Below are 118019 nucleotides of genomic sequence, written 5' to 3' on the forward strand. Positions count from 1 at the left end.
GGGTGATGGTCGTGCCAGTCAGGATTTTCATGAATATCTGCATCCCACCTCTAAGATGCAGCACCAGGTGTAGGGTTGACTCCTGGATTGAAATTCAGTAGGCTACTGTCTTCTGGTTCTTTGTGAGATCATCTCTGCTGGTCGGGAATCTCACCTTCTTGTCTTAGATCTTTGCCTTGCCATTCTCAATTGTCTCACTCGCTCCACCTCCAGGGTGATGGTCATGCCAGTCAGGGTCTTCATGAAGATCTGCATCCCTCCTCTTAGGTGCAACACCAGGTTCAGTGTTTAGTCCTCTTAGATGTTGTTGTCAGACAGGTTGCCACCATCTTCCAGTTATTTCCAGCAAAGATCAACCTCTGCTAGTCAGGTAAGATGCCTTCCTTTTCTTAGATCCCTGCCTTGCCATTCTCTATGCTTTTACTTGGCTCCACCTCCAGGGTGATGGTCGTGCCTGTCAGGGTTTCATGAAGATCTTCATCCCACCTCTGAGGCACAACACAAGGTGCAGGGTGGACTCCTCCTAGATGTTGTAGTCACACATGGTGCTGTCTTCCCTTTCTTTGCTAGATCATCCTCAACTGTTCGGGAAGAATGCCTTCCTTCTCTTGGGTATTTGCCTTCACATTCTCAATAGTGTCACTGGGCTCCAACTTGAGCATGCTGGTCGTGCTGGTCAGGGTATTCATGAAGATCTGCACCCCATCTCTGAGGTGAAGCACCAGGTACAGGGTGGACTCCTTCTGGGTGTTGTAGTCAGACAGGGTGCATCCTTCTTCCAGGTATTTGTCAGCAAAGATCAACCTCCGTTGGTCAGCGAGGATGCCTTCCTTTTCTTGCATCCCTGCTTTGACATTCTCACTGGTGTCACTGGGCTCAAACTCCATGGTGATCGTCATGCCTTTCAGGGTCTTCATGATGATCTGCATTCCACCTCTGAGATGCAGCACCAGGGGCAGTGTGGACTCCTGGATGTTGTAGTCAGAGAGGGTGCTATCTTCCAGCTCTTTGCTAGATCTACTTCTGCTGGTCAGAAGAATGCCTTCCTTCTCTTGTATCTTTGCCTTGACATTCTCATTTGTGTCACTGAGCTCCTCCTCCAGGGTGATGGTCATGCCTTTCAGGGTCTTCATGAAGCACTGCATCCCACCTCTGTGGCACTGCACCATGTGCAAAGTGAACTCCTCCTGGATATTCAAGTAAGACTGGGTGCACCAGTTGTCCAGCTGTTGCCAGCAAACATCAACCCCTTCTGGGTAGGGGATTTGCCATCCTGGTCTTGATTCCTTACTTTGACCTTCTCAGTGGGATCAGTGGGCTCCACCTCCAGTTGATGGTCTTGCTGCTCAGGGTCCGCATCTGCCCCAAGCAGTAGTGGATGATCTTTGGTGGCACAGAGCTATAATACAGGCACACCCTGACTACAACATCCAGGAAGAGTCCACCTTGCACCAGGTGCTGCACCTCAGAGGTGGGATGCAGATCTTCATGAAGACTCTGACTGGCATGACCATCACCCTGGAGGTGGAGCCCAGTAACACTGAGTATGTTAAGGCAAAGATCCACGAAAAGGAAGGCATTCTTCCTGACCAGCAGACATTGATCTAGCAAAGAGCTGGAAAACAGGCACATCCTGTCTGTCTGCACTATCAAGAAGAAGTACATCCTTCACCTGGTTCTGCATGTCTGCAGTGGGATACCATCCTATGGATGTGGAGCCCAGTGACACCATTGAGAATGTCAAAGCAAGAACCAAGTCAAGGCAGGCATCCTCCCAACCTGCTCAGGTTGATCTTTTCTGCCAAACAGCTAGAAGACAGACACACTCTCTCACTACAACATCCAGGAAAAGTCCACCCTGCACCTGGTACTGCATCTCTTCATGTTTTCAACATGGAGAATGCGTCCTTCTTTGTGTGGTCTGAAAGGGTCTCCCATGTGTGAACTCATGATGTCTCAATTTTGGAATCTTCCATTCCTGTAGCCGGGCAGTAGTTAATATCATTTCCCATGTCAGTCCAGTGTACTGACATATTTGGTCTAAAGGCATTTTGCAGCACACACAATGGAGTGATTGGGTTCTTTGTTTTGTGAATTCAGTGAATGAATCTCACAGACACCAGTAGTGGACAGATGAGGGTCAATTATCCGAATTTAGGAAAATAATGGAATGACAGGAGATGTCTTTCATGGGTGGGGTTCCAATGAGGGTGACCGGTGAGTGCGTGTTGTCTTCAGATTTATATGCATCTAAGGGGTAAAGAAAATCTGCCCCCAGTCCAGTCCTTGGCATGGTATTCAGTGACAATATCCTCTTCACGTACCATTTGTTCCAGTCAGTTTAAGGTCACTGTGTTGTAGTTGGTCCCTTTTCAGAGAGGTCTGGGCTCTGGGCCACAGATGTCTCACTCTCAACTTAAGCTGAGCCTTGCAGGCATGGTCTTGGTCTGTTTCACTGTGGTCTTACTTTTCAAAGAAATCTGAACTTGGTGGGGCCCTAGTCTCCTATCTGCATACCCCAGCTCTTTTCTTACCTCCATCTCAGGGCCTGTGTCACCTTTTCTGTCTTCCATATTTATGGAAATGTGCACAGCACACAGTCTCCAGAGAAGTCCTCAAGATTTACTCAGTTTGCCAATTACTTTGCAGACAAAGGGAGGAACATAATTATTTGAATGAAGTCAGGTATACTCTTCCTTGGGACATCCTGAAGGCATTTCTGAGCCCCTTTCCATCATAAGGCTTTGCCTTAAGCCAACTGGAGAAAAAGATCCTGAAAGTTTATAATATTTAAATTTTCTACCAGTCTTGGGCATTTAGGTGAAGTTCATTGCCAATCTTCAAAAGGATATTGCCTGCAAATTGGGCCCCACCATTTTTGGCAACTCTTATATATTCAGACTGATTTCAGCACAGAATTGGCATCTTTGGTCCCCTTTTTGATTGCCAGGAGCAAATCCAATCCTCTGAGGAATGGTCTGGTGAATGATGTAAACACGTCTTGATCATAATGAGTACCATGGTGAAGAGAATCAACTATGACAGACCCAAGCTTTCTGGTAATAAAATGACTCTTAGGGATTTGCTTTGAATTCACAGGAAGTTCCCAATTCCTGGAAACTTCAGTGATGAGCTCTCTTAGCATTTGCACCCAAATATTCAGGGGAAAATACTGTGATTGAATTCAAATTCAGACAAGAGGGGCAGGATGGTGTATTAGAGGCACCCAGCACTTGTCTGTAGTCAAGAGAGAGAATCTAAAGGCCACACTGAGGTTTGTGGCCATGGGAGAATATTCAAGATCAACAGAGGAGAGACTCAGACCTGATGATTCCTGAGTATTGGGCTGGATTGTGAAAGTGAGTGCCCAGTACTGATCCCAGGGCAGGCCTCCAAGGCAAGGGTTGGGGTGGAGGCAGGAGAGTCCCAGTGAGCAGCAGAGGCACAGGACTCAGCACTGTGCAGCAGTGTCATCTGAACACATGACAGATCTAGGACATGCATGGTGAACAGGCTCTGGAGGTGTGCTCTGCCCTTCACTGCATATTCTCCTGGTGCCCTAACTGGGAGTGACAGCTTCCCAAGGGGGATTAAAAACTTTCTTAACTTGTGTCTTCATGTTTCAGACATAATGTTAATTTAGGTTAACATTTCTATTCATCCAAAACATATGTGAAAATCTATGGAATAGATAATATGGATATATAATGGATATATGGATATATAATATGGATAGAGATAAAATGGAATAGACAATAGAGAATAGAGAATAGATAAGAAACTAAAATACATTTCAAAATTAAAACATCTCTCCTTAGTTTTGTCAAGAGACCCATTTCAGAAAAATTAAGAAGTATACATAAGAATCTTAAAATTCTACTATTCATATATAACTACTATTAACATTAAACACATAACTTATAGATAAATGCATTTTATACATATAAAATTATATTAATAGTTTTAAAACTTCTAAATTATTTCAAATTGCACCCAATATTATTTTAATGCCAGATCTTTTAGCATATAGTTGATTTATCCAGAACCCCTATATTGGACATTTAAATTATTCTTGCTACCTTAAAAACAGCTATCAGGAATATTCCTACAGTGTTCTATTTACAAACGAACTTTTTTTTTTTTTAACTGCTGGGAGATTACCTTATTTATTTTTTTAAATCTCTCAGCTTTCAAATAAACATTATTTTAACAAAAATTTCTAAAATATCATTGGTAGGTCAATGGCATGTAAAATTCTAAGACTTTTAAATTACTTATTAAATCACTGTCCTGAATGATACTACCCACTTACATTCTCCCCATCAATATTTAAAAGAACTAATTCCCTACACTTGGATTGGCACAACATTTAATGACAGTAAATATTACTCCTATTTTGTTAGGTAAAATCTAGTCAATCTTTTGCTTCTTTTTTATTATTAATGAGTGGAAATTTTTGTCCTGTGCTCATTGAACATATGTATTTCTTATTTCACCAAATGTCTTTTGATAGCTTCTGTGTCTTCTCTTAAAATAAAACTCTACCTCTCATCTCATTCCAGGTTAAAATAATCATTCAAATTCATTTAAACTTAAATTGAAAAGATTAATTTTTGCTATACAAATTACTATGTGCCTAATAGAAACAGAAAATGCTATATACAACTGTTTAAAATTATAAAAAATTATATTCCTTAATCCATAGCTATTATAAAAATTAAATATAATTTTACACTTATTCATTTTATATTGTGTTTTCCTTACTAATTACAACTACTGTTTGTTAACACCTTAAAAAATACCAATTCTAATATAACAACTTAATTTAAGGTGATAAGACCATTGTGCATAAACACGCAAGTTGTAAAACTGATTTTCAGTATCTATACTGACCCCATTTTATAATTTTGTTGCTCACACATTACTATAAACAAAATCATATCATACATTTGATAAAAACTAGGCCTTCTTTTACTGCAATGCCCATTAATATTCAAAAAGTTCTCTGGCATCTAAGGGTAGTCTCAGATTTTCTCCATCTTACACATGGCCCCATACCTAACTTTAGGGACAGGAATGGCAAGGAGAGTTCCTGCTGTGGCCTGTCAGACTATATGCAATCTCCTCATGCCTCATCTCCTGGAAATGTAAGATTGCAGAGCTGCCAGGGTGAGAGGTCAGGGCATGCATGTAAGAATATACAGCCTTGCTCACGGAGGTGTAGCTGCCCCAAGGTGGACTTGGGGGTTTCTGCGGAGGGTGGACTTAAGAGTGGCCCCCTCAGCCCCAGGAACAGAGTTGTTTTTTCTCCCTTTTAAGGTGGTCACTATACCGATGGTCTGGTTAGTGGACTGGTTAGTTGCCCCATTAGCTCTGTCTTGGGCTTCTTGTTCCTCCAATTTGGGAGGAGAGGAACATGGCCCCAAAGGCAGATATGAAATTTGAGTCTAGTCTGGGCTCCCAGATTTCTTTGAATGCATGAGGACAAACTCACGAGTAGAGGTGGCCTTTCTGTGTGTGGTGCTGGTTCCCCCAGGAGAGCTTAAGGGGTTCTGCTTGGACAGACTTTGTGGGATGGCAGTAAATGTAGGAATGTTGCTTGCCCTTGTTTGCACTTTACCTTCTGTCCCTTTGCCCCATGGTGGTCATCTGCCTATGGACACTGGAGGTGCTCGGTCCCAAGCTTGCCCCAGGTTGCTGTCTGTCGCTTGGGGTCCATCCTCTTTAAGAAGAGATGCACAAGGCCCCAAACGCTGATATGAGATCTGGGAGCAAGACTGGGCTCCCAGATCCCCCTGATGTCACGGAGACAGACGAACTACCAGAGGTTGCCTTAATGGGGGTGGTGTTGTTCCCCTGAGATGAGCATGGGTGTACCTGGGTGGGCAGGTGTTGGGGGGTGGCACTCAGGGTAGGAACTCCAGTGTTTCCTTGTTTTTGTTTTCTTTTGTTCTTTTGTTTTTTGGGGACAGTGGTAGTGCTCTGGCCAGGGACACTCTTAGTGTTCTGTCCCAAACTTGCCTCATTTTGCTCTCCAGTTTTGGGGGTTCCTCTACTTTTTGAGCAGGTGTTTATTGCTGCCCTGGGAGATGTCAAACCTGGGACCAAGTCTGGGCTCCCAGATCCCATTGGTGACATGGGAGCAGATCTAAAAGTAGAGGAGGTCTTTCTCGGGGTGGTCCTTGTTCCCCCAGGAGAGCCTAAGGGTTTGGGCATGGGCAGGCTTTGGGAGGTGGCAGTAAGTGTAAGAACACCAGTGTTTGCTTTCCCTGACTTGCACTTTCCCTTCTGCCCCTTGGTCCCCATGGTGGTGCTCTGCCTATGGACATTGGCATTACTGTGTCCCAAGCTTGCCCCAGGTTGCTCTCTGTTGTTTGGGGTCCCTCCTCTTTGGGAAGAGATACACATGTTCCCAAAGGCTGATATGAGGTCTGGGAGCAAGTCTGGGCTCCCAGATCCCATTGATGTGAAAGGGACAGATGAGCTACTAGAAGTAGCCTTTCTGGGGGTGGTGTTGGTCCCCTGAGATGAGCCTAGGTGTTCCTGGGTGGGCAGGTGTTGGGGGCTGGCATTCAGGGTAGGAGCTCCAGTGCTTCCTTTCCCCCGTTTGCTCTTGCTTTTGCATTTTCTGGGTGCAGTGGTAGTGCTCAGGCCAGGGTCACTGTTGCTGTTCTGTCCCAAGCTTGCCCCATGGTGCTCTCCGGGTTTGGGGGTCCCTCTACTTTCTGAGCAAATGCTCATTGCTGCTGTGGGAGCAGTCAGGCCTGGGGACAAGTCTGTCCTTACAGTAGCCTTTGATGGAACTAACCCTGTCAGCCTGGAAGGAGATGGAACTTGTTTCTCACAGGTTGACTGGGGCTGCCTGTTGTCAGGACAAACTCTGGCCACAGTCCCTGTCCTCTGGGGGGCAGCTGCAGAGGGAGAGGCCAATGCATCTGATGTCCCAGCAGGCCTTGCAACCTGGCTGCCAGCAAAATGTGCCTGGGAGCTGGCATGGGAACCCATGGTGGGGTTTCTATGTGAGTCAGCCCCAAGGGCTGAGTGCTTTGGACTGACCAAGGCTGGGGGGCCTGCACTCAATGGTGGGATTGGGGCTGCCCCTGGACCTGGAGCTGCCAGGTGTCCAGATTGAGGGCTGGCAAAGGAGAGGGCCATGGGCATCTTCCCATGAGGAACCCCAGGGATTTGTGGGATGGTGGCTCCACAGATGACAGCCTGCTTCCCAAGCAGAGCCTTTTGCCACACCCTTGGAGCTGGCCTGCTGGTGCTGTCCACAGGTGAGGCCCTGTGGTTTCTGTTGGGCTTTGGGCCCTGGTGAGAGGGGAGGAAGCTCCTACCCGAGCTGGATGGAGGCCCCACATGGAGGGACTGGGAAGGCAAACTGGTGTTCATGAGGGTGGCCCCAAAGGGAGCCACTGGCTGTGGAGCCAAGCCTGCCAGCGTGCTGGGAGAGGGCCTGGGAGGAAGGGCCAAAGCAGCAATTGGCAGGCTGTGGGGGAAGAGGACACTAAGGTTGGAGGTGGGAGGGTGTCTCTGGGATGAGACAGCAGAGCCCACCCACATAGGGGTGGAGGCTGCCACAGTGGTGATACTGGGATGGTGGAGCAAGTTCTGACTAAGACCCAGGGATGCCACAGGCCTGGCCCCTCCTCCCAATGCAGTGGGATCCCATGCATGGGCTTGGGGGGCCCCGGTAGTGCTGTCACACATGGCCTGGGTCTCACCCATCAGAAGGCGGTTGATGCGCTGCAGAACTTTCTCCTTCTCCCAGTCTAAGTCCTCAGCGGTTACTGGACAGGCCAGTTCTAGAGGTGGTAGCAGCCTCAGAGGTTCCCCTCGGTGGTGAGGCAGCAAAGGAAACTTCCGTTTCCGTGGCCTGCTGGCGTCCCCAGTACATGAACACTTCTTCCTTGCCAATGGCTGTCCCACCCGCCCTTCTGCCACCTTCTCAGTATGGGCCTTCTTTGGTGGAATCCCTGGGGATGAAGAGCATCCCAGGGGCAGCTTACAGTTGGAAGGGCCTGGAGCCCTCCTCTTCAGGCCTGGGAGACCTCGACTGGAGCTGTATGAGCTGCTGATGGCATTTCTTTTGTGGCAGGAGCTCATACAGGTGTCCCGGGAGATGCCAGGTCTGTCTTGGGAGCTCTGGGTGCAGACGTTTACCTGCAGAGCCCCAGGCCTGGGCACAAAGGAAGGCAGACGGCCATGGGACACCAGGGGCCTGAAGGCAGATTGTGCTCCTGCAGTCACATGGGAGCTCCCCCTCTGATATTTTCTTTCTTCGGGGTCTTCTGCCTTCTCAGGCTGCCCTTGGCCACTGTCTCCAGGGGCTCTGTGTACAGTCTTCCCTGGACAACGGTCTTGGACAGGCCTCGGTCCTGCAAGCTGGCAAGCAGCCCCTTCCTGCTCCTGTGCCATAGGAGGCATGTGCTTGATGATTCGATGGTCTGTGCTGCAGGAATCGGTGGAAGGTGCAGCAGACAGCAGCATCTTCCTCAGCAGACCTGGCATGCGGAGGATGGAGGACATGTCCGCGTCTCCCAGGAAGTGTTGAACAGTCTTCAGGACTCTGGACATGCATCTAGGAGGTGCTCGACTCAACCGCCAATGTTGCCTTGCAAGCCGGCGGCAGGATGACCTGTGAGTGTCCCCGTGGAACCAGGCAGCCCAGAGTGTCCAACCAGAATAGGGAAGTCTGTGGGAGCTGTGATAAGGCTTCATGGGGGATGCCACTGACCGGTCCCTGGTGGCCACCGGTGAGGGACAAAGCTTTCCCTGGGACATACCCATGGCAGCTCTTAGAGGCGCAATTCAGAAATACAGTGGTGAGCGCAAAGGGTCCTTCTGTGGCCAACTGGTTTCAGGAGAAACAGCAGTAAGACCTGTTACCACGACGCAGGTAGGGAAGGTAATGGTTAGAGAACCCTGGGCACGTGCAGAAAACCGTTGACACAGAGCACGAGGCAGGGTCATGCCAGCAACAGACACGCACGTGCAAAGGTGCACGTGCAAAGGTGCACGTGCAAGGATGCGCATGCAAAGATCCACAAGGGCACGAGGCAGGGTCGTTCCAGGAACAGACGTGCATGTGCAAATGTGCATATGCAAATGTCCACCAGGGCATGAGGCAGGGTCGTGACAGGAATGGACACGCACGTGCAAAGGTGCACATGCAAGGATGCACATGCAAAGATCCACCAGGGCCCGAGGCAGGGTCATGCCAAGAACGGACATGCACGTGCAAAGGTGCACGTGCAAAGGTGTGCATGCAAAGGTCTACCAGGGCACGAGGCAGGGTCATTCCAGGAATGGACACACACGTGCAAAAGTGCACGTGCAAAGGTGGGCATGCAAAGATCCACCAGGGTATGAGGCAGGGTCTTTCCAGGAACAGACACGAACGTGCAAAGGTGCATGTACAAACGTGGGCATGCAAAGATCCACCAGGGCACGAGGCAGGGTCGTGCCAGGAATGAACACACACATGCGAAGGTGCACGTGCAAAGGTGTGTGTGCAAAGGTCCACGTGCGTGTACCAGATGCAAGAGGGATAGTCACAGAAACCGCGTGCCTGGAGCATGCCTGGATCCTGGGAGGACTGTGGAGCAGGGGCACTTTGGTTTTGGATTCAGAGCCTGCTGGTCCACCATCTGACCCATTGACGTTTCCTGATCCTCTGGGAAGGGTTGTACATGTTGGTTGAAGGGCAGCAGTTTTGGCAATAGCAGGGATTCCTCTTCTCATGCTGGTGCAGTGCTCCTGCTCCTCCCCAGAGGTGTCCAGAATGGCTGCACAGCTGCGATGGAGTCCAGTGGAGGTGGTGGGTGGCAGGAGGGCTGAGAAGTGTCTGGCTGGCAGATAGAGGGTGGCTCTTGTTGCATGCAGTAGGTGGGTACTAGGGTGACACATGGGGATTTTCGCTGGTAGTACCTCTTCCTCCAGTACAGGGACAGGCCCATGCCTCCTTGAGGGCACTCTTCTCTGGAAAGGTGGGTAATGGCTCAGGCCCCAATATGCACACTCCACATACCACCAAGGGTGGAGGAGGGTGGTGGGCTGTTGCAGGGCTGCCAGCAGGAGACATCATGGGCCTCTGAAGTTTGGAAGCAAGGACAGGAGTTAGGCAGTGCGCCAGCACAGGACTGGTCCTGCAGGTGTGCAGTGAATGAGCAAGTGGGGATGGCGTCACCAGGATCTAACTCACTGGGCCTGGGACAGGACACTTCCTCCACCATCACAGTGAAGGTGTGAGCCAGCATTTGTATCTAGTCTTGATCTGGTGAGCACAGGCAGTGGTGGGTTTGACAGCTAGGTTTGGAGCTCTTGCAATGGTAGGAATCCCTCCGCCCATGCCCCACCCCAGAGCTGTCAGAGAGCCGTCCATGGTCCTGCAAGGGTCTGCCCAGACAGAAGGAAAACTGCTGGGGAGCAAGTTTCCTGGTGGTGGCAGCTTGGAATCCGGAACTATCTTCCTGCACTTCCTCTGGGAACACTAGAGGGGACAGCTTCTGAAAAGAGAGCATGAGTGCCCCCAGTCTCTTACCGAGGGCTTCAGCAGGGCAGGCAGGGAGAGACCAGTACCCTGCTATACCTTTCTTTCCCTCTGTAGGGAAGCCAGAATACCTCAGCTCGTGTGCTCACAAAGTCTGGTTTTATTTATGTTTGGGCTGCTCTCTTCGATTTTTGTATCAAGATTCTCCAATTGTTTGAGTGTGTCTTTGCTTAGCTGTTCTGGGGACACTAGTAGGCCTCCTACTGATTCCACAGCGGAAGACCTGTTCACGTTTGACCAGTTCAATCCAACACAGACACCTTACAGACCTAGAGATCCCCTCAGCATTCACTGTTGGGAGGTTCCAGCTGTTAAGCATATTGGCTTCCTGCAGATGGAAGGACACCCTGCCAGAGTTAGGTGTGAGTTTTGGACCTCAAGCTTCCCATAACCTACTGAGCATTCATGCATGCTCCTCCGCCCTCAGCTGTGAAGATCTGCCACTCTTCATCGCAGGTGGAGTTCTGGGTGAGTTTCTGGACTCGACAAAATATCGTGAGCAGTGCCTGGAGGAGCCAGGCAGGAGGGAGCCTCAGCTGGGACCACTGTCCAAGATGGGTGCTCCTTGGGTCCTCTCACTACCCATGGGTTCTCCCAGGTGCAGCCTGCAGGGTGGGGGTGTTGCTGGGACTCATGGCGCCTGGTGCTGCTACTCCCGGACATGCATCCTGCAGACCCATTTAGGTGGTGCTGCCTGGCAGGCTGCAGTGGGGACCCAGGCCCTGGATGGAGAGGGATCACCCATAGCCCACATGATCCATGTGAACCACAGAGCAGGACTCCTCTGCCAATGGGTGAAAAAGTTGGGGTGGGGTTGCCAAGAACGTGAGCCTGAGACTGGATGTGCAGGACCTCCCTGTGACAGCATAGCTGAGCTGGCACTTATCTTGAATCTTCCTCTGGGGTGGCCAGGACCACTACTTGCCCAAGTGTAGTGAATTCATAGTGCTGTTGGGAAAATGGCTGTGAGATGGGGTGTGTCCCACACCGTAGGCCTTCCCAGAGGCTCTCAGACTGGGAATTTCTCAATGTCCTCTTTCAGACCCCTTTTCCTGCTGCATAGGGTGGATATCTGGACACGCTCCTAGATCATGCCTGCCTCTGGTGCCAGGGGTGCTGACTTCCTGGATGAAGGCCAGTCACTTGGCCACACCCAGGAGGTCTGGAGCCTGAGATTTGTCAAGCTCTGTAATTTCTAATAACAAAGGTAAACACAGTATTTATTTCTTGTTTAAAACAGCAATTATAAAAATTATAAAACAGCCTATAAAGGAGGATCCCAGCACCCAAGGGGCCCTCACCATTGTCATTGGGGTGTACCACCTTCATGTTTTACTTCTAGATAGACTCCCTTTCCCATGAGAAAGAGGGAGTCCTTAGGAATACTTTATGTGGGGGTTTCTCAAGAAGGTCATTTTGACATGCTATGTACAGTTAGGGTGGGGACATATTGACTTAAGAGGTGACATGGTGGAATCAGGAAAACAAATATTAAAGCAATTGAACTCAGATTTGACCAGGATTCCTTGAATGTGGCCTTATCTTTTTGAGTGTATGGATGGTGTTGTATGGAGGTGTCTTGCAGTCATTTAAAGGAATGTACATTGTGACCACAGATACACACCTAGAGGATGAACTTGCACATATACTAAGCCACATGAAGGCTTCACTGGGGTTGTCAACAATGTCCTGCTTCACAAAGACCTTTCTCTCCCTCTTCTTAGATGGAACAGAACCTGGAGTCCTGGAAATTGCCTTTGAAGATTCAAAATTTTGTTTTGGACATAAGAAAACATCGATGTTGAAAACAACTGTGAAAAAATTGGGTTATCAATTGATTTCTAAATGTGAAAGCACAATATAGTAATACATAGTTCTTCTATTATGTATAATATAAATATATAATTGCTTCCACATTATCAAGGTAAATTTCATGAGTATGTATTTGATCTCCTTTAAAGTTTATATCATCAGGACAAAACCCCATTTTTATTCTCTCAGTGGTATATTTATTCCCACATGAAAATATTTTTTAGAATTGGGTTCAGTTTATATTTGGATACTTAGAGTCATGTATTCATGTTCTAAAAACATCTAAAGTTGCTTGCACATATCTTCTAGTAATTTGTTTTTAAATTGAATGTAATGATATGCACACACACATACAAATGTACCTAGATTAGGTGTTAATATTGCCTGCATGAGGAAACAAAAGCACACAGAAGCTACAAAACATGCCCAGGACCCAATATGGCTCCCCTAGTGAATGTTTGTGTCTCCTCCTAATTTATATCTTCAATCTCTAATGCCAGTGCAATGCCATCATAAGTGGGGCCTGTGGGAGTTAAATTAGATTTAGATAAGGATATGGGGACATGGCTGCCAAGATGAGTTGAGTATTCTTAGAAGGTGAGGAAGAGACCAGGGCTCACGTGTTCTCTGCCAAGTGAGGACACAGTGAGAAGGCAGCCAGCTGTGAGCAAGAAGCTCAATCTGCCAGAACCTTGACCTTGAACTCCTACCTTCCCAAATGGAGAGGAAAAAAATGTTTTTTAACATTCCCAGGTTCAGGTATTTTGTTGTAGCAGCTGCAGCTGACTAGGACAGCCAGTGAAGAGACTTTGTGAATATCAAAATGAAGTGATGTATGCAAAGTGGTCTATGAATTTTAGCTATTGCATTAGCATCTTCATCATCATAACCATTTTTCATAACCAAATGGCATAGGGGCTATTTTCACACCTGATCCAATTCCAAAGGAAGTCACTGGACTTTGATCCAGCAGATGGAGGCTATGGACTGCTCTAGATGAGCAGTACCCAGATTTGCAGGTATTTTGTAGCCACTTTAGGGATCTACATAGACCTTTGGCAGCTCTGTAATTGAGGTTTTTGGGGCCATCATGAGATTTATACCCCTGGTCAAGTCAATGCCATTCCCTTTTAGGGTGACCAAGTTAATCATAACCAGTCATTTACATCTCGAGTCATTCAAAAATCAATATGAATTTTCTCTTCCTCAGACACCTGTAAAAGCATGAATGACAGGTGATGTCACTGAACAACTGACACAGGAGTAGAGAGCTCGAAGAGCCTGGAAAGGAGCCAATCAGACGAGAGATGATGGCAAGGCTGGAGGAGGCCAATCTCTATCCAGGGGGCTGTGGTCAGAGCCAGAGAGTTCCTTCTGGGACCTTCTCAGGATGGAGCCTTGGTAAGAGTATAGATATGACCAGCCATGAGCTGTGTGGAAGGAGGATGAATTTTGGATTCTGGTGGAATTAGATTTGTATTTTAGCTTTGCAAATATATAGCTAAGAAACTGAAGAATTAGGTTCAGTTACCTGAGATTCAGTTTTCTCACCCACCAAGTGGGCACTGTAAATTAACCTTCTCCACAAAGATGGAGTGCAGATGTATGAGGTTATATTTGCAAAGCAATTTTCTTTGGCAATAGGAAGCTGGGAAGTGCAAGAGGAAAGTGTTGGGAAGCCAGGAGAAGCTAGTTGACATTCTGTCTTTCCAGCTTCCTACTTGATTGACTTCAGGTAAATCACTTTACTACTCTGAGTATCAGTTTCCTTGTATTGGTATAATAACAGAACATCCAACCCAGATTGGTTATAGTGAGGTCACACACTATATGATGTCACACACACAAAGATTTGAGTGCAGAGCACAGAGCAGTGTATGAGCTTGATGAGGGTGCTATTTTTTAAATCTGGTTCTTATCCACCCCAAACTGCAGCCAGAGGAAGTTGTTAGTTCTTGTTGACTCCAATCTTGATGGAGTGCTGGGTTCTTCAGGGTCCTAGCAAAAAAATATTGTCATCTCCACAGTAGCTAAGCTGAAGAGTGTTGGTAAGTGATAGCAATACCACAAATATATTAAATTAATGCAATATCAAACAAAAACACATGCATGGTGCAGGCAGTCCCCAACCGAAGACAGTTTGATGTAGAATTCTTATTCAAAATCAGTTTTTATTATACTCAAGGTATTAAGGCAAGTACCAAATAACCTTGTAATCAGTATACTTTATCACTCAATAAAAAATAAACCACTACAGTAAGAAGAGATATACAAATGACTAAAGTATCCAGCTCTGACAGCTAACAGACAACATGAAATGGGGAGGTTGCTTTCTTTTAAAAATGCTAAATTTTCTTCTAATGGGACAAATAAAATACAGTGTTCTAAATATGCATGATCATAAAAATAAAAAGAGCAGTCTTAACACATACTATGAGCATAACAGACTCCATTGCTTCTATTTAACAGCCTTAGCCAACACATGCCTACTCCCTTTCCTAGCTTTAAGGACAATCTCCTCTGAGGAATACTAGTGTGGTATACCATTAAAAAACTTATTTTTAAAGTTACAACCTACAGAGAAATCAACAGCTTGTCAAGCTAGATATAACACTGGCAACCATTCTTCAAAAGCACTTCTCTTAGAATAAATCCCCTTGACTGGCAGGATAAGGTGTACTATAGAACCTTCTCCCCTAAGCCACAAATCCCCTTCTATGACCTGTCCCTTTTCCCCCATCTCCCCTTCCCCACACTCATATTCACCTTCCCCCCAGAAAAGTGCAGTTCCTGGTAGCCTTCCTAGAAAATGGTTTTGATGGATGTCCCAGCATGCATGCTTTTAAAAAAAACACTTCTGAACAACAGAGGTAATGGACATGAATTGTGTTCTTGCATTTTAAACCTTCACTAGGTCAAAAGGTCATTCTCTGAGTATTTAATTTAAAAATATATATAGATGCTCTGGGATATAATGGGAGAGAATATCTCACTGTCCCCAAGCAAAATGGGGGTCAGAAGGGAAAGATGAAAGCTGGCACCCCAGTTTGGCCAAGCTTCCAGCCCTCTTCCTGGCTGGGTTCTTTCACAGGAGCTAATTATTGATTCCTCCGCACTGTTACAGGGACTGCTCTGCAAAGGCTGTGACCCTGGTCATAGTCCACCTGCAACAACCCTGCTCTGTAAACCCAGCCCAAGAGCTCTTACCAGATGGAAATCCTTCAGCCCTCAAGGTCACTGAAACTTCATTAGTGTAGTTTAGAGTAGATGCTTATGATTTGGCATGTATTATTTAATATATTATTAGCACAACATTCTCCAGTTTCATGTATAGATATTGATTTGAACATGGGTCAGGGCCCTGAATGCCACCATTTTTAGGTCAGCAACAATCCCATCTCTTTCCTTGGAGACCTGAAGGGAGAGATGCTTCACCTGGTCTCCAAGGCCTGGCCCTCAGGGGAGGTGTCACTTTGGCTCTTGGCCCTGCTGCCACCGCCACTCCGGTTGCTGAGACCTCGATTGTTGTTGGCTTTGCACTGTTTTTTTTGTTCTCTGCCCCTTCTGTCTCCTCACTCTCCCTCACATTCAGGGCAGGGGGCCCTGCTGCATTCACTTCAAGGACCCAGCACTGGGAACATCTTCCCAAACTCTGACAGGGACACTGGGTTGGACAGATCCAGGCTGCCAGATCCTTTGACTGCAGTGAACTGGTTGGATATCTCAGATGGGCTCAGTGGTCCTGAACTAAACCTGATTCAAACTGAGTTTTTGAGTCATCTTCAAACACAAAGTTACTACAGAAACAGCATCCAGCTCAGACTGGCTCCCCACCTGGTCCTCCAACGACCTGCTACTGCCCTTGGTGACCGCCACAGCTCCCAGACCCCTTGGCACTGAAGCATGGCTGAGGCTGGTGAAGGATCTCATCTGAGATCCTCCCCATGTTCTTCAGGGCTGCCTAGCACTCGCCCTTTGCCAGTGTCAGTGTGGCTTCCGGATCATCCCAGTCTTCTTTGGCTGCTCAAGCTGCACCCAGTACTTTCCCTTGAGTTCAAAATAAGCTCTGGACTTGTTGATGGCCCTCTTGAGTTTCTTTTCCAGCTGTCACATGCCACCTATGGCGGCATCGTACCTGGAACCTGGCTGTAGCCTCCTTAAGCACCAGCTCGCTCCTCCTCTTGGTCTGTCTCACCTCCAGACTCTCCATCTCCTGCCAGGTCAACTGCAGCCTGTCATCCTCCAGCAGCTGGAGGTCACTTTGACAGCACAGAGCACGTCTGTGGCCCTCTGGAAATCCTGAGTGGCTTTCTGAGCCTGCCTCACCCATGTCCCTCTCCATGCCTTCCAGTAGGGCTTCCAGTCCTCCAAGGCTTTGCCAGTTTTTCTCACCAGTTCATCCAGTTTCACCATTGCCTCAACAAGAACTGAGAGGAACTTGTGACGAGCATTCTCAGGTCAGTCTCCTGTTGATAGCATCTGTGGATTGATTTAACTTCTCCAGTTCTCCCTGTATCCAGGGGCCCACCTCTGTCCCCCACCTGCTCACCGCCGCCTCTTCACAAGCCCAGCAAGATCGGGGAAGTGCTGTGGCTGGCACCAGGGAGGTGCCCCTGGCCAATTGACTTGGGATTTTTTGACATTACAATGATGCAGGAATGACATGCATTCAGTAAAAACCATATTTTGAATTTGCATCCTTTCCTGGACCAATTATAAATAGTACAATGATCTCTCACGATGCTGAACTGTGGCTGGAGCCCTGCTCCCAGCCAGCCTCAGGATCAGGAGAGGAAGCATCTGACCCTCTACAGTGGGCTGTGGCCCTCTACACTGGGCTGTGACCCTCTACACTGGGCTGTGACACTCTACAGTGGGCTGTGACCCTCTACAGTGGGCTGTGACCCTCTACACTGGGCTGTGACCCTCTACACTGGGCTGTGACACTCTACAGTGGGCTGTGCTGCAGAGCGAGGATGTGTGGTAGGTTTGCTGCATTGGTGCATTTTCGACTTTTAGTGTTTTCTGATGGGTTTATTACAATGTAGCCCCACATAGGTGGAGAAGTATAGGCCCAGGCAGGGTCTAGGGTCAACAACATGCAATAGTGTTGTATTCCAGAGACAGCAGCAGCAGAGATGTCAGTCATTTGGGATGGAGAGAACTGCTGTTCTAGTGTTTCTTTCTGAACCATGTAACCTTGAGGTCTCTCCCAGAATAGAGAGTCCCTCTTCACCTTCCTGGTTAAGGACATGGCTGATGGGCTTGCTTAGAGCAATAGAATACAGTGGAGGGTGGGATACCAGCAAGTGCCAGATCTGGCATTGCCTGCCATGCTCTACCTTTTGTGCTTCTGTCATTTGCCAACAGAAGAATGTGCTCTGATGGATCCAGAAAAAGGAGACCCATGGGGGAAATCTGAACCCAACTGGCAGCCTGGACCAAGTTTAGCCAAGGCCAAGAGAAAGCCAAAGCCCACCTGCAAAGTCACAAATGTTTGTTCTAGTAGCCACTGAAATGTTGAGGGTGTTGGCTACCCCATGAAACTAACAATACATCTCTCTGAATAAAGGGGACAAGAAGAGGTGTGTTCCTGGACTGGACTGTCAGCAGTTTTATAAGAGTGGTGACTGGTTGTACAATGACTTTCTAAAAACCCATCATGTCTCCCCAGTCACATCAGAATACACAATCAGTTTATTCTGCACCTAATTTATATTTCCATGAGGAAAAAAGAAAACCTTCCTAATTGCTACTAAAAGAGAGGGGTTCATGCAGTGCCAGGGAGCAACTCTTGGTTGGTCCTCACCTCAAGGTTTTCCACCTCTCTGTTGGCTGGACTTCCATCCCTTCCCGTTTCTACTGAGACACTTAATTTACAGAGGGCTACTTAGTCTGCCGCAGAAAGCTGCCATTTGCCATTTGCTGATGTTCCTTTAAGTGCCGCCTTGGACTTCATCACAAAACCTCCTGGCCATGATTTCATCTCAAAGGGCAGGCTGATTGACGTCCCCAGAACAGCAGTTCAATATGAATTCTGACACCTATCCATCTTAACAGTCCCAGGGTTGAGGTTAGGATCAAAATGAGATTTCCTGAAAATATTTACTTTTTCCCTCTTACTTTTATTGGTGCATGATAGGTGTACATAATGGTGGGATTTGTTGCTACATATTCATACATGCATGCACAAAGATAATCTAGTTTGGCCAATATCACTCCACAGCTCCCCAGCTCCTCCCACTCCTGGCCCCTTTTCTCAACTGATCTTTCTTGATTTCTATAAGTTCCACCCCACCTTTTCCTTTTTCTTCTCCATCTTCACATATGAGAGAAAACACACATCCTGTATTTGTGCCTCTAAGTTCTTCGGGGATGTAGGTGAGTAGGTTTTTCCTTGATGTGTCCTTAACTGGTTTTGGTATGTGTGCAATACTGGCTTCACAAATTGGAAGTGTTCCATCCCTTTCTATTTCATGGAGTAGTTGGAAGAGTCTTGGCCTTAGTCCCTGTTTAAAGGCTTTTGGTGGAACTCAGCTGGGAGTCCATCCAGATCTGGGTTTTTCTTTGTTCAAAGGTTTTTTATTACTGCCTCTATCTCATTACAAGTTATTGGTCTGTTTAGGTTTTCTATTTCCTTTTGATTCAATTTTGGTAGATCATATTTATCTAGAAATGTAACCATTTCTTCTAGGTTTTCCAATATATTGAGGTACAAATTTTCAAAATAGTCCCTAATGATCTGCTGGATTTCTGTGATGTCTATGGTGATTTCTCCTTTTTCATCTCTAATTTTGTAAATGTGCTTTTTCTCTTGGTTATGTTTGCATAAGGGTTTATCAATCTTGTTTATCTTTTTCAAGAAACAACTCTGTTTCATTGATTCTTTGCATTATTATTATTTTTTCTTCTCAAGTTCATTACTTTTGGCTCTGATCTTAATTATTTCCTTCCCTCAGTGCTTTCTCCTCCATGTCAGCCTGGCTTTTAAACCTTTTCCCACTTACACTGTGCATGGCGTGGGCATCCTCAGTAGAGGGCGCTGAAGGGACCTTGCAGGAAGCAGAGGCCTCTGAAGGGCTAAGCTACTGCACCAGAGCTCCCTGATGCTGATTTGAGCCTGTGCCAGGACGCATGGATCAGGCGATGGGATTCTCAGATTCAGAGGAAAATTCAGGAAAATGTTCCCAGCTCTTTCCAAGCTGATCTTAGGAGATGGTGCCCTTGTGATCAATGATCCAACTTTAGTGGCAGCCACCTGGCTTTGAATTCAGGACCTGAAAGTCCCTGGTCTCACCCATGCCCACCTTCCTGTGGCTGCAGAGCTGAAACACATCAAGTGTTTCATCTCAGAGGAAAATTTCCAGGATATCAAGGAAGGACCAGCACTAGTAAGCCTCCCAGACTCCATGCTTGGCACAGAAAGGAAAAGCATGTGTTTTGAAAAGTGGCTCCTAGAGGAAGGCTCAGGCACCCTTCTTTTCCTAAGTACCCCAGTAGAGTTAGAGGTGCAGATAAGCAAGGTCCATCACTGGGGCCTGAGGTCAGAATTGGAGCTGCTGCTTGCTTGCTGTATGCACCTGAAAAAACAAAAAACAAAAAAAACCCTTTCTTGGTTTTCTTCATTGATGACATTAGGACCCTGGGGGAGGCTGAGTTCAGTGAAGTCATGCAGACAAAGCCCAAAGGCCTCAGCACAGTGCCCTGAACATAGCAGGTCCTCAATCTATGGCAATATTATTATTATCATCATTATTATTTGTGTTAGTCAGCTTTTTGTAGCTGTGACCAAATTACTTGACACAAACAAATTAGAGGAGGAAAGATTTGTTTTGTCTGATGACTTCAGAGAATTCACTTCATGGAAGGCAACAGCAAGGCAGAAACATGGTGGAAAGGTGCAGTGAAGCCAAGCTGCTCAACTCCAGGCAGCCAGGAAGCAAAGAGAGAGAAAGACAAAGGGGCCAGGAACAAGACAGCCTCCCAGGGCAGGTGCCCAGTGAACTACTTCCTCAACTAGGCCCCAACTCCAGTAGTCCAACCAGTTACCAATGAATTAATACATCAAAGGGGTTAAGCAACTGATGAGGTCAGGGTCCACATGATCTGATCACTGCTGCCTAGGAGCCCCGCCTCTGAACCTTCCTGCACTGGGGACCATGCTTTCAACACATGAGTTCTGGGGGACATTGCAGATCAAAACTATAACATCAATAATTTTGTGCTGTCAAGCCAGCATCTCAGACTGGGTTTGTGGCTCAGTGGCAGAGCACTTGCCCAGCATGTGTGAGGCACTGGGCTCAATTCTCAGCACCACATATAAATAAATAAAATAAAGGTTCATTGCCAACTAAAAACTTTCAAATACTTTCCAACTACTTGAGCTAACATTTCAATTTTTTATTTTTTCTAATTTGTTGTACATGACAATAGAATGCATTTATACATTTTGATAGATCATACATAAATGGAGTGTGATTTCTAAAAAAAAAAAAAAAAAAGCTAGCATCTGCCATTCCTCAGTCTCCTGGGGTCTCAGCACAGTGGAGATCCCCTCTTTCACCGAGGGTTAGACATGTGTCTCAAGTCAGGTAATGCAGATCTTAAGCCTACAGTGCTCTCTTTCCCCGAATGGGAGCACACCAACGACTGTCCTTGCCAGGTGAAAATTTCCAAGGCCCCCCTTTCTGGCGTTCAGGACCTACCTTGATTTCATCCCATTTCCAAGGTCTGCAGGCCCCATGGACTCTGGGAACAGTTGTCATCTTTCCAGTTTATTCCTATTTGCCCAGATAAGCCAAAATTGACTGTGTGGTTTATAACCAGAGAACCCAGCCACTGACAAATGGAAAAGACAGAATCCTGGATCTACCACTGCAGGGAAAGGGCACTCTCGAGCTGTCCCTCAGTCCTTCTGAAGGGAGGACAAAAGCCAGGGTGCGTTGGCAGTACTGCAGATGCTGAAAGCAGCCTTTGAGGCCCTAACAGGATCTTGACCACTAGCCCTCTGGTGCAAATCCCAATGTGGTTCGCCTTGCTCGTGCCACTCCAGTCCCATGAGTCTCCTCCCTTTGTCACCCTCAGAAGGCTCACTCCTACCTCAGGGCCTTTGCATTTACTGTTTCTTTCACTCAAACTGCTTTACCTCTGAACTTGCCTCCCTCAACCACCCTATTGTTGCTGACTTTAAGAATGCAGGTTAAGTCAGCACAATGATGCACACCTGTAATCCAAGCGGCTCAGGAGGCTGAGGCAGGAGGATGGAGAGTTCAAAGCCAGCCTCAGCAACGCTGAGGTGCGAAGTAACTCAGTGAGAACCTGTCTCTAAATAAAATATAAAATAGGGCTGGGGATGTGACTCTGTGGTTGAGTGCCTCTGAGTTCAATCCGCAGTACCCAAAAAGAAAAAGACAATAATGCAGTTTAGCATTTGCCACTTGTCAAGCATTTTGTTATGTCTTGATATATAGTTCCTTAAAATTGTAGTTGTTAGGAAAATAAGAACGACCTGTCTTCCTCCTGCCTCTCTTCCCAGCGATATTCTCGCTTTATGCCACGCTTGTAACCTTTTAGTGTGCACGGAGGTTCAGCCTTCCAATACAAGATCTCCTGGCTTCTTTTCAGAGCAGCCTTGTTCATGTCGGGCTCACCACTGACGCCGAGAACCAAGAGCTCCCTGAGTCCTCAGAGTAGACGCACCTGTGCAGTCAGCCACTCAGTTGGGGCTGTCAGTTAACTTCCGCACTGCATTCTGGTACACATATTAATGCACATTTTTACATATGCACATTTCCAAAAGGCCATGATTGGTGCCAGGTTTCATTTGAAGGTTACCATAATTTGTATTATATTTCCTGATTCAATGAAAGTTTTTTTTATATGTCTAAATAAAAAATGAAAGAAAATGTTTTTTAAAAAGAGAGCGCAGATACACGCACAGAGAACGGCAGTAGCAGCTCCACCGTCCCTAGACAACTTGCTCGGCCTGGCACCCATCAGAGATCCCATGAAGGATGCTCGCCCACCCTACCCCATGCAGCAAGCGGACAGGGGCATTGGACATGGGGCGGGCGGGCCAAGGCGGGTTGGCTCAGCGCACACTTCTGCCTGGGGGTCTGGGGTGGGTGTGTTCGCGAGGGCGGGACTGCAGCGCCATGACGTCACGGCCTGGGCGGTCCCTGGCGCTCGCCCCGCCCCGCGCAGCTGCAGCAGAGCACTGATCCCAGGAGCCGCCGCCGCCGCTGCCTGCGACAGGACCGGAGCCGAGAGGACGCTGCACGAGCCATGGCTACTGCCCCTGCCGGTAAGGTGGGCGCAGGCGGGAGGGAGGACAGCCCGGGTCGCTCCCGCCGCGTGCTCACCCGCGCCCTCCGGCTTGTCCCCCAGGGGCGGAGACCCGGCAGAAGCTGCTGCGCACTGTGAAGAAGGAGGTAGGTGCCGGCCAGCCCTCGGGGAGGGCGCAGCCGCCTTGGGTGGGGGCAGCGGCTCCTGGAGAGGTCCTCCCTGGTGACCGGGCCGCTGCACTAGAGGCGGGCTCACCGGGTGGGTATCTATTTCCACAGGCCGGTAGGTGTGGCCTGAGTTCGGGGTTGTGGGCTGGAGGTGTGGGGGTTCCTCTGGTGTCTTCAGGCTGTGTGCGGGGGCGGATGCGGCGTGAGGCTCCTCCAGGTGGGGGCCATACCTTGAGGTGTCTGGGTGGGACCCCGTCATGTGAATGAACAGGTGTGTGGGTCTAGTGAAGGGTCTTAAAGAGAGACGAGCTCCGGGGGACAGGCAGGCCTGTCGCAGGGGCGATGTTGAATGGCGCTGCACAGGGGGCCCAACGTTCAGCAAAGGGGAGAGGTTCAGTTTGGGGGCATAAAGACTCCCTCCTGCACCCCCACATTCTCAGTCCTCGGAGCCACCTCCAGGAGCCAGGAGGCCCCTCCTCGAGGGTCCCAGGTCAGGGTTTGTAGACTGCTCTTTTGGCAGGCAGGGTCTGCTCACCCCTACCTCCCCACACAGGAAGATGACAGACAGGCTTTGGCTGCCCCTCTGCCCTTTCACTGTCCCTTGGGCCAGCCTGGAGCTTAGTCCAGCCTCTGGATTCACAGTCAGAGGTTCCTGAGGTGGGAGCATTTCTAGGGATTTCTAGGGGACTAAGGATGGCATTTGCATGTCTGAGAATACGTGCATCTGTCTGGAGATGTCCTAGTGCATTTCTAGGTATTGTGCGTATGTGCATCTGCATGGGTGAACTGTTTTGTGAGTCTGTGTGATGCATAAGTACTCGTGAATGAACAAGGCTGTGATTGTGTGTGTATGTGTGTGTGTGTGTGTGTGTGGCCCTCCCCTTTCACCACCTGCCCCCTACTACTCAGCCTGGCACCCCATTGCAGCCATGTTAGCGTCTTCTGAGTTGTCAGCCCAAGATCTTGCATGGCTGTAGACCTTGTGGGCCAGTCTGGTTCTTGTGTGTGCATGGGTGTGTATGTGTGTACATGTGTGTACGTGTGTGTGGGGGGGGGGGGTTTGAAGCATTTGGTGGCAGCACTGAGCACTGAGGAACTGAGGAGCCCCTCCCCGTGAAGAGGCAGACAGCCCTCTGGAGGCTAGAACCTGTTGCTGCCCCCTGCTCAGGATGTGTGTGTGTGTGTGTGTGTGTGTGTGTGTGTGTGTGTGTTGACTTTTCCTTTTTAAGAATCATCTCCAGGGCTGGTTGCACATCTAGCGTTTTCCAGCACATCTAGCGTTTTCCAATAAGGAAACGTGCAAGAAATCTGGGATCCCTCGGAACAGCCCAGAGTTTTTCTGAAAGCCATAATTTTAGGAATAAGAGTGTTTATTTACTGGGGGCTACTCTGTGCCATGCTCTCAGTGTGCAGTAGACTTATGAGGTGGGTAGGTTATCCCCATTTTACAGACAGGGAATGGCTTGCCCGAGAACATCCACCCAGGAAGGGGCAGATTCAGGACTTAGCACCCCAGTCTGTCTGACATCAGAGCCAAGCTCTTACCCACCCCGCTCCCTGTACCACAAATGCTTCCACCCACACCTACACAGTGCCACAGCCTTGGAATGTGAGGGGTACCTAGTTTGCAATGTGTATATATAGGTGGGAATCCTGTGACCTGGAGAGTAAGCAGTGTTTCAAGGGCACAGATCCAGTGCAGGGGAACTGGGTCCAATGTGCCATCCTTGAGCTCTCTTTTCAGCATGGGTTCTCCTAACAGCGTGGTGAAAAAAAAAATCTGCATCCCTCAAAGCAGACCTCCTCCATTCTTTCCTTCCTTTGCTCACCTCCTTTGCAAGGGACATCTCTTCCAGTGTCAGAGAGCCAGTCTTCAGTGGGATAGAACTGAAAGCTCTTATTCAGAAATCAGAGCACCAAATCAGGTCTTCCTTCGCCCCTTCCTCTGGGTTCAGAGGCGCCATGTCCCTGAGTGTCACAGCCTCACCCTTCTTTCTGGAAGGTGTGTCTTAATTGGCTTCCCTAGATAAGCTGGGCAGCTTGCAAGCTTGGCGTAAGTCTTTGCAGCCACTAAGGGACTGGCACAATCCATGAGGCTGGAAGGTCTGTCCACTACTGACCTGGGAAGCTCTCAGGACCCAGGACCAATGAAACAGATCAAGAAGGGACTTCAAGCTCAGCCAGAACTGGGTTCAAGTCAAATCCTGGAGTCTTTTAAAAATTTTTTTAACTGAGGGTTGTGTGTCTGACACCAGTTTTGTTCTATAGGTACAGCAGTGAAGCAGACAGGCTCAACCCCTGCCCTCCTGGGGCTCAAATTCTCCTGCAAGAGAAAGACCCTGGCAGATTCTCAAGAATAATATGAGCATAATTACAGGAGGCACTTGGCACCGTAAGAACACCAAACAGGGGGATAGTGGTGTCGCTTAGTGGTAGAGCATTTGCCATGTGTGCAGGAGGCCCTGGGTTCCATCACCAGCACCACAAAAGGAAATAAAGAAAGAGAGAAGACACAAGACAGAGCACAGGAAGAACTGCACACATACAGGGGGTCAGGGAAGGATTCTCTGAGGGTGTGATGTTGAAGAAGAGACGTGAAACATTAGTGGGCTTTGTAGGTAGTGGTGTGAAGTAGCTGGGTAAGAGGGAACTCCATTCCAGACAGGGAACCGTATGTGCCAGAGGCTTTGTTTCTGGATGGAGCAAGGTGAATTTGATGAGACTGAAGTAGCTGGAGCAGGGAGGAAGGAGGACTATGCAGGCTGTAGAGAAAGTGGGGTGTGTGGTCTTACCCTAAGAGCAAAGGGGAAAGAATTTGGAGGATGCTGGGAATATGGAAGGAAGGGAGCAGAGATTGATGGTTCTCTAGTTATACCACCTTGGAGAAGCACCTGTCTTCACATTTACAAGTGTCAGAGTTTGGGTTTATTCATAATGGGAATGAAAATTACTCACCTGGCAGGACCAACCATGTGAAAACACCCACCAGGTTCACCTGAGCTATTCCAGGGCAGTGTTATGCCTTTTCCTTTTCCCCATGTGCCACCAAGGTAAAGCTGGAGACCAGGTGGCCTCAGCAGGCATTCCTCTGGTTAGTTCCAGCCAGCTCTACCCTGACTCCTTCTTGGCTAACTGGTCTCCCTGCCACCCCTTAATTTTGTTTTGGTTCCCGGAGTGAGCAGTGACCAGCTTCTCGTTGCCATGACAACTGCCATTAAAGGAACCAGCCACGTGATGTCAGTTGATAAGGGAAGCTAAGTGACTAACTGCCTTGTTTTCCTGCCTCTGGCTGGGCCTGGGAGGCCTCTTAATTGGAAAAGAGAAGGCAGGGCCTTGTGGGTGGCAGATGAGACCCAGGGAGGAGGCAGGGGGATGGGGCGGGTCCTGCAGGGGAAGCTGATTTTAGTTCTGTGAGCTGGGGCTGGTGGGAGGGGTGCCACTGCAGAGCCATCTGCACAGCTGGCCAGTGGAGTGTGTTTGGGGATGAGCCTCCCAGCCCAGGATGGGAGAGGTGGGGCAGTTCAGCAAGGCTGGAGGTACCTGCTGTTTCCATGGGAACTGCATGGTTTGACTCTCTCTTCACGAACCAGGGCAATAGCTTGGTCCCTCCCCCAAACTTGGCTTGCCAAATGATATACAGGTTGCCCATTAAATATGAATTTCAGAAAAACAGGGAATATGTTTTTAGTATGTGTTGCTAAATATGGCAGCCCTACTCCAGGACACATTTGGCATGCTTTGGAACATTTTGGTTGTCTCTGTTGGGAATGACCCTGACATCCAGCAGAAAGAGACCAGGCATGGGGCTCACAACAGCCTGCACTGCAGAAGACTCCCCCACCCCAACCACATCATCAGCAGGGAGCATCCAACCCAGTATGGCAATACTGTCCCTGTCTCTTTTCCAAAATGCTGGGACCAGAAGTATTTTGGATGTCTTTTAGATTTTGGAATATTTGCATACACAAAATGAGGTGTCTTAGGGATGGGGCCCAGATCTACACAAGTAATTCATTTATGCTTCATTTATGCTGAAGGTAACTTTATATAGTATTAGTGAGCTGTCACATGAGGTCAGGTGTGGAATTTTCCATGAGTGGCATTATGTTGACATCAGTTAGGTTCAGATTTTGGATTCTTGGATTAGAAATACTCAAACTGTACCGGTAAGGTTGGAAAAGCTGCCGTCTCCTGATGCTGATGTACCCCACACCCACCTCTGCCCTTCTCGCTAGTCTGATGTGCACCGTCCTCTTCTTGAGTAACTCATTGTTGCCTGTTTTACATTGTTTCACATGCATGTTTTGGGGGTTGAGAGGGAAAGTGGGGGCTGTGGTTGCTTTGCTGTGTTGTTTGGGACAAACTTCCTGAGCCTGCATCAGTGTCTCACCTGTAAAGTGGCTTGGGCCATCGGAGGATGGACTCTGTGCTAACGTTACCATTGTTTGATCCTCCTGCTCATGGAAGGGTTCTGTGGTGCTGGGAACCAGGCCAAGGAGATCCCAAGCCAGATCTCCTTCACTCCCCACCAGAGCCCCACGGGGAGAATCATCATCTTGACTTACTCTGTGAGGAACCAATGGGACAGAAATATTAAGTAGCCTGCTTTGAGGTCACATCGACAGTCTGCAGAGCAGTTAGAATTCATGCACGACTTCAGGTTCTTGTGACCCTGGCATTCAGAGGGTAACAGGAGGGAACTGTGAACTTCAGGCAGGGAACATGACTTGGGGCCAGGTACACACAGAGGAAGGAGATGAGGCAGGAGGGTCCATTCATACCGGTCTGTGCAGGACTGTGGGAGCCAGGCTGCAGCCTTGGTACTCACCTCAACAGGTAGCAGGGCTATAGAATAAGTAAGAGCAGGGGAGGGTTTGCTTAGGGCTGGACAGGATGTCTCAGCTGATAGCAAGAATGAGGGTGGACACTGTCTTCCGGATCATAAAATAAGACTTCCTATTTTCCTCTCTCTCCTTTTCTTACTTCCATAAATACTTAGCATCTACTTTGTTCCAGGCCCTGTTCCATAAGATGCAGATTGAGTACTTACTCACAAGCTTTCATTGAGTGTACAGTCCACTCTGGGGAGGTGTAGATAGATAATATATCTCAAAAGTGCCAAGTGCTATGGGGAAAATACAGGATGGAGAGAGATGAAAGGGCTCACCAGAGGTGGTGGCAGGGTTGGCTTCTCTGAGGGGATGACATTTCAGCAGAGAGCTGAAGGAAGGGAGGATGTAGACGTCTACAGGAAGGGTGTTTCTGGCAGAAGGATCAGCATAAGCCAAGTCCTCGAGCTGGGAAAAGAGAGTAGCAAGGAGACCAATGAAACCTGAGCAGAGTGAAGGAGAGTGACGATGAGATCAGAGAAAGAACAGGGTCCATCATGCAGAACCTCGTGGCTGCTGAAGTCTTTGGCTCTCACTCTGGGTAAGACGGGGACCCTGGGGGAGATTTGAGCAGGGGAGGGATGTGTGCATGTTGGGGATGAGTGGGAAGGAAGCAAGGATCCTAGGTCATCAGGCAAGAGAGGAAACTTCTGCCTGTTTTTTGCAGAGTTTTGATTCTGGGATGGGAACCCCAGGCCCCATCCTGCACTCCCTGCCAGCAGGGAAGGTGTTGCAGAATGCTCCTCCATTGAATGAGTGCAGAACTTCCAAGGGGACATTTTGGGGCCCCCTGAGGTCTGTAGGACTGACTCAGTTCAGCTGCATGCTGCGTGTTTGTGGACTGATTGCGGCAGAAATTCTCATGAATAAGGCAGTCCCATCCTGATGTATTTTGAGGGTCTTTCAGGGCTCTGGCAGCACAGCTCCTGGGAGCTTGAGATAGTGACAGGCATCTCTGGGAGACTCGAGCACCCTGGTTCTCAGTGGTGAGGACAGCAGGAGGGCCTGGCTTTCTGCTTCCTTGTGTCTCCTGTGCCATCCAGCTGCATCTCTCTAAGGCAGCTTTGTAGGGTGCTACCTGAGCTGGTGGGAGCATTTTGTCATGGGTTAGCAGGTATTTAAGGACACTTTTGTCACCCCTGTGGGCCCGCAATTGCTAAGACTTCAGAACCCTGATGGGACAAGACATTCCCTGAGTCCTTGCTCTCAACTCTCTATCCCTATCAACCCAGTTGAGTCCTAGCAGGTCCCTGTTTCTGCTTTCTAAGCAGGTGTTTGCACAGCTGCAGGAGTCTCTGTGCTTCAGCGCATGCGATTGGCTGTTGCCGCCCTCTGTGACCAGGCCCTCCCTGTTTCCTCTACTTGGAATTTGCCAAATTGGCATTTAAGACTTAAGAAAACTTGATAGCTGACAAGGCTTTGGGAGTCTTCCTCCCCTGCAGGAAAACCAGGTCTCAGCTAAAAACACCCTAAGGTAATAAAAGCCTTTAAAAAACAAATCAGAAACTGAGCCTGTTCTGTGGACCCTCTCCTTTAACTTTCCCCATGCCTGTGCAGTGAAGCAAACACCTTCTCCTGTGGATTAGGAAACTGGGCTCAGAGATGGCAGGTAACTTGCCTGAGGTTCCAGATACTGTGAGTGGTTCACCAGGGATCTGGATGAAACCCTGCTTTTCATTGCTCTGCAGCTGAAACCAACAGCCCCCACGTGGCTGTGACCTATGCTGGGAGGTGGAGTTGGCAAAGGGCCAGACTGTGGAATCACATAGTCCTGGGTTTGAATTGTGGTCCTGCCCATTTAGTAGCATGTGGACCTCTGGGGTGACAGTGTCTTTGTCCCCATGTAGCAGTGCTGCTGAGCTGTCACTGCTGGGCCATCTGTATGCAGGAAGGGGTGCTTGACTCACCCCATTGGGACCAAGATGGACTCGGTCACAGAGGGACACTTTGCTGCCCTCTGGACACAGATGAGCTCAAGATGCTCTCAAAGCAGGAGCGGGCTCCCCCTGGGTAAACCCTGGGCTTGGGGTGCTGCAGCCTGCAGATCTGTGCTAGAGGATGCATGGAAGGGCTGTTTCTTGATTCCAGAAGGAGGAAGTCCTTTGGTAGGAGCCTCCTGGCCTGTATTGGAGTTGCCCTGAGCCCCTGGGCCAGAGGAGACTGGGTGTGTTGCTGGGGGAGCCCTCCACATGCAGTGGGCAGGACCCCCAGGAGGAAGCTAGGCTGTTCTTGAGGGTGTGGACTGAGAACCTGAGTCATTCTGAGTGTCTGGGAGTGGAGGGAGACTGGGTAGGTGAGGCAGTCATGGTCCTAGCCCCACAGTCTCCATGGGTGACTGTGTGTGGAGGACCAGCCTGAAGGACCCTTATGCCAAGAGGCCCCAGGTAAGCACCCTAGATTCAGTGTCCAGGGAAGCGTCCTTGTGGAGGACTGTCTGAGGGACCTGGACAGGATGCTTAGTGGTAGCTCTGTTGCAGGAACCTCATCCCTAAGCCCTGAACATCCCTCCTGGGTCCCAGCAGGCTGACCAGTCCTCACCTGTTGGGAACAGTGCCTGGCACCTATTTATAGCAAGCCAGTGAGCCATTAACCAGGGCCAGGCTGGCAGCGGAGTTGGAGGCCTTGGCTTCTCCTTACACCCCACTGCCTGCCCCTAAGGCAGGTTCAGAGGAACTAGTCCTAGGCCACCGCTTTGTCCTTTTCATCCTGATCTCCCCTCCCTCTTGTCCTTCCTGGGGCTGCAGCATGCCCCCAAGCCCTGGCTCGTCTTTCATTACCTGTGCTGTGTGGCAGGAAGAGGGGAGGGTGGGTCAGGTCCACCCTGCAACGAACGCAACTCATTCCCCAGCCCTGGCTGAGCTCCTGCAGTGCTGGGGGAGATGGAGCGACCACAGTGAGCAAAGGGAGCCCTCCTGGAGCCCATGGTCTAGATGGAGGGACCCAGAGGGGACAAGCAGATGAAGAAATAGAATGAATTCAGAAATGATTGAGGAAACAGCAAAGGGGAGAGAGAGGGCCAGGGTGGGCCTTGGGGGCAATCAGGGTGGGCTTCTCAGAGGAGGTGTCATGGGAGCTGATGGCTTATTGATGGAAAGGAGCTTCTGGGCCAAGAACTGGGGAATGGCAGAGTAACAGCACTCAGGCAGGAACCAGCTGGCAGCCTGGGGAAAGCACAGGTAATGAGGTAGAGAGAGGTAGGGACAGGTTGGGGACAGACAAGGAGAGGTGGGCTCTCCTGACCCTGAGTCTTCCTCAAAGTCTTCCTGGAGAAATGGCAGGGAGGGCTTCTGAGCTGTCACCATCAGACCCCTTCTCTGCAAAGACCCCAAGCCCCTTGCAGGCCAGGCTATGCTGAGTGTGTGGAGAGGTTGGTTGGAAGGAGGCACTGGGTCTGTTTGCCCTGAGCTCTGGCTTCCTGCCCACCCCTCCTCCCAGTGCAGAGCCAGCACACACACACATCTTCCTCTTTCTCTTTTTAAGTAGACAAATGTTTAGAGCAGTTTATGGTTCACAGCAAAAATGAGGGGAAGGTGCAGAGATTCTCCAGTGCCTGGATTCCTGCACATGCACAGCCTCCTCCACTAGCAATGCCCACCAGAGAGGCACCTTTGTTACAATTCAGGAACTCACGTCATTGTAACCGAGAGTCTGTGGCTTACCTTAATCTTCACTTGTAGAATGACCTGTGCCCACCTTTGCCCTCTCCCAGGGCATTTCCACTCCCTCACATGCCCCCAATGTTCCACCTGTTCATCCTGTCCCCTGCCAGCCCCTAGTGACCACTGATCTTTTCCCTGCCTCTTTAGCCTTCTCCCTTCCTGAACGCCACCTCATTGGGTCATATGGTCTGCAGCCTTTGCAGATCAGCCTCTTCACTTAGTAATAAGCATTGAAAGGTGGAGATTTGTTCTTGTTCGGACAGTTCCCCTTGGAGGACTTGCTTGAGGCTGGAGAGAGGTGGGAAGTGCCAGGTGTGCTGGGAGAGCTTGACTGTGAAATTGGGGCCCAGGGCAGCAGTGGAGCTGGCAGGTGCTGCTGCCCCTGGCTCTGGGAGCAGGGGATTGGCCATGACCATGATGTTCAGTGCAGTGAGTTGAGGAAGCATGTGCATTGGCCACCTGGGCAAAGCAACATAAGCCATCTGGGGCTCAATGGTGCAAAGTGCAGTCTCCTCACAGGCCTGGTGGGCTTTGCCTCCCCAGGTCAGCAGCCTCGTTGGGAACTTGGGAATGGTAACAGTTATACCTAGATTGCATCCTTGGGCTTGCGTGGAAGTGGGAAGCACCCACTTCTAGGAAGCACCCACAGGGGTCTGTTGAATGAGTGAATAAGTGACCCTTCTGTGTTCCAGGCTTGGTGTGGGGCAGATGAGCCTAGGTTTGAATTCCCACCCTGCCACTCGAAGCTGAGTATTCTGTACAAGTCATTTAATCTGACCGTGACTCAGTTTCCACATCCATAAAAGGGGGGGTGTACCCGTCTCACTGAGCTATCATGAAGAGTTGAGGAAATCATATCCCTGAGTCTGAGGCCAGAAACACAGTGAACACTTTACAGGTCGTCCTGGATGGTGCTAGTAAAGCAAATGTACGGACACTTACTATGCACCAGCTATTGTATTCAATGCTGGTAAGGGACTGTGACCTCTCCTAACATGGGAGGTAAGTTCCAGGGCCCCCTGCAATGCCAAAATCATTGGATACTCAAGTCCCTTCCATAAAAGAGCAGAGCATTTACACATACACTAGGCCTGTCCCAAATCACCCCTAGACAACTTACAGTACCTTATAATACCTAACACAATGCAAGGGCTGTGTGAACAATTGTTATGTTCTGTTGTTTAGGGAATAAGGATGGGAAATTAAAAAAAAAAATTTCAGTTGTGGTTGATTGAATCTGCAGATATAGAACTCTTGGATACAGAGGGTCAACTGATCATCTTATGCCTGAGATTCAAAAATGAATATCACCCGTCTCACTGGTGGCATAGGTAAGGCCCAGGGAAAGGACATGAATGATGAGTTACCTAAGGTCATGCCTGCAAGGGCTGGGTTTGGAATTCTGGGCGTCTGTTTCCAGAGTCCAGTGCACATAACCATGTGGTGGAGGCCTGATGCTGGGAGCTGGGAAGAGAGGGGACACCATCCACTTGGGTTGGGGTGCTCAGAGAAGATTGAGGGGATGGGTGTGGCTGGGGAATTCACCCAGAGCTGGAGGCAGGTAGGAGTGGGAGGGGAGCAAGTGAAGGGGACTGCATGAGGAAGGCCAGGCGTCGGGGATCCCGTGGGCCAGGCAGAAGGAATGACACCCGTGAGCAGGGTGCAGGGGGGAGATGATTGGGCCACACCATGGGACAGCCAGGTCTGGCAGGGTGGCACCATCCCTCTCCACTCCATCCTCCAGATCTGCTTGTGTCAGTGACTTGAACTCCCCCAACACTCCCTCCCCACCGCCACCTCTGACCCTCTTCCAGGCCCTGCCTTGCCCACAACGAGTTAAATACCTCAAGGCTGCCAGCTCTTGCCATATAGCTCTTTTCCCTGCACCGTGTCCTTACATATGTTTTTATTTGTTTGGTTTTGGTTTTTTGTGGGTTTTTTGGTAACAGGATTAAACCCAGGATCACCTAGCCACTGAGCCACATCCTCCATCCTTTTAGTTTTTATTTTCAGGCAGGGTCTTGATGAGTTGCTGAGACTGGCTTTGAATTCAAGATCCTCCTGCCTCAGCCTCCCCAGCTGCTGGGATCACAGGTGTGCACACCGCACCTGGCCTTACATCTGTTCTTAACTTGAACTCCAAATCAGCTCAGGCTACCTCTGCTTCAGAGTTGGAGAAACGGAGGCCCAGGCAACAAATTCCTTCTTCTACGTTAGGTCTTGAGCCATCACTACCTCCCGGAAGCCCTACCCAACCTCCCCACCACGCTGTCATGTCTGGTTTCTTGGTTATTTGTTCCCAGAGAACCACGTTTCGAGCTGTAGAGATCTGCCCTCAGGTTCTCGCTGTTTATCCATCCGCATGGTTTAGTTCATATCTTCCTATCTCACTGGGCATGCAGGACACACCGGAGAAACACTGAGCAATTGAATGACAGTTGGGGTTCTTGAGACAAGTTTCAGGAAGTGGCATTAGCGGAACATGGAGTAGGGTGTAGAAAGAATCTAGGAAGCTTCTAGAAGGAGGTGATGCCTTGGCTGGAGCTTGAAACCTGCAGGTGGCAGCTGGAGCACACGGGATGGGACCTGATGGGAGGCCCTGCATGAGCAAAGTCATGGAGATGAGCACCTGGCCTCTGCCACCTTTGGGAACCTGGGTTCAAGGGCCAGGTAGCTGGGAATGTGGGCCTACGAAGGCCTCTGCCCCCAGCCCATAACCCCAGGGGCCCTGAGGCAGGCAGGGTGGCACCGCCCATCCTCTGCTCACCCCCCTTGCTCCAGTGGTTGCTGAGGGGCTCTCAAGTCTCCCCTCCTTGGCCCCACTTTGTTCGCACTCAGGCATTTTTAAGGCCACCTGCAAAGACCTCCAGGCACCCTGACTTAGCCTCCTGTCCTCTCTGATTCTCTTGGTGAGGTAAAAGTCAGGGTCCCTGGAGGACTGCAGCTCACTCACCCCGCTCTCGTAGCTCTTCCTCTCCCCTGCCAGCTGCCAGTCACCTGAGCCCAGGTGGGCGGGCCTGGGGGGATCTGGGTCTGGTGGAGACATTTGGCCCCGAGGAGCCTCTCGCAGCTCTGGTGACTTTCACCTAGGTCTTTGCTGGGCGCATTGGTCCCTGTGGGTCAAATCCAGTCTTCTGTGTCCACCTTTAATTGTAAACAAAACACAGAGGAGACCATGTGATTTAGATGCTAGGTGGCTGAAAATAGGTTTTTCAGACTCAGCAAATAAAAGTGATTTGCCCAAGTCATCGAATAAAACTTCAGGATACCCAGTTAAACCTGAGCGGCGGGGCAGCAGTGATGATCCTCACGACACTGCATGCGGGCTGTGAAAAGTATCCCTGTGAGGGATACATTTGTTAAAAAAGGATCCTGCATACCTCTGAAGTTTAGATTTATCTGAGCATCCCATATTTTATCTGGAAGTCCTACCCAAATCCTGAAAAATTTGCTGTCTGATCCTTTGTAGAAAAACTCCGGTGACCCTGGTCTTGAACTTCTCAGTGTGATTGGGAATGAAGGGATCTCGGGACACTTGATGGAGCAGAGGTCCAGGAGCATGCGCTGCTGGTGTTAGTGTTAATCAGCCTTACAACAGCCCTGTTCCCTGGGGCCCGACAGTCCCATCCGGGTCTTAGAGGAATTAACAGGGCCCAGCACAGAGAGGCAGGGAGGACGTGAGCAGATTGCAAAATAGCCAGGCTGAAGGTGGGCAGCATGTGGGCAGCTTTACAACTGGCTTGGTTTCCCTGTCTGCCCTAACTCCCTCCTGAGATTAATTCTCCTTTCATGCTGTTTAAATATTTGCAAGAGGAGGGAGCGAGGGAGGGAAGGAGTGCAGCCTGGCTTCTGAATGGAGGCAGGGTGGGGTGGGCAGGTGCTCAGAGGCTTGCAGTGCAGGGGCAGGGCAGTGCCCAGAGGAGGCCAGCTGTGCCTGCTGGCCTGTGGCCAGAAGCTCAGGCAAGAGGGAGTAGCACTGAGCAGCTTCCCTGCAATTAACATTTACCACATGAGCACCTCGCATGGGCTGGGCTGTGAGCCCAGGAGTCCATGTCTTTTCAAGCACATGTCTTTTCAAGCACATGTGTTAGGTTGTAGGACCCATCCTGTGTCAGGCACTATCTCCCTGGTCTCAGTCCAGCCTCACATCTTCCCGTAGGTCAGGCTGCTGCTCGCAGTAACATCACTTGACACACTCCACACGAGCTGGGAATGTGCCCAAAGTCACACAGATAGTAAGTAGCCAAGGATCCGCCCCCTGGTCAGTGACTGCATTCTGGACTCTTAGCTTCTCTCACCTGCTTCCTGATACCTGTCCTGAATGCTCATGAGCTGGTTCCAAATGGAGTGAGCTCCCCACCATTGGAGGAGGCAAGCAGATGTTGGAGGGCCTTGTAGACAGGATGCTGACGAGTAGTAAATCTTCCTGACCACTCTGACCTTTGGCCCCCTCTTCTGGAAGAGGCCCACAGAGTATGATTGGCAGAGTTATACAGGCAGCCCCACATCAAGTCTCCTGAGTTACAATTCAGTGTTTCTTTTGCTTCCCAAATTGGAGAGACTGAAGAGTCCCTTTTCACAGGTTGCCAGGCATCTTGGATTTCGAGATGACCCAGTACTGGGTGGGGCTGGAGACAAAGCTCTAGGTCAGACCATCACCAAGACCTGAGTTCAAGCCCCACCTGTGCCCTTTCCTGGCTGTGCAACACTGGGAAATTTACGTAAACCTCCGAGCATTGGTTTTTGCATCTTGTACTTCTTTTGATGCTGGGGATGGAACCCAGGGCCTCAAAGTGCTAAACACATGCTCTGTCACTGAGCTGCCCCAGATCTGTGCACCTTTAAAATGAGGATAATAATTAGTACTCTTGCGAGGACTGAAGAAGGTATTCTCTACAAAGCACCTGGCACATAGTAGGTGCTCACTAAGCCTCCTCGCTTACTCTAAGTTAGGGGCTGGTGATAAAAGCATTTGTTCTAAATGATCTTTGCTTTCAGCTGTGGACAAGATATCCACTAGAATGAGGCCCTTGGTCTGCCCCCTGCGGCCTCTGTGTGACCACATATGGGTTATCTTTTAAAATAAGTGCCTTGGTTTCCCAAATAATTTAGAAATAACCTTATTAGAACAGTGTCCCTGGCACATAGTGAATGCTCTGAAATAGTGGGTGGTGAGCACCATCATCATAAAGACCCTACTGTGTGCATGCCCATAACACATCTCATGCAGTGTTTGCTGCATCCCTGGAAGAGGATAGGTCCCACTTCACAGAAGAGCCCCTGAGGTACCAGCAGGGCATGTCCCAGCTGCATTCATCTAGGACTGGAGTGGCCAAGCTAGGGTACAGGTGCAGGTCTGGGTGGCTCCAGAGTGCCACCTCTCCCAGCTCTGTGCTCCCTGATAGCAGTGGGATTCCTTGGGTGAAGCTTAGATGATCAAGTAGGTCTCTATGAGCCAGGATGCCTTGTGACCGTCACTGCCCCCAGACCATCCCAGGGCCCTCTAATCCATTGTCCTCCAGAGTGCACCAAGTCCAAGCCTAGGGGAGAAAGTGTTGAGCTGGATCCTGGCTCTTCCTCCTCTAGGGCTGTGGCCCCTGCACTGGCCTCTGTCTCCTGCATGGAGAAAGCCTCTCAGCCACCTTCTGTGCTAGGCATCTGCCCCTGGTGCTTGTCACCAGCCTTTTTAATTTCCTCTCCTGGCCTCGGGTGGTCAGCTGGTTATTAACTTCCGGTGAGAGCTCCTATCTGATAGCTTTCAGCCTTGGAGGTGGGAGGAGTCCTCACCTGCACACACCCTTCGTGCCACACCCTGCCCACCCCACTGATCCACCCAGGTGAGAGGCTTGGAACCAGGCAACCTGGGCTCCTCCCTACCATGTGACCCAGGGATGGGGCTAAACCCGAGTTTCAAGATCCACAGCTGGAAACAGACGGCCTTCTCCACTCTGCAGGCTTTGGGCTTGAGACAGCGTGTGTGCATACAGTCAGGGTGCAAGAGGAAGCAGATGGTCCCCAAACTCAGCACACGATGGCAACTTTAATGGAAGGACTGTCGACAAGGTGGGGAAGGACACTGGGATTCTGACAGTGGGGACCCAGGAGCCATTACCATTGGGGCTGGAAGGGGTTGGAAGGAGAGGTTACCAGGAGGCCAGCTGTGTGGGAACGGTCCTGCAAGAGTCCTGGCTGCTGATTCCTTCCTCCCCCAGGGAAGCTGGAGACCACTCCTTGTTCCAGATTCAGCCTCTTCCCTTCCCTTGCTCTGTCCCTCTCCCTCCTCCTTCTCTTCCCCTCCAATTCTCTAATCCAGCTTGGGCATTCCTGAGAATCACCTGGAAGGCTTGAGAAATGCCCCAGAATTTCCAGTTCAGGAGTTCTAGGGTGGGACCCAAGAATTCATGTTTCTGACCTGGTCCAAGCGAGGCTGATGCAGCAGGACCAGGAGCCGAGCACCTGTGGTGTGCTGCGAGTGCTGTCCTGCCTCCCTCATCGATCCTGGGACTCAGTGGACCAGAAGCCTCTGGGGCAGGAATGTCTGCTTCTATCCCTGTAGCTCTCCACAACTTGACCTCCATCCCCGGGGCCTGATGAGGGTGACCAGCCCCTGCCTCCTACCCAGATGAGTTCAGGGGTGATGGCACCCCCATCCATAGCACTTGCACCTGGTCTCTCTTGACCATTGCTATGACCTGTCCATGCTGCTGCTCAGCAGTCCTGGCTGAGGTGGGGCTCAGAGTGCAGGGTGTATGAGGCATACTCAGGATCAACACCAGGAAAGGGAATTTAGCAGCAGGGACAGTGGGCCATGATGCCAGCTCAGTGGAAGCCCCATGGGGCCCTCTTAGGCGAGCCGAGACTTCTTGTCACTGCTGTCCTGAGGTGGGAGAAGGTGCTGGATCTTTATACACTGCACTCATCCGTGGTCCGATGTGGGCCACCCTGGGAAGGAGCGAGACCTGGAGGCCACCCCTGACCTTCAAGGGCTGGAGCCGAGTGTCTCCAGTGAGTGACTCAGCCATAGGAACGAGGAGATGAGGACTGTGACAATGACAGCGAAAGCAGATGTACTGTAGAAAATGCCATTCAACAAACAGCGTATCCTGTCTCAGTTCCAGAGGCGGAAATCCCAAGATCACGCTGTTGGCAGGGTTGGTTCCTACCGAGGTCTGAGAGATGGATCTGCTCCGCGCCTCTCTCCTCAGTGTGTGGATGGCCGCCTTCTCCCCATGTGTGCCTGGGTCTCCCCTGTGTGTGTCTGTATCCTGGTGCCCTCTTCTTATGAGGACACCAGTCATTTCAGATTAAGTCCACCCTAATGACCTCATTTTACCTCAGTCACCTCTGCGAAGATTTTATCTTCAAATACAGTCATGTTCGGAGGGAGCCGCCAGGAGTTAAGATTTCAGCATCTGAATTTGGGAGGAAGATGCAACTCAGCCCATCACGGGGAGAGGCGACAGATTGCAGGATTGGATTCCTGGGGTTGGAAGAGAAGTGACAGGGAAAGCAAGGGCATTAGGTGGCATTCTAGAAAATGGGAGTTGGGCAGATCTGTGAAGCCTGAGTGGTAAGCAGCAGGCTGAGGGCACTGACTAGATGGTGTCTGAGCTAGAACTTTCCAAGCCTGGCTCCTTCCCTCCTCCCTGAGCTCTGAGTAAGAGCTGGGGATTTGCCACGTATCCTGAGGAAGCTCACGGCTTCCTTCTGTGGACATGGAGCAGATGGGACCCAGTACTCCCTGCACCCACCTGTAGGGAGGACACAGGCAGGTGACAGAGAGTGACAGGCAGATGGCTGCCTCTGAAGAACAGGAGGACCTTGGTGGGAGAGTGACCACCTGCTGGAGAAGGTCAGCCACTGGGAAGAGCTGGAGTCTGCACCTTTGGGTGGGAGCCACGTCTGCACAGGTCCTGAGAGCCCTTCCAGACACTGCCACCCGGGCAGGAAGGCTGGGCTGTAACACACAGGAGGCCAGCCTGGCCCAGCCAAACAGTTTTGTGTAGAGCCAGCACATTCATCATTTATTGAGTACCTACTGTGTGCCAGAACTCAGGGTGGATGTTGACACCGTGGTAAAGCTGGGAGCCACAGATGTTGAACTTGGCAGGGGAGTAGGTGCCGACCAAAGCATTTCAGTCTGGTAAGTGTTAGAAACACAGCCACTGTGGGAATGCTAGCAAGGGACTATAATATCCTGAACAGGTGACATCCAGCCAGGGCCAAAACAGTGGTAAAAGGCAGGTGAGGCTCCAGGCAGAGGTGACATTTGTCACCTCTATGTACCAAGCTCTATGTTCAGCACATGATGTTCTGCATCTTGTTCCATTCTCCTAGTATCAAATAGCCAGGGTTCAGAGAGGTGATGTGATTTTCCTGAGGTAACACAGCTGATAGCTACAAGGGCCAGGATATGACATCTGGAGCCATAATGGAAAAACCTTTTAAGTTTGAATGCCAACTCTGCCCCTTCCTAGCTCTGTGACACAGAGTGGGCCACTTCACCTCCCTGAGCCTCAGTTTTCACATCTGTAAAACAGGCCAGCTTCCCAGGGTCTTGCTGGATTTTCACACTTAGCAATGTTGCAGGTGAGGCCCAGCGTGAGCTCACTGAGCTTGAAGACCAGGAGCTCTTCACAGGGCTGGTGCCGGCAGGATGGAGGGGGTTGTCCAGTGAGCCAGCTCTCAGTGTGCCCTGTGTTCCTCCATAGCACACAGTCAGGGGTGTCCTGAGCTCTGCCTTCATCCCCAGGAGACATCCAGATGGAAGGGAGAGTGGGGCCTGGACTGCTCTCAGATGAGTGCATGGATGTGCTGTAGGGTGAGTGCAGGGACCACAGGGAAGGGACCCATTGGCTGGGTCACTCTGGACTTTTCTTCCCCCACCCTGACCTCACAGCCCAATGATTCAGACCTGGGCAGATTTTTGTGGTCTTCTTTCAGTATCCTCAGTCTCAAGGGTCCGTAGAGGAGAGGGGCTTTGCTTAAGTCCCAGAGTGACTCTGAGCAGATTGGGATCTAGAATCCAGTGAGACCACCAGAGGGTCAATGCCACTAGCTGAGTCCTGTGTGCCCTTTCACACTGTCCTCTGTGCTTGGCACACTGGGGAATTCAGGAAATACTTGTTGAGTGAGCAGGTACAGTAAGAAAAGCCCACGGCCTGGGGTGTGACCTGAGGTGGACATCTGTCCCCTCTCTGGGCCAGCCCCACCTCCCTGGGCAAGTGCTTCCCCTTGCCAGGATTCCATTTCCCAAAATGCGTTCATATGGTAGGTGCCTGAGTGGGGATTTGAACCCAGGTCTGCTGGATTCCAGGGCTTATAGTCTATGTCACACCTCCTGATTCATGTAGCTAACTGAGTCATCCAACCATTCACTCATGGAGATCTTTTTTGAGTACCTACTATGTCCTGGTTATAACACAGTAAAAACAGGAGAGGTTTCTACCCTCATAGAGCTTAGATTCTGGAAGGAGAGTACAGACAGTAAACTAGTAGAGAAAAAGGACAGGAAGGGTAAGTACCCTGAAGGGGCCATGATAAGGGCCAGGATGTGGTCAGGGAAGGAGAGGACATTTGGTGTGACATCTGAGAGAAGCAGCAGCCCACCGTGCAAAAGTCCACGCAAATAATTAAAGTGGGAAGCAGGTAGCTACTAAGTCAAAAACCTGCTGAAGACAGGTGACAAAGATGTGGAAGGAAAGCAACTATCAGAGTGCCCCCAAAATGGCCTGCAAATGGTCCTGGGGAGCAGCACAGCCCTCTGGGGAGCTGCACCCTGGAGGCACTGGTCTCTCCCCACTGCCTTGCAGGTGAAGCAGATCATGGAAGAGGCGGTCACGCGCAAGTTTGTCCACGAAGACAGCAGCCACATCATCTCCTTCTGTGGTGAGTCGGTGGCCCGTCTGTGGCCTGGAAAGTTTCTTTTCTGGGCGTGGCCTCAGGAAAGGCAGTTCTTTGAGCCAGACTTCTCACATCATGTTTTGTGACTCCACAGTTAATTTTGGATCCTGAGTCAGTTGGAGAACCTGGAGATACAGAATAGTGAGAGAACCAGTTGACAGTGACTTCCGCACCCTGTGGGGAGGTCGCCCTGGCTTGCACTGGGGGATCACCTTGCCCTCCATGTGGGCATGCCTTACATAGACCCATGCTCCTGAGCAGCGATCTCTGTTCCAGTTCCTCGCTCTGCCCATGAACTTGCAAGGTAGAGGGATAGTGTAGATGAGGACTTTTTAAAGACAGGGAATGAAGAGTCCCTGCTGACACATCCCCAGGGACCATGGCCAGCCAGCTCAGCAAAGGAGGCAGGCCTGGGGCTCAGAGCATGACTCAGACTTCTCTCCCTAAACCAGCTCTGCTCGTAAGATTCCAGAAATAATGGCACTGCCAGGTTCATGCTGTGCTTTAATGGTGGCTGGAGACAGGTGCTCTGTGTGAGCCTGAAGTCAGCACTCAGCTCAGTCAGTCATGCGCACAGTGGGTGTGTTTCTCTTCCTCCCTGAGAGCTTCATCTGTAATGCTGGGAGCATCTCCTGGTGAAGATGTCCTCCAGTCCCCCTCCCTGTGACGTTGACCCCCGGGAGGTGCCTGAGCAAAGGCACCTGGCCAGCCCACCAGCTCCGGGCAGATGGCTGGGGCACCACAATGTGCTGAGCACGCTCATGTCAGGGAGCCGGAGCCCCAGTTCACCCCCTTTTCACCCAGGCAGACCTGGGTTCAAATCCCAGCTCTGCCTCTTCTTTTTGGGTGACTTTGGGCAAGAACTTATTTTTTAAGTGGAATATGTTTATTTGATACACACAGACATACACACTCAGGTGTTTATATATGTGTATATACAAATATATGTATTTACATATGTGTACATAAATGCATATGTATAAGTACAGATGTGTGTGGGAATATTATCTGTTATATAAAACATTTATATTTTATTACATTTTTATAACTATTTATTTTCCCCTGACATTTTTATTTGCAAATAGAAAACATACATGTCCACATCGAGACTTGCCAACATACCTATCAATTAAATCCTTAGAGAAATAGAAAGTGATAAAAAGAATCATGATAGTTCTCTAACTGACCAAAGTTTCCATGTGAGAGAAATCAGATGGCAGTAACTGAGGCCTGAAGAGTCCCATCGAGGGTGCTTTTATCCAGTGTCGAGCCTTCATCAGAAAGAATCAAACATTGTACACAGAGCCTGAAATTAACTTATTTCAGTATAAAATTGAAAATATTGTCAAATATTGCACGTGGAAAATATTGTCTGTATGAGTTAAAACTCAGAATGTAAAAAGAGTTTCACCCGAAATATTTTAAATGCATGAGCAGAGTGGGCAAGACAATCTGGACATTGATTCACATGAGTAAAGGCTGACTCAAACAGAGACGAGCCGTCAACCCCAAGCTTCTCCCTGTTTCTGCTTGCACAGAACCTTGGCCAAGCTTTCCACCCTGTGTGGTTCACTAGAGCTCTTACTTCATGGGCTTTGTCTCAAGAGTTAGGTAAGGTAAACCTTCCCAGTTATCTGACACCCCCCAGGTGCCCAGTAAGGAGTAGCTGCTGTTATATACTCACTTTTTCAGTAAGCATTAATGTTATACCTGTTGCATACCTGTGCATGAGGAGGTGAGAAGATAGAGGGCTGCCAGAAGCACCAGGAGTAAGACAGAGGCTGTCAGCATGGCCTGCACAGGGCCAGTTTCCCAGAATGGCTCACTTCAGCCCAGAGAGGGAAAGTAGTTTGCCTGAGGTCACACAGTGAGTTTACGGTAGAGGCCAGGCTATATAATCCATGTGTCCTGCTCTGAGGAGACTGGGCATGATCAGAAGTGGGAAGATTGCTGCAAAATCCTCAACAGTGTGACTTACAGCTCACCTTGAACTCAGCCTGGGTTTGAATCCTGACTCTATCGCTCACTTGCTGGGTGCCCTTGAGCAATTCAGTTCACCTCTCTGATCCTCAGGGTCTACATCTGGAAAGTGGAGGTAGTTTTCCTTTCTTCCCTGGCCACGCAGAGTTTAAAGGAGACCCATAAACATGAACTGTACTACATTCACATCACAATGATGGTGGTGGTGGTGGTGATGATGATGATGATATTGATATACTTTGGCCCAGGTAGAGGTGAGCAGTCTATAGCCCATCTCTCTCCCTCTGAAAGGAGTATAGGCTGGCATTCATAAAGCACCCACTGTGTGCCTGGCTCTGCTAAGTACTTCCCATGTGTGCTTTTCACCTCTCCTAACAGCATCTCTGAGGCTAATGCTCACACTACTGCCCTTTCCAGGTGAGGAAGCCAAGGCACCAAGGGGAGGTCGTTTCCCAGTCACACAGCTGGTTAGTGGCTGGCAGAGGACCTGCATAGAGGTGGACCAGCCTTAGCCATGACTGTGGGTTATCCACTACGCTCCCTCACTTCATTAGAGGGTGAAGCCAGCCAGGTGGGGTGCACACGTGTTTTCCTGTAACGCTGGCCAGAGGCAGGTGATGCTGGGGGTGAAGACACTGGAGCCTGTGTCTGATGGACGCTCCGAGCCATGCTGGGTGCTGGGAACATGACCAGGAGAGTCAGTGCTGCTGCCCACCATGTCCCCACAGCTGCAGTGGAGGCCTGTGTCCTGCATGGGCTGCGGCGGCGGGCGGCTGGCTTCCTGCGCAGCAACAAGATCGCAGCTCTCTTCATGAAGGTGGGCAAGAGCTTTCCGCCAGCCGAGGAGCTGAGCCGCAAAGTCCAGGACTTGGAGCAGCTGATCGAGAGCATGTGAGTGTGGGGACCAGGCTGGACAGCCCCTCCCTAGCCCCTGGCATGCTCTCTGCTCCCCAGACCCTCCAGTCTCTTTCTGCCTCAGGGCCTTGGCACATGCTGTTCCTCCAGCAGGCTCGCCTGCTTGGTCTTCCGTGGCCCCAGCTCGGTCACTCCAGCCCTCACCCCACCTTCTTTCACATCACCTGTTTGCTTTCCTCACATTTGTTCTTGCCATCAGGAATTAGCTGTTCCTTGTTTTATTGTTAACTTGATTGTTACCTCTCTGAATGCCACAAGGAAAGACAGCTACATCCGTGTCATCCTGTTACGTCCCCAGCATCTGGGGCAGTGTCTAGCACCTGGAAAATGCCCCTGAGGCAGTTGGTGCTGGGACCACACCCTGTTCTCAGTGCAAAGCCTCAAAGGATCAGAGTGCTCTCTGCCTTCATGGTCCAGCTGCTGGAGCCCCTGATTAAAACTGTCTTGGAGGCCACTATTGAAGGGGGAGGTGTGTCACTCACCTGTCGAGGTGCCTGGTTAACGAGTTGGGGAGGTTTATGACTGATTGTGCTACATGGCCTATTCTGAATACAGAGCCCAACCCCCAACTTGGAGCCTGGGTGGAGATGGTAAATGGGTTTTAACTCCAGTTTGTGCCTGCGGCTCCCATAGACTGTGTCATGAAGGATTCTGAAGCTGTGATTGGGCCTCATGGGAAAATGTGTGTGGATTTATCGACTGTGTCTGTCACAAGCAAGGGAAGGGAAGGGGAGAGACAGACATACTCTGTGTCTGTCAGCTCTCCATTACTACAACAAAATACCGCAGATAATCGACTTAAAAAGAGGACAGGTTGACCTAGACTCAGAGTTTTAGAGGTTTTTGTCTGATGACCAGTTGGCCCCATTATTGGCCTATGGTGTGGAAGCTGTTCACTTTATGGCCAGGATGCAAAAAAAAAAAAAAAAAAAAAAAAGTTTTTCTAAAAAGGAGGACGAGATCCACATCCCACAGTGCCATTTTCAAGCACTCCGCCAATAACCTAAAACTTTCCACCAGCCCCCCCACTAAAGGTTCCCCACCTCCCAGTAGCACCAGGCTGAGCACAAAGCTTTTGACACTTGGACCTTTGAGGAACATTTTAGATCCAAACTATAGCATGCCCTGCATTTGCCATCAATTCATAGGCTGATCACTCCACTGAGTGAGAAACAGCCTCCTGTTTCCCTTGCCCTGCTGGCCCTGCCTGCCCAGGGCTGCCCCAGAACCATATGGTGGGCAGAGCTCTGAATTTGGATTTTCCAGCTCCTGTTTGGACTTCTCGGGCACATGGTCTCTAGGTTCCTTCCAGTTCACCTGCTGAATTCCTGGATATTTTCAGATAACTTCCTAAGGAGCTGGATATCCAGGGCCTTTCACAGTGTGAGGTCTTCCCTAGGGAGGGATCAGAGATGCCCTTGCTGGGCAGTAAGGGACAACCATTCATTCTCTTGTGCAATAACTTGTTCATGACCATGATCACTGAGCACTCCCTGTGTGCCAGACACGGTGCTAGGCCCCTGAGGTACAGACACAATGCGGGCCCATGCTTGCCTCCTGGTCGACTCTCAGTAAGTATTTTATTTTATTTTTTAAAGTTAAATTGCTTAGTCCATATTCTTAAGATCATAGCATGGAGGGGAAGACAGAAAATGGAGCAGGCTTAGGGGAGAGGACAGCATTGTTCTACAGGCTTCCTGTAGGAGATGGCCTTGCCGAGACCCAAAGGGTGAGAAGGGACCCTCCCAGGAATGGGGTGAGGGGAGAGCCAGGAAGCAGCATCAGCCTGTGGAAGGCTCCAGAGAGCCTGGCAGCCTCCGGAGTCTGCTCACTGCTCTGTGTGCATCATGGAGTGAGTGGGTAGAGTAAGGGGCTGCTGGAGAAGTAGGGGGCCAGGTCACCGAGCACCTGCCAGTCACAGGGAAGATTTTTTTTTCAGGGGCACTGGGGAGCCTCTGAAGGGTCCGTAGTCCAAGACTCTTGGCCAGCATTTCATTCCAGTAGAGAGAGGGAAGGAGCGAGGGAGGTCCGAGGCGGGCTTGCCTGTCAACAGCATCTGAAACCCTCTGTTTAGCCACATCTCCACACTCACTGGGTATTACTCATTTTTCAACACTTGACCCACTGGCTTGGAGCACTATGGGCTCTTGCTTCACTGCCATTCCCTCATTTTCTAGAGAGAATGAGCATTTTCCCGTTTGCATACTGGTCCTGTGGATTTCCTTTGTGGATCTCTTCTTCCCTATTGGTCTTAAAGGCGAAACCAGATCCAGGGCCTCCAGGAAAATTCTCGGAAGCTGCCAAAGCTGCCTAACCTGTCCCCGCTCGCCATCAAGCACCTGTGGATCCGCACCGCCTTGTTCGAGAAGGTCCTGGACAAAATTGTGCATTACCTTGTGGAAAACAGCAGGTGAGAGGCCAGATGCCTGCATCTACTCTGCCTCCACCTGCTGCCCATCCTGGGGATTGCACTCTCATGCACAAAGTGCCTCCTGGATGTTCAACCCTGAGCAAGACTAGCTTAAAAATTTGGGAGGATTTGGATGTTTAATACCAGTGCAGGGGCTTCTGATTTACAGCAGGATGAAGGGACCCTGGGTTTCTTCCCAGGGGGCCATGGCAAGGTGGAAAGTGGCTGAACTGGGCTCCCATGCAGTCTGTCTGACTCCAGATCCTGTGTGTGTCACCCCCTGCCGTATGCTAGCAAGGGCCTGCAGATGGAGTGACCTGACCTGTGTCACCTCTAGCAAGTCACTTACCCTCTCTGAACCCAACGTCCCTGGGAGGCCAAAACAAGGTCCTTTCCAACTTTGAAATTCTGTTGGTTTGGGGGTTGCATGAGTTTTTAAGGAACTGGAAACCATTACACTGTAAGTCACACAAAAGAAGAAACATTCTGCATGACCCTTATATTGATGGTGTCCCATAGTACTTTGCAAAGCCAAATTTAAGGGGACTTTTCTGAGCATCTCAGGGAACCATTTTTAGCATTAGTTGTGAGGGCAGGAAAGCCTGTTAGTATGGTCTTTGGGTGCACAGTGCAGTTAAGCAGCACTTTATTGCACAGAGATAGGAGGGCAGACATCAGCTGGGCCTTTCAGGACTTCCTGTCTTCACCAGAAGATGTGGTAGAAGCAGGTGGAATCACCTAGCCTTCTGCTCGTGACTCCTGTTGCTCCTAAAGGCTGTCTTCAGAGTGTGTTAAGCAGGTGCAAACCACACTCCATGCTGAATACTGTTCATCTCTTGTTTTGCTCAAACGTCCTTCTGGCAGCCCTCTGACATATATGACGATGGTCCCCATTCTACACATGGGGCAGCCAAAGCTCTTGCAGTAAGTGGGCAACACAGGATCCAGCCAAGCTGGAAGTTGTGATCCTCTGCTGGCCTCCATCCAAACCCGAGTGTCCTTTCCTCTTCTAGTAAATACTATGAGAAGGAAGCTCTTTTGGTGGACCCTGTGGACGGCCCCATCCTTGCCTCCTTGTTGGGTATGTGGTCTGGTGGTCTGAGTTCCGTCTGGTCCGGGGTCTCAGGTGCCTCCCGAGGGCCCCTCACCCTCCTGCGTCAAAACCGTTCACTGCCTCTTGCTCCCAGGGCCTCATTCTGGTCTCCTGCTTGCAGGACTCAGGCCTCCTAGCCGGCTGGAGGGGAGGGGTAGTGAAACGAGTGGCCCAGCCTGCAGGAGTTGGGAGGGAGGGCGGCACTCTGGGCTGCAGGTTTCCAGCCCCGTGTGCTCTGCAGTGGGGCCCTGTGCTCTGGAATACACCAAGATGAAGACTGCAGACCACTTCTGGACTGACCCCTCGGCTGACGAGCTGGTCCAGAGGCACCGCATCCACAGCTCACACCTGCGGCAGGACTCACCCAGCAAGCGGCCAGCCCTCTGTGTGAGTGGGGTGGGCGGCGGGGCTGTGGGAGGGACTTGGGGGCAGGGAACAGGGTAGAGGTCCTGAAGGTCAATCCAGGGCCATCTGTCTGTCACACTACCAGATCCAGAAGAGGCATTCAAGTGGAAGCATGGACGACCGGCCATCCTTCTCTGCCCGTGACTACGTGGAGTCCCTGCACCAGAACTCCAGAGCCACCCTGCTCTATGGCAAGAACAATGTTCTGGTTCAGCCGGTGAGTGTTCATCTACGCATCTTTATACTCACCCATTTCTCATCCTAACTGAGTCCCCACGGGTGAATTAGGGGACAGATTTATGATTGGAATCCAGGCCAACTGGGGCCATTCATCAGTCACCTTCTGTGCCCCAGAGGCTGGCCAGGTTCCAGGGATGTGGGGAGAGTGGGGCACACGCAGCTCCTGCCCTTGAGCAGTGTCTCCATTGGCTGTCTCCTCTTTCCAGGGCCATTGAGTCTGGGCTCTGCTGGGAGGAAGCTCTGGGAACTGTCAGCCACCCCAGTTGTGTAGGCACAGCTTCAATCATGGGGTGACCCTGGGCAACTCCTCCTCCCTCTGAGCCGCAGTATCTGCCTCACCATGGGAACGAGACCCTGTCTGCTCAAGTGAAGAAGCCATGGCTTCAAGATGTGCCTTCTTTTGTAAAATGCTATTCAGATTACACTCAGGACTTTTTCACTGCACAATTTCCCCTTATCCGTTTAGAATCAGGTCTTCGAGACCTAATCAAACATAGGTTTTTTTTGTTTGTCTTGTAATCATACATCACCTTCCCAAGTACACACCAGAGAAAGTGTAATTGGTACATTACTTAAGACATTCCTAAACTCTTCACAGTCCAGAGTTTAATCTCCTGTATCACTTTTGACTAAGAGTCATTGATGCCCTAAGTTTTCCACATGCTGCTCTCTGTTCCATCAGGAGAAGGGATCAACACACTATAACCCACGAGCCAAATGTGGCCCTCCACCTGTTTTTATAAATAAAGTTTTGTTGAAACACAGCCATGACCCCTCGTTCACATGTTATCTAGTACAGCTTTCAGGCTATGGTGGCAGAGTTAGGTTGCAGCCAAGCCTATATGGCTCACAAAGCCAAAACTGTTCTGTTTCTTTACACAAAAATGTTGGTGCCCCCTGACCCATGAGCCCAGAAAGTGCAGCAGTTCTTCAAGAACATGCATTCTCATCTCTGGGATGGGTCAGATGTCCCTTCAAGCACTCACTTGCTATTTTTCAAGGAAATTTGGACTTGCAGGCATCCCTGCAGGGGTGAATAATGTGCCTGCTTCGCCAATATCACATTAGTACTCTGCTGCTCTGTTCCCAGCCTCTCGATGTCACCATAACTTTTTTCAATTCAAAGCTGAATCACAGACGAATCTCTCGGAAGGCATTTAAAATAGAAGCTATCCTGCTCATGCACAATAACCATGCACAAAACTCACCTGAAGTGAGAACAGATACGCCCAAGTCTGAGTTCAGGCAGTCACCTCTGCGTCAGGGTTGTGAACTCTCATCAAGGATAATCATGTCCCCATTTTAGGGAGGTTAAAATGTGAAAGGAACAGAATGTGCATCTTAGGATTGATGGAATGCTGCTCCTCCATGGGGTGCTTGGCTCAGATGAGGCTGTGAGGACTGAGCTGCGCTCCCTAGGAACTTAGTGCTTGGTAAACAGTTATGGGTCTTTGCCTGTCATTGAGGTGGATTTGGTGCAGGGGCTGCCTCCTTCATATTTGAGGGATGTTGCTATTTCCCTCCTACTTGGATAAAATAAAGCAGGCAAGAAGTCCTTTGGGCAAGTCTGGGGAGGCAGAGGATCTGACTGCTGGCCCAGAGTGTGCTGGGGATACCTGGGGAGCAGGTTTCTGGGGAATGGGCCACAAAGCTCAGCTGCCATTTCTTTCTCCCTTAAGATTGGCCCAAATAAATGCCTGATTTGAAAAGGGTGATGTTAAGAGGGACAGAGCGCCCTTCCTTGTTCTAAAGACCTCCAGGTCTCAGGAGGGAGACTGTGATGGTGTCAGGGGTGAGCAGCTTTCAAGCTGCACTTGGTGGAACTCCCCCACCCACAAGGTTGGCTGCAGATGGCTTTGCTGAGCATGGCTGCCCAAGGAGGCTTCAGAAGGCTTCAGCTTCTCAGATAACCTGGCTCCGCATCCTAGAGTCGAATGGTCAAGACTTTTGTCCATGTGTCCTCCACCACCATGGCCAGGCCTGATCTCTTCTCTCTGCAGAGGGATGACATGGAGGCTGTACCCGGGTACCTGTCCCTGCACCAGACAGCTGACATCATGACCTTGAAGTGGACACCCAACCAGCTGATGAATGGGTCCATGGGGGACCTGGACTATGAGAAGAGGTAGGACCCTAGGTCCACGGTGCATACCCTGAGTCCATCCACCCTCCTTGGCACGGGAAGATTCCCCTCCTGGGGAGCAGAGGAGTGCACCCTGCCCTGTCTGCCACTCAGCCTGGTTGTTCCTCCCGTTGCTGACCTCTGTTGTTGTTTTTCATTTCCTCCTCATGGAATATTTTGGTGAGAACATTCTGTAGCTCAGGCTTTCTATTTGTAAATTCTTTTAACTTTTGTTTATCATGGAAGGATTTTATTTCATCTTCAAATCTGAAGGTTAGTTTTTCTGGGTATAGGATTCTTGGTTGGCAACCATGTTCTTTCAGAGCTTGAAATATGTTGGTCCAGGCCCTTCTAGCTTTTAGAGTCTGGGTTGAGAAGTCGGCTGCTATCTGTATTGGTCTCCCCCTATATGTAATCTGATGCTTTTCTCTTGCGGCCTTCAAAATCCTATCTTTATTTTGAATGTTAGGCATTTTCATTATAATGTGCCTTGGTGTGGATCTGTTGTGATTTTGTGCATTTGGTGTTCTGTAAGCCTCTTGTATTTAATTTTCCATTTCATTCTTCAGGTTTGGGAAATTTTCTCATATTATTTTACCGAATAGGTTGTTCATTCCTTTGGTTTGTATCTCTGTGCCTTCCTCAATCCCAATAATTCTTAAATTTGGTCTTTTCATGATATCCCATAGTTCTTGGAGATTCTGTTCATGATTTCTTACCATCTTCTCTGTTTGGTCAACTTTATTTTCAAGATTCAATATTTTGTCTTCATTGTCTGAGGTTCTGTCTTCCAAGTGGTCTAGTCTTTTGGTGATGCTTTCCATTGAGTTTTTTATTTGGTTTATTGTTTCCTTCATTTCAGGGATTTTTGTTTGGTTTGGTTTTGTTTTGTTTTGTTTTTGTTTGTTTGGTTTTTTTCTTTTTTTTTTTTTTTTAGAATCTCTATCTCTTTGTTGAAATGATCTTTTACTTCCTGCAGTTGCTTTCACCTTATTGGTATGATCATTCATTGCCTGCATTTGCTCTCTTATCTCATCCTTTGCTTCGCGAATCATCTTAATCATGCATAATCCTGAACTCCTTTTCTGACATTTCTTTTAGCATACCATCATTGGATTCTATTAATATAGAATCTAGATTTGTTTGGATCATTTTCTTCCCTTGTTTTTTCATGTTGTTTATGTATCTTCCCCTCTAGCAGTGCAGATCTGGGGTATTGCGGATTTCCCCCTATAGGCTTATAGTGGCCCTATAGGTTTCCAAAACCCTTTTTTTAAGGGGAGATCAATATTAGCAGTGCCCAATTCAGACACTATGCAATCCTAGACCAAGTAGCCCCTATGAGGATAATAACAAAATTGCCATAATAAACAGAATGAGTTCAAATATTATCTTCAGTAAAACAAACAGATTTGCAATAAGGTCTGCAGTTTCTAATGGAGGACAAAGAGGATGCAGAGGGATGTAGAATGTGGCTGTTAATGGGATAAGAAAAGAATATACAGAAGTTCTAAATAATAGAAAGGGTGAGAGTGTAATCAAAAGAAATTGATGTTAGCATGCAAAAAAGGGAGAAAGAGACACTGAGGGAATAGGTAAACAAAAGGAAAAGAAAGCAAGAAAAGTAAAGAAATAAAAACATAATTTTTCAATAAGGAGGAAAAAGAAAATCTACTGTATAACAGTCATATAGTAATGAAACCTCCCAGAGTTCAGTAGCCTGATGCATGAGAGGTACCTGACAATGAGCGTCAAGCCTCCAGCCGGCATCTCAGGATGGGTTTTGCCCCACCTAAAGATGGGAGCTACGGCTTCCAGGATTATCCAAGATGGCCACTCTGGCTTCCAAATGTGTTGGCAAATGGGGAGCTGCAGCTCAGGGTGTGTACGTGGTCAGCTGGAGGTCCTGGAGGCGGGATGTGGTTGGTCAGGCAGGGGTCCTGGAGTTCGGGTGTGTTTGGTGTGGTTGTGGGATCCTGGAGGCCAGGTGCAATCAGTCGATCTGGAGTCCTGGTGTTAGGGCGCAGTCATTTGGTCTAGGGGTCCTGGCGGCAGGGAGCAGTCGATGTGAGGGCCCCAGAGGCAGGGAGTGATCGGTCGGGCTGAGGGATCCTGGAGATGGGGCCCAGTCAGTCTGGCCAGGGGTCCTATGGGGCCTGGCTGTTGTCTCAAAATGGCGGCAGCCACGTGTAATCAAACCAGCAGGTACTGTAACAGTGAACTTCCAGGCAACAGCAGGCAGCTGGTGCTCCACTGGTGGTCGGTGATCAGTTTCCTGACTGTTGTCGGACGATCAGGGGGGTGAACCTCGTGCGTTGGGTGATGGATAGGTGTAAGGCAGGCGATGGACAGGCGAGAAGCAGGCAAATGGCGAATGATAGGCACCTGACAGTGAGCAATCCACACTCAAAAAAGGCGTCGATATGCTGGCAGACTGCAGGTGATCACAGCAGACAAATGGGGTAAATAGCAGGGGATCAATAAGCAGCAAAAACTGCCTCACCAAGAATCAGATATCCTCTGCTTGAAACCAGAGTTACAGAATGACAAGGAACGCAGCCTCCCTCTAGTCCACCACCTTGCATCTCCCTCCAGCTTGGTTGTTATGGTGACCTAGCCAGCCTCTCTGCAGCTGTGGCCTGAGGATAGCTCAGAGACTCAGGAGGATGAAGAAACCAAGAGAAGAGGGTTAGAGCTGGGGGTCAGCCAGTGACCTTGAACACCACCCAGAGAGGGACAGCTTTACAAAGACTCACAGAGCCTGCTAATGCAAGATGACCCCCAGTCACCACCCACCCTTTCTTGTCACTCCATGAAAGGGGATGGGAATGGTTGCAGGGTTTCTGGTCCCCAGAGCTGTCTCTTCTTTGGTACCCACAGTACATTCCACTGTACAACCCTGCAGTGGCTTTGGAGTCACACTGAAAAGAGCCACCAGACTGGCTCCTTCCTGCAAAGAAGAGCGAAGGGCACCATGGGGCTGAGGCAGCCAGTCCGTCAATCCAACCTCAGGCATCTCGGCCGCTGGTGGGGAGGAGAAGCAGTGATTTGGGCTGTTCTGAATCCACATCAGATTTTTTTTTTTTTTTAACTTGAGCTTTATTTTTTTTAATTTATTTTTTTTAATGTGGTGCTAAGGATCGAACCCAGTTCCTCACCTATGCCAGGCAAACCCACTGAGCCACAACCTCAGCCCTCAGGTTCTAGTTTTTCTTTTTCATTTTCTTTAAAAAATATTTTTATGGTGAAGAACTTGTAACATAAAAATAGTCCTGACACAAGTTCCTGTGCCCCAGCCCTCTTGACTGTCAATCATGTCCTTCCCCAACATGTTATTCTGAAGAAGCTTGCAGAACACATGGATTTCATATGCATTTTTAAATGTAGCTTTAAAAAAAAAAAAAAAAAAAAAAAAAAAAAAGGACTTATTTCAAGAAACATGACCAAAACTGCACTGGGTAGATCTCCCCACCCCCAAGGTTGGCTGCAGGTGGCTTTGCTGAGCACGGCCACCAAGGAGTCTCAGGAAGGCTTTAGCGTCTCAGATGCTGTTGTGTTCTACTTACTATCAAGTTCACTGTGGTCCACGTTAGGTCTTGGGGTGATTCATAGCATTTTCTCAGCTGGTCACTTCCTGTTCAGAGGTCACCACCTGTCCTCAGAGGTGGTCAGTGAGAGGTCCCAGGCTGGGCTGTGTAACTGTGTCCCTGCCAGACTCTGGAGTTTCTAATAAAGAACAGTGTAGGGGCTAAAGTGAAGCCCTCAGCCTGGAACTCACCTGGCCTTTCCCTGGCCTCCCAGCTGAGCGTGGCTCCCTCAAACTTCCTAGTTCTTGTCAAACCGTAGTCACATGACCAGCCTGCGCACCCTCCTCTGTCCACCGCCTAACCCTCCAGCTTCAGATCCTTGAAGACAGGGCCCCCACCTTGCTCACAGCTGATTCCTGACACCAGCCACAGATTGCAGCACACAGTAGGTGCTGGGACAATCCACTCATTAAATATTTACTGAGCCCCACTCCCTGCTAGGCACTGTACTAGACACAGGGGACTACCTATTCATTCAAAGGACAGCAATACCTTTCCCGTCTCAGAGCTCATATTATCCTGGGGAAGAAAACCAATAGCCAAGTAGACATAAATATAGGTCCTCGCTCAACCATCCCTAGCTGGTTGACTCAGAGTATGCCACTCCACCTCTCTGATCCTCAGTTTCCCCTTTCTCTCCAGGGGGGGAGTTGGACAAGATGGTTTCCCCAGATTCAAGAGATTCCCCAAAGGTTTAATAAGTGCTTCTCATAACCCGAAGCCTGTCCTTCCTAACAGCAAAGCTCTAAAGAGCCCCGGGACCCTGCTTATTCCTTGGACTGAAGGCCAGGAGTGTGTGGGCAGGAAACCCGTGATGCCAGTGTTTGGAGAAAGGCACTGACCACATCCTCACCTGCCTGCTGCTGCTCCCACCCTCAGGCTCCACGTTTCCACGTCATCCTTTCCTCTGTGAACAGGCACCACTAGGTGCTGACACACTCAGTTCCCATTGAATCTGGACCTTCAAGGTCACCATCCTGGCCTTGGGGGCTTCCACCTTCCTGAGCTCTGAACCCCAGCTACCCTTGTTACCCTCACCCAGAGCCTGGGCCTCTGTGGAAGAGAGAAACAGGCAGGAATCGGAAACATGAGGTTGGAGTGTGGGGAAGGGAGATGACCAGGGGCTTCAGATGACCAGGGTCCCTCTTTGGGACCAAGAGGCAATGACAATCAAGGGGACGGTCCTTGTCTGGAAAGCACAGGAACATTTCTGTCTTTCCAGCCATCACCTCCTCTTGCACAGCCATGGTCAAAACTCCCCAGCTGGGTTTCTTAGTGTTAGAGAAGAAACGTCAGGCTCTGGAGTCAGGCTGGACTCGGCTCAGGTCTCTGCCCTGCTGTGGCGCATGTAAGTGGGAGAACCGCTTTACCATTTGGCCACACCCTTACCAGAGGCCCATCTGCCTCACCCTTACCAGAGGCCCAGCAACTCCATGCCCAGGGATCTACCTAGGCAGTGATAACTTTTATCTACACAAAACCTCGTACGTAAATGTCCATCGCAGCATTTTTCCTAACAGCTCAGCTAGAGGCAGCAATTCTGGTGTAACTCTGATCCTTGGGTCTCACTGGTTGTTCTTGGGTCATGGGGACATCTGCACCATCCTGGGACAGTGGAACATGCTGATTGGCCAGGTCTGGGTCTGGTGATCATTGCTGGGGCCATGGGGTAGAGAGTTGGTGGATTCCCCCTGCCTGGGCCACATGGGCTGGGGAAGGGTGCTTCCCTCCATAATTGAGGTGCTGGTTCCAAAAGTAAAGGAGAAAGTCTGGGCAGGCTGGAACACAGGTTGGGGATGAGTAGGTCCTGGTGAGGAGGGAGGACCTCAGGAGTGGTCCTCTGGCTTTCAGAGCCCCTCCCACTGTGAGGTAGGTGGGCTTCCTGCAAGCCTAGCCCTCTCTCCCTTCCAGCGTCTACTGGGACTATGCCATGACCATCCGCTTGGAGGAGATTGTCTACCTGCACTGTCACCAGCAAGGTAGGGACCACAGGAGAGCAGGGGTCTAGCTGATGTTCCTCTTGGGTCCCCTGCCTGTCTCTAGCTCTGATTGTTCATTTGCATCATGAGACAAGGTGGTGGGACAACCTCTTACCTGTGCAACCTCAAGCAAGTGACTGGGTTTCCCCCTCTGTAAAATGACAAGGCCTGTCATTTAATTGTCATGACAACCCAGTGATAGGCGTGTTCCCATTTTAGAAGTGAAGAAGCCACTTGACACAAAGCCATGAGTCCAGAGCCTGGACTCAAACCAGGTCTTTGTAGTGGTTGTTTAAAGTTAGAAGAAGCTACAGTCAGAGGGAGCAGATGGCCCTCCTGCTTTAGAAAGCAAGTGGTCCGTGTCCCACTGAGGTGTGAAGCACTGCTGCTCAAGTCTTGAACAAGACGGACCTGGGTTCAGATCTGTGTGACCTTGAGGAAGTTACCCTCTTTGAGCCTGGGGTTCACTTGTAAGATAGGCCCTAGTGGATCAGCCTCACGGGGATGCTGTGTCAGACAGGACGGTTCTCGTGTTGTGTCCTGCTGCTACAGAGTGAATGTTTCCCGTACTAGTCAGAGTCAGCCAGGGGCCTGAGGAGGGGTGAAATTGGACACCCCAGACCCCAGTAAGTCAGGTGGATTTGCCCCAGATTCTTGAGGAGCGTGGGTGTTTCAGGGCATCTTCTCCTTCTGTGGGTAGCTTTAGGGAGGCCCAGCCACACTGTCCCTGACCTTTTCCTTTAGTTCTCCAGCCAGATGGATTGTGGGTAGGAAGAGTGGGACACACGAGAGGTAAAATCTGCCCTGACCTTTTGCCCAGGCCTGGCCCAGAGCCTCAGGCCCCAGGGTCTGGCTTGGCACCTCTGGGGACGTGTGTTTGCAGAGTCAGGTAGCCCATCACCATGCCTCATAGTGACTTCCCACTGGGTCTTTTCTGCCGGTCACGGTGGCAGTGGACAGTGGCGGGACAGTGGTGTTGGTCAGCCAGGACGGGATCCAGAGGCCACCCTTCCGCTTCCCCAAGGGCGGGCACCTCCTGCAGTTCCTCTCCTGCCTGGAGAATGGGCTGCTCCCCCATGGGCAGCTGGACCCGCCTCTCTGGTCCCAGCGGGGAAAGGTGAGTGGCCATGGGGCTTTGGGGAGGCTGGGGAAGTCTTCGCTGCCTGTGAGCCCTCATGTGACTTCACAGACTCGTGCATGCCCCGCCAAGACCCCTCGGGCTGTGCGGGTTTGGGACAGGGGCGTCCTTGCATTGCGACATGTCCTTTCAGGGCAAAGTGTTTCCCAAGCTGCGCAAGCGGAGCCCTCAGGGTTCCTCCGAGTCCACGTCTTCAGACAAGGAAGATGAGGAGGCCACAGATTACGTGTTCCGGATCATCTACCCTGGCACGCAGTCTGAATTCGGTAAGCTGCCCTGTCCCTGGGCCCCAGGGATCCACCTGCCCACTGAGCCTGAAAATGACCCCAGGTGTTTGGAACGAGAAGACAGGAGGTCTGGCAGGGGGACCTGGGATCTTGGCAGCCTCAGCTCTCCCCAAATACGGGAACCAATAACCACTCTCCACCTGGCTCATAAAGATGTCACCAGACAGGAAGCGACATGGGGTAGTGACACGGGTGTGGGCTTTGGGATCCCAGCTGAACCTGGGCAAGTCACTCCACCCAAGTGCCTTGGTTTCCTCATCTGTGAAGCGGTGATGTGTGCAGCACCCGTTTCACAGGGTTGCTAAGAGGGTTAATCGAGATCGCGCATTTGGCACCTAAAACTCTCGAATGTTAGCTGCCATTACACGCGTCTTGTTAATGGTTTACTTCAGACTAAAGCTTCTATGAGGTGAGGGGGTGGTCAGAGGCAGCACAGGGGGTGGGTCTTGTACATAGGAACCCTCAGTGGCAGCAAGGACAGCCCCAGGAGGCTCCCCGGGGCACAGTCCCCCGGGGTGACAGCAGATGTCGTGCTGTCTGTGTGCTGACTGCTATAAAGAGATGCCATGCCAGCGTCAGCTCCCCATGATCACGGGCTGCTGTACAAATACCACAAATGAATCTTTGAACGGCACGCACTCGGACGGGGCCTGGCTCTCAGTTGGCCTCTCTGGCTGGCTCTGAAACCACTACTGAATCACAGCTCTTCTGTTAAGCTCATTTGTTTAACCCTTTGTAGCCACGTTGGTTCCATTCAATGGACAGTGGTCCTGAGCCTCCCTTTGCATAAGTGACCATGTGCTGAGCAGTGAGAGGCTCTTTGGAGAGTGAACAGATGTTCTCCTGGGCTTGTGGAGCCAGGCCCCCACTGCCCTGGCTCTGGTCCAAGCACCACCTGGGGCCTGGGGCAGGCTTGGCAGTCAGGCATTGTGTCTGTTGGGGTTTCCTGTGTTTTCACCCATGATGTTCTTTCATGGCCAATTAGGAGCAAATCCCTGTGTTCCAGCTCAGCCAGGCATTACAGAGCCACTACCACAGCCATGGCTGCCCAGCATCAGGCCGCGGACTCCTCCCAGCTCCCTGTGGTAGTGAGTCTCTCATGGAGCCCTGGCCCTGCACCAAGGCTGTTCTGGCCCAGTGCTGAAAAGGCTGTCTGTGCAAGTGACAATCCCCAGGATACCGAGCTGGTTCTGTTCCCTTTCCCGAGAACCAGGGCTCCCACCCCCGGAGACTGACAAGGCCTCTCAGCACCTCACTGGTGAGCCCGCGATCGGGAAAGGCCAGATCCCCTGGAGCTCTTCCCGGGAAATGCTTCCTGCAGATTCTCACCCAGCAAATAATTTGCACGCTCCTGCTGGGAGCCAGGCTGGCTGCTGTATGTTAATTTTGGGGAGATCCCTGTTATCCTGTTGGGGGTCAGTGTGGCAGAGGAACAGAGGCCAGCAGTGCCCACCCTCAGTCCTCGGCTCTTCCTGTGCTGGGCGTGTTCTTTAATCGCCAGCTCCCCTTCTCAGTGTCTCTTCACCTGAAAGGTTCCTCTGGCCACCAAGGTCCCTTCTCCCGTGCGTGAGGCATGTTGGAAGTGTCAGGGACTCAGTCTCCCTGGAGCATCCCCCAGCCCCTGGCTGACAGGGTTTGTGCATAGATACCCCAGCCCCTCGCCCTCAGGTGAGCAAGCTCTGAAGCCTCTGTGCTTTGCAGAGCCCCTCAGGGCTCCCCAGGGAGTTTAGGTGCAGTTGCCCCTCCTGGAAGCCTGCTTATTCTTAGTCTTTCCTACCCCGTCTCACTTCACCTCCCTGGTGCTCGTGCTTCTTAGTAGCACCTCCCAAGTAATCGACTGGCACTGGGCTCCTTCTCTGCCTTTGAGGAAACCCTGATGAAGCAGTGTATTTAGGAGGGCTCCTCCACCTTAGCATCACTGATGTGATGGCTGGAAGCGTCCTTCATAGGACAGGGTTGTCCTGAGCTCAGGAGGGTGCAGAGCAGCATCCCTGGGCTCCACCCTGGATGCCAAGTAGCAGACCTTTCACGTTCCTCCAACTTGTGACAATAAGAAATGTCTCCAGACATTGCCGTGTTGCCTTTATGTGGGCAGGTGTGCAAAATTGCCCCTGCTTGAGAACCACTGATTTCGAGAAAAGAACCACCACTGAGTCTGCTCTGCCACTGCAGGACACCCCGTGCTCCTTCCTGTTCAGGTCTCCTTTCCTTGTCTGGGGAACAGGGTGAACAGCACTCCTCACCAGGGTCATATTCTGAGGACTCAGAGTGATGACTTGGGAAATGCCTGGTTGCCAGGTACAGGCCCCATCCTTGGTGGATGCTCAGGTCACAGTCCAGTGTCCTTACTGAGTGCCGCATGTGCCAGGTCCACTTCTGCACTCTGTCTTCATTCATTTCATCCCCAGCTCAGCCCTCCCAGGCAGGATGTCACCACCGTCCCCCTGTTGTGCAGAGGGGAAAACAGGCACAGAAAGGTAAAGCAGTAGATCCAAGGTCACACAGCTGGTTTGGGGCGTGGCTGGGCTCTGGACACAGGTGGTCTGACTCCAGAGCCTGTGCCTCTAAGCCCCACCCCATGCATATTGTTTTCATGGAGGGAAGAGGCCAAGTGGTTTCACCCTCTTCATCCTCAAGGTCAGAGGCAGCCCTGGTAATGGGGACCCCATCCTTGGTTGAAATTCTCGGGGGCCTGAGCCACACAGGGTTTACCAATTAAAAAAAAAAAAAAATCAGAAGGAAATAAACCCTTTCCCGTGGGCCACATTTTGCAAATAAAGTGTTATAGGAACATGGCCACTTCCATTCATTTACATAGTGTCTGTGGCTACTGTCAGGCCACCACAGCAGAGGTCAGTGACTGTGACAGAGCTCAGGTGGCCCACAGAGCCAAAAATATGTATCATTGAGCCCTTTGTGGAGAAAACGTGCAGGTGCTTGGCTTCAACAGGAGGACAGTTATTTCACCCTGTGGGGAGAGGCTGTGGCTGCAGCTGCGTCCGACCTCCCTCCCACTGTCGTATATCCCAGTCTACATCTCTTGGCTTCTGACTGGTCTTTATGCCGGAGGCAAAGACAAGTTCCAGAGCATGTGGACAGGGCCACCGTCAGAGACTGGCATTTCAGACTCCTCTGTTGCTGAGGTTGTCTCCGTGCTGTGGTGGCCACAAGGCCCATGTGCCAACAAGCACTCGAGAAGTGTGTGGGCTAGTGTGATCGAGATGTTCTGTGGGTGTAAAACACAACCCAGATTTTCAAGTCTTTATATAAAAAAAAAAAAGAATGTGAATTACGGCATGAATAATTTTATATTGATTATATGTTGAAATGAGAACATTTTGGGAATATTGGGTTAAACAAAATACACTGTTGCAGCTGTCTTCACCTGTTTAATGTGGCTCCTGGGCAGTTTTGGATTCTATGCATGGCTGCGTCACATTCCCGTTGGGCAGCGCTGGTCTGGAGCAGGATTTCCCACCGTCAGCTCTGTGGGCCTGGTGGGCTGAATGATTCGTTGGGTGCAAGGTTGTCTTGTGCTTTATGGGGTGCTGGGCAGCATCCCCAGCCTCCAGCCACCAGATGCCTGTACCATTGAGCTTACCTGCAAGTTGGGACAACTGAAGTCTCAAGACATCTCCAGACCTGCCCCAGTTGAGAGCCCATGGGAGGAGAGACAGGAAGCAGTGGGAAATGGCAGCAGGGGTCTGATTGGAGCTCAGAGTTGGGCCTCCTAGTTTGGAATTTCACTCATTAGCTGGATGGTCCTAGGCATGTTGCTCTGTGCACCTCAGTCTCCTCATCTGAAAAAGGGGATAATGATAGTACCTGCTACTCAGTGAGAGACCACTGTCATTAAAGAGAAGGGAGACTTCCGTTAAAAAGTCCGGCCTTGCCAGTTACTCCCTGGTGGGTCTTAGGGTAACAAAATTAGATCACCATTTGGAGGCTCAGTTACTTCTGCAAGATGAGAAAACAGATGCCCCCCCAGACAGGGTCACTGTGGACAGTAAGGCAGAGCACTGCCCAGCCCAGCACCCATGGAACTAGTCACTTGATAACCATGAGCATTCTCTTGTCCTCTAATCAAACACAGTATGCCTGGGGGTGGGGGCTGTGGAGAGCAGGGCGGGGGGACAGTTCAAGCCCCAAGGAATTGGTTCTTGTGCCTGTCTCCCTGTCCCACCCACCCCAGACCTCCCCTTAACCACAGTTTTTTTGTTTTGTATCTCAAGTTGCCCCCGACATCTTGGCCAGTGCCTGCCCCATCTCTGTGGGACCCGCCTGGATGATGATTCCTGCTGGTCAGTCCATGCTGGTAGTGGCCAGGGGGAGTCAGTGGGCACAAGCCAAATGGAATACCGCCCTCCCTACACCAGGCCTGAAGGAGCAGCTTCCCTGTAATGTCTGGGCTCCCCACTTCCCCAGGGCCTGGGTCCCAGCCACCTCTGCCATGTTGTCATTTGAGTCTTGGTTCCAGGGGAGGTGGAAGGAAGGGACCAATCGATGCCCTCAGCCATTCACCCTGCAGCAGGCAGCTGGTAGCATGGTGGGTTCAGCAGTGGAGGGACTGGTTGGTGAAGCCTGCTGGGGCAAGGGACTGGGATGGAGGCATGATTGCCCCCACTTGGACTAAACCAATCAGCACTTCCCTGAGACTGGCACGGAACTGCGGGTGTCTTTCTAGAACAGACTAGGTGGGTCACTGGCCTTTCTGGGCTATCTCCTTGTTGAGTCTGCATGGGGAGGACAAGTGTGGCCGCAAGAACCACATTCTGTGAGCAGGACAGACCCTGGTGGGTGCCGAGCTCTGATGGTCAGTGGGTCAGGTCCACAGCTCCCTCTCCCCATAGAGCTGAAGGGGAGTTGAAACAGGACGAGTTGTCCAGGAGCCGTGGCATATGGGGAATGGGCACCTCTCTGAGTTCCTGGAACGAGAATAAGTAAACCATGACCCATGTGCCAAATCCGGCCTCGCTCTGTACAGCTATGAGCTGAGGGTGGTTTTTATTTGTTTCAGTGAGTGAAAAAAATCAAAAGAATATTTCATGACACGTGAAAATGATGCAGAGTTCACATTTCAGTGTCCGTCAACACAGTGGCCTTGGAACACACCCAGGCTCCTCTGTTTACATTTTGTGTTTGGGGACTTCTGCACTGTGATGGCAGAGTTGAGTGTTTACGACACAGACCAGATGGCTCGCGAGTCTAAAGTACTCAACCACCCAGCAGATTCGTAGACGTCGTGGCTCTCATAAAGCTTGGAAAGAAGGAAATCAGGGAAACTGAGTGTTGTGTCCCGGGAGCAACTGATCAGGAATCACCAGTGTCCAGGAGTGAGACATCAGGATCTCTGGAATGTGGCTGCTGTGTCAAAACTGAAAAATACAGATTTGAGCCAGACATGGTAGTGCACACCTGTAATCTCAGCAGCTCCGGAGGCTGAGGCAAGAGGATGGCAAGTTCAAAGCCAGCCTCAGCAACTTAGCAAGGCCCTAAGTAACTTAGCAAGATCTTGCTTCAAAATAAAAAAAGGGGGGCTGGGGATGTGACTCAGTGGCTAAGCGCCCCTGGGTTCCATCCCTCTTACCAAAAAAAAAAATCCAGATTTGAGGACTCTGTCTCCAGGAGGTGAATTCAGTAGGTCACGAGTACAGAATGGGCTTGTGACTTTCTGATTTTGTGGGCTGCCAGTCTGCCGGCACCCACCTAGTGGAGCAGCTTTGTGGCCCAGGACCATGGACAGCGCCCGCACGCTTCCCCCTCACCCCCTGGTCTCTTGCCCTAGGTGCTCTGCCTCCTCCCTGGATTCAGGCTCCCTTCTTGGACCACCTGGTGCTCCCCCAGGAGGCCCATCTCTGGGGACTCGTTCCCTCAGCCTTCCCAGAAGCACCCAGCAGGCTCCCTTCCTTCCCCTCGGCATCCTGTGAGCACAGCTAGATGACAACATGGCGAGGCATGGCTGCCTGTTTTCCTGGCTCTGGTTTCCTGGTTCTTTTCCTCTCTAGCCATCATCAGCTCTGCTCATCTTCTGGGGCCTCCAGATCTTGGTGGTGGCTTTCATTGGATCAGGTGGGCTTAAGGACCTCAGTTGGACTCTGATCTAAATGGCTCTTTCCTACTTTGTCTTTCAGGGTCTTTTCCTTTCCCTGTGCCAGCCTAGAGGATGGGGAAGCTGCTTGCTTTGGGGTTTTTATGACCTACACAGATTTAACCAAGGCTCTTTTGCCCCTTCTATTTACCACAGTCCCCCAAGATCTCATGGATGTCTCCGTGAACAACCTCCCATCTCTATGGCAACCCAGCCCCCGGAAATCCTCCTGCTCGTCCTGTTCACAGAGTGGCTCGACTGGTGGCAGCTCAACCAATGGCTGCAACCATGAGAGGTAGGAGGGGCTGTGCTGCTCGAGGAAGAGGCTGAAGGGTTACCCAGAGCTTTGTGGATGCCCACTTCTTGCCCTGCACCAAATCTGGAGGAGTGAACACAAGCTATGGAATCAACCAGAGCTGGATTAAAACCTGGCCTTGTGCAGTTGTAACTGTTGGAACTTACTCACTGTATCAATCAGGATAAACAACACTGTGCTGCAGTAACAAATAGGCCTGAGATCTTAGTGTAACTTTATATAGCAACTGCTTTATCACACATGCTGTGTGTCTATCATGGGTTAGCAAGGACCTCTGCTTTTTCCATAATTAAGGGAAGCCATGTTGTATTTTGCCAGTCACACAGTGAGAGGGAATAGTAGCTCTGGAATCAAGAATAAACGTTCCACCAAAATATGTTACTGATAATGTCCTCTCCCAATTCATTGACTCTACCCACAGGAAATGAGGAATTGTAGCCCTACCATGTGCTTGGAAGGAAGAAACCAAAAATAATATTTAGACAAATACCTACAAAATGCTTCCTTTATGTGCTTATAAGGAGCAAATCAAATAATGGTTTAGAGTGGCCTGCACATGGTACTTGGCATGTGGCAACATTTAGTAAATGGCACTCAATGTTGTCTTGCACTAAATTAGATCTCAAGTTCATCTCTGTCCATATCCACAGAGCTTTTGCCTCTTGGGAACTACTCAGCCCATTCATGAGACTGGTGTAGTTTCCCACTGGCCCAGCTTGGCCTGGCCTGGGAGAATCCCTTCCTTCTGGCCTTGCTGGCCTTCTTCCTAGTGGTGTCCAGTCTTCAGGCAGGGGCTGTGAGGGGTGGGGGCCAGTGTCAGGTCTTCAAAGCTTCCTTACCCCTGGCTTTTCAGTAAGTGGTCCCACAGCATCACCTGGGCAGATTCTCAGCTTATTATCCCAAATCTACTAAATGAGAAGCTGTATTTAACACCCTAACACACATGTCGACGTTTAAGTGTGAGACGTGCTAATGCAGCTGGAGACTCTCAAATTTTATTGTGCATCAATCACCTTAGGCGGTGCAAAACGCATAGGTTCCAGGACTTCTTCCTAGAGATCCGGATTGAGGTCTCTTGAGGGCCCAGGAATTCACATGTTAGAGAAACCCCAAGTGTCTCGGGCTGCACCTGTCATCTCCACGGGCCATTGAGAAATGCTGCTTTCCCTAATACACACTCTGATAGTATCTGCTTACGTACCTGTCATGGTGGAGAGCTCACCACCTTGCTGAGCACCAAGCCTGCTAGGGAACAGTGGTGGGTGTGATGCTGTGCTTCTGTAACCTGAACAAGTCAACCTCACCACCCTGAGGCACAAAGGACATTTTCCCATGTGCATAACTGGAGATTGAGGTGTGTTTGCTCTCCAGCTTCCCTGGGCTTTCCTGGGCATCCCCTGGGATGTCCTGAGAATAAATACATGGCTATTCTTCCATTCTGTGCCTTGCAAGAGCATACAGCACTCCTTTGGCAATTCTTATAATTTCCAGCAATGCTAGGGGCTTACTCTTCCCTCAGCCAAAACGGCACCCAGAAATGGCCATGCAAGGGGAACCTTAGAGATATCACCCGCTTTGCAGTCATTCCAACTGAATCCCAGCATGACTTAATGTGGTTCCCCTGGGTCACTAGAAGAAAGTGACAGAAACCCACTTTAAGCTGATGCAAGAAGAAAATGAAATATGTTGGCATAACTGAGAAGTTCAGATACAGCAGCATCTGGATGAATGATGCTCAAAATAGGAAGCCCTGTCTGTGTCTTCAGATGTTGGCTTCACTTGCCTGTTTGCTAGTTCCACTCTCTGCTCTCAGGCAGGCCCTCCCTGTACAATGGCAAAGATGACTCCCAGCAGCCATGAACGTATATCTCCCTGGCTTAGGAACTCAGACAGGAAATTTAAAAAGAAAAAAACAAAAAGTGTCTGTTTCTTGGTAGTTCCAACAAAAGTCCCAAGAGATGATTCTCATTGTCCCAGGTTGAGTCACATGACCATCTCTGAACCAATCACCATGACTTCAACCTGGGTCCTGCACTAGGTCGAGTCATTTGTCCCATCCAGACCACAGGGACAGAGGTTTATGGGAGAGGTGATACCTCAAAGGAAAACTGGGGTTCTGATAAGAAGGGGCAATGTAGCTGCATGGAAATCACAGCAACCCACCCTGCGGTCCCCTCAGAGAATGGCTGTGATCCTCTTCAGAAAACCTGGGCTGTGTGTGGCTCTTGTCAAGCATCTTTCTTTCTCCCCCTGCAGGGCTCCTCTGAAGCTTCTCTGTGACAATATGAAGTACCAGATCCTCTCCAGAGCCTTTTATGGATGTGCGTATAGGTCTCCATTGCTGATGTGGTCTCCAAAGGAGCATCTATTGAGTGCCTGCTGTATGCCAGAAATATCCGGGGACAGAGCCTGGCTCTGGAGTTTGAACATCCCTACCTTCTAGATATCTGGTTTCAGGCTCAGTTTGCTCATCTACAGATTGTGGATGAATTTTATCTGTGGGTTCTAAGAGGGCAGTGGACCCTGGGGCCCCTGGGAAAGGAGGCTTGGTTTGGTCACCACTACATCCTGAGAGTTTGTTTTCGGGATGGAATGAGAAGAGAGCGTAGTCTTTAGCACCTAGTATTGCATGTCGTAGGTGCTTAGTACACATGAGTTCCATTTCGCAGGCAGAAGAGAAAAGTACCTGATCTCATCCCCAAAACTTAAAGATCAAAACTAATAACATAGATTTCTTGGTTGTTCCCATTAATCAGACATGACACACAGGGGCAAAGTGACTTGCCCAGGTTCACACAGCTAACAAGCTTTAAAGACCTAGGACTTGAATCCTGGCGTGCTTGACTCCAAAGGCTTTTTTTTTTTTTTTTCTTCTCTCTACAGTCTAGTTTCTCAGCACATTTTATTTCCCAAGCCCCCACAACCTGGATGGGGAAGATAAAGCATGCATTTTTAGGGATTCTAGAAAAGTTCTAATACACCCTGCATGGGCCTGCATGTTTAAGTTTGAAAACAGTTTCCTGGTCAAATGGTTTGGGAAACACTGAGGTTTTCTGTATTCTTCGGGACTTCTCAGAACCTTGGCTATGCTAATATCCCCATCCCACTCAAGAAATTGGGGGCATGGGCAAGTAAGAGGAGCATTCCCTCAAATGTATTTGGCCACAGAAACCTGGATGGGCCTGCATAGGCCCATCATCTCTGAGTGCCTGGAGAGACAGGAAGGGTAAGCTCCCCTCAGCTGAGGTTCTTCGCTGTTCTGTGACCACCATCTCCAGTGCCTGAGGCAGAGCCTGGCATGCAGCAGGCACTGAGCAAGGGTTTATCAGACCCAAGTGCAGCATCTTCCTGAAGGAAGCAGAGTGTTGAGATGAGTCTGGAACCAGGTGATCAGATGACGACATTGTGCATCTCTGATGCTGGTTGAGAGCCCAGATTCAAACCAGGAGGCCTGGGGCCAAATCCCCACCCTATACTTCCTCTAGTGATGTGACATGGGCCAATGACGTAACCAGCATATGCCTCAGTATCCCCATCTATAAAGTAAGGACCGTGCTAATACCTGCTTCACACGGTCATGGTGAGAAGTAGCTCACTTATGGAAACTCAGGGAACAGTCCTGGCTGTTAGTGCTGGGTAGCATCATGTGCACTATAAACGCTGGACATTCTGTGATAACCACCACCATCCTTGTACCTTCCTGTTGTTGGTGGGGTGAATCCTCAGGCTCTAGAAGTTCCAGCATTCTCTCTGGGAATTGGAGCTGAGCCAGGAGGAAGGGGCGCAGTCAGCAAATGGCACAGGCTGGCATTTGCTGAGTGCTTCTTGATCTCCAGGCACCCGCATGGGCCCAGGGTGCAGCACATTGGCAGGCATTCCTTTAAGGTGACAGGTCCACCCTGGAAAGCAGACCCGGTGCACTCAGCATCTCCGGGTCACTGACTTGCTGGGACTTTCTTTATCCAGCAGCAGTTTGAGCAGGAGTCCTCACGTTCCCTGTAGATTTGAGGCAGAGGCACAGTGAGCTCGAGGAGTCCCTGGCCCTCTTCCTTCCTGATCCTTTCCTGCCTGCAGCCTGTCAGTTGAATGCATTGGATTCCAACCCAGTAGGGTGGTGTCACCCTGACTGAGGCCGAGAAAGGTGACAAAACTTCCTGAGGGTTGAGCAGTCAAGCCATCAAGTGACATCACCCCTCTGGGCTTCACGTTCCTTTTTTGGGAAAAGAGGTGATGAGAATTTGTAGGGTATGGGGGTTCAATAAGCTGGGGAGAAGGATGCCACTTTGAAGACTCCATGAGCCAGAGAGGCAGATGGCAGAGCATGACATTTCACTTCCCTCCCCAACAGGGCTCGCCTACTGCAGACACCTGTCCACCGTGAGGACCCACCTGTCAGCCCTGGTCAATCACATGATCGTGTCTCCAGACTTGCCCTGTGATGCTGGGCAGGGCCTGACTGCTGGGATCTGGGAGCAGTACCTTCAGGACAGCACGGTAAGCCTTGGCAGGACTTAGGCTGCCACGAGGCAGGCTGCAGGGAAGGCTGTCCTGTTTGAGAAATAGGGCCTCCTGCCTGTGGGCACTCGAGTCGACCTGCCTGAGTTCTGTACAGGCACATGGACAGTCCTCTCTTCTGGAGAATTCCAAGACCCACAGCCCACTGCCCCTTTAGGGTAGAGATTGAAGGACATAGACAGGTTGAGCATAGCTAATCTGAAAATCCAAAATGCTCCAAAATTACTTGGGTATTAACATGACACCACAGTGGAGAATCTCACGCCTGGCCTCATGTGACGGGTCCCAGTCACAACGCAGCTGCACTGAACATACTGCATGTAATTACCTTCAAGTAATAAGGAATATATGAAACAAATCATTTCTTTCTTTAAAATGTTTTTTTAGTTGTAGATGGACACAATACCTTTATTTTGTTTATTTTTATGTGGGGCTGAAACTTGAGTGCTGTTCAAACTCCTAGAATGGGAGCAGCTGGGTCCAAGGCAGGCACTAGACCTTTTCCACCAGGGCTCAAAATTGTCCCATCTCCGTATGGTGGCCTAGGGTCTAGAGATAGTCACCTACAGACAGTCATTGCTTGAATGCTTTCTAAGATTTCCTGATTGTTGTAAAAGTGTCGCTGGGAGAAAAATGTTGGTGTTTGAAAAAAGTTTCATCATCAGCTAGTTTGGGAAATGTCGAGGTTAAACAGTTTTCTGTATGCCTCAGGACTTCCCTGAACCATGGCTGTGCTAATATCCTGGTCATACTCAAGAAATCAGGGGAGGGCTGGGGCTGTGGCTCAGTGGTAGAAAACTCGCCTGGGATGTGTGAGGCACTGGGTCCAATTCTCAGCACCACATATAAATAAATTTAAAAAAATAAACGTCTATCAACAATTTAAAAATGTATTTTGAAAAAAAAGGAAAGAAATCAAGGGAATGAAGGAGAGTAAGAGGAACGTTCCCTCAGATGTATTTGGCCACAGAAACCTGTTGGAAAAGTGCCTCCCATGGCGAGTGGAAGGCGGAACCCACTTTGAGAAGCTCTAGTTTGGGCCAAGAACAGGATCTTGGAGGAGGCGCCTGTCTCCACACTGGGTGGATCTGGTGGCCCTGTTGGCTGTGCGCCTTCCCACCAGGTGCAGGAGAGGACAGACACTGCTGTTGCACCCTGGATGGGGTGTGGAGGCCCTATTAGGTGCATTCCTGGGGTTCCAGGGGACTAGGAGGAAAGATCAACTAGTTCCCAAGCCTGAACTAACAGAAAGGTGGTTTGCTTTTTGCCAAAAATACTCATTTTTTAAAAAAATTATAGGAGTAATGTCCATGTACTGTACGAATTCAAAGATGAATACAGGTGTACAAAATTTTAAAAGAAACTGAAATATCACCTCTCCGCTTTATTCTTCTAGTTCTGATCCCTGGGGCCTTAATTTGGTGTAAAATGTTCCATATATTTCCTGTGTTTATCCATAAGAATATCTTTATTTATATATTTATATCTTATCTGTATTTCTATAACTATAGATATGAAGCCATATACATATGCATGTATATTCATATACATATATGTATATATATATCTTTGTAACTTGTCTATCTTTCTATATCTATGAGTCTATAGTATATATAAGGCACATATATATACTTTATCAGTATTTTTGTATCTATATAGATACAAATCTACATGTCTATAGATATGCAGAGATAGACTTATGTATATTTCTGTATCTACTTACATATTTATATATAACTACATATTTTTAAATCTTATCTTGATCTCTTATTTGTATTTATATGTAGATATGTAAGAATATATATATCTAATATATAGATAGAAATCTACACCTCTATAATATTGATTTCAACCTTACTTATATCTCTTATTTTTAAAATGATATGATATTAAAGTTATATTTTAAGTAACCAATTTACTTTAATGTCAAGTGTCTTTCAAATCTCTAGGTGAAATACTGAATGCTAGCACCTCCTATGTGAATGGGCCATAATTTATTCAAATCTTCCCCTAATGACAGACAGCTGGGTTCTTATTTTTTAACAAAAAAATACTGTTTTAAAAAAAACAGTATTTCAATCAACATCTTTATAGCTTTATAGCTTTTTTTTTGTGCTAGTGCTTTTATTTCGAGAGATTCCTAGAAATAAAACTGATTGATTTGTGTTTAAAATTTAGAGAAGCCAGCTTACTGTCCCAGAATTTCATAGCACTCATAACCCCCAGCAGCTTCTGAGTCTCCATGTTTCCTGAGGAATGTAAAAGATTCATTGATTTCCGGGCTCAACTCCAGCTGTACTGATTTAGCACCTCTGGGAATGCAGCCCAGAATCTATGTTGAAAGGTCCCCAGGTGCTCTGGTAATCCTCCCAGTTGGGGAGGCCCCAGTCTAAGGACAAGTTGGTTGAGACACTACAGTGAGTAGATCTCACTGAACACCATTCTCAACCTGCTTGGCTATGTCTTGCCTTTAGCTGCCTATTGGCATTGGGCTAGACTGCACTAGGAAGGGACAGGCCCCACTCTCAGTTGCTTGACACCAAGGGGTTGATTTCTTGCTGACTTAAGAGCCCCAGGTGGCATTTCTGGTGAAGGGTATCTCTCCTCTCCCAAGGGGTTCAGGCCCCTTCTTTCACTCTGTGCTCCCACCATTTCCAGAGCCTCATGGTCATGTGATCCAGCTGAAGGGGAAATAGTACAGAGGGAACCCACCTGTTTTTTCTGGCCTTTGCTTAGAAAGGGCTTCTTCTCTCACACCCTCTCCCATCCTATTGGCCAGATCCTGGCAGCATGGCCACTCCTAACTGCAAGGGAGGCTACGAAATGGAGTCTAATGATAGACCCAGAAGAGGAAGCAGATGTTTGATGAAGAGGTCAGAGCCTCAGTGGCAAACTGTTTTCTGCTTTTTAAACAGCTTTGACGAGGCCATCTACAAAATATAAATTAAAAATCCCCAAGAAGGACAAAAGAGGGGCTGTTTTCCCCATTGTTGTTGGGTACACCCAAGACTAGCCTTCCTATGTGAAATATGCTTTTAAAGTTGGAATATGAAATAAAGAGGTGATAGGAGATGGCCCTGGGGCCCTTCAGAGCAGCACCCTGCAGCCATTGGTCCCTTCCACAGACACAGTCCAGCACGGATCTGCTGGCTCCTCAGCTCAGTGAAAAGCCTTTGCGTAGAAATGATTATTATTTAGGTGTACAAATCAACTCCACACAATATGGCAAACAGTTGCTAAGGTCATACTAGTGTGCGCAGAAATTGTTGCTGTGTGAAGTAGTAAGTGGAAACGTTCCTTCTAGATTCATTCCCTTTCAAGTTTTCTTAGAGCCAAGTTCACACTAATAACTGCATGATAATATTTCCAAATATACACAATATGAAGCACTGGCTTAAAATTAAACATACATGTGAATTATGACATACCAATTAACATACAGTAATATACAATGGATTTCCAATACATTCATGCTCTTCATTTTTCTATTTGCAAAAGCCCTAGGCATGCTGTAGTCTCACTAGATACATTCTGTATCAGGCTTTTTTTTTGTTTTTTTTTCCACTTAACACACATTGAATCTTTCCTGTGAGTTCCCTCCACACTGTCTACTTCCCGTTCTGCCGGTTCACATGACCATGAGGCCCTGGAGAATGGTGGGAGCCCAGACTGAAGAAGTCTGAACCTCTTGGGGAGGAGAGATGCCCTTCACCAGAAGTGCACACCCAGGGCTGTTAAGCCAGCAAGAAATCAGCCTCTCTGGCATCAAGCCTCATAAATGCACCTCCACCCTCTTTAATCTCTGTGTGGTACCCAGGCAGGGATGCCTGTTCTCCATGGTGGGCAGCAGTGGGTTGCTAGGTGCTGCTCCTTCATATAATGCCACAGTTAATCCTCAGGTACACATTGCTTTGCTCATGCACATAGGATCTCTGGGGCTGCTCCAAGAAGCAAACTGAGCCTCAGAGCCCACCTGCTGGTTCCCAGCTGACTAAACCCTCTGCTTCCTTCCCCCACCCCAGAGTTACGAGGAGCAGGAGCTGCTGCGTCTCATCTACTATGGAGGCATCCAGCCCGAGATCCGCAAGGCCGTGTGGCCCTTCCTCCTGGGCCACTATCAGTTCGGGATGACGGAAACAGACCGGAAGGAGGTTGGTTACCCCCTGCAGGGTGCGGGGTCTCCTGCAACAAAAGGAGCTGGACACTGTGGGCCTGGGGAGCTCTGGTTCCATGTTGGACCAAGGTAGGCAGGAGACAAGGGGGGACCTCAAGGCTCATGGCTCCCCCCCATTTCCTGTTCAGTGGACGTACAACACAAGTGGCATTTGTCACTTTTTAAATAAACCTTTTGAGATCATTATTACATTAATATTCAGTTGTAAGAAATACAGCAGAGGATATTGTATGTCCTTTACCCAGTCCCCCACAATGCTAACATCTAGCAAAACTGATGCAGCACGAGGCACCCCCAGGGCCTCAGCACTGGGAGACCACACCTTTAATGCTTGGGCTTCCCAGTCTCACCTGTTGCCCTCACCTGTTGGCACTGGGTGTGTGTTTGGTTGGTTCTTTGGTGTTGTCACGGTGGAGAGTCATGCCCACCTTCCCAGTCAGCATACAGAACATTTCCCTTGTCCCGCTGCCAGCCCTGACCTCTGGCAGCCACTCCTCTGCTCTCCGTTGCTGTGATTTTCTCAGTTCCAGAGCGTTAGACCAGTGGAAGCACAAGTGTGCCACCTTTGGGGACTGACTCTTCTCAGGCAGCACAAGCCTCTGGAGCTTCCTCCTGGTCACTGTACCTGTAGTTGATTCCTTGTTGTGGCTGAGCAGTATTCCATGGTCTGGGCGTACCTCAAGCTCTTCACCTGTCAGCAGGGAGCTCTGTTGCTACCAGATTTTTGGCTCTCACGGTGGACATTTGCATGCAGGTTTTGTGTGAGCATGGGTTGTCATTTTCCTGGGATAAATACTCAACCGTACCACTTGATGGGTCCCAGGGTAGCTGCATGTTCAGACTTTTCAGTGCTCACCAGCCACCAGAGCCGTCTACACCTGCATCTTCACCAGAGTTTGGTGGTGTCCCTGATTTTCAATTTTAGCTACTCTGCGTAAATGACATTTTGTTGTGGTTTTAATTTGCATTTCTCAAAGGGCCATGAGGTTGAGACTCTTTCCCTGCAACATCAGCCATCACAGGTCTTCCTCAGGAAGTGTCTGCTCCTGTCTTTTGTCCATTTTGGGTTTGACTGCTGAGTTTAGAGTTCTGTGTGAACTGTGGTTGATAGTCCTTCCTCAGACAAGAGGTCTATACATACTCTCTCCCAGTCTGTACCTTGTCTTTTCATCTTCTTAATAGGGTCTTTTGCAAGACAGAGTTGAGTTTTTTATTTGTTTATTTGTGTGTGTGTGTGTGTGTGTGTGGTGCTGGGGATGGACCCAGGGCCTCACAGGTGCTAGGAGAGTGCTCCACCACCCAGCCGCACCCTGGGCCCCTCTAGATGTTTCTGATGGAAATTCAGCTTTCCCCATTTTTTCCTTTTACAGATTGTGCTTTGGGGTTCAAGTCTGCAAACTTTCATAACTAGCCCTAATTACCCAAGCACTGCTATGTTTTTTTCTAAAAGATTTAGTTTGACATTTTATTTTCAAGTCCATGATCCATTTCGAGTTCATTTTTGCGTGTGTCGTGCCATTTGGGTCGAGGCTGGGTTTGGGCTCTGGGCCTGAGCGTTGGAAACGTCGGCCCTCCTCCACCGAGGGGCCCGGCACCTGTTTGGCGGGAGGCTAGCGTGACTCGGTATGTCTGTGCCTGATGTACAGGTGGGGAAGGGGTGGGGTGTGAGTCGCTGGGACGTGAAGGGCTGGGGGGTCGAGGGCAGTGCAGAGCTGAGGCTGGAGAGGACATGAGGAGGACAGCTGCTGAGTGGTGCATGGGCAGGAGGGACCAGGCTGGGACAAGCAGGGACCCGAGAGGAGGCTGCTGGCTCAGCAGTGGGGTGGGGTAGCCTGGCCTGGGATGGTGCCGGGAGCTGGGAGGCAGGCAGGCTTTGGAGGAGTCCTAGGGAGGTGGGCAGGAGGCAGGCCCCTGAGCGGGGAGGGCCTGGAGCCCCTCGCTGAGCAGCCATAGGAAAGCCCCTGCTCCTGTCCCCTGCACCTCTCTGCACACCGTGCACCCAGGCTGCCTGCTGCATCATGCCCAGGTGTCTGGGAGATTGGGAGCCCCAGTCACCTGGGCTGTGTAACCCAGGAACAATGAAAGCCCCCACCCCCACCCCCCCTCTCCTGCTGACAGCCCACAAGGGAACAGCCTGGAACCTGTGGCCCTTCCCTCAGGCCAGGGCTGCAGCGAAGGGGAGCAGCTGGTTCTCCTCACCTTGTATCCCAGCTCCTGGGCCCATGCTGAACGGACAGGAAGCCCTCAGCAAATATGCTGAGTAAGTGGATGGGCACGTGTCCATCTTGTGTTCCACATGCCTACTGAGGTGCCTGGCACACACTAGGTACTTTCAAATCAAACGACTGAGGAAATGAAATAAAGGAATGAGGAAGCAGAGAAGGGCAGTGGTAAAGGGAAGAAGCAGTCGTCTCCCTTTGTTACCTCCAGGGCCGAGGAGACCATCCAGCACACAGTAGGGGTGAGGAGGAGGGCGGGAAGGACTGAGCCTCGCGCACCTGGGTGTGTTCAGGTCTGGCTGTGGCCAGGCGTCATGTGGTAGGTGCTCAGTTAACGGATGCTCACTGCAGCAATGTCGGGCGGTCAGGCCCCTCCTCCAGACCCAGCTGACTGCCGCGTGGCCAGCACCTGCACCCTGGCTCACCTTGCGTCCATCCTGGCAGGTGGACGAGCAGATCCACGCCTGCTATGCGCAGACCATGTCAGAGTGGCTGGGATGCGAGGCAATCGTGCGACAGAGGGAGCGGGAGTCCCACGCCGCGGCCCTGGCCAAATGCTCCTCGGGGGCCAGCCTGGACGGCCACCTGCACCGGATGATGCACAGGGACTCCACCATCAGCAATGAGGTGACGCACAGCTGACCTCGGGAGCCAGCTGGGAGGGGCGGGGAGGCTGGATCTCTCCCCCAGACGGTCCTGAGAGGAGTGGCGAAGGCCAAGTGTAAATTTTTTTTGTCCAGAGTGTTCCAGTAGCCAAGACAGACATGTCACCCTTACATAACAACCAGCTGAACAGGACAAAGCAGGAGCTCAGAGGAACACACTGGCCTCACCAGTGAAGTGTCCTTGCTGTGGCCAAAAGAGCACAGCATGGCAACCAGCCACCCCATCCAGTGACCTCAGCCATCAACATGGTCCTTGTTAGTTTTGCCCATAAGTCTACAGGTCCGCCCAGCAGCTCACTCTGATGCCGGCTCTCAGGGGCTGGTCACCTGAAGCTTGTTGATGTGGCTTGGGCTCCCTTGGCCGTCTGGGGGACTGGGCTCCACTCCCTATGCCTCGTCCTCCAGGAGGCTAGCCTAGGCACGCTGTCCCAGGGAAAGCAGGTGCTAAGAGAAGAAAGCTGAAACGCACATGCGCGCTTCGAGTCTCTGCTCCGTTGAGGTTGCTCACAGCCATTGGTGGAAGCAGTTCAGGTGGGCGGTTCACAGGGCAAAGCCACGTGTACAGGAGCTGGACTCTGGGGAGCAGGGAAGGCACCTCCTTCTCTTACAGCTGGGAAACTGAAGTCTCCTGAGGTGACTTCTAGCCAGGAACAGAGGGGGAACCGGGCTTCCTGGCTCCCAGTCCCTCCCAAGCAGGCCCCTCCCGCTCTTCTGATGTCCTTTTCCTCTCAGTCCTCCCAGAGCTGCAGCTCCGGCCGCCAGAACCTCCGCCTGCAGAGCGACTCCAGCAGCAGCACACAGGTGACCTCCCAGAGGTGCCGCCCCTCCCCCCCCACCCCCTGGGGGGCGGGCACTGAATGTCTGTCCTCTATGGGTCCCTTTTTGGTTTGCTTTAGCTTTTTATACTAAATTCAAAATTGAATTTTCAAGCCAGGCACAATGGCACATGCTTGCAATCCCAGCGACTTGGGAGGCTGAGGCAGGAGGATCATGAGTTCAAAGCCAGCCTCAGCAACTTAGTGAGGCCTAAGAGACCCTGTCTCTAATAAGATATATAAAAGGGCTGGTGATGTGGCTCAGTGGTTAAGTGCCCCTGGTTCAATCCCTGGTGTCCCCTTTTTAGTGACACAAGTAATACAGTTGTCCCTTGGTATCCACAGCAGACTGGTTTGAGGAACCCCCATGGAGACCAAACTCCAGGGATGCTCAAGTCCCTGTGCAAAATGGCCCAGTATTTGCAGAGGAACTTTGCAAAGCCTTCTGTGTGCTTTTGATGACTTAGAGTCCCTAACACGATGTAAATGCCATTGAATAGTTGCTATACTGTGTTGTTCGGGGGATATAATGTCAGGGAAGAGAGTCTGCATGCATCCAGCACAGATGCGGTCTTTTTTTGTTTTTCTCAAAAATATTTTCAGTCCGCAGTTGGTGGAATCTGTGGATGTGGAATCCGGGGATCATAGAGGACTGACTCTGTGAATCCGTTCTCCCCGTAGAACATTAAAACATTGCAGAAGAAGCTCAACTTGCTTCTCTCTTCCCTCATCCTCCTGCCTGCCCTGAAAAATAACACCACTATCAGTAGTCCACTGCATTCTTTCAAAATCTTCCACACACACAGAAATGTGTAGATGGTACCTAGCCACAGTCATAGTTTCTAAATTTTTCTACATGAACACCATCGTGTGAATTCTTCGGTGGCTTTCCATTTCACTTGATGAAAACACTTCATTCCATCTCTCTCAACATTAAAGAAAAAAGCAAGGTGCCAAAAAGGTACGCAGGAAGACAGCTTTGGTGTCGAAAGGGGACGGAGTGATGTGTGTATGCATTCACATCCGTTTTCACAAGGAGCGGAAAGATAAATCAGAACTACCCAAAGTGGGTACCCAGGAGAGAGGGGACAGGGACGAGGGGAAGCTGCGTGTCCCTGACTTGGTTTCTCATTTTGACTTCACAAAGAAGTTCTAATTTTGACCCTGGAATTAGATGAACTTGTATGTACATTAAGTCAACTGAATGAAATTTCTGAAAAAGAAATTTTAAAAAACAAAGAGACATACAAAATCAACCATGAGTCAAGTCAACAGAGAAAAGAAATACTGCAAGGGACTTTGGAACACGGTCTTTCACTGTCTGTCCTTGAAGGGTCGTGGCCCAAGGATACAAAGAACCACCAATATATCGTGGTTTGTTTTTAGCCTGTTCCTTATTATAGTCACTAATTTTTTAGTTTTTGAAAAAGTTCAGGGTGAAAGTCTATATGATGAATTTCCCTCCACCATTTCAGTTCCCTGGTAGCCCTATGTAGAAGGCTGTAGTGCTTTCTTGTTTCTCTCTGAATTCTTCACGCATACACAAGTGCATAGATCACTTAGTTATGTGTTACGCATGAAGCATAAAAGATACCTTTTCCATCTGATTCTTTTCACTGACTGTATAGTATTCCACTGCATGCACGTTCCATCCTTAAACCAGTCCCCAGTTGTTGGATTTCTAGGTTGTTGCTTGACAGTGTCACAATGGACACCTAGCTCACCTAGTCCATCTGTCTCTGTTCACTTTCTCCTTAGGTGTTTGAGTCCGTAGATGAGGCAGAGCAGGTGGAAGGCGAAGGCAGACTGGAGGAGAAACAGTCCAAGATCCCCAATGGGAACCTGGCCAATGGCACCTGTTCCCCAGACTCTGGTCATCCATCTTCCCACAACTTCTCCTCCGGCCTCTCGGAGCACTCAGAGCCCAGCCTGAGCACTGAAGACAGCGTCTTGGATGCCCAGCGGAGCATCCCCCCAGCGCTTCGGCCTGGGGACAGCAGCGTGGAGGACGGGCAGAGCAGCGAGGCCACCACTTCCCGGGACGAGGCCCCTCGCGAGGAGCTGGCTGTGCAGGACAGCCTGGAGAGCGACCTCCTCGCCAACGAGAGCCTGGACGAGTTCATGTCCATCTCCGGCAGCATGGACGTGGCCCTGCCTGAAAAGGAGGGTGCGGCGGTGGAGAGCTGGCGGGGCGGCGGGGCGGAGAAGCACAGCCAGGGGGACAGCGAGGACAACCTCTCGGAGGAGCCCGAGATGGAGAGTCTCTTCCCTGCCCTGGCTTCTCTGGTCGTGACCACTTCTGCCAACAACGAGGCGTCCCCCGTGTCTTCCAGCGGGGTCACCTACTCCGTAAGTCTCCAGGACTCTCCTCCACCCAGCTGTGGGGGTGGGGCGCAGCGACCCCGCCGGAGAGCGGTGGGTGGTTGGCTTCCTTCTGGTCACCAGGATCCACTGCAGGCACCATCTGAGAGAGAGGAGCGTCCCTAATCTTAAAATCCCAAGTCCAAAGTGCTCAAGCTAGGGCAGCGGTGAGCACCTGTTGTCCCAGCTGGTCGGGAGGCTGAGGCCCGAGGATCACTGAGCCCACGGGTTCAAACTAGCCTGGGAAGCAGAGCGAGACTCTGTCTTCAGAAACAAACAAAACAGTCTATTCTGGTCACTCTTTTTTTTTTTTTTTTTTTTTTCTTTTTCTGCAGAGTAGTCCAAACCCCAGGTGTTTGGTCACCAACTTAATGTCACAAATAGAAAATTGCACACCTGACCTCATGGGATGGGCCGCAGTGGAGATGCACAGTTATACTGTATAAAGTGCCTTGGGTGCATTGTGAGGTCCACACGGAGCACAAACGTGTTCATGCCTAGACTCAGGTCCTGTTCCAAGACATCACATTAGATAGGGATGGACTTAGAGATACAGGCACAGATGGAGATATGTCCCCAAGTCCTCAAAAATTCCCAGACTCTCCTGGGCCTGAGCGTTTGAGTTGAGGGATGCTCAGCCAGAGAGGACTTAAGGAACACAGGCTTTGCAGTAGGCATTCCTAGATCACGTTGACCCTCCCGAGCCTCGGTCTCCCATCCGCCTAGCACCATCCTTCCGAGTCACTTCCAGCGTTAACACCCTGAGGTCCTGTGTGTTCAGCACACAGCAAGCCCCCAAGCCACGGCAGCCTTGATGGTCACCTTCTTGCTCTTGACTCAGGTGTGACGTCCTTTCAACTTGCCAGAAAAACCAAGCCAGAGAACATCATCTGGAAGGGACATTGTTCTGAGCCATCCACTGCGCACACGTCTTTTAAAGTATTTTTTTTCTATCAAAGCCCATAATTTAAGGATTACCTGGATGAGGCTAGATATGAAAACCAGATGTACACCTGGGATCTGCCCCGGAGGCTGAGGCAGGAGGCTTGCTCAAGCTCATGTCTTGGAGGCCAGCCTGGGCAACATAGGGAGACCCTCTCTCTTAAAAGGAAGAAAGAAAAAATAAGAAAGGAAGAAAAAGAACAAAACCGTGGTTCTCCCACAGAGCCCTCCCAGGACAATCCTATTTACTTATTCTGCCCTAGTGTGTGATTTTACGCCATATCTCAAACACACTTGGACTACTGCTGTCGGATCTTTTTTTTTTTTTAATTTCCCAGTTTTAGACGCTACCGCTCGCGCCCCTCTGTGGAAGCAGAGGATTCAGCTCCTGTGTCCTTCTCCACCCCAACACCCGCTCCCCGCGTGAGCGACACTGTGCCACAGCCCTCTTTCCACCGCGGCCACATCACCGATTTAGGGTCACATGACCAGAACAGCCTAACACCGCAGCCAGCCACGTAGTCAGCTGTGTTTATTTTTCAAGCAAAAGGAAAAAAAAAAAAATTCCTGGATTTTTATTTATTTATTTATTTATTTTACTTGGTTTGTTGCATATTTATCACCAACTCATTGCTCCACATTCCTCGCCAGGTCTCCGAATCCCTCCTCAAACACGCAGACCCACTGTGTTCTGGTGTCTGAAGAATGCGCCCCGGGGGGTTCAGTGCCCTGTCCCTGAGGCATGGGTATCCCTGACCTCCTGCCTGCCTCCCCGCAGTGTCCTTCCATTGCACCCCGGTGCCTGGGCCTCCCGTTTCCCCTCCTCAGGTCGCACCTTGTCTGGGTGGCCCTGCGTGTTTTGCCCGTCGTTCCTTCTCACGTGGCGGCCCCCGGCCTGGATCCTTGTCTGCGCGTGGTGCACTGAGCAGACGGGCCCTCCGTCTATCCAGAGTGATGCTCATGTTACTGAGCGTGCCACTCTAGGGACAGTGATTTTTTTCTCAGTACCAGTGATCCCCAGCTTAGGACGGTTTGATTTGTGACTTCTGGCGCTTACAGTGGCACAGAAGTAATACACATTTGGTAGAAACTGTACTTCGGACTTTGAATTTGGATTTTTTTCCCCTGGGCTAGCAATGCACAGTACGATCCTCGTTCATGACACTGGGCAGTGGCAGCGACCACAGCTGGCCGTCACCATCACAAGGGCAAAGAACCCGACGCTGTACCGTGCACCAAGTCGCCAAGCCCCCCATCTCTCCCTCCTGCGCGTGCGTAGGCCCTCGACCCCTCTAAGCCAAGCCGCAGGGGTTCCTTGAAGATATTCTTCCACCTTCTTCCAGTTTCCATTGCTGCTGTTGAAAGAAGTCAGGGGTCTCATTGTCACCTCCCTAAAGATAACCTCCTTTTTCCTTTTTAAGATGGGTTTCGACATCATGTGCCGTTATGTGCCTACGTGTGGCTTTCTTTTTCTGTTTCCCAGCCAGGGTTTGCTGGGTTTTATGTCTCTGCACATTGATGTCTTTAGTCAGTTCTAGAAAATTCTCCTCTATTATTCACTCAGCTGTTGCCGCTTCCCCCCTTTCTGTCTCGTCGTAGCTCTGAGGACGCGCTTGTTAGATCTCCTCTGCGTCTGTTACTGCTCTTTCCTTTGACTGTTTCTTTTTCTCTCTCTGCTGAATCCTGGGTAGTTCCTTCAGATCTCTTTGAATTCACTAATTCTCTTCAAGAGTGTCAGAGTTTCAGGCTGGAGGTGTAGCTCAGTGGTAGAGCACCTGCCTCGCATTCACAAGGCCCCGGGTTTGATCCTCAGCAACACACACACTCACTCTCACACACACACACACACACAGTCTAATTTTCTGTTACATGTCTCATGAGTGTTTAAGGTTTTCTAAAGTTTCACTTGAATATTTTTCACATAAGCTATAAAGTGACGGATTATTTTGTAGCGTTGCTATTTCCTGAACCTCCTCTTTTATTTAAGAATATTAAACAGGCTAATTGGATATTCTCTTCCTGATACTTCTAATAACAGAGGCTCTCGTGGCTCTGATCCTGCCATCTCGCGTTCATACCAACTGTTCTTTGAGGTCCTCTTTCTCTGAGCATTTTGTGATCTTTCAACATGAGCTTATGTTTTATGGAATTGTATCTGTTGAGGCCTAAGTGAAGGGTTGATTCCCCAAGAGGGATTTCCTTGGCCTCATCCCAGTACCAGAGGCCTAACAACTCCGAGTGGTCTTTAAATTCTCCAGTCTTCCAGGCCGCCCAGGCAGGGGGAATGTGGGTGAGAAACCTGCATGAGTTATAAACTTGAGTTTTGGGCTTTAATCACCCAGAGGGATACCTTTTACACTTAGCTTGGCATCTGGGTTCAGAGTGCAGTTGAGCAGTTATGTTCAGGCCCCAGAAGGTGTGTGCGTTATTTCCTGATTTTTCCTCACGGAGGCTGTGGCTCCGTGGGTCCTGTCTTGCTGGGCAGGCCTCTTACTAGGCTCACCCTGGCAAGGGGTATACGGGGTCTCCAAGCGTCAGTTCCCTGGTTTGGCAGTTTCCCCGGATGCAAACCAGTTTGGGTATTTTGTCGCTTCTCTTCTTGGTTTTTCATCCTTAAATGGTCCTTATTTTCTTGCTGTATCATTGAGCCATTGCATCAGTCGGTGGCCACGGGATATGGTCTAATATGATACCAGAACCGGATCTGGGTTCAATTCTCTTGCCCGTCTGCAGTTTTCAGTAGAGAGGGGGCGCTTCCAGCTACAGCTGTAACTCCGAGTCCTGGCTTTCTTATCAATTTAAAAAGGAATAGAAGGCATCTTCATCATACAAACTCAAAGAGGCTTTCCCAAAAAAAATGTGCAAATAAATAAACACCCCACCGGACCCAGCGGGAGATGTTCTTTTCTCTGCTCACAGGAAAGGGTCAGGAGGAGGAGCGGGGATCCTGCCCCCCAGTGGTGGGTTTGGGGATAATTTCTCCTCTTCTCGGGCACCCGCAGCCGGAGCTGCTGGACCTGTACACCGTGAATCTGCACCGCATCGAGAAGGACGTGCAGAGGTGTGACCGTAACTACTGGTACTTCACGCCCGCCAACCTGGAGAAGCTGCGCAACATCATGTGCAGGTGATTCCCTGCGGGGCACCTGGCGGAGCGGGGCAGGGCGCACGGGGCGGGCGGTGGCGGGCAGGCCGGAACTTGGTTCAGCTCTGAAGCTGGTCTTATTTTAACCCACGTTGACAAATAACAGCCACAGGAATAATAATACAGTGATTATTGAGCGCTTACTGTATACCAGGCACTGTCCCGAGACCTCTGCTGCCCTCAGCTGGCATAGCCTTTAATTCCCTTTGATGGGTGAGTGTCCTCAGGCTCAGGGGGACCCACAGCCAGCCTCTCTGGCTAAAATCTGCCGTTTTTTTCTTTCTTTAAGCCAAGATCTAAGGCTACTTACTACTGTTCATTAAAATGTATTATTGGCATTCCTTAAGATGTAAAACTAACCCATGCATATTAAAAACCTAAATCAGTCAGAAGGTCCTAAGACGAAAAGAGAGATTTTGTCCGGCTCCACCTGTCAGTGGCACTAACACATAAGTAAAGACAGCTGGCAACCTAGCGAGTATCTTCCATCGTTGCACATACGATGCTTAATGACCTAATCGATCACATGTCCGGTGCTGTACACTGCAGTATGGAGGCATCGTGCATTGTAGGCTACAATATGTTTTAATGTTTCCAGCTACATGATGGATGTGATATTTAAGAACAGTGCTTGGGGAGGAGAAGGAAGAGGAGACTGACTTTTGGTTATGAGAATAGGGAGAAATCACACAGAGGCTGACAGAGGTGGGGACTCTCCAGATAGGCTTTGTCAAAATTAAACAAGAATCTAAAGAAACCGCTTAACATAGAGTTGAAGATCACACATCTGGGCTGGGGAGATGGCTCAGTTGGTAGAGTGCTTGCCTTGCAAGCATAAGACCCTAGGTTCAATCCCCAGCACCGGGGGGAAAAAAAAAAAAAAAGATCACGCACCCTCAAGCGAGGCTTCCTGGGTTCAGAAACTGCCACTGCCACTTACTTTAGATGTGTGACTTTGGGGATGACACTTCCCTGTCCATGCCTCAGTCTCCTTGTCTGTGAAGAGTGGTAACAGTGATATTTATTTTATATGATTATTTTGAAAGTCAAAAGGTGCAGTAACTGTACATTGGGCTAAGTATACAGTAAATGCTCAGTAAATATGCACTCTTATTAATTAGGGGCTGGTAAAGTTTCAGAAGTGGGACCTGCTGGGCAAAGGCACAGAGACATAACCCTGTGGTTTATTTGTGCCAAGTAGACACCTCCATGTGGCTGAAGAGGAAGAGGCACCAGGGGGTGCTTCCTGGGGCTCTGAAGATGGGTGGGAGGGCGACCGGTGCCTGGACCCCAGTAAGGGAGTCTGGATGTCACCCCACTAAAGGGAGCTTGCAAAGGCCCCTGAGCATGCAGTGGCTCCTTGGGCAGGACACGAGGAGGGCGGCCGCACCCGGGGTGTCTTAGGAGCATGAAGCAGGGTGGGCGTGCAGACGTCAGGTGAGGGTGACAGGAGGTGGCTGGCGGTGCCATCACTGGGCCCCCTGTCTCTCACAGCTATATCTGGCAGCACATTGAGATCGGCTACGTCCAGGGCATGTGTGACCTCCTGGCTCCACTGCTGGTCATCCTGGATGACGGTGAGTGTATTTCCTCTGTCCTAGGCTGGGGGTCAGACTCCTTCCCACCACAGGGAAGTGGGTCCATGGAATGGGCAGGGCAGGGGCTCAGAAGACCTGGCCGGGTCCCCGTGAAAAAAGAGTCCTGTACCATAATGTCCGACACTTAGGACCAACCAGGCCTTTGCCAGCTATGGATTATACAAACATGAGGGACAGCAGAGAGGAACCCAGGCCCAGGTGGCTTTCCTAGTGAGTACTTCCAAATATTTAGGGAAGATTTAACACCACCTCTTCACAGACTCTTCCAAAAAGAAAATGAGCAAGGCCCAAGTTCAATCCCCAGCATCCAGAAGGGAAGAAGGAAGGCATCGAGCTCATTCCCTGAGGGCCACGCAAGGACTGGGTACCTCATTATCATACTGATTCCCATACAAGACAAAGCCGTCACAAGAAAGCCGCACACCAGTATCTTTCATGTTTAGGAATGCAGAAATCCTCCACAAAATACCAGCAGCCAATTCCAACAATATATAAAAAGTGAGATTTCTTGTTTTGTTTGTTTTGTTTTTATGGGCGTTTGAGTCCAGGGCCTGACACCTTCTGGGCAAGAGCTCTAACGCTGAGCTATGCCCCCAACAAGAAATAAAAAGGATTACACACCATGCCGAGGTGGGGTTTATCCCAGGAACACAAAGGGGGTTCTGCATGCATTAATAATAAGCACAATTCACAATATTAATAAAATTATAGGCAAAGAATCATTCATCTCGGCGGACACAGAAAAATATAATAAACCCCAATACCTTTCATGATAAAAAACACTCAAGGAACTAGGAAAACAAGGGCACTTGAAAAACCCACCATTAACGTCAGACTCGGTGGTGAAAGACTGAACCCTTTCTCCTCAGACCTGGAAGAAGACAGAGATGCCTGCTTTTGCCACTGTGGGTTCTAGCAAGAGCAGTGAAGGAAGATAAAGAAGTCATTGGGGAGGAAGTAAAACTCTGTTCCCAGCTGGCCTGACTTTGCATGTAGAAAATCCTACAGAATAAAAAAAAAAATATATATATATATTAGAACTAATAAATACATCGATTTTGCAGGATCTGAGATCAATAAAACAAATTTCTCTTGTGTTTCCGTTCCTTTGGAATGAACGATTCCAAAATGAATTGAGGAAGACGATCCCATTTTGCAATAGCATCTGAAACACAGGATGCTTCGGAACCGATCTCACCATGAAAGGGCAAGGTGGGCGCGCTGAAAACCACCAACCGTGGAAGAAACCAAAGAAAACCTAACCAGTGAAAAGACATCTCATGTTCATGGACTCGAAGACAGAACTGCTAGGGGGGCATTGGCTGACCAAATCCCCAGCACTGCAGAAAAAAGAAGAAAGAAAGAAAGAAAAAAGAAGGGGGTTGCACATAGTTCCTCCCAAAACAACTCAGTGTGAGAAGGGATGGGGCCGGAAATGAAGGCCACGTCACCGTGGAGAAACACTGGGACAGACACTCCCTCCACCAAGTGGCCTGGGTCCCCATCGTCCACAGTAGCTCCTGTTGATAGCTTGCGCCTTGACATGGTGCGGTTAAAGTGCACTTTATCTTTGGGATCTTCCTCCCCAAAACCCATAACCTCATCTCACTCTGAGAAAAACACCCGATTCCCCTACTAATAAAGAGGCATCCTACAAAGACAGCAGCTGGCCAGGACTCCAGAACCGTCGAGGTCTTTGAAAACAAGAAAGCCTGAGAAACGCAGGAGCCAAGAGGAACCTAAGGAGACGTGACGTTTGTGTGATGAGCCACCGGCATGGGGTCCTGCAACAGAGAGAGAACAGTAGGTGACTGCCGAGGAAATCGGCATATGTGCGGACTTCAGTTAATGACACAAGGCATTGGCTCATTAGTTACAGCAAGTGAACCATACCCACGTGAAGATGTGACTAACAGAGGAAACCAGGTGTGGGCCACGACGTGAGAACGCTCTATTGTCTTCTCGGTTTTTCTATAAATCTAAACTGTCGTAAAAATAAAGTCAAGCAGGGTGTAGTGGGGCCTGCCTGTCATCCCAGTGACTCAGGAGGCTGAGGCAGGAGGATCACAAGTTCGAGGCCAGCCTCAGCAACTTAGTGAGGTCCTAAGCAACTTAGCAAGACCCTGTCTCAAAATAAAAATGAGCTAGGGATGTGGCTCAGTGGTTAAGCACCCATGAGTTGAATCCCTGGTTCCAATAAGTAAGTAAATGAGTGTTTAAACAATGAATGAAATCCTACTGGCCTTGGGAAATTTTCCAGTCCCGCATAGCTCTCCCCAAAGTTATCAATTACTCAGCAGCGGGGAGAAAAAATTACCATTTTCAAATTTGTTTGTGAATCACTGGATGGTATGAAACCAGTTTCTGTGTTGCAGGACTTCTCAGAGCCTTTACTTTCTTATATATGTACACAGGTATTCTAAGCAGCAGATAATCTGAGCAGCGTTTTCCAAAGTACTTTGACCCTTGCCGTATTGTCTATAAAAGCCCTTCCGACACTCCTAGTTGCTGCTCCAGTAAAATGGTTCTCAGGCTTGGAATTTCCCGTAGAATTTCAAAAAAGAAAAAAAAAAAAATTGGTTCCAACAAAATATTATCAACTTTTTACGGGAGCAAACAGAGGCCTTTTCAAAAGAGCCTTTGCTGCACCATCGTCTCCCAAAGGATTGAATGCCAACAGCTGCAAGTGAGAGAGACACAACCCCTCAGGCTGGAAAGCGTCCTTTGGAACTGAATCCCCGCGTTTCTCCCCTGGCCGTGGACGTGGTGAACCAGCCCTGGGCTTAGCACTTCCCCTGGGGAGCCGAGGGCCTCGGGCAAGTGGTGGGCAGTGGTGTCACTAACGTTTGTCCCACGCTGCCTCCCCAGAGGCTCTGGCCTTCAGCTGCTTCACGGAGCTCATGAAGAGGATGAACCAGAACTTTCCCCACGGAGGCGCCATGGACACGCACTTCGCCAACATGAGGTCGCTGATCCAGGTATGACCAGGCATCTAGTCCTGCTTCCAGCTCTTCTGGGAGCCCGTAGGCATGGCTCTGTGACTTAAGACTGAGCGATTGGGTGTCACGGAGCCTTCAGACCCTATTCCTGCTTCTCGCTAGCTGGAGAACCTAAGCTTTTATCTCTCTGGGCCTGAGTTTCCTCATCTGGGAAATTGGCCATTTTCCCATTTATATGCTTCCTAATGAATTACTACAGTTATGGAAATGAAATAAATGAATGCATTCATAGTGCTGAGCACAGTGCCTGCCAGGGTCCATGCCCAACAGCAGCTGGGTCACCTGGAAATGCAGGTTGGTGTTACCTGCCCCCGGCTCGGAAGCACTGAGTGGGCCCGTCAGTGTGCCTCATGAACCTCCCAGTGCTTCCCACACAAGCTGAAGTGAGGTGCTGTGGTAAACGCTGGCTCGTTAGCACCCACCATCCGCTCCCAGAGGAAGTCAGACATTCGCCCCTTAGATTGGAAGGGATAGAACGGGTTAACCCAAGCAGGTGACAGGGGCACCTTACTACCTGTGCACCAGCAAGGACGCTGCAGCCGTGATCAAGTTCATCTGAATGCTTCTTCGGTGAGGCTAAAAAGGGTCACCGAACATTCTGGACATAAGAGATGGTGATATAATAAATATCCATGTTTCCATCCCACCTGCCCAAGAAATAAAGCCTTGACCGCAGATTTCCAGCCATCCTGTGTCCCCTGTGGATGGCATGTCCTCATTCCTCTCCTCCTGGTGGCAGCCGCTTTCTGGAATGTGCTGCTTATCATTAAAACACATTTACAAAAACCCTTTTAGGGGCTGGGGAGATAGCTCAGTTGGTAGAGAGCCTGCCTCGCAAGCACAAGGCCCTGGGTTCAATCCCCAGCACCGCAAAAAAAAAAAAAAAAAAAAAAAAAAAAAAAAAAAAAAAACACCCTTTTAGCACATGTGCGCCACACACAGGCAGGCCTGAGGCGCCCGTGGGCAGGCCGGTCCTTGCTCCTTCCCTGAGGCTTAGCCTTCACTTCAGGAGCCTCACACTCAGGCTCCCTGTCATTCCCAGCCCTCTTCCTGCCGATGGATGTTTACATTGTTTCCATTTTTTGTTTGTCGGTGTTTTGCTTTTGCTTTGCAGAACGGGAGGGTTTGGTTTTAGCCTTTACAAATGGTGCTGCTAAGAAGTTCTTGTGCCTGTCTCCTCGTGCATGCACAAGCTTTGCTGGGGCTTCACTGGACACGGCTAGATCATCCTCCAAGGCCATCGATTGTCCCAAGAGCAGTGTAAAAGATTGTGTGTGTGTGTGTGTGTGTGTGTGTGTGTGTGTGCGCGTGCCTTGTGTTGTTTTGGTACTGGGGATCAAGCCCAGGACCTTGCTCATGCTTGGCAGGTGCTCTTAGCATGAGCTGCATTCCCAGGCTTTTTCTTTTTTTTAAATCTTGAGACAGGGTCTCCCTAAGTTGCTGAGGCTGACCTCGAACTGGCACCAGATCCTCCTGCCTCCCCAGATCCTGGGCCTCCTGCCTCAGGATTACAGGTGTGCACCACCACATCCAACGCTTAACAAGATTTTTGGACACGCGTCATCCTTCCCTGACATTGTCAGACCTCTTAATTTTTGCCAGTCTCAGGGGTAGTTATGGCAACAAACCGTGGTTTCACTTGCATTTTCTTTTCTTTTTTTAAGCCTGTATTTTTTTAATGATTTAATCTATTTAAGCATATACTCTGAATTTGCTTGGTCTATTCATTTTTTTAACCTTTATCTTACTTATTTTTTTGTGGTGCTGAGGACGGAACCCAGGGCCTCGCACGTGCGAGGCAAGCGCTCCACCACTGAGCCACAACCCCAGCTCCGCCTTTGCATTTTCTTTACAGTGCAGTTGAAGATCCTTCCCTCCTGCTCCTCTTTGGAGTCACTCGGGTCGCTTTCTGGGAATTGCCTGTTCATGTTTTGCTCACCTTTTGTGAACACTTTGTGCACCGTTAGACTCCTGTATGTGTTTCCCCTCCTTTTTGTGCAGACTGCTTCAAACCTGCTTCTTTCCCTTTAAGAAGAATGCCCAATGGCCGTAGGTGTTCTATGCCCATTTTCTTACAGCCACGGTTTGTTCATCCATTCATCATTTGATGGACCTGCAGACCGTTTCCGGTCGTTGGCTGTTTTGAATAGTGCCGCTGTGCACGTCACGCACAAATTATTTCATGGGCTATTTTCGATTCTCTTGGGAACCCGCCTAGGAGAGGAACTGCTGGGCCTCAGGGCAGCTCTGTGTTGTATTTTCTGAGAAGCTGTCAAAATGTTTTCCACAACCCTGCCCCACGGAGCAGTGCATGAGGGATCCAGTTTCTCCACGTCCTCGTCAGCGCTTATTATTGTCTGTCATTGGATGGAACCATCCCGGGGCGTGAGTGGCATCTCCCGCAGTTTTAGTCTTCATCTCCCTGGTGGCTAATGGTGCCGAGCATGTTTGGCGTGCTCACTGGCCACTTGGAAGTCTCTGGAGAAAGGTGGACTCACAGCCTCTCTCCACTTCAAGCCCCTGGTTGCTGAGGGCCGTCTGGTGTGTGCCGAGGGCCACCTGGTGTGTGCTGTGGGCTTGTGCCGTCCTTGACTCAGCTGTCCCCCTGGTCCCACCCTTTCTCGAGATGCTGAGGCCTCCGTTTTTCTTCCTCTCACAGATCCTGGACTCGGAGCTCTTTGAGCTGATGCATCAGAACGGGGACTACACCCACTTCTACTTCTGTTACCGCTGGTTCCTGCTGGATTTCAAACGAGGTACCGACTCCAAACCAGGGCCTCGTCCCAGACTTCGTAGCAGGACCTTGGGGGAGGAGATAGGCGGAGGCGAGGCTGAGCAGATGCCAGGCCTGGGCAGTAAGAGGGCAGCACATGACCGTTGTGCCCATAGTCTGCCAGGTGTTCTGCCTAACCTTGCAGGAATACTATGCAGTAGGGGCTATGAGGGTCCCACTGTACAGCCAAGAAATCTCAGGCTGAGAAAGGTCCAATCCATGGGGAAGAGCAGAGGCAGCATCCGAGCTCACTCCCTCTCCCCAGAGCCACGCTCCCTTCCATTCCATGCTAAGCAAAAACTCGAGTCCACGGAGTAGAGGTTGCTTCCTGTGTGGTGCACACAGGACTCAGCAGTGACGTCACTTCCGGATGCACTGCTATTGTGCAAATTTGGGGTGAAGCCAATAATGATAGTCGCTCATATTTGGAGGTGTTTCTGAAGTGCCACACGTTTGCGTGTATTGTCTCTAGTCCTTTACTGTCACCAGCATCACCCACCTGCAGCCAGGGGTGAGGCTCAGAGAGAAGCAGCCAGCCCGAGGCCCCAGAGCTGGAGTTGCATTCAGTCATGAGACGTGGGAAGGAAGCCTTGCTCTTTTTTTTTTTTTTTTTGCACCATAAATAAGTGAATGCAAGGTTATTTACCTACAAAATGCATTCACTGTAATACATCATATCCATAGAATAAGGGGAAAAAATCATAGCATCACCTTCAGATAATGTAGAAAAAGCATTTGGCAGTGAAACCAAAAAGCATTTGACAAAATTTAATCCTTCATGACAAAACAACAAACCAGGAATAGAAAGGGCTTCAACTGGATAAACAGGATGCTTCCAAAACACAGCTGCCATGTCGCGCTCCATGGTGAAGGGCCGACAGCCCCCTCCCAGAGGAGGAGCAAGGCCAGGGTTTCTGCCCTGGTCCAGTCTCAGCCACACTCCTGGAAGTGCTAGCAAGAGCAGTCAGGAGAGGCAGGAAGAGCTTCCACCCGGGAAAGGAAGAAGCAAGAAATGTTCTGTTTGCAGAAAACACTATTGTGTACAAAAAAAAAAAGGTGTCCCCCACAACTATTAGAACTAACAGAGAGCTCAGCAAGGTGGTGAACACAAATCAACACACAGAACTCAGCTGTATTTTTGTACATCAGCAACCAACAATTAAAAATCAAACTCAGAACAAACATGTTTACAACAGCATCAGAAAGAATAAAATACTTAGGAATAAAATTTGGGCTTTTTTTTTTTTTTTTTTTTTTTTTTTTTTTTTTGCACTGTGGATTGAACCCAGGGCGCTTAACCACTGAGACACATCCCCAGCACTTTTTATTTTTTGAGACAGGTTCTTGCTAAGTGGCTGAGGCTGGCCCGGAACTTGCTATCCTGCCTCGGCCTCTGAGTCACTGGGATTGTGCTGTGTGCCTGCACATCCTGTGTAAAGGAAGCCTTGCCTTATCCACCACTCTTTGACCTCTTCACTAACCTCATGCAGCAGCCAGTACAGCCACGTGCAGGCTAATAGGTGGTGGAGGGTGGGCCCTGGCAGGACCCAGGGCGGGCACAGCTCCATGTCAATCAAATCTGCACAAGCTCAGTTCCTCCACTCAGAGCTGGAAGAAATTTAGGAACCTGTTCTACTGAACGGGAAAACTGAGGCTTCTGGGGTCAAGGGACAGGGTTCAGGGTGCCCAGCCCTGACTCACATCCTGAGTTCTGTCTGCTGCACCGGGACTCAGGCACCAAGCCCGGCTGGCCGCGAGTTTCCACGGCCGGAGCCTCACCAGGGAGGGCAGCCCCGGGAGTGCAGTGGCTGACCTCTGTGCGCATGCGCCCTGGTGTCTTGCAGAACTGGTCTACGATGACGTCTTCGCGGTCTGGGAGACCATCTGGGCGGCCAAGCACGTCTCGTCCGCCCACTACGTCCTGTTCATCGCGCTGGCTCTGGTGGAAGTCTACCGCGACATCATCCTGGAGAACAACATGGACTTCACGGACATCATCAAATTCTTCAATGGTATCCATGTGGCGGGGGCGTGTCTGGGGGTGGGGGCGGCCATCCCTCCAGAGGGACTGGACTTGAGAGACTAGTGCAGGCAGGGCTTGGAGGGAGATGTCCCAAAGGGTGGGTTGACATCTTGTAATGCTGAGGACATTTTTCTCAAGGAGCTGGCAGAGGAGTCGTGAGAGTTGAAATCAGGCTCAGGGACAAAGCCTGGCCCTGCCAGTGACCAGCTATACCCTGGACAAGGCCCGTCCCCTCTCTCTGAACATCCACTTCCTCCTCTGTAAAATGGGGAGCAGCGTCTGTGTCCAGGAAAAGAGGAACGGGGTGGCCAGAGTAGCATGAGCAAGGCACAGCCTGGAAACCAGACACGGGTGGCATCTGACCCCAGCTCTGCCCCTTGGGAGCTGTGTGACTTGTCCAAGTGACTTCATGCCTCACATTCTTCAGGGACAAAATGGTGCTCACATCTCCTCATGCAGGGAGGTCTGGAGGGTTAAAGGACACGATGGATAAGTCTTGTCACAAGGTACCTGGCCCATCGGAGGGTCTAACAAATGAAAGCCATCACTGCTGTTATCACTATTTAAAAAGGAAAAGCTGGAGGCTGGGAGTGGCTCAGTGATAGAGCTCATGCTTAGCACACTTGAGGCCCTGAGTTCAGTGCCCAGAACCAAACACCTAACACAAAAGAGGGAAAGATAAAGAAAAAAAAAAAAAAAAAAAATCAAACTAACACAGTCCAGAAAAATCAAAAGAAGGGGGAAAAAATAAACCTACCACCTGTAATCTCACTACGGAAACAGAATTAGGTTTTTTTTAAATGTAAACTTTTAATTTTGGAACAATTTTGGATTTTATTCATCTTCTAAACTTTGGCATTTAGAACTCTCGCAGATTTACAGAAATGTTGCAGAGACAGTCTGTCAAGTTGGTGACATACTTTGCCTGCTGTGAGCATTTTACATGATCTGGATACATTGCTCGCAAAACTGCAGACTTACTTGGATTTCTCCTGGTTTGTCCCTCATGTGGTCCTGATCCAAACAGGCAGCCATGCTGCTGTTAGCGGGCCTGTTTAAAGAAGAGGAATCCACCCCGGCCCGTCCACAATGGTGTGTTCGTATGTTGTTACCATGGCAGAATGTAGTTACGTCTCGCTTTTTCAATCAGTATTTCAGAAAGGTCTCCACATACCCCTTTGTTCATGCCGCAGAGCATACTTCAAGTGACTGTCCTGTGACTCACTGGGCCATCCTTTGCTCGCGGGCGTCTTGTTTTGAGTTTGAAGGTGTGACTGAGACAAAAGCACCCCCGTATCTCTGTAACATATTACAGCACCCCAGGCCCAAAGCTCCATTTAGTAAGCAATCCGGCCACATCACTTAATAAATTTCATGTGCAAACAGCTTAGTAGCCATTTGGTGGCAGGGGGAGGGAATGAACATAAATTGAAAGAAAGCATCTTTTATATCTTATTCTTAAGTAAGCCCAGTAGCAGGGGTCTGTGCGCCCATCAGACGGGACCTGGCTTCTCCAGCCTTCTCCTGCTGCACCTCACCCGCTTCACTTCCTGTTCCACAGTGACTCTCACACCGTGCTTGCTAACAACCTAGCAAGTGAAGAGTTGGCATGGTACCCAGTGCACATGGGCTGTTTCCATGGTTCCCTCCACATTGCTGACTGTCCCACAGTGCAATCCACTGTGGAACTCCCAGGGTGCCTTGGCACCCAGTTTGGGAACTGTGGGCTTGGCGCCTTATCTCTTTGCTCCGTATTAATCGGTTCCTTTACGCAGGTGTCTGCTCTATTTAGAGGTTGGAAGATCTGCCCATTGCGTGCACCTCTTGAAAAAATTATTTTTCTGCTTTTCCTTCTTTCTCCCCGCTTCCCCTTCTTCCCTCCCTCGGTTGCTTCCTTCCTTCCCATATTAGCATTAAGCACCTATCATGTGCCTTTCTTCTTAAAGGTTCCCAGGCGTTCTTTTTGTAGGATCAGGGTGGACAGACCTAACACTGCCTTCAGCCCATGCTGTGGGCCCAGTGGCTTCATTTGGTCTCCATGGTAACCTGGAGCGTTGGCCACTGTTACCATCCCCATCTCACAGATGAGGAAACTGAGGCGGAAGGGGCAGGCCTGGCCCAGGGTCTCAGCTCGCAGGGTCTCTGCAGTGGGACTGCCCAGGTCGGCTCCAGGACCCACAGCTGTCCCCCAACAGGCACAGAAGCAGCTCAGAGATACACCTCTCCTCTTTCAGAAATGGCCGAGCGACACGACACCAAGCAAGTGCTGAAGCTGGCCCGGGACCTCGTGTACAAGGTGCAGACGCTGATCGAGAACAAGTGAGGGAGGCGCCAGCCCCGCCCCCGTGGCCTGTCCTTATGCCCTCTTCCTCCCGCCAGAGCCCGCCCGGCCTGGGCGCAGGGTCCTGGGGTCTGCTCACGAACGTGGACTTCAGTGCAGAGAGAAAGGCCCCTGACCTTGGCCTCCAGGCAGGTGGGGTCAAGGGGTTGCCCCTCAGTCCAGCCTTACGTTTCCTGTTTGACCAAAGATTGCCCAAGCCTGATTCCTCAGCCGCAGGACCCGGGCTGCCGGTGGACGGAGGGGGCATCTTCCTCTTTGCTCTCCTCTTTCCCTGACCCTTCCTCATCCACTCATGAGCCCTGGAGTCTGCAGGGCTCCCACTGTCCCCTGGAAGGGGCCTTTGGAGACATTTAAGAACGTGCCGGAAGGCTGGCTTAACCCGGGGTCCCCTTCAGCAGTGCTGGCCTTTGAGGTTGGCAGATTCTTCGTGGCAGGGCTGCCCTGCGCGTGCAGACGCTGAGCAGCCTCCTCGGCTTCCGCCCAGGGGCCAGTGGCTCCGTCCCCACCTCATCCTGTTGTGACAATCCCAGACGTCTGGGACATCACTAGATGTCCCCTGCCCAATGAAATTGTCCCCATTTGAGAACCCCTGGCTCAGAGGGGATGCAGATGTCTCCCTTGCCTCTTTGTGGATGCCAAGCCCCCCTCTGTCCTGAGGCCTCCCCCAGGTAGAAAAGGCACACGGGAGTCCCTCCCGTGTCCCTCTTGGAGTCTGGGGCTCCGATTGCTGCACTGGCTGGTTTTTCCTCCTCTGCCTGATGCCAGGAGGTACTTCTTTTCTTCTTTTCAAGAAGAGCATCTTCCTGGAAGTACGACAGGATCCGAGACGCGTCTGAGGGCATGAGGTAGTCCCAAGGCAGGGTGGAGACCGTCCTTCCATCCCCTCCTCCCGCCCCTCCATCCACCCACTGGTCTGCTGCAGAGGCTGGTGGAGACCCTTGGAACCAGGGAGGCCGACTTTTCTCTAGCGCCTTCGTTTACTCAGAACAAAGGAGGGAACTAGACAGGGATTGGCCAGGGCAGGGTTGGCTTGTGCTGTCCTTGGGAAGCATCTGCTGATGAGCTGGGCCATGGCTGGGTCTAGGAAGAGTCCCCTGCACACCAGCACAGCAAGGGACACCCATCCACAGACAGAATGAGCTAGAGCCCCTGCCCACCCACCCCTCCTGTAGAGCAGCCCGGCCGGCTCACCTGTCAAAGAACAAATCTGGAGGGGCAGAGAGCAAGAGGCCAGAGGAAGCTCTTCCTGCCAGACCTGCTGCCTCTCTGCTGGCCACAGAATGGCAGCTGGGAGTTGGGAGGGGAAATGGGAAAGCATGTGGAAGCATCTGCAGAGGCTGCGGCCCAGGTCGGGGCGGGATCTAGAATCTTCCGGCTTCCCTTCCTCCTGCTGCCTCTCAACCCCACCCTGTACCTGAGGGGATGGATGGACCAGAGGCCTGGCTGCTTCCTGAGGAGGGCCCCACGCAGTAACCTTCACCCTGGCCAGCTCCTGCCCTGCCCCACCACAGCAGGAAGGGGAGGGGACAGGCTGGTCCCCAGCTTCCCAAGACGGGGGAAACTTGGGAAAGGCCTATGGGATAAAAGTTTATTTTGCCGTTCAGCTGTTCACTAGAGAGGATGTTATTTTAGCACAACAGGCCCCAGACCTCCTGATTCTTATTTATTTTTTTAACAGACAAGTCTCAAAGTACAGCACAAGATCTCTTCTCTGCCTTCCCTTGTGGTATGCCCGAGTGTTTGTGGTTGTGATCTGGAGCAGCCTGTGTTTATTCGGTTTACCGTGCTCTGATTCAGACCGCCGTTGGCTGTGTGTGTCTTTGTGTCCTGGAACTGACCGTGTGAGAGATCCTCTGTCTGTAGGGTGCCCTCCCTTTTTTTTCAGTGTTGTCCACATATCTTATAAATGTTTACTGGAGAATTGTGTCTATATATGGAGAGAAAATATATATGAGCAGAGAAACGTGAGTCTGCATTATTTTTTCTTTCTTTCATTTGGAGAAATTCTTTTTTTTGTTTTTCATTTGAAATGAGATGGTTTCCAAACTGGTTCCTCCCACTCATAGGATCAGAGCCTCATGGGAGCTACCTGACTTTTCCATTCAGAAAGGTCCATTCAGGCGAAGCACTTCTCACCTTGTGTATCAGCTAGCGATTACCCCAACAATGCTGCGTAACAATACCCAAAATGCAGTGGTTGCAAATAGCCTTTTATGTAGCTCATGAGCCTGTGGGTCATCCGCCGGGGCTGGGTTCAGCTGGGAGGTTCTTCTGATCTCGGCTGGACTTCTTCATGCGTCCACAGTCAGCTGATAGCCGGAGAAGCAAACACTGCTGACTGTTGGCTGCCTGTCGGCTAGGGCAGTAGGGAAAACGGGCCACACGTCTCTCTTCCCCAGCAGGCCTGCTCAGGCTTGTCCACAAGACCCTGGTGGCAGGTTCCCTGAGAGCAAGAGAGCATGCAACCCCTGGGCTTTGAGCGCACAAAGTCATTTCTGCCACATTCTGGTCAGAGTTCAGATTCGAAGGTGGGGACAGACTCCACTTGTTGATGGGAGGCTTCGAAAAGCAACATTGAAAAGGAACATGGGCCCCCGCGGGGAAATGCAGTCAGCTCTCAGTGGGTCCCACATCTGCAGATGCAGCCAGCCTGAGACAGAAAGTTACATATTGGCCAAAAAAAAAAAAAACCAAACCCTGCATCTGTACTGAACACGGAAGACACTCTTTCCTCCTGTTCGTTCCCTAAACAATACAGGGTGACACCCGTTCACACGTGAGAGGAGGGGGCCCCGACTCTGAATCAGGTCTGGATTACCTAGCCATGTGTACTGATACGCACGCGCACAGGTTTCCTGCAAAAACTGCCCCACTTCATGTGAGAGACGTGAGCAGCCTGGGATTTGGGTGCCCCAGGGGTCCTGGTCCAAGTCAGCACCTCCGTGTCCCCAGTGCTGAGCAGTTCCTCACCCACCTCCAGTGTTCCCCTAGACCATGACCTTGCTGTCCCCGGCATCCCTGATCCCTTCCTGGTGATCCTGGTGGCTGCCATGCAGACCCTGGTCTTCAGGCAGTGGGCTTCTCACGGCTGCCACCACGAGTGGACACTTGCAGAAGCAAAGCTGGACTTGCACCAAGGGGCACCTCCAGCACCAGGGGGTCGGTGCAGAAAGAGTGAAACTCGCAAATAAGCCAGCAGAGCGGAGGAGGGATCTGGAGCAGCCCGGGTGTCGGGGCTCTCCCATTGGAAGTTCTGCTCCCTCCTGGGGTGGGGACAAGGAGACACTCCAGAGGACAATAGCCCTGAGGCTCCTCTGTCCTTTGGGGTTGACAGCCTCGTCTCTCTGGCTTCAGCCCCAGCTCTGTCTGTGTGGCTCTCCTGGGCGCCTCGCCAGGGTTGGGATGACCTGGAGATGCCCGGAGCTGTTCCTATACAAACTCCTGGCTGCACACACCATGGGCCTGTGGTAATGGTGACGTGTTTTCCAGGCAAAAGCAATTCCTAAGAACTGGGCGCGGTGGTGCACACCTGTAATCCTAGAGGCTCAGGAGGCTGAGGCAGGAGGATCACAAGTTCCAGACCAGCCTCAGCAACTCAGCGAGGCCCTCAGCAACTCATCAAGACCCTGTCCCTAAATAAAATACCAAGAAGGGCTGGGGAGGTGGCTCAGTGGTGAACTGCCCCTGGGTTCAATCCCTGGTATCAAAAAAAAAAAAAAAAAAAAAAAAAAAAAATCCTAAGAGAACATGGTTTGCTTTCATAGAGACTTTCCTGCACACACGGACTTGAACTTCGCATAGACGTGGAAAGGTGAGCCTGGGATCCAGAGGCCCATGGCCGCGGCCCGCGGGGGAGAGTGGTATTTGTTCCCTTGCTGGTGTCCTTCTCGCGACCTCCTCCCTGCCCCCCATCCTCTGTCTGCTCCCTGCTCCCCACACCCCTCTTCCCTCCACCTCTTTCTCTCCTCCTCTCCGTCTTCCCTCTCCTTCCTCCTCTTCCTGTGGTGGATGGACGGCACAGTGGACCTGCCCATGCCTGCCTAGCCTCCCTGAATGACGCTGGGGACACGGGCCGACTGCAGAGTGAAGGCCTTGGCTGTCCCCACGCAGGGGGACTGGCACCATCTGGCTTCATTTCCCTCTCTCTTCCCCCTTTTTCTCTCCTGGACTCCAGGAGTCCTGGGGAAGGGAGGCGAGGGGCCCAGGGCCCAGGAGGAGGTGGTGTGGATGTCCTTCCTTCTCACCAGATACTCTCAGCTTTGGCCGACGTTAGACCAGTCAACCTGGGAGCCTCCTCTCTGTGTTTGGTTTCTGGCTTTGGTTTTTGGTGGTGCTGGGGATGGAACCCAGGCCTGGTACCAGCTAGGCCAGCACTGCACCACTGAGCTACATTCTCATCCCTTCAAAAAAAAAAAAAATATTTTCAGACAGGCTCTTGCTAAATTGCCCAGATGGGCCTCAAATTTGCCATCCTCCCGCCTCAGCCTCCAAGTAGCCAGGATTACAGTGTGTGCTGCCATGTCCAGCCTCACCCTGTTTTATGACAGTGTCTCCCAAGTTCAGGTCCCTGCCATCCACCTGGATGGTCTTGATTGTGGCTCTGTACATGCCCCTATATCCTAATGGCTTTCTTCAATACCTTTATTTATTTATTTATTTATTTTAATGTGGTGCTGAAGATCGAACCCATTGCCTCTTGCATACCAGGCAAGTGCTCTACCACTGACCCACAACCCCAGCCCATGGCTTTCTTTAATCAACACACTTTCTAAACTTCAAATATAAAACCAGGATGAGTTGCACAAACAGAAGGTAACTGTGAAGTCTGATTGTTATCAAAGCACCGTTCCTTACCAAAGGTTTTGAGCACGAAACCTGTCAGTCAATGTTTTGTCCCCATAAAATGCACCTGAGATAAGTTAAAAAGAGAAATGTTTTATTTGGGCTCAGTGTGGGATCTTCCGGTCCATGGTTGGGTGAATCCACGGCTCTTCTGCCTCTGGGGGTGGCGGCAGCACATCACAGTGAAAGCAGGTGGTAGAACAAAACTTGCGGATAGGAAGTGAAACAGAGGAAGAGCGTAGGGTCCTAAGGGTCCCCTGTGAGGCCACACCCCCGTGACTTAACTCCTTCCCACTAGGCCCCACCTCTTCAAGGTTCCACCCCCTTCCAACAGTGCCGAGCAGAGGACCAAGCCTATAACAGATGGGCCGTTGGGGGACATTTAAGATTCAGTTAAGAAAAGGTATATTCAAGCATTTGAGGGGTGTGAACACCCGCCAGCTCCCAGCGATCCTCTCTTCTCCGAAGACTTCAAGGAGAATCAGCAGAAATGACTTTTCTCACTGCATCAACTAAAATCATCTCATCCGCCTCTGTCCACCTTTCGGAGATGGATGAGCTGGGACCCTGGCTCTGCTGGTCACGGCTTGTGGCCCACGGGGAGTGACTTTATCCCACTGAGCCTTGGCTTTCCCGGCTGTGAAACGGAGACGATGCAGCTTCTCTGGTCCTGGACTCAGTCCCGGGCATCTGGCCCGTGGCATCTCTGGCCATGGTTTCCTGACCGGGACCCACCTTCCCCTGCTCCCTCCGCCCACCTCGGTTCTCAGATGGGTCTTTGCGAGGGTCGGGGCGGTGGCTGCAGGAGAAGGTGCTCCCAGCCCCAGCCTCCTTGGCCTGCGCGGTGAGGAGGCCGAGCAGAGAGCCGAGGCCGCAGGTTCTGCGCAGGAGCAACGCGGGGGTGGCGCTGCGGCCAGGGCCTGATTCTGAAGCCTTGTGGCTTCGAGCCTTCGAAAACTTGAGCCCAGGACGGACGCACAGTTGACCCATCGTGAAGTGCCAGCTTGCCAGTCGGTTGCCAGCTACGTCAACCACAGCAGCTGAGACCAGCAGGGCCACGCAGCCCCCTGGAGGTTCCCCGCTGCGTTAGGATGTGGGGCGGGCACCTCCAGCCGCTCCCCACCCTTCCTCTTTCCCCCTTGTAGGCACAATGACTTCCAGGCTTTGTAGGCGCCAGACTCGTTGCCAAAAAAAAAAAATAAATAAATAAATAAATAAATAAATAAATAAATAAATAAAAAATAAAAAATGGACACCTTGTTTTGGTAGAGAGAAAACCATCAAGAAGGATCCCTCTATTGCAACAAAAGCAGTCTCTGAATGGTTTTGCTCTGTGGGCTGGAGAATGGCTCCCTTTGGCGTGGCTGAAACGGCTCAAAGGAAACAATGAAGGACCCTGGGAGCCATGTGAGGTGGACGGCCCGGGGTGGCGAACCCCAAGTTGAGCAGAGGACCTGAGGATTGAGTGTGGGCTTCTTGGTGGCTCCCCTTGCTGCGTTTAGTGTTGGGATGTGCCCAGGTCCGCTCAGGGGTTGCCTAGGTTTTCCTGTTACTTGATTCCATTTTTGCAAAGCAGAAGATGTCAAATCATCTTTACTGTACTTTCTAAGAGATAAATACAAACTGCTTTTTGCTGTCATCTATCAACGCAAGCTCAGTGGGGAGGGGGCAGAGGAAGCAAAGCCAGATGTTCTTTTACCTCCACCATAGTCTGACGGATGTGGCTTCCAATCCCAGCTCTGCCAGCGATCAGCTGTGTGGCCTTGGGCAAATACCTTTACCTTTCTGAACTTCGATTTTCATGTCTCTGAAATGGTCTTATAAATACAGCCTCCATTAAAGAGAGAGCTGGTCACTGGATGTTCTTCCATGCTCAGCACCCTTCCCCATTCTCGTCCCAGTAACCACTCCAACTCTAGCTTGGCAGCGAGGCTGCTGGCATGCCCCTCCTCATCACGGGCACCTGAGTCAGGGCTGACCAGTCAGGCTACTTCCCTGGGCTTTGGAAGGGAGGAAAGGAACTCTGTGTGCCAAAGTACTTTATTTACATAGAAGATCTCAAGTTAATTGTCATAACAACCCTCCATTTTACAGAAGAATAAATGGGTCCAGAGAAGGGAAGTGACTTGCCTGAGGTCACACAGCAAGGAAGCCGCAGAAGTGGGATTTGAACTTGAGCACATAGTGATTTCATCCAACTGCAGAGGAGACTCTTTCTATGCTTCCTGGGAGATTTTTATTTGCTTATTTCTGGCACAAAGATGATTCGCTCAGTGTCACTGGAGAAGATAGCCCTCCCCTGGACCTTGGTCATGCGGGGCCACCCGATGATGGGCAGGAGGCCGGCCAGGATCGCGTTGAGGATGGCAGTCACATAGCCCCACCCCAGCTGGCACTTCCCACCACGGTACATGGAGGGGGCCTCGCAGACTTCTTTGGCAAATGGGGAGGCCAGGCTGGCTGGGAAAAGCAGCAGGCCTGCGACGGTGGTTGCAGCTGGGGACAGTGGAGGGGAAGACACTGGGTTGGTCAGGGCTCTGGACCAGCCTTCTTCCAGGCCTCACTCATCCAGGTGCTGTCCACCCACCAGTCACCTGTCTATGAACTCCAGTATCCTTCACCCACCACTCAGCTACCCTTCCACCATCTGCCCACCGCTCATCCATCTAGTCTACCCAGCTCGTCCTCCTGATCACGGGTCCATTCACGCATCCGTCTGCACATTAAGCCAACTGCCCCCAACCGTCCCTCCATCCCATCAATCCACCCATCCACCCATCCATCCACCCATCCATCCACCCATCCACCCATCCATCTACCCATCCATCCATCCATCCATCCATCCACCATCCATCCACCCACCCATCCACCCACCCATCCACCCATCCATCCACCCATCCACCCATCCATCCACCCATCCACCCATCCATCTACCCATCAATCCATCCATCCATCCACCATCCATCCACCCATCCATCCATCCACCCATCCACCCATCCATCCATCCACCCATCCACCCATCCACCCATCCATCCATCCACCCATCCATCCACCCATCCACCCATCCATCCACCCATCCATCCACCCATCCACCCATCCACCCATCCATCTACCCATCCATCCATCCATCCATCCACCATCCACCCACCCATCCACCCATCCATCCATCCACCCATCCATCCACCCATCCACCCATCCACCCATCCATCCACCCATCCATCCACCCATCCATCCATCATCCACCCATCCACCCATCCATCCACCCATCCATCCACCCATCCACCCATCCACCCATCCACCCACCCATCCACCCATCCACCCATCCATCCATCCACCCATCCATCCATCCACCCATCCATCCATCCACCCATCCACCCACCCATCCATCCATCCACCCATCCACCCATCCACCCATCCATCCACCCATCCATCCACCCATCCACCCATCCACCCATCCATCCATCCATCCACCCATCCACCCATCCATCCACCCATCCATCCACCCATCCACCCATCCACCCATCCACCCACCCATCCACCCATCCACCCATCCATCCATCCACCCATCCATCCATCCACCCATCCATCCATCCACCCATCCATCCACCCATCCATCCATCCATCCATCCACCATCCATCCACCCATCCATCCATCCACCCATCCACCCACCCATCCACCCATCCACCCATCCATCCATCCATCCATCCACCCATCCACCCATCCATCCATCCATCCATCCACCATCCATCCACCCATCCATCCATCCACCCATCCACCCACCCATCCACCCATCCACCCATCCATCCATCCATCCACCCATCCACCCATCCATCCACCCATCCATCCACCCATCCACCCATCCACCCACCCATCCACCCATCCACCCATCCACCATCCATCCACCCATCCACCCATCCACCCATCCATCCACCCATCCATCCACCCATCCATCCATCATCCACCCATCCATCCACCCATCCACCCATCCACCCATCCATCCATCCACCCATCCATCCACCCATCCACCCATCCACCCATCCACCCCATCATCCATCCACCCATCCACCACCCATCCATCCATCCACCCATCCACCCATCCACCCATCCATCCACCCATCCATCCACCCATCCACCCATCCACCCATCCATCCACCCATCCACCCATCCACCCCATCCATCCACCCATCCATCCACCCATCCACCCATCCACCCATCCATCCACCCATCCACCCATCCACCCATCCATCCATCCACCCATCATCCAATCCATCACCCATCCATCCATCCACCCATCCATCCACCCATCCATCCACCCATCCATCCATCCATCCATCCACCATCCATCCACCCATCCATCCATCCACCCTCCACCCCCCATCCACCCATCCACCCATCCATCCATCCATCCACCCATCCACCCAGCCAGCCACCCATCCACCCACCCATCCACCCATCCACCCATCCACCCATCCCCCCATCCATCTACCCCTCCATCCATCCATCCATCCACCATCCATCCACCCATCCATCCATCCACCCATCCACCCATCCATCCATCCACCCATCCACCCATCCACCCATCCATCTACCCATCCATCCATCCATCCATCCACCATCCATCCACCCATCCATCCATCCACCCATCCACCCATCCACCCATCCATCTACCCATCCATCCATCCATCCATCCACCATCCACCCACCCATCCACCCATCCATCCATCCACCCATCCATCCACCCATCCACCCATCCACCCATCCATCTACCCATCCATCCATCCATCCACCATCCCCACCCCCATCCACCCATCCATCCATCCACCCATCCATCCACCCATCCACCCATCCACCCATCCATCCACCCATCCATCCACCCATCCATCCATCATCCACCCATCCACCCATCCATCCACCCATCCATCCACCCATCCACCCATCCACCCATCCACCCACCCATCCACCCATCCACCCATCCATCCATCCACCCATCCATCCATCCACCCATCCATCCATCCACCTATCCACCCACCCATCCATCCATCCACCCATCCACCCATCCACCCATCCATCCACCCATCCATCCACCCATCCACCCATCCACCCATCCATCCATCCATCCACCCATCCACCCATCCATCCACCCATCCATCCACCCATCCACCCATCCACCCATCCACCCACCCATCCACCCATCCACCCATCCATCCATCCACCCATCCATCCATCCACCCATCCATCCATCCACCCATCCATCCACCCATCCATCCATCCATCCATCCACCATCCATCCACCCATCCATCCATCCACCCATCCACCCACCCATCCACCCATCCACCCATCCATCCATCCATCCATCCACCCATCCACCCATCCATCCATCCATCCATCCACCATCCATCCACCCATCCATCCATCCACCCATCCACCCACCCATCCACCCATCCACCCATCCATCCATCCATCCACCCATCCACCCATCCATCCACCCATCCATCCACCCATCCACCCATCCACCCCACCCATCCACCCATCCCCCATCCCACATCCATCCACCCATCCACCCATCCACCCCATCCATCCATCCACCCATCCACCCATCCATCCATCCATCCATCCATGCATCCATCATCCATCCATCCACCCACCCATCCATCCATCCACCCATCCATCCACCCATCCATCCATCATCCACCCATCCATCCACCCATCCATCCATCCATCCATCCATCCATCCATCCATCCATCCACCCACCCATCCATCCATCCACCCATCCATCCATCCATCACTCCACCCATCCACCCATTCATCCACCCATCCACCCATCCATCCACCCATCCATCCATCCACCCACCCACCCATCCACCCAGCCATCCGCCCATCATCCTCCCACCCATCAGCTCATCCACCCACTGACCCACCCTCTCGCCCAGGCCTCCCAGCCCCACCCATCCGTGCCTGCGATCGTCAGAGCTGTTGGAGGGACCTGACTCGTCATAAGAGAAATGAAAATCGAAACCTCACTGAGAGACTCCCTCATGCCCATTTGGATGGTGACTTTCAAAAAAATAAATGAATAAAATAAGTGATGGTCGGGATGGACAAGCTGGAGCCCGGGCACCGTGGGCGGGTGTGGGGAGCGGGGCGGCCGCTGCAGAAGTCGCCCGGCTGCTCCTCAGATGGCTCCCTGGAATCGCCATGCGAAGCAGCCGCTCCGCCTGTGGCCGTGTGCTCACCCGGAATCAGGGCACCGTGTCCCAGCAGCTGAAACGTGGAAGCAGCCCACGCTTCCACTGGCAGATGAACAGACGAGAAGACATGGCTTATCATACAGTGGGAAGGTGCCGATTCATTCATTTTAAATTTAAAAACATAGATGTATTTATATATATATATAATATATAATATATATATATATATTTTTTTTTTTTTTTTTTTTTTTTTTTTTTGGTACTGGGGATTGAACCCAGGAGCGCACGGCCACTGGGCCACATCCACAGCCCATTTTACTTATTTTTTCTTGTGAGAGAAGCTTTCACTAAGTTGCTGAAGCCCTCACCAAGTTCCTGAGGCTGGCCTCGAACTTGAGGACCTCCTGCCTCAGCCTCCAGAGTGGCTGGGATTACATGTGAGCCACTGCATCCGGCTCAAAATATATGTCACGTACAACGCGTTGATTTGAAATGCGTGTGCATTTTGAACAGAGGACTATGGCTGAGCCTTACTGTGGAAGGAAATTCTGACATACGGTAGGACCTGGGTGAGGCTTGGGGACGTTAGGCTAGGTGAAATAAGCCACTTCTGTGAGCTGGAGTGGTCAGGCTCACGAGGACCCAAAGAATGGTGGTTGCCAGGCCTGGCGGGAAAAAGGAACGGGCATTACTATTTAGTGGGTTTAGAGTTGTAATTTTACAAATGAAGACAGCCCTGAGGATGGATGGTGGTAACAACTGCAAACATTCTGGACATGTTGACCACCACTCGAACTGCACCCTAAAATGGCTAAAATGGGCCAGGCGAGGTGGCCCTGTGATCCCAGCAGCTCGGGAAGCTGAGGCAGGAGGATCGTGAGTTCGAGGCCAGCCTCTGCAACTTAGCGAGTCCCTAAGCCACTTAACAAGACCCTGCCTCACAATAAATAAGTAAACAAAATGGGCAGGGGATGTGGCTCAGCGGCTGAGGGCCCTGGGTTCAATCCCCAGTACCAAAAACAGTGACTGAAATTGTATGTGATTGTAGAAATTGGTGTGACTTTTAACGTCTGCTCATGTTACATTCTGCTAATACTTAATTTGAAACCAACAGCGGGGATGAGAATGACAAGTCACGGCCAAGTGCGTCCACAGTCGAGTCCCTCAGTCGAGGCTACCGTGGAGACGCTCAAGGTGACTGGTTCTTCGGGAAGCATGCATCCAGCTGTCTTTCTTTTAAACTTAATCAAGTCTAAATATTTGCCGGCCTCCAAGGGACTCTGATGTCCCCAGCCCTGCTGTCCCCACCCACTGTCCCCTGGCAGCTCGGGTCTCCGGTCTTCGCCTCTGAGGCCTGGTGCCCTCCAGGAGGCTTGCTGCACAGCAGGCCAGGGCCCTGGGGCTGCCCCATCCTGGGTCCCTGGGCATCAATGTCCGTGGGCTGCTGGGGTCTGGGTGTGGTTTCAGTGTCTCCCCACAGGCTCCATGGTCATGGGTAACACCCACTGCGAGGCAGCGGAAGGCGCCAAGCTAACCTGAAAGTGTGTGGCGAGGTGGGACTCTGGGGAGGTGACCCTGCTTAGGAAAGACCATCAGGTGGGGCCTCCAGGTCAAGTCCCAGTGGCTTTAAAAGACAAGGAAGAGAGACCAGAGGACAAACATGGACCCTCCCTGTCTCACACCATGGGATGCCCTGCCCTGACGTGGGACTCTGCCAGCAAGAAGGCCATCTCCATATGCAGCCCCTTGACCTTGGGCCTCTAGAACCATAAGATTAAATAAATAAATGCACCTCTTTTTCTTTATAAAGTTACCTACCCTCGGGTGTTTTGTAATAGTACTGTAAAACAGACTAAGATAAATTGTAAGTGCTGCTGCCCCTCCTCCTGCAAGCCAAGGTCAAAGGTTATGTCTTCATCCAATGTCTGAACCAGAATCAGAGGGTGGGAAACCTGTCATAGGTGAAGCACCGTGTGGGCACTAGGGACATGGAGGCAGATGGCCACGTCCTTGCCCTCTCAGGAGCAAGTGGAGAAAGACGGACAATGATCTGGGAGAGAGAGAAGGGATTTCAGGTAAGCTAGTCAGTGCTGTGACAGGCCTGAAGCCAGGTGGGAGGATGGAGTGCAGGAGAGAGAAGGGAAGAGAAGAGAAGCTGCCCTTCTTCTCTTCAGGGAAGACCCCAAGGAGGCAGGGGTGTGTGAGCAGAGCCCTGGATGAGATGGGAAGCCCGGCGCGCAAAGATCTGGGGAAACAGGGTTCCAGCAGAGGGAGCCCGTGGGAGGTACAGGAGCAAGGGAGAGAAGGTTGGGGAGGAGTCTGGAAGAGGAGGAAGAGATGAGGCTGGTAGGGAGAGGAGGCCGGGATCTGGAGAGGCTGGGTTAAGGAATTTGGATTTCACTCTGAGCGTGAGGGGAAGCCATTGGAGGGTGGGCAAGCTGGCCTGCCGGGTGTGATCCAATTCCACTTTCGCTTTCAGCAGGACCTGTTTGTCCAGATACTGGGGGGAAGGGCAGCAGCAGGGAGACCTGGGGTACTCATCACCTTAACCCATGAATGAATGGGGAGAAGCTGCAATCAAGACTTGGGCTGGTGCATCCAGGGGCTGCATGTGAATCAGAGGAAAGCAACCCTGTCAGCATGTGTGGTCTTGTGTGTCTCCAGCTTAGCAAGTGGGACATGGGCTGCATCCTCTCAGCTCACAGCCCTCAGCCCAGCATGATTGTGCAGTGCACAACCTACCCAACTATGAAGGGTAGCCCTGGTAGAGATGACACAAATGGATGAGAGATAAACAAAAGGGGACATAATTAGAACTGGGTTGGCTCAGGACAGGAGTGGGCTGCATCAAGATACCATCATCCCCAAACCCCCAATTTCCAGCTTGCTAAACGACCAGGAATAGTCAACAATCCTAGGGCTTATCTCTGAGATCTGACTTAGGAGACCAGACTCAGCTCATTCTCTCATTCCACAAATATGTCTCAAGGGCTTGGGATGTCCCAGTGGGTTTACCTGCCACCGCCTGCAGCCCTGGCATTGGTCCGTTGCCCCTCCTCGGGCACAGTCTTTTGGAGGCCAGTGCCCAGGACAGAAGGAGAACCGCATTGGAGGCCAGCAGGAGCCAGCCTCCCAGGAGCATTATGGCTGAAGCCTGCCAGGAAAAGAGCAGAGAAGGGGTCAGAACGAGGGAGTAGATGCTCCTCCCTCTGCTTACTGACCAGCTACTGCTGTCCTCAAAACACCCCTGAGAGTCCTGTGCGTGATGTGACCTGTTTCTACATACAAATAGCCAGAGGTCCCGGGAACGGGAGTCTTTGGCCTCAGGACACCGCTCACTCAATGGAATAGGTAGACTTGCGATCCAGACCTGCTGACTGCCCTCCCTGCCTTTATGTATTAAGTACTCACTGCACTGCGGTCAGGCTCGGCGGGAGAGGTGCCTTTAATGCCACCTCTGTGATCAGTCTAGAGGTACTGGGCTCGGCACCCATTCTTGCCATTGCCGATTTGGGTGATGTGCAGCACAGGCTAAGCAGGAGTGTGGAGCTGCACACTGTGCGACTCCAGATGCATTTGGGAGCATCATGGATTTGCATAATTTGCATGGATTTGCTGGTGAGCTTCCAGCAGATGGCAGTGTTGTGTCCCGAAAAAGGGACACCTTTTCGTAATTTGTCAAAAGTGCTACAAAGGCCGACTTTGTATTTTGTTTGTTTGTTTGGTTTGGTTTGGGGTACCAGGAATTGAACCCAGAGGTGCTTACCCATGGACCCACATCCCAAGCTCTTTTAAATTTTTATTTGGAGACAGGGTCTTGCTAAGTTGCTTAGGGCCTCACTAAGTGGCTGAGGCTGGTTTTGAACTTGTGATCCTCCTACCTCGGCCTCCTGAGCCCCTGAGATGACAGGTATGCAGCACCACACCTGACTGGCAGCTGCCTTTGGAATCATCCTGGGTATTTGCTGAAATACAGTGAAAGCCACTCCATACCTGCAGAGTCAGAGGGTCTGGGTGGACCCCAGAACTTGGCATTTTTTGCAAAGTTCCACAGATGTTTCTGAAAGGCCATCAGTTGAAGAACCTGGTACACTGAATGGTGTTTTCCTAGGCACTAGGACATCTGGGCGATAAAAATGCCCCTGAACTCCCACTTCACTGGAACCAGCTTCTCTGTCCTGCTGGGCTTGTCTGTGCCCCAAGGGCCCCAGGAATTGAGGAGCCCAGGTCTTACCTTCCAGGCCACGCCAGGCATCTCCTCCAGGGATGTGAAGGCCACACAACTCTGGTTCCAGCTGTCTCCCCGAGGCCAGGAGCAGTAGGCAAAGATGCCAAAGGAGCAGGTGGGGGTCTGGAACCAGACCGGGGAGATCAGGCTGAGCGCCGAGATGCAGGTGAGGGAGAGTCCCAGAGCTGCCCACACGCTGCCCACCATCAGGAGCTGCCGGTCACCTAGGGGCACCGGGCAAGTGAGTGGGGGCGACTGCAGGGACAAGGTGACCCCCAGCCAGGGACCTGGGTGTGTGCTTGGAGTCATCGGCCCCCTTCGGCCTGGTGATCTGGTGGGCCAGAACCCGCCAGGGGCCAGGGGAGGGGGCTTTGCCCTAACAGATCCTGGACGATGAAGTGCAGGAGTCAGGGCAGAGCGTGGACGGCTCTTGACCTGCCCGGCCACCGCAGGGCACCGTCTGCTGCCTGCTCAGTCCAGCACCTCCTTCTACCCCCGGAGCTGCCACCCTGCCCGCTGGCTACCTCCCCAGCCCCCTTGAGGGTTTACCCGGCTCCAGATGCTGGACTCTGGGAGGCCCAAGCATCCGGGGCTGCCTCTGGTGAGGGCCCTCTTGCTGTGTCCTAGCATGGCAGGGTCCCACACGGAGAGACAGAAAAGCTCGCAGGCTTCCGTCCTTCTTCCTCTCTTAGAGAGCCATGGACGACATGCGGGAACCCCACCCTGGTGACCTCATTGAACATTAATGACCTTCCCCCTGTCCCACCTCCAAAGACCGTGAACGTGTCCATTTGTGGATCAAATTCCCAATCGTGCACTCTGGGGACGCCATCCTGGCTTCCCAGGACAAGAGAACTGTAATGGACTAAAACAGCAATGGATTCAACGTCAAGTGGCACCTATGTGACGGTCGAGGTGGTGGCGCCGTGGCCGAGTCCAGGAGGTGGGAGGCTCACGGCCAGCCTGTCACCCACGGCCAGGAGGGAGGTACATGTGGCAGGGATCGGGGCCCTGTCTCTGGGACGTGGGCCGCGTGGCGCTATTGCTGTGGGCCTCACTTTCTCCATCTGCATAAGGAGGTCAGAAATCCCAGGGGGGCAGAAAGAGGCAGAGGGGCTTAGCTCTCCCTTTCCCAGACTCTCAAACTTGGGGACACGCCTCCAGCCTCCGGACAAAGGGGATGCAGGTGGCTATGACGGTTCCAGGGACTAAAATGCGCTCGTGTGGAGCGGGGGCGGGGCAGAGATAAGCCGGGCAGGTAGCTCAGGGTCAAGTTGCAGAAGCTTTTTACTCTGGGTTAGAAAAACCTCCCTGGCTGCTTGCCAATAAGGGAGATGCAGTCCCCTGGATAAGCGAGGTCCCCCCCAACCCCCGTCCTCCCAAAGCAGCCTCTCCTGTGCCTTGGCAGGATCCCAGGGCTGTAATTCCAGCCAGGAAGCTGGGGGAGTGGAGTCCACCCCGGCGGTGACTCTGCCTCTCTCTGGCTGCACCAGTGGCTTGCAGGGTGTTTCTGACCTTGAAAGGAGTTCTGTTCTCAGTTGGCCCTCAGTGTCACCTGGGGAAATCACTCCCACAGACCAGGTGGCCAGAAACCTAAAGAAAGCGTTACAGCCCACAACCACATCCCGGCAGGCTCCAGTGAGCTGGAACGCACCCAGGGAGGCTTGGAAGAGACCGGGCGCTTTGTCTCCCTGTGCTAGCTGTCACCAAGCCCCGTTCCAAACACTTCCAGGACCTCCCTTCCTGTAAGCCTCCCGGCTACCCCAGAAGGTTGGTGCTGGTACATCAGTTCCATCTTGCAGGTGGCAAAACCCAGGCTGAGGAAGGTCAGGTGGAGCTGGAACTTAGGGATCCGGGCTCCTGATTCTGAGCCCTAAGCCTGAAGTAATATTAAGGGTTGAATTTCAAAGTTGACTACCCTAGCAGCTTCCCTGGACTGCCCAGGGTCAGGGCAAGATCGTCTCTGCCACCTGCTCCAGCTGGGGGAACTCAGATGGTCCAAGAGGAACCGAAGTCAGCCATGCAGGAGTCTCAGGAGCAGAACTGGGCTTTAGGAGTTATGAGGTGGCTGCGTGGCAGGTCAGGCTCAGTCGCTTTTCCTCCTCTGGCTTCCCCGTCTGCTTACACGAACTGAAGGTTTTGATCATTCCTTCAATTTCCATGTGCCCTCCCAGGTGACCCCCAACCCCTGCCCCTAGAACACAATGGTGAACATAGCACAGTCCTTTCCTTCAATGAGTTTAGAGTTTTGTGGACAAGACAGACAAAAAGGATTAAAGAATAGGTCCATCCACCTACCCATCCATCCATCCATCGCCATCCAGCCATTTATCCATCCATCCATCCCAGCCATCAGCCAGACAGTGAGCCAGCCAGCCAGCCACCCAGCCAGCCAGCCAGCCACCACCCAGCCAGCCGCCAGCCACCCACAGGCAGCCAGCCAGCCACCCAGCGAGCCAGCCACCCAACCGAGCAGCAGCCAGCAAGGAGAGCCAGCCGGCAGCCAGCCAGCAGCCAGCCAGGGAGCACCCACCAGCCAGCCAGCCCACTCCACCCAGCCAGCCAGCCACCCAGCAGCCAGCCAGGCCCACCAGCCAGCCAGCCAGGCACCCACCCACCCATCCACCCATCTATCCATCCACCCATCCATCCATCCATCCATCCATCCATCCATCCATCCATCCATTTATCCATCCATCCTTCCATCCATCCATCCATCCATTTATACACCCACCCATCCACCCATCCACCCATCCATCCACCCATCCATCCATCCACCCATCCATCCATCCACCCACCCATCCATCCACCCACCCATCCATCCACCCACCCATCCATCCATCCATTCATCCATCCATCCATCCATCCATCCACCCACCCACCCATCCATCCACCCACCCATCCATCCATCCATTCACCCATCCATCTACCCACTCATCCATCCATCCATCCACCCACCCACCCACCCATCCATCTACCCATTTATCCATCCAATATGAAGATTCTGCCATGTTCCAGGAAGTGTTGTAGGTGCTGGGGATTCAGCAGAAAGGGAAAGAGACAGACCCTCCCATGAATCTTACAGCCCAGGGGGATTCCGACACCAAGGAGATAAACAAGTCAGTATCTGATGTTTGATATGAATAAGAACCTGGCAAAAAATGAAGTGTGGACAGGACCTGGTGAGGGATGGGGGATGGTCATGGGAAACCTTAGGAGAAGGTGACCTTTGAGCAAGGACTAGAGCAGGTGAAGGAGGAGACCCCTGGTCAGGGTGTTGGAGCCTTCCAGGCCCTGGAGGAGCATGTGGAAGAGTCCTGAGGTGAGTGCCCAGTGGCTTGAGGAGGTGAGGCCACTGCAGTGGGAGGAGGGAGAGGGGACGCAGTAGGGGAGACCTCTCCCAGCCCTGGGTGAAGAGCAGGGAGCGGAAGGCCACAGCAGGGAGCTGAGGGGGCGCACAGGTCCTCAGGCAGGTGGGAGGCGGGCGGCTGTGACGTGGGGGACAGGCAGGGAGGAGGGCAGGGGCAAGAGGGAGTCGGGTTCAGGTCTGTTCTGCAGGTGAAAGGTGAGCCTTCTTGCTGACGGGGTAGGAGAGGGAGCAGGGGGCCAGGGAAGGGGAGGTGGCCAAGTGTGACGTCCTAGCGAGCCCAAGCTGTGCGTCTGTGCCAGCCTGCCACCAACAGAGCCATGCGGCCCGCGCCACGCCGGCCCAGCAGGTGGGGAGCTCAGAGGGCGGTGCCCACCTAGCCTGGGGGTCCAGGTGGTGTCCAGGCTGAAGCCCAACCAGCATCCCTGTTGGATTCTCCCAGCTGCTCCGTGGATGTCAGAAACATCCCATTTCTGGGTGCCAAGCAAGATGGCTGAGCCACCCGGGACAAATTACACAATGGTGGCTCTGAGCCTCAGTTTCCCCATCTACAAAAGAAAGGTCATGTCCTAGACCACCGGAACTTCACCCTTAAAATATGAGTTAATTTTACCAGTGCTTTTCTGGGCAGGCTCAAATTCACACCCACAAGCACAACACCATATATAATTTCCATTATGGCTCCTGGACGTTGCTTGGGGCCAGCTGGGTTCCTCCCCTCCCTCCTCACCTCAAGGGCTCTTCTCTCCAGGCCCACCACGTCCCAGCTCAGGACCTCACCGTGGCTGCCCTTGCTCCGGCTCTGACTTTGGAGCCAAGTCTGTGATCTTGTAAGAGATCTCTTTGCCTTTGAAGGGAACATTCAGGTTAATGAACAAAGTCCCAGGCACGTGATAGGCTGGTTCAAGGTGTGTGTTTTCTTTCCCTTAAATCAATAGCCTTCCGCTCCAGGCTGCTGGGTGGGCTGGGAAGAGATGGAAGAGCCAGCCCCAAATGGGCTGGGCTAGGGGAAGCTGGTTCCTGGGCCAAAGAATGGGGATTAACTGCCTTACAGTCAGGGATCACTACCTTTCTGTGTTCCCCCTACCAGCCAGGGCTTACAAATTTCTTTATATTTCTAGCAGGATCTTCCCTACAAGCTGTGAACTTCCCAAAGCCAGGCACTGTGTCTTAATTATCTTTACCCTCCGCATGCAGCACAAGACGAGGCACAGAGTAGGCACTTGTATCGTCATTTGCTGTAAATGACAGAAGTGCAATTTAAACTGGCTCAAGTAGAAATAAGAATGTACTGGACCACAGAACTGGAAATCCTATGGTGCGGCTTCAGGCATAGCTGGATCCAGGTAGATAAGTCTTCAGAAACCCTTTGTCTCTCTTCCCCTCAGTGCGTTTTCTGCTCAGCTGCCTCCACTCTCGGGCAGATGCTCTGAGAGTTTTGTCCTCTAGTGGCTTCACGCTGACATTCTCAGGCTTGACAATCCCAGAGCAAAGCAAGCTCCTCTCTGTACACAGCTGCGGCCAGAATTGTGATTAATTCTCATTGGACAAACTTGGGTCACGTGCTCAGCCATGAACCAATCACCATGGTCAGGGAAATGAGATGCTCTGATCCCGTTCCTGGGTCTCAGGGATTGGGGCTTGGGGTTTGGAAACGGGGTAGGGCAGGGATGTCATGAGGTTCAACCCCACCCCCCCAAAAAAAGGAGGATGGGGGATGGGATGGTCTCCCAGGAGGAAGACTGAGGTGTCGCTGCAGAGCACAGGGCGTGCACCCTGCGCAGGTGAGAATCAGCGGCGTCAGCTCAGTGTTCAGAAACGGCTGGTGACACACAGGAGCGTGGGCCGCTGGGCACTTGCAGAAACAGGAGGGTTCAGCGAGCCCCGTGCAGAAAACCTGACCAGCTCTGAAACACGGGCTCGGGTCCTCGCTCTGCCCCCGACACTGGGGGTGACCCCAGTTAGGGGGCCCCTGCCTCTCCGCACCTCGGTCTCTCCACCTGTAAACCGGCAGCCTCTGGACCAGGTGGTGGCCGTGGCCCCCGCTCCTCATTCAGTCGTTCATTTATCCACTTGTCCTTTCAATCCATGTTTGCTGGTGGACTTTGGAGGAATCTGGATCCCAGTTCTGATGTTTCCTAGCTGCATCAGGTTTGATTGACACACCTTTGCAGGTGACCTGGGCTCTGTTCCTCTGGGCCACCTGGCGCTGCTGGACCCCCTCCAGTCCTGCTCACCTCCCTGCAGGTGGCCTGGCTCAGTCACTGCAGTCACGTGGCCAGCTGGGCCTGGAAGGGTGTGGCCTGCCTCACAGCCCTGGCTCCCAGCGTCCCAGCTGCCGTCCAAACTGACCCAACCAGACCCTGTGAGGGATGGAAGTCAGATCCCTCTCTTCCCTTCTCAGGTGAGACCCTGAGCAAGGAAGGGGCTTCCCTGGGGCAGCGGGGGCAGGGGGTGCACTACCCGACCCAGAAGTGAGGAGCCACTGGGCTTAATGGCCACTAAGGTAGACGGGAGATGGCAGGTGCCAGCAGTTCATGTCACCCCTGCAGTGAACTCTTTCTGCAGATTCCCAGGGTGATGGAACTCCTGGATGGGTTTTCTCGAGATTCTGGGACCAGCCCCATTTGGCATGTCTCAGATTTGCTCTCCCTCCTTCTCCGTCCTTCATCCTCACTGGAGTAGGGTTTATATCCCCGATAAAGCATTAGCACCTTAGATTTGCCTCAGGCTCAGTTTTCCAGGGAAGTCAGACTGAGATGCTAGCTGTGTGACTTTGGACAATTTACCTAACCTCTCTGAGCTTCAGATCTCTCATCTGTGAAAAGGAGATGATAACAGATCATCTCTTATAGCATTGTTGTGACATTAAATTGTTCTGACAGCACAGGCAAAGCACTTAGCTTAATAAATGACAGTGTTTATTAATATCATTACTGTTCAACAGGCACTGGATCCCATTATGTGAAAACATATATTTAATATTCAGTTCCATGAATATTTATGGGGTGTCAGCTCGGTTTCAGGTATTATGCTAGTCTCTGCCCTCCCCATCCTCACCGTCTCCAAGATGAGGCAGAGAAAAAAACTGGGCAGTTATACTTCAGTGTGATCCGTGATTTAATGGGGGGTCGGAGAGGCACACAGACTCAGAGGTTCGGGCACCTAACCCACCTCAGGAGTCAGGGATGGCTCCTGGGAGGACCTGAAGTTACAGCTAAGATCCCAGGGACATGTAGTCATTAACCAAACGACAGACAGAGGGCAAAGTCTTCCTGGCAGGAGACAAGGGAGGGGCAAAGGTCTGGTGTTGGGGGAAAATCCCAAAGAATACGCTGGCTGTCACCCTCAAGAAGAGGGGGGTAAGAAGAACAAAATGAATAAACGTGCATCCGCAAGAAAGTGTGAACGGGATCTTTGCCAGGCAGTGGGTGGGTTCTAGGCTATTCGACACAGTAGACACAGTCCTGGGGATGGGGACTATTCACATTTACATTAATTAAAAATAAAATAAAATTTAAAATTCAGTCCCTCAGTCTTGCAGGCCACCTTTTCGGTGATCAGCGCTTAGCTGTGGCTAATGGTGGACAGCGCAGCTGTAAAACAACTCCATTATTGTAGAAAGTTCTGTTGGACAGAGTCACCAGAGTGTCTGAGAACTAGCAGCCTAATCAGGGCAGCCTTCCTGGAGGAGGAGGCAGAAGATGGCAGAGAAGGGGTTCCAGGAAAGACCCTGGTTGGCACTGTCCTTTGTCCTCAGGAAAAGGAAAGTCAGGGCAGGGGTTGGGCTTTGATTCTGGAAACAAGCACAACCTGACACCTCAGAGGCTGGGGTATAGCCTTGCGTGAGAACTAAGAGGGAGGGTACAGGAGTGCAGGGGGAAGAAAGGAGGGGCTGGACCAGGAAGTCCCGCCTCCTGTGCGTCCAGAAGGATTCTGGGAGTTGTAGTTAGACGCTTCTGGGAACCCTTGAACCATGATGGTGGGCGAAGGGGGGACACCTGCCCGAATGGGGGAAGGGCAGGTCACCACCGAGGAAACTTCTGGACTAGGGGTCTCAGGAGGAAGATTGTCTCGTCCCTTCTCATGCTTATGTTCTGGAATAGAGAGGGGATGCCAAGTGGGAGGACTGAGTTGTCTGGGGCTGAGAAACATGGAACATTCATGTGAGCAGAACCTCAGCCGGTGCCTTCTGGTTCTGCCCAGGGGAGATGGAAGATTCCTACAAGGTTAGACAGGACAGGCCTCACATGGTTCCTTAGCAGGTGTTGGTCACTTGTGGCTTCTCATCCATTCCAAGTGCCTACAGTGTGCCCGTTCTGTACAAGGCATTAGGAATCAGGAGTAAACGTGAGTCCCTTCAGGAGGCAGAAGGAGGGAAAGCGTGAGGACAGCCTCAGCGAGCCTCTAAGCAGCTCAGCTAGATTTTGTTTCATAATTAAAAAAAGAAAAAAATGCGAGGGCATTTTTTTTTTTTCCCTAGCTCACTGGTGATCCCAGCAGCTAGGGAGGCTGAGGAAGGAGGGTAGTGAATTTAAACCCAGCTTTGGCAGTTGAGTGAGGCCCTAAGCAACGAAAGGAGACGCTCTCTCTAAATAAACCACATTTAAAAATGGCTAGGGATGTGGCTCAGTGGTTAAACACCCCTGGGTTCAATTCCAGGTACTGGAAAAAAAAAAAAAAAAAATGTTGACTTTCAACTTTCATTCTAACCATGCCCTGTTTCCGGTCTCAAAGAGGTAGTGGTGGCCCTATGAAAAAACCACTGAAATCGGTCCTGTCGATGACTGTGCGCATGACATCAGATGATCAAGGAGAATATCCTAGGGCAGAAGACCTCACAGGGCCTCTACATCATCATTTCTGGGTTTCGTCATTGCGGCAAGTCTCTTGGGGAGCCTCAGGTGGTTCCTCAGTATAAAAGGGAGGGTGATGATCCCAACTTCAAAAGTGTTCAGGGCAAAAGTTTGGGCGAGCTGCCCCTTACCCACCAAC

General features: G+C 50.9%; 3 protein-coding genes and 1 pseudogene across 13 annotated transcripts; 1 reads left to right on the forward strand and 3 right to left on the reverse strand.

Annotated features, from left to right (window-relative positions):
• Nucleotides 1-566: 566 nt before the first annotated feature.
• Nucleotides 567-1115, reverse strand: LOC306667713 (polyubiquitin-B-like; the record flags this gene model as incomplete). Its single annotated transcript, XM_079150418.1, has 1 exon — nt 567-1115. The coding sequence occupies one exon, from the start codon at nt 1113-1115 to the stop codon at nt 567-569; it is 549 nt and encodes a 182-aa protein (XP_079006544.1).
• A 14573-nt stretch (nt 1116-15688) lies between these two features.
• LOC306667714 (SH3 domain-binding protein 5-like) lies at nt 15689-16706 on the reverse strand (annotated as a pseudogene). Its single transcript has one exon. The product of its transcript is annotated as an SH3 domain-binding protein 5-like (transcript).
• A 5862-nt stretch (nt 16707-22568) lies between these two features.
• Nucleotides 22569-94902, forward strand: SGSM1 (small G protein signaling modulator 1). 6 transcript variants are annotated; one of them, XM_079151268.1, is made up of 26 exons: nt 22569-22667; nt 22751-22794; nt 41176-41251; nt 43975-44137; nt 46419-46571; nt 47585-47652; nt 47906-48051; nt 48155-48286; nt 50310-50434; nt 55930-55997; nt 56951-57114; nt 57269-57401; nt 61655-61819; nt 63667-63805; nt 66083-66147; nt 68175-68320; nt 72364-72492; nt 75179-75361; nt 76132-76200; nt 77973-78563; nt 82520-82644; nt 84157-84239; nt 87129-87238; nt 89919-90015; nt 91877-92044; nt 94290-94902. In XM_079151268.1, exons 1-26 carry the CDS (start codon nt 22649-22651, stop codon nt 94376-94378), a joined length of 3450 nt encoding a protein of 1149 aa, XP_079007394.1. In that variant the 5' UTR covers nt 22569-22648; the 3' UTR covers nt 94379-94902. The 6 variants fall into 6 exon arrangements, with proteins under 6 accessions (XP_079007394.1, XP_079007398.1, XP_079007395.1 ...); XM_079151272.1 differs by lacking the exon at nt 61655-61819; XM_079151267.1 differs by lacking the exons at nt 22569-22667; nt 22751-22794 and adding an exon at nt 37860-40551 and having other exon boundaries at nt 40605-41251.
• Nucleotides 94903-101266: 6364 nt separating this feature from the next.
• On the reverse strand, nt 101267-113897 carry LHFPL7 (LHFPL tetraspan subfamily member 7). 5 transcript variants are annotated; one of them, XM_079151439.1, is made up of 4 exons: nt 113755-113897; nt 109664-109912; nt 108445-108583; nt 101267-101734 (listed from the first exon to the last, which is right to left on the reverse strand). In XM_079151439.1, the coding sequence occupies exons 1-4, from the start codon at nt 113884-113886 to the stop codon at nt 101475-101477; spliced, it is 780 nt and encodes a 259-aa protein (XP_079007565.1). In that variant the 5' UTR covers nt 113887-113897; the 3' UTR covers nt 101267-101474. The 5 variants fall into 5 exon arrangements, with proteins under 5 accessions (XP_079007565.1, XP_079007568.1, XP_079007567.1 ...); XM_079151442.1 differs by having other exon boundaries at nt 109664-109780; nt 113755-113858; XM_079151441.1 differs by having other exon boundaries at nt 113685-113774.
• Nucleotides 113898-118019: the final 4122 nt, after the last annotated feature.

Source organism: Sciurus vulgaris (genome assembly GCF_902686455.1).
Source record: "Sciurus vulgaris genome assembly, chromosome: 8".
Classification (NCBI taxonomy): domain Eukaryota; kingdom Metazoa; phylum Chordata; class Mammalia; order Rodentia; family Sciuridae; genus Sciurus; species Sciurus vulgaris.

Bases quoted from the DNA above. Each gene is read 5' to 3' on its own strand.
- SGSM1 (XM_079151267.1), top strand. From the start codon at position 41,101: ATGGTCCTGGGGAGCAGCACAGCCCTCTGGGGAGCTGCACCCTGGAGG. The intron at 48,287-50,309 runs GTGAGTGTTCAT...TTCTCTCTGCAG, and splicing joins ACAATGTTCTGGTTCAGCCG to AGGGATGACATGGAGGCTGT. The intron at 50,435-55,929 runs GTAGGACCCTAG...TCTCCCTTCCAG, and splicing joins GACCTGGACTATGAGAAGAG to CGTCTACTGGGACTATGCCA.
- LHFPL7 (XM_079151439.1), bottom strand. From the start codon at position 113,886: ATGTTCCCTTCAAAGGCAAAGAGATCTCTTACAAGATCACAGACTTGG. The intron at 109,913-113,754 runs GTGAGGAGGGAG...TTGTCCCTGCAG, and splicing joins TGGAGAGAAGAGCCCTTGAG to TCGCCCCCACTCACTTGCCC. The intron at 108,584-109,663 runs GTAAGACCTGGG...TTTTCCTGGCAG, and splicing joins TGCCTGGCGTGGCCTGGAAG to GCTTCAGCCATAATGCTCCT.